We start from the raw sequence: 144,179 nt of genomic DNA, 5'->3' as shown, positions 1-144,179 counted from the left end.
CACGTCAGAATTGATTCTTCTCATCGTATCATTGTGAGGAACCAAGATACAATTGTAGAGAATAATGTTGCAGGGTGGTCAATGCTGGATAGATATAATCAATGCAGTCATCCAGTGTTCTGCTGAGAGAACCATGTCTTCTGGATGTTAATTTCATTGTCTTATTCTTTGCAATCTTGTCCTCTCCTAATCCAACAAAAATTTAGAATACTCACCCTTCTCCTTCGCTCAATCGCATATTTCTCTTCAATTCAAACTTTGTGAAAGTCCGCACAAGTACGATGTCTTGATGCAGGCGTTTTGAACATCAATATCACTTCCCATCTTCACTACAGGAAGGAGTTGTCTAAATACCACAACAAATGGTAAGAATTCCGCCAAATGATCCTTTTTTGCGGCATAACATCTTGAAGAGTTCTGTCCACCGCTTCAAGCACTCCCTCCTAATCATTGGACACTCATCCCAAACAATGAGCTTCACTCTCCTGAAGAAATCTCCCGTTTTAGAGTTGCTGTTGATGTTGCATGTTGAATCCTCCGTCACATGGATAGGTATCTTGAATCGTGAATGTGCAGTTCTTCCACCAGGCATTAATGTGGCTGCGATACCAGACGATGCTACAGCAATGGCAATTTGACCTTGAGCTCTAACCGTGGAGAGGATCAAATTTATGATAAATGTTTTTCCTGTTCCTCCTGGTGAGTCAATGAAAATCATTGAAGATAGATCCCTTTGCAAGTAGTCGCACACTGGCTCATAAACTTCTCTCGCTCAGCATTCAGCAGAGGCTCATTCTCATCAACAAATCGCTGTTGTTCTGATCTATTGTAATTCAATTCATTAAGTAAATCAACATTTTCACCATCAATGTCCATCCTTTCATTTCTTGGTCGGGGCAAGGTAAATTTTTCCAGTGTGGTGTTGCAATTCTCAAGCTGTCCTGAATATAAAGAGAGCCTGATCATGATGTCTGTCATCAATGTGATATTCTGACTCACTTTTTCTTCTTCGCTCGCTTTCAAGTAATCCTCAGGACATGCAATTCTTGAAGCGATCCCATAATTGTAGAGGATCGTTGATGTCAGTATTTGTCAGCAGAACAACAAACAAATCCCTGATTGCCCTGGGGAGTCTTGGTCATTTCAGCATCTTCCATTGTTTGTTGCCAATGGTCGTCAGCTTCCAACAAACCTCTTCTCTGCAGACGTCTTTGAAGGAAGGAAGAATTACTCCATTAGTGTCTTCAAGGACTCTAAAGAACTGGTCCTTCACGTGATGCGAGAAGCTCAGTCTCCTGTAGAAGAGGTCACCTAGTTTTGGAGAAAGTGACATGTATTCGTCCAAGAACGTTGACTTCAAAAATACCTGGGAAGTTAATCCACACTCTCTTCCCAACCTTCCTTCTTTGCCCATCTCTTGCTGGCTCATGTATAAATCGAGGTACATCAAGTACACTAGTGTTTCTTGCAAACGGATCTTCAGAACTCAATCGACCAAATTCAGTCAAAGTGGTTCTCGCAATTCCATCATTCATCCCTTGCTGAGCAGCATCAAAAATACTTGTGTGTTGGTCTGGTAGATGTATATCAAGTCTGAATGACAGGGGGGTGTCTCTCATGAGTAAGAAATCCAAGGACTGATGCCCCTGCCTCTGAAGGACCAATGTATCTTCCATTAGGTACTGTTTAATCTCGTCATTTACGTTAATTCCAAAAGCTGCCTGATCACATCCCTTCAAGGTGTACTTGATGACGTATTTGATTGACTGTACAGAGCAGCATATTTCGACGTTGAGGTGAATTTGAAAGCCTTCAATAGTTCTGCATTATAGGGCACAACCCAATTAGAAGTAATCGTCTTTAACCGAACAGTCTTCTTGATGTCCCTGAAATCCTCCATTGCGGGAGATCTTTCTCCTGTACAGAGGATACGAATCATCTCCATACATGTGCTTTCGACAAATGGCTTTGGGAATCTCTTGGTGCATCTTCCTTCCTTCCAACATCGAGATGTGGCCTTGCAGAACGGTCCATGGATCATGTGCTTGAGTACCAATTTATGCAGCTCAGGATCTGCTTGTGGGTATGGAATTTCAAGCTCTGCACAAATCTTTCATACTTGTGAGGTCTTGGCTTACTCGCTTCATCAAGCCAAAGCAGACATGGAAATGAGGCAGGCCTCTTCTGATATTCCAATAGTAAAGATGAAAGCAATACAGTTTCCAAAGAAGCCATCTGGTCCAGTGACGGTCTTCATGAATATTTTTCTTTTCAGCTCGAATACTCTTGCTATTAATTCCGGTCTATCAGACGGCTGCTGATTTGGAAAGAGGCACTGTCGGATCTCGCTCCAATTTGGATTGCAGGTCATTGTAATGAAGAATGCAGCAGTACCATACTTCCGAACATACATCATGGCGTCCTGGCATCGTCCCATCATATATCTGGGACCACCGACAAATGTTGAAGAGAGGATGATGCGCCTCCAATGTTTTCCAAGTTATCATCATCATGTACTGCATCCGTCAGTCCTTTGTACGCTCGTTGACCTCAACGATACCTGACTTCATGCGAATATAATTCAGTCTATCACCTTCAATTTTAGCCGCCATATCTACAAGATATTGTTGGAAGAGTCGTTCCTCCTCTCAAAAGCTGGTTGAATTCATTGTCACGATTCATGATCCTATATGCATAATATCGCATTAGTGTCAATTTTCCTGCCGGTACTCATTTGGAGTGGTGAATGCCATCCGTCATCACCAAGTGGAAAGAAAAGGAGTATTGAAAACTGTCATAAGACCTATGGGACTCTGAAATGATTTGCAGACCTCCTTCTGCTCCTCCTCTTCCTCTACTTCTCAAGACAATGTGTGCGTGATGTTGCACCAGGCTGCATTACTGTTGCTATAGGACGGCAACTTCATTTGCAGTTTGCGTGTTAAACCTCCGTTCATGTTGGAAAGGTGGCCGATAATTGGGATCATAACGATTGATGCCTCCGGTAAATCTCTAATTCTCTCCATCGCCATCACAAGTGAATGAATGTAAGGGTTGTTTAGTCCTATCATGTTTTCAAGCATTTCACAGTGTCCTTTGAATACCAGCATCTTGGAGTATACTCATTCGCAACCCAATGCTATCTTGCGGGTCCATGAAATAGATTTGTAAGAATTTATTTTGTTGATCTTGGTCAGGCATCAAAGAACCAATGAAATGATGAATCTGGCCTTGAATGATCACTGAAGGATTCCATCCATGTGACATCACTTCCTTGGCACCAAATGACGTGAATTGAAAGAGACAATTGTATTGTCTAATATTCTTTTGGAACTCATGTGCTTGTGGCGTGTCACCTGTATACAAATTAATGAGTGCATTCGGGAGTGTTTTCAGAGGTGCAATCTTGACCTTACCCTTCATGCAGCAAAAGTTGGTCGTTTCTGCTGAGAAGTGTTGAGCTCGACAATGAAGGCAAACATGGGTCATTTGACCAACATCAGCATTAATATTTCTCCTTTTTAGTCGTGCATTTCGTTGTTCATCCAGCCTTCCAGTTCTTTCATTTCCCATCTCTGAATCCCTTCTCATTTGTATTATTTCTTGATGTTCCTCAAGATGTTGAGATGTTTCTTGATGCATTTCTTGAGTTCTTCTCTCCTGCTCCCTCTCTCGTTTATTTCTGAGACGCTGACTTGTTTCTGGCTCTGTCTCTTGAGTTATTCTCTCCAGGTCCCTCTCTTGTTTATTTCTGAGACGTTGACTTTTTTCTTGCTCTGTCTCTGGAGTTCTTCTCTCCTGCTCCCTCTCTCGTTTATTTCTGAGACGTTGACCTCTTTTTGGCTCTGTCTCTCGAGTCCTTATCTCCTGCTCCCTCTCTCGTTTATTTCTGAGACGTTGACTTCTTTTTGGCTCTGTCTCTCGAGTCCTTCTCTCCTGCTCCCTCTCTCGTTTATTTCTGAGACGTTGACATCTTTTTGGCTCTGTCTCTCGAGTCCTTATCTCCTGCTCCCTCTCTCGTTTATTTCTGAGACGTTGACTTTTTTTTGGCTCTGTCTCTCGAGTCCTTCTCTCCTGCTCCCTCTCTCGTTTATTTCTGAGACGTTGACATCTTTTTGGCTCTGTCTCTCGAGTCCTTATCTCCTGCTCCAACTCTTGTTTATTGATGAGACGTTGACTTCTTTTTGGCTCTGTCTCTCGAGTCCTTCTCTCCTGCTCATTCTCTCGTTTATTTCTGAGACGTTGACTTATTTCTGGCTCTGTCTCTCGAGTTGTTCTCTCCTGCTCCCTCTCTCGTTTATTTCTGAGATGTTGAGTTGTTTTTTGCTGCATCTCATGTACACTTCTCTCCCGCTGTCTCCCCTGTCTATCTTCTAGACACTGAGATGTTTCAGGCTGTGTCTCTTGTGCCCTTCTCTCCTGGTTCGTCTCATGTGCACTTCTCTCCCGCTTTGTACCCTGACTATCTTGGAGACAGTGAGATGTTTCTGGCTGTGTCTGTTGTGCCCTTCTCTCCTTGTTTATTTCTGGATTATCTCGGAGATTTTGTGTTGTTTCTTGCTGAGTCAGTTGTTCCCTTCTCCTCCTCATTACTTCTCGATGTTTCTTTTTCTCATCACACGACCGCCCTGTATGTTTATTCTTTCCTCTTGGCATGATTTGAAAACAGAATCTCTGTTGGCAATGAAGACTGTAATAAGTTATACAAAATGGAATTTTTCCGAATTTTAAAAAGCCGAAACACACTCTCAGATGAATTTATTCAAAATGGTAGATATGAGATCAAATGAAATAAATCGCAAAGAAATTTTGTTGAAATCTCAGTTGTCAAAGAAAACAGATCAATTTCTTGAAAATTGTTCCTTTCCTCTAGAATGAAATCAATCACAATGAAACCTGTTGCCAATTACAATGAAATGTCTTTTTAAATATGTTATCAATTTAAACGTCAAATAAAAACCAATAAAATGTTTTCAATGAAAGACAATCGTTAATCTCAAAATTGTAAAGATGTAACAAATGGGGTAATTTTAATGTTAGAAAACAGTCTTTATGAATTAAAGACAATAGTCAAGAAGTCTGTATTCTCAAAATGATAAAGATTTTTCAAATTGGGTAAATTTAACGTATAAAAAGTTTATGTCAAAATATTTTGTGTAAAAAATTTAAAAAATAGTCAACGATGACAGTGAAAAAACAATGAATTTGAATCTAAGTTGTCAATGAAAAGTCAGCAATTATTTTTTGTTAAACAGTTTTTGAAATTAAAAGTATGTGTTAAAATGCAGTAATATTAAGTGAGAAGTAAATCAATTCAATGAAAAACAAACAATGAATTTTACAATGAAATGCAATCAAATGGTAATGTTATAAAATTATTCGTTTAAATGAAATGCACTCTTCTCTATGCTTGCGCCTCCACAAACAGATCAGAGCGTCTTCACACTATGCACCCGACCTCACAACTTATCTTCTTTTAAAAAAGTCAACGATGACAAAGTGAAATTTCAATGATTTTAGTTTTCAAAGGCAAGCGTTTAGAATCTAGAAATTTCAAAATGGTAAAGATGAAACAAACGGGGAATATTTAACGTTAGTAAAACGTTTTTTCAGAGGCAGGGGAGGAAGAGGGGGAGGGGAGGGGGGAGAGAGGGAGGGAGGGGTGTTGAAATTATCAGTTTTTAAAAGTAATGTTAAGTGAGAAATAAATCAAAGCAATGAAATAAAAATATAGAATTTAACAATAAAATGTTAATGTTAAAAATGAAATGCACTCTTGAAGATTTATAATGAACAGTTAAATGAGAAAAATCAAATTGATAAAAATAAAGAAAATTACAATGAAATGCAATAAAATGTTATTCTTTAAAAAATAAGCTTGTAAATTAAATGGAATTTTTAAGATTTATATAATGAGCAGGTTGATGTGATACAAATAAATTCAATCCAATAAAAATAAAGCTGATTTTTATCGTCAGACAAATGCAATCCACGACTCCTGTCTTCACAAGCAAAGTAAGAATGACGGTTAGTGAAGAATTCAAACAATCGCTGAGCGTTCAAGATGATGTGTGAGCGCCTCCTGCACCAAAGGGGGGGGGGGGGGGGGGTGGTGCGTTTGTCGTCACACACAAAGATGAGGAGGGAGAGGGGGAAAAGTGTGGAGGGAGGGGGGGTGTGGGATCGGAGGTGGAGAGGGGTGAGGAGGGAGGGGTGTTGAAATTATTAGTCTTTAAAAGTAATGTTAAGTGAGAAATAAATCAATTCAATGAAATACAAATATTGAATTTAACAATAAAATGTTAATGTTAAAAATGAAATGCACTCCTGAAGATTTATAATGAACAGTTAAATTAGTAAATTCAAATTGATAAAAAAAAAGAAAATAACAATGAAATGCAATAAAATCTTTTTTTTTAAAAAATAAGCCTGTAAATTAAATTGACTTTTTAAGATTTATATAATGATCAGGTTGATGTGAAACAAATAAATTCTATCCAATAAAAATAAAGCTGATTATTATTGTCAGACAAATGCAATCCACGACTCCTGTCTTCACAAGCAAAGTCAGAATGACGGTTAGTGAAGAATTCAAACATTTGCTGAGCGTTCAAGATGCTGTGCGCGCGCCTCCTGCACCAAAGGGGGGGGGGGGGGGGTGGTGCGTTTGTCGTCACACACAAAGATGAGGAGGGAGAGGGGGAAGAGTGTGGAGGGAGGGGGGGTGTGGGATCGGAGGTGGAGAGGGGTGTGGGGGTCTAAGCTATTGCAGTAAAGTAAACAGTGTCACTAATGCCAGCGTGTTGTAGAGTAATTAGTCGTTAAGAAATAAGCTCGGTCCTTCCTGTGAAAACCTACCGGTACTCGCGGTAAAGTGAAGAAGCGGTCTCAATTAATAAGCGGCCGATTGGCGATCGTGGAGGCGAGGATCATATCTGTGGCCGGGCAGGGGGGGGGGGGGGGGGGGGGGGGGGTGGTCGTCAGTATTTTAGTTTGCTCGTTTTCGGACCATGATAACGGGAGAAAAAGGGAGTGAAATTGATTGCTATTTGCCGCGAGTTCGTAAGTTACGCGATCGGAGCATTTTGTCCCTGCATGTTTTCGCATGAAGCTCCGAGATTATCTGTTATAGACTAATAACTGTACAACAGGCTGGCATTAGTGACAATGTTCAATTCACCGCGTTATAGTTCAGGCCCTCAATTTCATGAATGAACGTCTGAGTAAGTGAGTGAGTGAGTGAATGAATAAGGAATGAATGAATGAATGAATGAATCTATTAACGTTATAAAGGGTGCAATTAGATTAATTAAAGTCCATACAGTTTGATGTTCATAAATTCCGGCCTTTAGTCTTTCCTTTCAGGTAGGTGATTCATGGGTTCATTTGTGTTCCAGCACATCAGCATGGACCTTGTTCTCTTGCATTTTTATCCACTTCGCAGCACTTTCTTCTGTCTTTTTTAATGTTTTTTGCACTAAATACAATGAAGCTGCTGCAAGTTTCCATTACATTTATTCCACAGAACAACACATTTGAATCTCCAGTAAAACAGGCATCTGTGAAGCCCTCTCAGCCATTTTGTGTGCTGGCCTGAAACAAAGCGCGTGATTGGCCAACTGGCAGACAACTCAATGTCAAACGTGCATTGATTGGAATATTAAAATCTCGACATATTGTTCGTTCTTCTCTAATTTAATTAAGTTGTGCATGTGTTGTTCATATCGAGTTTTAGGGGTCTGAAACACGTTAATATTTTTACACAATATGTGAACATATCATGTTGTTTTGAAAGCTCCTCGGCTCACAGGCTATTCTCTGTACGGTAACTATGGCAACGATGTCTTTGAGCATCGGGGCTTGTGTGGGTGATAAGCCAGTTTAGTTTTGAAGTATTGGGGGGGGGGGGGGGGTGTATGTTATCCATTAAAAACGTGCGCTTAAACACGACGGAATGAAATGAGAAGCGCATACTTAGAAAGAAAAGCGAAATCTCTGACGAAGTGGAAAAGACGTGGGCGGTCCTGCGGCCCCCAATAGCCCCCAATGGGGGGGGGGGGGGGGGCCCCCCCCACACAAACCCCCCCCACACACAGAGTTGGAAAAGTGCATAAAGACCGTTCCCTACCTGTAGCCCCCAGGGGAGATTTGGTCGTTGAAGTCTGGTCCCTGCCGTCTTAAAATAGTGTATCTTGAAGTCGTCGAAGTCGGGTCCGTCTCGGCAACGCGTGGGGGGGGGGGGGGGGGGGGGGTTGCGGTGCGGCATCACACACACGAAGCTTCGACACACACAGAGCCTTAAAAGTGTAAATGCCCGACCTCTTTTCCGTTTTTCTCTAATTTAATTAAGATGTGCAGGTGGTGTTCTTATCGAGGTTCAGGGGTGAAAATATTTTCACACACATATGGGAACATCTCATGTTGTTTTGAAGGCTCCTCGGCCCTCATCTGACTCTCTGTACTGTCACTATGGCAACGATGTCTATGAGCACTGGGCATTGTGACATCACACGATGGAACGTTCACCATTGGCTGGGGCTCCTGCTTTGGCATATGTAAATGGCTCCATTCCGATTGGGCATCTGTGAGCATTGGGCATTGTGACATCACACGATGGAATGTTCAGCAGGGCTGGTGCTGTGAGCTGTGGGTGGAAGCATTTAGTGATTTACACGATGGAATTTTCAGCTGGTGGGGGGGTGGGTGAGAAGCGGTTTGAGATTTTGGAATGGGGGGGGGGTGGGCAAGGTGACTTTAAAACGAGCGGCGATAATATCTTCCGATGGAGAAGCGAATACTTAGAAACGAAAGCGAAATCTGAAGCCGGTTTCGTGCGTCCGGTGGGAGCGGAGGAGAATCACAGGGAGCGCGCCAGCAAAGGGAGTGGGCCAGGGTGCCGGACGGACGGAGTTCCGTTTGGAATCTGGGGCGAGAGTTTTATATATTACTAGACCAAGTGCAGACCCGTTGGGTCTGTTTCCCCAACGGCGTTTTTGGGGGGGGGGGGGGGGGGGAAACTTCTATAAACATTGTACTACCGTGTACCGATCTGGCTGTATTTTGGCAACTTCCTCTCGTCTCTTGTGCTGTTCTGCTCATTACTGCTTCTCAACGTTGCTTTGTGTTGTTCCTTGAACATCCAGCAACTCGATTGCTCCCATCTCTTTGCATGATGAAAAAAAAAGAGAAGATATTTATCACGATGTAGATATTCATAAATTTGTAAAGGTAATTTCATCTATTGTAGACATTTATAAACTTCTTAAGACAATTATGTATATAAATTCATTTACCTATAATTTAAAAAAAAACATTACACAATTATGTACCATTTTGTATTTAATTTGGAAGCTTATTGTTGTGTCTCTTGTTCCATGCAAACTTCCAATAATTTTTGAAGCTCCTCAAGAGGTTCAGTCCTTTCTTGTTCTGTCTCTTGTTCACTTCTGCTCCATGCTGCTTCTCAACATCTCTTTACAGTGTCCATTCACCATCATGCAACTTGTTTGCTCCTGCTTCTGGGCATGAATTTAAAAAAAGGAGATATTTATTTCAATGTAGATATTTATAAAATTCTATCTGTCAATCCATCAACATACAAATAAAGAAGAGTTTTTGTATCATATACCAATTTCGGTGTTTTCTATCAATTTCTTGTTGTGTTGCTTGTTCCCTACTGTCCTTCATTTATTTCTCGCAGATCCCAAAGACGTTCAGTCTAAATATCTCGGATCCAGAAATGAGGCGACAGTGACAGCTCTAGACAAAAAGGCAGCATTTGAATGGTATTAGGGCATTCTGATAAAACTGAAGTAAATTTGTATCATGGATAAAAAAAAACAATGCACGGGTCTGAAATAATCTCAAATACTGACCTTTCATCCATCTTAAGATCTGAAGTTGATTTTCACTGATGGTTACAGAATTTTCAATTCCACTGCAACTCCTGGGAAAATGCAGTCAATCCTTACAAACAAAATAACTCGACAATAGACCAAAGTGGAAAGTAACACTCATGTCAAACAACAGAAAAGGTAACGATAATTTCCTACAAGGCAGAAATTAACCACATAACCTTGATACGCAATGCCATTACCAACACCAAATCCTCAAACATCAATATCTCGTCAATCATCATTTACTCAATAATTGACTCAACAATTGAACTGTACCTGATACATATACCCTAGATGTGCAAGCCTGTAGTTTTATATCCTGCAGCAAATAATCCATCTGCAAGCTTTATCGTGAAGCATGAGAACAGCTCCAGCAACTTTCGATCCAAAAATCAAATACAACTGTTAAGATTTTACATGTCACTTAATGTGTCCTTGAAGCTTTTTCTGAGGCAGCATTTTAAACTTTTGTGTGCAGAAATGCGATTCCTGTGTTAAACATCCCTTGTTGAACTGAGGAGCAATAATCAAAAGTGTCGAAACTCTGGACATTCAGTTCCTTCCTGCATCGCTTTTTGCCTTCAGTTTTGCCTACTTTCATTGACTTTAGGAAAATTTGAGCACTTAATGCAGCAGTCATTTCTCAACAAAGCATTTGTTTAATCACAACATTCCTGGTTGATGTCCCATCTTTCAGGAACACTTTTACTTGTTCCTTCACCTTTCCTCTGCTAAGAGCTACATATAGTTGGCCATGTTGAAATACTGGTTTCTCAAGGTATATCAAGACCTTCTCCATGGTTTGTCCTTGTGCCTTATGAATTGTCATTGCAAAACTCGACAGAATAGGGAATTGGCTCCGCCTAATGGGAATGTTTTCATCTTCTGTCAAATTGATCTTCATCCTAGGAATTAGAACAATATCTTCTTTGTAGGCCCCCATGTTGATTCTAGCAACTATGAGATTATTGTGTAGCTGTTCTACAATCAACCTCGTTCCATTGCATAGCTTTGGGGGTTGCAAGTTTCTGATTAAAACAATTGGAGATCCTTCTTCAACTCCAATTTGTGTGGTGGTAAACCACAAATCTCGACTGAATCGAGGAATTCCGTTGGGAAGTGAGTTGAATTTGTTCCGTCAGTGACAGAATTGAAAGAATAGTACTCCCTCATGGTTCCAGGGAAGCGTCTGACACACGCAGAATTGATTCTTCTCATCGTATCATTGTGAGGAACCAAGATACAATTGTTAGAGAATAATGTTGCAGGGTGGTCAAATGTTGGATAGATATAATCAATGCAGTCATCCAGTGTTCTTGCTGAGAGAACCATGTCTTCTGGAATGTTAATTTCATTGTCTTCATTCTTTGCAATCTTGTCCTCTCCTACATCCAACAAAAATTTAGAATACTCGCCCTTTCCTTCGCTCAATCGCATATTTCTCTTCAATTCAAACTTTGTGAAAGTCCGCCACAAGTACGATGTCTTGATGCAGGCGTTTTGAACATCAATATCACTTCCCATCTTCACTACAGGAAGGAGTTGTCTAAAATCACCACAACAAATGGTAAGAATTCCGCCAAAATGATCCTTTTTGCGGCATACATCTTGAAGAGTTCTGTCCACCGCTTCAAAGCACTCCCTCCTAATCATTGGACACTCATCCCAAACAATGAGCTTCACTCTCCTGAAGAAATCTCCCGTTTTAGAGTTGCTGTTGATGTTGCATGTTGAATCCTCCGTCACATGGATAGGTATCTTGAATCGTGAATGTGCAGTTCTTCCACCAGGCATTAATGTGGCTGCAATACCAGACGATGCTACAGCAATGGCAATTTGACCTTGAGCTCTAACCGTGGAGAGGATCAAATTTATGATAAATGTTTTTCCTGTTCCTCCTGGTGAGTCAATGAAAATCATTGAAGATAGATCCCTCTGCAAGTAGTCGCACACATGGTCATAAACTTCTCTCTGCTCAGCATTCAGCAGAGGCTCATTCTCATCAACAAATCGCTGTTGTTCTGATCTATTGTAATTCAATTCATTAAGTAAATCAACATTTTCACCATCAATGTCCATCCTTTCATTTCTTGGTCGGGGCAAGGTAAAATTTTCCAGTGTGGTGTTGCAATTCTCAAGCTTGTCCTGAATATAAAAGAGAGCCTGATCATGATGTCTGTCATCAATTGTGATATTCTGACCACTTTTTCTTCTTCGCTCGCTTTCAAGGTAATCCTCAGACATGCAATTCTTGAAGCGATCCCATAATTGTAGAGGATCATTGATGTCAGTATTTGTCAGCAGAACAACAAACAAATCCCTGATTGCCCTGGGGAGTCTTGTCATTTCAGCATCTTCCATTGTTTGTTGCCAATGGTCGTCAGCTTCCAACAAACCTCTTTCTCTGCAGACGTCTTTGAAGGAAGGAAGAATTACTCCATTATGTGTCTTCAAGGACTCGAAAGACACTGGTCCTTTCACGTGATGCAGAAGCAGTCTCATGTAGAAGAGGTCACCTAGTTTTGGAGAAATGACATGTATTCGTCCAAGAACGTTGACTTCAAAAATACCTGGGAAGTTATCCACACTCTTTCCAACCTTCCTTCTTTGCCATCTCTTGCTGCTCCATGTATAAAATCGAGGTACATCAACGTACAATAGTGTTCTTGCAAACGGATCTTCAGAACTCAATCGAACAAATTCAGTCAAAGTGGTTCTCGCAATTCCATCATTCATCCCTTGCTGAGCAGCATCAAAAAATACTTGTTGTTGGTCTGGTAGATGTATATCAAGTCGAATGACAGGGGGGTGTCTCTCATGAGTAAGAAATCCAAGGACTGATGCCCCTGCCTCTGAAGGACCAATGTATCTTCCATTCAGGTACTGTTTAATCTCGTCATTTACGTTAATTCCAAAAGCTGCCTGATCACATCCCTTCAAGGTGTACTTGATGACGTATTTGATTGACTGTACAGAGCAGCATATTTCGACGTTGAGGTGACATTTGAAAGCCTTCAATAGTTCTGCATTATAGGGCACAACCCAATTAGAAGTAATAGTCTTTAACGAACGTCCTTCTTGATGTCCCTGAAATCCTCCCATTGCGGGAGATCTTCTCCTGTACAGAGGATACGAATCATCTCCATACATTGTGCTTTCGACAAATGGCTTTGGGAATCTCTTGGTGCATCTTCCTTCCTTCCAACATCGAGATGTGGCCTTGCAGAACGGTCCATGGATCATGTGCTTGAGTACCAATTTATGCAGCTCAGGATCTGCTTGTGGGTCTGGAATTTCAGCTTGCACAAATCTTTCATATTGTTGAGGTCTTGGCTTACTCGCTTCATCAAGCCAAAGCAGACAATGGAAATGAGGCAGGCCTCTCTTCTGATATTCCATAGTCAAGATGAAAGCAATACAGTTTCCAAAGAAGCCATCTGGTCCAGTGACGGTCTTCATGAATATTTTTCTTTTCAGCTCGAATACTCTTGCTATTAATTCCGGTCTATCAGACGGCTGCTGATTTGGAAAGAGGCACTGTCGGATCTCGCTCCAATTTGGATTGCAGGTCATTGTAATGAAGAATGCAGCAGTACCATACTTCCGAACATACATCATGGCGTCCTGGCATCGTCCCATCATATATCTGGGACCACCGACAAATGTTGAAGAGAGGATGATGCGCCTTCCAATGTTTTCCAAGTTATCATCATCATGTAATGCATCCGTCAGTCCTTTGTACGTCGTTGACCTCAACGATACCTGATTCATGCGAATATAATTCAGTCTATCACCTTCAATTTTAGCCGCCATATCTACAAGATATTGTTGGAAGAGTCGTCCTCCTCTCAAAAGCTGGTTGAATTCATTGTCACGATTCATGATCCTATATGCATAATATCGCATTAGTGTCAATTTTCTGCCGGTACTCATTTGGAGTTGTGAATGCCATCCGTCATCACCAAGTGGAAAGAAAAGGATGTATTGAAAACTGTCATAAGACCTATGGGACTCTGAAATGATTTGCAGACCTCCTTCTGCTCCTCCTCTTCCTCTACTTCTCAAGACAATGTGGCGTGATGTTGCCACAGGCTCATTACTGTTTGCTATGAGGACGGCAACTTCATTTGCAGTTTGCGTGTTAAACCTCCGTTCATGTTGGAAAGGTGGCCGATAATTGGGATCAATAACGATTGATGCCTCCGGTAAATCTCTAATTCTCTCCATCGCCATCACAAGTGAATGAATGTAAGGGTTGTTTAGTCTTATCATGTTTTCAAGCGTTTCAACAGTGTCCCTTTGAATACCAGCATCTTGGAGTATACTCATTCGCAACCCAATGCTATCTTGCGGGTCCATGAAATAGATTTGTAAGAATTTATTTTGTTGATCTTGGTCAGGCATCAAAGAACCAATGAAATGATGAATCTGGCCTTGAATGATCACTGAAGGATTCCATCCATGTGACATCACTTCCTTGGCACCAAATGACGTGAATTGAAAGAGACAATTGTATTGTCTAATATTCTTTTGGAACTCATGTGCTTGTGGCGTGTCACCTGTATACAAATTAATGAGTGCATTCGGGAGTGTTTTCAGAGGTGCAATCTTGACCTTACCCTTCATGCAGCAAAAGTTGGTCGTTTCTGCTGAGAAGTGTTGAGCTCGACAATGAAGGCAAACATGGGTCATTTGACCAACATCAGCATTAATATTTCTCCTTTTTAGTCGTGCATTTCGTTGTTCATCCAGCCTTCCAGTTCTTTCATTTCCCATCTCTGAATCCCTTCTCATTTGTATTATTTCTTGATGTTCCTCAAGATGTTGAGATGTTTCTTGATGCATTTCTTGAGTTCTTCTCTCCTGCTCCCTCTCTCGTTTATTTCTGAGACGCTGACTTGTTTCTGGCTCTGTCTCTTGAGTTATTCTCTCCAGGTCCCTCTCTTGTTTATTTCTGAGACGTTGACTTTTTTCTTGCTCTGTCTCTGGAGTTCTTCTCTCCTGCTCCCTCTCTCGTTTATTTCTGAGACGTTGACCTCTTTTTGGCTCTGTCTCTCGAGTCCTTATCTCCTGCTCCCTCTCTCGTTTATTTCTGAGACGTTGACTTCTTTTTGGCTCTGTCTCTCGAGTCCTTCTCTCCTGCTCCCTCTCTCGTTTATTTCTGAGACGTTGACATCTTTTTGGCTCTGTCTCTGAGTCCTTATCTCCTGCTCCCTCTCTCGTTTATTTCTGAGACGTTGACTTCTTTTTGGCTCTGTCTCTCGAGTCCTTCTCTCCTGCTCCCTCTCTCGTTTATTTCTGAGACGTTGACATCTTTTTGGCTCTGTCTCTCGAGTCCTTATCTCCTGCTCCAACTCTTGTTTATTGATGAGACGTTGACTTCTTTTTGCTCTGTCTCTCGAGTCCTTCTCTCCTGCTCATTCTCTTCGTTTATTTCTGAGACGTTGACTTATTTCTGGCTCTGTCTCTCGAGTTGTTCTCTCCTGCTCCCTCTCTCGTTTATTTCTGAGATGTTGAGTTGTTTTTTGCTGCATCTCATGTACACTTCTCTCCCGCTGTCTCCCCTGTCTATCTTCTAGACACTGAGATGTTTCAGGCTGTGTCTCTTGTGCCCTTCTCTCCTGGTTCGTCTCATGTGCACTTCTCTCCCGCTTTGTACCCTGACTATCTTGGAGACAGTGAGATGTTTCTGGCTGTGTCTGTTGTGCCCTTCTCTCCTTGTTTATTTCTGGATTATCTCGGAGATTTTGTGTTGTTTCTTGCTGAGTCAGTTGTTCCCTTCTCCTCCTCATTACTTCTCGATGTTTCTTTTTCTCATCACACGACCGCCCTGTATGTTTATTCTTTCCTTGGCATGATTTGAAAACAGAATCTCTGTTGGCAATGAAGACTGTAATAAGTTATACAAAATGGAATTTTTCCGAATTTTAAAAAGCCGAAACACACTCTCAGATGAATTTATTCAAAATGGTAGATATGAGATCAAATGAAATAAATCGCAAAGAAATTTTGTTGAAATCTCAGTTGTCAAAGAAAACAGATCAATTTCTTGAAAATTGTTCCTTTCCTCTAGAATGAAATCAATCACAATGAAACCTGTTGCCAATTACAATGAAATGTCTTTTTAAATATGTTATCAATTTAAACGTCAAATAAAAACCAATAAAATGTTTTCAATGAAAGACAATCGTTAATCTCAAAATTGTAAAGATGTAACAAATGGGGTAATTTTAATGTTAGAAAACAGTCTTTATGAATTAAAGACAATAGTCAAGAAGTCTGTATTCTCAAAATGATAAAGATTTTTCAAATTGGGTAAATTTAACGTATAAAAAGTTTATGTCAAAATTTTGTGTAAAAAATTTAAAAATAGTCAACGATGACAGTGAAAAAACAATGATTTGAATCTAAGTTGTCAATGAAAAGTCAGCAATTATTTTTTTGTTAAACAGTTTTTGAAATTAAAAGTATGTGTTAAAATGCAGTAATATTAAGTGAGAAGTAAATCAATTCAATGAAAAACAAACAATGAATTTTACAATGAAATGCAATCAAATGGTAATGTTATAAAATTATTCGTTTAAATGAAATGCACTCTTCTCTATGCTTGCGCCTCCACAAACAGATCAGAGCGTCTTCACACTATGCACCCGACCTCACAACTTATCTTCTTTTAAAAAAGTCAACGATGACAAAGTGAAATTTCAATGATTTTAGTTTTCAAAGGCAAGCGTTTAGAATCTAGAAATTTCAAAATGGTAAAGATGAAACAAACGGGGAATATTTAACGTTAGTAAAACGTTTTTTCAGAGGCAGGGGAGGAGAGGGGGAGGGGAGGGGGGAGAGGGGAGGGAGGGGTGTTTGAAATTATCAGTTTTTAAAAGTAATGTTAAGTGAGAAATAAATCAAAGCAATGAAATAAAAATATAGAATTTAACAATAAATGTTAATGTTAAAAATGAAATGCACTCTTGAAGATTTATAATGAACAGTTAATGAGAAAAATCAAATTGATAAAAATAAAGAAAATTACAATGAAATGCAATAAAATGTTATTCTTTAAAAAATAAGCTTGTAAATTAAATGGAATTTTTAAGATTTATATAATGAGCAGGTTGATGTGATACAAATAAATTCAATCCAATAAAAATAAAGCTGATTTTTATCGTCAGACAAATGCAATCCACGACTCCTGTCTTCACAAGCAAAGTAAGAATGACGGTTAGTGAAGAATTCAAACAATCGCTGAGCGTTCAAGATGATGTGTGCGCCTCCTGCACCAAAGGGGGGGGGGGGGGGGGGGGGTGGTGCGTTTGTCGTCACACACAAAGATGAGGAGGGAGAGGGGGAAAAGTGTGGAGGGAGGGGGGGTGTGGGATCGGAGGTGGAGAGGGGTGAGGGGGAGGGAGGGGTGTTGAAATTATTAGTCTTTAAAAGTAATGTTAAGTGAGAAATAAATCAATTCAATGAAATACAAATATTGAATTTAACAATAAAATGTTAATGTTAAAAATGAAATGCACTCCTGAAGATTTATAATGAACAGTTAAATTAGTAAATTCAAATTGATAAAAATAAAGAAAATAACAATGAAATGCAATAAAATCTTTTTTTTTTAAAAAAAGCCTGTAAATTAAATTGACTTTTTAAGATTTATATAATGATCAGGTTGATGTGAAACAAATAAATTCTATCCAATAAAAATAAAGCTGATTATTATTGTCAGACAAATGCAATCCACGACTCCCGTCTTCACAAGCAAAGTCAGAATGACGGTTAGTGAAGAATTCAAACATTTGCTGAGCGTTCAAGATGCTGTGCGCGCGCCTCCTGCACCAAAGGGGGGGGGGGGGGGGTGGTGCGTTTGTCGTCACACACAAAGATGAGGAGGGAGAGGGGGAGTGGTGGTGCGTTGTCGTCACACACAAAGATGAGGAGGGAGAGGGGGAAGAGTGTGGAGGGAGGGGGGGTGTTGGATCGGAGGTGGAGAGGGGTGTGGGGGTCTAAGCTATTGCAGTAAAGTAAACAGTGTCACTAATGCCACGTGTTTGTAGAGTAATTAGTCGTTAAGAAATAAAGCGGTCCTTCCTTGAAAACCTCGGGCGGTACTAGCGGTCGTTTTCCGGACCATGATAACGGAGAAAAAGGGAGTGAAATTGATTGCTATTTGCCGCGAGTTCGTAAGTTACGCGATCGGAGCATTTTGTCCCTGCATGTTTTCGCATGAAGCTCCGAGATTATCTGTATAGATAATAACTGTACAACAGGCTGGCATTAGTGACATGTTCAATTCACCGCGTTATAGTTCAGGCCCTCAATTTCATGAATGACGTCTGGTAAGTGAGTGAGTGAGTGAATGAATAAGGAATGAATGAATGAATGAATGAATCTATTAACGTTATAAAGGGTGCAATTAGATTAATTAATCCCTACAGTTAAATGTTGTTCATAAATTCGGCCTTTAGTCTTTCCTTTCAGGTAGTGATTCATGGGTTCATTTGTGTTCCAGCACATCAGCATGGACCTTGTCTCTTGCATTTTTATCCAATTCGCAGCACTTCTTCTGTTTTTTTAATTTTTTTGCACTAAATACAATGAAGCTGCTGCAAGTTTCCATACATTTATTCCAGAACAACACATTTGATCTCCAGTAAAACAGGCATCTGTGAAGCCCTCTCAGCCATTTTGTGTGCTGGCCTGAAACAAAGCGCGTGATTGGCCAACGGCAGACAACTCAATGTCAAACGTGCATTGATTGGATATTAAAATCTCGACATATTGTTCGTTCTCTTCTCTAATTTAATTAAGTTGTGCATGTGTTGTTCATATCGACGTTTCAGGGTTTGAAACACTTTAATATTTTTACACAATATGTGAACATTCATGTTTTTTTGAAAGCTCCCCTCGGCTCACAGGCTATTCTCTGTACGGTAACTATGGCAACGATGTCTTTGAGCATCGGGGCTTGTGTGGGTGATAAGCCAGTTTAGTTTTGAATAGGGGGGGGGGGGGGGGGGGGGGGTATGTATCCATTAAAAACAGCGCTTAAACACGACGAATGAAATGAGAAGCGCATACTTAGAAAGAAAAGCGAAATCTCTGACGAAGTGGAAAAGACGTGGGCGGTCCTGCGGCCCCAATAGCCCCAATGGGGGGGGGGGGGGGGGGGGGGCCTCACACACACTAACCACCCCCACACACAGAGTTGGAAAAGTGCATAAAGACCGTTCCCTACCTGTAGCCCCCAGGGAGATTTGGTCGTTTATGAAGTCTGGTCCCTTCCGTCTTAAAATAGCGTATCTTGAAGTCGTCGAAGTCGGGTCCGTCTCGGCAACGCGGGGGGGGGGGGGGGGGGGGGTTTGCGGTGCGGCATCAACACACGAAGCTTCGACACACACGTGCCCTTAAAGTCTACATAAATGCCCGACCTCTTTTCTCCGTTTTTCTGTAATTTGCATTAAGATGTGCAGGTGGCGTTCAATATATTTTTGCGAGGTAAAGATATCAAGTGACATGGGTCAAATGGGTACACTGAGTAGAATTACGGGTCACCTCTGATCTAATTGATTCGGTTAAGTGACAAGGTTCCGATTGATCTGTTATTCTCCGTATCCTTTACACACATAACACTCATACATTGAGGTCTCAAGGAAATTACGATGAATTCACACGCAGCTCTTTGATTTCAATCTGCAATATATGTCAGAAACAGCAACATTGCATGTTACACTGCAAGTATTTGTGCCCTGAGCTGAAAAATATATTTCCTCTCACCTTGCGAAAAATCATAAATATTTTTTAAAAATCAATGAAATATTAAGGAACCATATAACCATATAGCAATTACAGCACGGAAACAGGCCATCTCGACCCTTCTAGTCCGTGCCGAACACTTATTCTCCCCTATTCCCATATACCTGCGCTCAGACCATAACCCTCCATTCCTTTCCCGTCCATATAACTATCCAATTTATTTTTAAATGATAAAAACGAACCTGCCTCCACCACCTTCACTGGAAGCTCATTCCACACAGCCACGACTCTCTGAGTAAAGAAGTTCCCCCTCATGTTACCCCTAAACTTCAGTCCCTTAATTCTCAAGTCATGTCCCCTTGTTTGAATCTTCCCTACTCTCAGTGGGAAAAGCTTATCCACGTCAACTCTGTCTATCCCTCTCATCATTTTAAAGACCTCTATCATGTTCCCCCTTAACCTTCTGCGCTCCAAAGAATAAAGCCCTAACTTGTTCAACCTTTCTCTGTAACTTAGTTGCTGAAACCCAGGCAACATTCTAGTAAATCTCCTCTGTACTCTCTCTATTTTGTTGACATCCTTCCTATAATCAGGCGACCAAAATTGTACACCATACTCCAGAATTGGCCTCACCAATGCCTTGTACAATTTTAACATTACATCCCAACTTCTATACTCAATGCTCTGATTTATAAAGGCCAGCACACCAAAAGCTTTCTTTACCACCCTATCTACATGAGATTCCACTTTCAGGGAACTGTGCACAGTTATTCCAAGATCCCTCTGTTCACCTGCATTCTTTAATTCCCTACCATTTACCATGTATGTCCTATTTTGATTTGTCCTGCCAAGATGTAGCACCTCACACTTATCAGCATTAAACTCCATCTGCCATCTTTCAGCCCACTCTACCAACTGACATAAATCTCTCTGTAGACTTTGAAAATCTACTTCATTATCCACAACCCCACCTATCTTAGTATCATCTGCATACTTACTAATCCAATTTACCACACCATCATCCAGATCATTGATGTACATGACAAACAACAGTGGACCCAACACAGATCCCTGTGGCATCCCACTAGTCACTGGCCTCTAACCTGACAAACAGCCATCCACCATTACTCTCTGGCATCTCCCATTCAGCCACTGTTGAATCCATCTTGCTACTCCACCATTAATACCCAACCATTGAACCTTCTTAACCAACCTTCCATGAGGAACCTTGTCAAAGGCCTTACTGAAGTCCATATATACAACATCCACTGCTTTACCCTCATCAATTTCCCGAGTAACCTCTTCAAAAAATTCAAGAAGATTAGTCAAACATGACCTTCCAGGCACAAATCCATGTTGACTGTTCCTAATCAGACCATGTTTATCCAGATGCTTATAGATATTATCTCTAAGTAGCCTTTCCATTAATTTGCCCACCACTGACGTCAAACTAACAAGTCTATAATTGCTATGTTTACTCTTAGACCCCTTTTTAAACAATGGAACGACATGCGCAGTACGCCAATCCTCCGGTACTATTCCCGTTTCTAATGACATTTGAAATATTTCTGTCATAGCCCCTGCTATTTCTACACTAACTTCCCTCAATGTCCTAGGGAATATCCTGTCCGGACCTGGAGACTTATCCACTTTTATATTTCTCAAAAGTGTCAGTACTTCCTCTTCTTTGAATCTCATAGCTACGATGACGGCAACCAAACATTTTCTAAAATAGATGAAGCTGCTTATTTTTTAAAAGAGGGAACGAACCTATAAAAGTGGTTATCACTCCGAATGAGCAGGTAGTAAGCAAAGATATTAGAGGAGCTATAATCTTTGGTAGTAAGTACTTGGTGGACTTGCCTCAGGGCTGTTGCCTGACCTCTAACCAAAGATCCTCTAGCAGCTTCCCCGCTTTGCGTCTTTTTTTTGTAAACCACCATCTGCAGTCTCTTTGTGTTGGCACTTTTAAAAAGTTTTACGACAATGTGGACGGACGAGTGAGGAGAAGGAAAAATAAACAACTATACTATGCGCTCCAAAACGAGTGGTCATGATGCTGTGCAGGTTGCGGCTGACCCAGCCGCTATCAACTACTTCAGCGCTCTGCGTCTTTTTTTTGTTGGTAAACCTGGAATCTGCAGTCCCTTTGGTGTATTGCACTTTTGAAAGTTTTATAACAGCGATGAGGAGATTTTTTTTTTAAAGCAATGGAGGCTTGCTATTGGATCTTTGGTACAGGCCGCAGCTGACCCTGTCGCATCTGTGTGTGTGTGTGCAAAGTTCCAATAGTGTGTGTGTGTGTGTGCAAAGATCCTATAGTGTGTGTGTGTAAAGATCCTAGTGTGTGTGTGTGTGTGCAAAGATCCTATAGTGTGTGTGTGCAAAGATCCTATAGTGTGTGTGTGTGCAAAGATCCTATAGTGTGTGTGTGTGTGCAAGATCCTATAGTGTGTGTGCAAAGATCCTATAGTGTGTGTGCAAAGATCCTAGTGTGTGTGTGTAAAGATCCTATAGTGTGTGTGTGTGCAGATCCTATAGTGTGTGTGTGTGCAAAGATCCTATCGTGTGTGTGCAAAGATCCTATAGTGTGTGTGTGCAAAGATCCTAGTGTGTGTGTGCAAAGATCCTATAGTGTGTGTGTGTGCAAAGATCCTATAGTGTGTGTGTGCAAAGATCCTATAGTGTGTGTGTGCAAAGATCCTATAGTGTGTGTGTGTGCAAAGATCCTATAGTGTGTGTGTGTACAAAGATCCTATAGTGTGTGTATGTGCCAAGATCCTATCGTGTGTGTGTGCAAAGATCCTATAGTGTGTGTATGTGCCAAGATCCTATAGTGTGTGTATGTGCCAAGATCCTATCGTGTGTGTGTGTGCGTGTGTCTCTGCAGCGCTGGTTGCCGAGCGAGCGGGCGGGCGGGCGCGAGGGAGGGCGCGATCTTTGGGCGGGCCCGGCTTCACCATGATGTCACCATCAACCGTTAGGGCCAAACCGTCCACCCCGTCCCGCGCAGGCCCGCCCCGCCCCGCCCCCTCGCGCAGGCCCGTTACGTGATGACGCCGGGTGACGGGGGTCGGCGCCGGTCTCCAGGGAGATAGGAGGAGGAGGAGGAGGAGGCCATGAAGCTGCGGCCTGGACACGCACAGTGAACGCCATCCACCGGCGGTGGGCCGCTCTGGAGCGCTGCAGTCCGTGTGGGGGGCTTTAAAAAAATTTGTAAACAAACAAATAAGACAATTTTTCGCTGCTAGTCTTGTTGTTGTTGATGTTGTTGTTGTTGTTGGAGGAAGAGGAAGAGGAAGAGGAAGAGGAAGGGGGAAGAATAAGGTCCAACAACGCGCTATTAACATGGTCCTGCAACGCCAGCAGCAGCAGCAGCTCCACTGAGAGCCAGGGGGGGAGAGACGGGGAAAAGTGCATCGCTACTTGCGCCTATTTATCTGCTGCATCTCCGTGCAAGCGTTTATCTTGAAGTCCAGGCAAATAAAAAATAATGCACCTTGTTTAAAGCAACGCTTAACGTCTACCACTGCACGGCGAGCAGCATCATTCAGCAAGAATACAAACACAGACGATCTGAAAGGGGGTTTCCTCCTCTCACACACACCTCGTGTGTACATAAAAGAAAAAAAGGTGCGAGAAGTCTGGGAAGAAGGCGTGCTGGAGACCAGCAAGAAGTCGGATACTATTAGTAATGCCCATGTCTCTGGTGCAAGCCTGCCGCAGTCTGGCTCTCTCAACATGGCTGCTTTCTTTCTGCTTCGTGCATTTGTTGTGCCTGGACTTCACGGTGGCGGAGAAGGAGGAATGGTACACGGCTTTCGTCAACATCACGTACGTGGAACCGGCCACCTCGGAGTGGAGGTCGGAGAAGAGCGAGTGCGGCCGCTACGGACAGCATTCGCTCAAGCAGGACGCCAGGGGGTTGCTGGCTCTGCCCTCTCACCATGACAAGCTGGCGTGTGACCCTCAGGCCAAGTTTCAGGTGCCCGCCGCTGCTGCCACCAGGGGCTGGATCGCAGTCATACCCAAGGGGAACTGCACTTACAAGGAAAAAATCTGGCACGCTGTCAGGCAGAATGCATCCGCTGTGGTCATTTACAACTTGGGGGCTAGCAACGTCAATGAGACTATCACGATGCCTCATGGAGGTGAGCCGGTTTGCAGGGTGAATGGGGATGTATGTGCTGGCTTATAGATGGGGAAAAGTTGATTATTTTATCTACGTAACTAACAAACACCATATCTGCCACTTCCTCCTTCCCCAAAATGTTGGCGTGAAAGTAAAATACTATTTATCACTTTAATAAATTTGTATTCTGTTATTCTATAATATTTTTCAGTCTTTCATCCCTGTGCAATGCAGGTGAGACAGAATAGGGTTAGAAGAAGCTAAGTGGTATTTTTAACTCGAGGTCTATAATTGTAGGCTCATCCTAAAACCTTTGTTAAATCACCTCCACAACTAATATTGTTTGGAGGCATCTTGCATTAGCTCTCAATGTTACATCTACCCAACCGTATGTCAAGTTTTAATATTTATCTGTTTTGGTACATTAAAGACACTATAATTATACTTGTTGTGCTGTTGTTAACCTTAAGATGCCAATAATAATTATTTAATCTGTAAGGTATATAAAAAGAAATGAAAGTGGTAGTTGCTAAGTTGGCGGTATTAGTTAAAACTTTAAATGAAACAAACATGTTATACTTAAGTTAATAAACCTGGTTTTAAGATTCCTCTTTAAATATATCCTGGAGCTATGTCACCTTTAATTAAATGTAGTAGATTAAGCTTGTATTGAATTGCTTTATCAAAAAATCAAATTAGCGACTGCTTCAGAGACTTAAATTTGATCCTATTTTTAAATAGCTGGTATCCGATTGTTGGTGGTAAGTGGTATTAATTGATTTAAAGTTATTAAAAGTAACCTAAAGTAATTCAGTAAAATTGTGTTCAATAAGTTTGGAAAGACCATGTGTGTTTGGGGAAAATTGATAGAAATCAAATAATATAGTGAAGGTACATGTCTCTTTTCCGAATATTTCTAAAATGGCATTGTGTGAAATGGGTGCTTATTATATAGCCCTTCTGCAGTTTGTTTTTACTTGACAAATGAAGTATTTTCCCAAAACAGGCTGTTCATTCCAATTAGATGTTTTCTTTGGTGCATCTGTAGAAGTTGGGGGTTGTTGTGGACATACTAATCTTCCTAAGCCTTCTAAGGAATGAGAGGCATTGGTATGCTTTCTTGCCAATAGCTCAATGTTGCTGGCTCAATTGCCGGTGATATTTATTTCTAGGAACTTGAAGCTTTTGACCATCTCTACTTTAACACCATCAATGTGAATTGGGGTTTGTGTACTGCTTCGCTTCCTGTAGTCAATCACAATTCCTTCAATGCTGACATTGAGGGAAAGGTTGTTATCTTGTTAATGAATTACAAGGTTCTCAATCTCCTTTCTGTATTCTGTCTTGTCATTGTTCGATATCCAGCCTACTATGGTGGTGTTGTCTGCAAACCTGTAGATTTAGTTGGATTGGCATTTGGCTGCACTGGCGTGAGTGTATAAGGATTCTAGTAGGCGGCTGAGAATGCATCCTCGTGGGGCACCAGTGTTGAGAATTATTATAGAGGATAATAATTTGTTTACTTTCCTTAATGATTGTAGTCTGTGGGTCAGGAAGTTGAGGATCCAGTTGTGTGAGTTTAAAGTTGAGTTTGGTTGTGATAATGGTATTGAAAACAAAGCTCTGGTTGATGATTAGGAGTCTGACGTTAAAAAAAAAGGTCAAAAACTTTATTTGCAATTTGTGCTTACACACATAGGAACTCTTGTGCGGTTGTTCAGAGAGTCAAGTCAAGTCAAATTAAAAAGACACACAGAAAGACACATAATCTATAAAAACATATACTTCTCTAGAAATAGAAAAGAAAGTGCCTAAAACCCTATATAAAGGGGAAAGTGAGAGCATTGTAAATTGCACAAACCCTATATAAAAGTGTCGATTGCATTGTAAATTGCACAGGCCCAGGAGACAATATAATATGATATGCTATGAGGTAGGTCAGGACATCAGTTCATTTGTTTTGGCCAAGAGTCTCACTGTGACAGGGAAGAAGCTCTTAAAAAAGCGTGTTCTGTTTGTGGCGATGCTGTCCGCTCGTCTGTGCCTGAGGTTGTATGTGCAGTTTTTGTGTTTGAGCAGGGAGTGAGCTGGATGTAGTGTGTCTCTGATGATTCTCTCTGCTCTTTTTTGACAGCGCTGTGTGTAGATTGTGTCCATGGAGGTGTCCTTCTTATGTAGGAGTTCCGGGAATGCCAGGGAGATGGCACCAACTATGGAATTGTCGTGGCAGTAGCCTGAAAGGTGGCAATAGTCCACAGGTTTCTGGGCCTTGTCTTGCACCTTTATTGCTGACATAAGTAGTGTGCAGCAGAGACAGTTTGGTAGAGCACCTTTTTTGTTTTCAAGATTTTAACAGTAAGACCTATTCTGTCCTATGTTTTCAGACAATGTCTACAAAGTGTTTGAGCCCAGTCTCTGAATACCTGCATACTTTAAAACTAGTTGTTGATTGCAGATGAAGGGATTTGTATAACATCCAATCTTATATTGTGAGAATGCATTTCATGGCCCATCACTTTTGCAATGATAACGTGAATTGTTTGGGAACAAATACATTGTGACGGTGTTCTCTCCCTTGGATGCCATTCTGATCCCTATCACTGGCAGGACAAGTCAATCCTCAGCATCATTGGTAACAGCTGGGTCTGCTTAGCTGACATCGCATTGGCCCAGCTGCACCTCGTCAGCCTACTCCTTATAAACCCAAAATTTCAGCCCTAGGGGAGAAGGAATAGGTGAGAGAAGAAGCAGGAGGGAAAGAGGAATGAAGAAAGAAGGGAGAGAGGAATGAAGAAAGAAGGGAGAGAGGAACGGAGTGAAAGCGGGGTGCCTCCCTGCTAGCTGTGTTCCCGTGTCGGAGGTTCGAGGAAGACTGAGCCACTGGGGAAAAATAATACAGACCTCCAGCACCACCATGTGACAGGGCTCTCGCTTAACTTTTTTTCCCTGTTGCCAGCCTGGCAACCTTGGCAGCTTTTTAGGTTGCCAAATGACAGTTTAGGTGGTCATTTAAGATGGCTTGCATGACGCGCGCGATAATGTGCTCGGATAAAGCGCGTAGTTACCAGTCGGAATTATACTCAATGAAGCATTCACATATTATTTCTGCTTCAAATAAAGTCACAAACTAAACATTCACCAATCAAGGCATGATATATCCCACAATGAGGAGGGAGGGAGGGGAGGGGGGGGGGGGGGGGGGGGGGAGGGTGGTCAGTACAGGGTGGATCGGAGGGTCTGTGCAGGATGAATGGGTAATCATTACAGGATGAATGGGGGAAGGTGCAGGGTAAATGGAGGGTGGGTCAGTATGGGATGAATGCGTGGATTTGTACAGGATGGATGGGGGATCTGTACAGGGGGGGGGGGGGGTGGCAGGAGAATCAATGCGAGGTGGATAGGGTGATCAGCACAGGATGAATAGATTGGGGGGGGGGGGGGAGATGGGGAGGGGAGCACAGGGGATGTCAGTGAGGACTGAATAGAGGCGGGAATGGGGATCAGTGCCAGATGTAGAGGAGGGGTCCCAGGATAAAGGGGGGGTGGAGGGTGCGTACAAGAGAAAGAGGGAGAGAGAGAGAGAGAGATAAGGGGGGCGAGGTGGGGAGGAAGGAGGGTCAGCGCTTCTCGGACAACATCGCACCGCTGCCTTGGCCGTTGGGATTTCCTCGCCACCGCCTCCCTCCTCCGCCAGCCAAAAGCAAGGTGCGGGGCCGAGCGGTGCATCTCAAAGATCCCATAGCTATAGTATCTTTGGTGCTGCTGCTTCAGAAGTGTCGGAACGAATGACGGGCCCCGCACAGCGGCAGCAGAGGCCGCGACAGCAATCCCGCTAACGGCGAAAACCGCTTTCAAACAAACCCTCCCGCACGCCGAGGCCTCCCCCTCCCTCCGTCCTCCCGGATTAGCGGCAAAGATCGTACAGCGGAGCTCTGCTATAAGATCTTTGGTTAGCGGGTTTGCAAGCAGCGGCCCTTATCAGGGCGGGCGGGGGGCGGGAGGAGGAGGAGATAGAGCCGCTGTTCGGGACCAGTCATTCGCTGCGACCCTTTGTCACTCCGCACCTAGTATCTTTCCCACGCAATACAGCCGTCACCACCGACACAAAACGTCACGTTCCTTTTCTCCAGAGATGCTGCCTGACCCGCGGAGTTACTCCAGTTTTTTGTGTCTATCTTCGGTACAAACCGGTATCTGGTTGCCAAGCCGGGCAAAATGACTCGGTGTTTAGGTTGCCCGGCGGCGCTTTGAGTGGTCAATGGCACCCGGGCAACCGTTAATTTCGAGCCCTGTGTGATCAAGACTAGGCTGCCGGGAAGAAGCCCTAGACAGCCAGCGCCTCTACTGAGTCTAAGGCTGAGTGGCCAGGGCAAGCCTGAGACGCCAGTATCTCTTCATGCCCACGGACAACGAGCGACTGTGCCGACACACAGGGGCAAATACTGAGCTACCAGGATAAGCCAGAAACCACCAGCACCAAAGCTGAACTACAAAAATAGGCCTGCGACTGCCAGTGCCTTCTCTCAAGGCAAGGATGCAGTGCAGGGAGAAGCCTGAGATCATCACACCTCATCCTTCGAGACCAAGACACAGCTGCCGGTACAAGCCGAAGATTTCCAGCACAGCCACCTATACACCGTGACGATGAGTGACAGCACGCCCATGTGGCACTGTGGTCCTTTCTTATCACTGTAAATAAATCATATCACGTGAGTTCACCTTACTGTGAGTTTCGGTGTGGTCATTGGCGAACCTAGCGTCATCCTTGACACCGCAACATTTATAAACTAGCTTAAAAGGACAATATTTTAAAATAAAAGAAACAAAAAATTAACAGCATGCTCAGTACCTAAAACTTGGAAATTTCAGTGATTTGCAATGTACAAACAGCTGTGATTAAAATTAACAACTATGTCTATATAAAGGATAGAACTGTCAAGTAAATATTGCATTTATATCATCAAATAGGATGGGGAAAATAAAGTTGGTGCACTAATTGAAGGCGCACTAGGATAGTAGGCACAAATTCTTGGCACAAATGTCAACCAATGACTAGCTTCAGCTTGAAGTTTAAATGTGGGCCTATCGCGTTTAGAGACATATTAATGCAGTAGATTTCAAATTGACCAAGAACTTGCGCTAGCCACATGAATGCAAGGCCATGACTGCAAACCAGATTTGGGTATCTTACAACTGGTTTCTTGATTTCTCAGAATCTTTACAACATTAATAAGAAATGATTTTGAGATGTAATGGAATGCATTTCAATTGTCTGCAAGATTGCATCTTCTTCAAAACTCAAGAAGCTTGACTACATCCATAACAAAGCATTTGTGTTGTCTGGACTGCTTAAATGTTCACTGCTGTGCATGTGGCTTTGGGTAACACCTCCAAACCATGCTGTGGCAACTCATCAAGTTTTTTCAACAACATTGCCAAACCTGTATTTACCACCAATAAGCACAGGCATCATTGGCAAGGTCTTCCAATTCCTTCACCCGTACAGGAATACCATGGAACCCATTATTTAAGAGCAGTGAGTAGGTTTGTAAGCAATTTTCAGGGCAATTAGGACTATTTAGTGAATGCTGGGCTTGCTGGAAAATCCACATACAGGTGCACAACCTTTTATCCGAAGATCCAAATAACGAAAACCTCCGAATAGCGGCCATTTTTTCGGTCCTTGAAGAAAGGTCCTTGAAAACGTTCACCGAGGGCGGCCCGCAGAGGTGACAGCGGAACCTCCGGTCGGTCCTCGAAGAAAGGGGAACTAAATCCCCATTCATAAAAGAGAAGGTGAGGCTATATTGCGCGGGAGGGTTAATAATTGACAATCTGCTGCTGCCTGCCCGCTGAGTTAAAAAGTTCCCACGGTAGACTCACAATACACAGCGTATCGTGAGTCTTGCGTGGGAACTTTTTAACTCAGCGGGGCAGGCAGCAGCAGATTTTCGCTCCCTTCAGTTTCACCTCACCTACACCCCTCTGCTTCCCGGCCATGTGTGTGACCCCTTCCCTCCCCTCTCCAGCTCCCCGCCCATTGCACCGGCGCGGGGGCTTTGCACTGTCTTCAAGTCGGTGATTGCAGCAGGACCGTGCCAGTCACCGGCGACGTCAGGACCAACGGGACACCGACCCCCAGGCCCACTGCAAGCACGGAGATCCCAGAGACCCACAGCCAGCAGCAGCCCAGCCCCGTTCCAACTCCAGAGGAAAACTGCAAACTGGCCGGAGACGTCAGAACCACCAGAAGCCGTTCCCCGAGCTGCGCCCCCTCATCGGGACACCGACTCCCAGGCCCACTGCAAGCACGGCGATCCCAGAGACACACAGCCAACAGCAGCCCAGCCCAGCCCCGCTCCAACTACAGAGGAATCTGGGTTGCGATGACGGGGCATAGCTCGGGGCGTCGTAGGGGCCCATCGGGGAGCGGGTTCCTGTTGGTCCTGACGTCTCCGGCCACCTGCCATCCTCCGGGAACTGTACCGCCCTTGCAGGAGAGTGGGGTTGTTTGCAGTTGCAGAGGGAGGGGGCAAGGGCAACTCCAGCCCAGCCCCGCTCCAACTCCAGAGGAACACGCTCCCCGTAGGGGTAGAAGCTGATGGTGAGCAAGGTACGTCTTGTTCTTTGGGTGGCGCAGCTCGGGTTGTGGGCGAACTGCCACTTGTCGCCGTAGCGGCCCATCGGGGAGCGGATTCCTCTGGAGTTGGAGGGGGAGGGGGGTATTGTGCTGATCGCCCCCTGCTATCCCAGGGACAGGGAGACACAGCGGCTGTTTAGACTGGTGGGCAATCACTTCCAAAGTTCTGCTCACACAGTCAGTACACCTCTCCTACACTGCATTTCATACAAACATTTATTCTGCAAGAAAAAACTACATTGAAGACTCAAACTCGCGACCGAGTTTACTGCCGGGATCAAGGCGCAAACTCGCGACATTGCGGATATGAGCCGAGCACTCTACCACTGAGCCAGCCTTTAAAATCTACGCTAAAAAATTTCCATTCCGAAGACCGACAAATTCTGAATTACGAAAAGTGTCTGGTTTTCGGATAAAAGGTTGTGCACCTGTACTATAGTTCATAAGATATAAAGCAGCCATAACAAACTAACAGGGTTGAAACAAATTTAAATAGTAAGGAGTGGTGAGACATACCAACAGAAGTATGTGGCAAGAGATTGTAAAACTGGCAATCGTATATGTTTCACAATATGTCCTTCCTTGCTCAGCTACATTAGTGATGAATCTAATCTGAATCTAGTAATGGAACATGAGCTGGAAGAAAAGCAAATGAGAACATCAAAGAAATATGACTATAATGTAGGATTCAAGATGAGTATTTAGGAATAAAGCTGATTTTAAGAGCAAGGGACACAAAGGAAAGCATGCTTAAAAAAATAAAATAAAGGGAGAACTATAAAGCAATGCAACATTTCATTGGAAAGATCAACTTAACTTGGAGCCACTCAAGAATTGTCTAACTTCCCCTGTAGGACTTCAAAAGACCCTGAAATTGCATTGAGGATTCAAAGATTATTATTGCTGCACACAACTAGCTACAGCCATCTTCAGCTATTTCATTCACATCTATTCCTTCAGTGGCGATGTTTGCTGACAATGACACAATGAGCAATTTCAACTCCTTAGAAAATGATACGGCTCATGCTCAGCGAGATCTGAACAACATTCAGAAATGGGCTAGTGGATGGCAAGTAACATTTGTATCTCAAAAGTGTCAGGGACTAACCATCTCTAATAAGAGGTAAGCTGACCACCTTTTGATATTAAGTTGCATTACCATCATCAGGTTTCCCCATTGACAATATATTTATCAGATGCAAAACTGAACCAACTACGGGAACAAGTCAGTAGCTGTGCATCCTGCAACTGAATAACCACTCTAAAGCCTTTCCGCCACCCACACAGCACAAGTCGGGCATAATGGAATTCTCTCTACGTGGTTGTATAAGTGTAGCTCTTAAAATTACCTGAAGTACAACACCATCTGTGAAAAGAAGTCTGCTTAATTGGTATTGTGCTTAAATCACTGAGACAAAGAAGGCTACAGACGATGTGCTGGTAAATAAGATTTAGAAAAGATGGATAGTTGATAGTTGCATTGGATATGATGGACTGATGGGTCTATTTCTGTGCTGTATTACACAGGGCTCGAAATTAACGGTTGCCCGGGTGCCAATGACCACCCAAAGTGCCGCTGGGCAACCTAAACGCCGAGTCATTTTGCCCGGCTTGACACTGCAGATACTAGTTACACGGCGCACTGGAGCCGCACTGGAGATATGGCGACGGCTGTTGTGCGGGGCAAAGATATTAGGTGCGGGGTGACGAAGGGTCGGAGCAAATGACGGCCCCCGAACAGCGGCCGCGACAGTGGGTCCATCGCCTCCCACACCCCGCCTGCCCTGATAACAGCCGCTGCCTGCCACTCTGCCAACAGCGCTTTCAAAACAAACCCTCCCGCATGCCGAGGCCGGGAGGAGGGAGGGAGGGGGAGGCCTCCTTCCGCCGTCTGAAGCAGCTGCAACCAAAATACCTATAGCTATAGGATCTTTGAGCTGCACCACTCGGCCCCGCACCTTGCTGTTGGCTGGCGGTGGCGAGGAGATCCCAACTGCCTCCCCCTTTGGCGGCGGCACTTGGCGGTGGAGAGGGACGGTCAAGGCAGTGGGGCGATGTTGTCCGAGGAGCGCTGACCTTCCTTCCTCCCCACCTCCTCCCCCTCTTCCCCTTCATCCTGTACTGATCCCCTCCCATTCATCCTGTAGTGATCCCCCATTTATCCTGCACAGACCCTCCTATCCACACTGTACTGACCCCCCCTCCCATTCATCCTGTACTGATCCCCCCCTGTTCATTTTGTGCTGATCCCCCCCCCCCATCCATCCCGTACTGATCCCCCCACATTCAACACCACTGACATCCCTCGTGCTCTCCCCTCACAATTTTACATACTCCAACCAACAAGTACTAATTCACCAGCCTCCATCCATCCATTCTGCACCGATTGCCTTATCAAACCCCCCCCCCCCCCCCCCCCCCCCCCCCCCCCCCCCCCACCATCTATCCACCCCTCCCTGACCCTATTGTGCTGGAAATATCTTCAGAGCGAACATTGACTATGTTTGATAACGGAATGCAATCAAATGTGTTTTAATTCCCAATGTTATTATTTGTTTTAGTCCATAAAGATGGATTAATTAAATTGTGAACACGTGAAACGTTAAAACCGCAGTGTTCGATTGTCACTGCTACCGTTGACACGTTTTACAGAATTCATTTTAACGACAAATCAATGCTCTTAATATGGAGTATCAGTACTGTAGTTATTTAATGAGCAACATTCACAACTATACGTTGGATTTATCCAGGTTTTACTTCTACAGTCAGTCATATACATCACAAATTGGGTGAGGAGATATTTCAGTTGAAATTTTAACGTTAATTCTGAAGTGGGAATGATGGAAACAGCGTTTATCAATAATTTTTTTTAAATCTGGTGCGTACAAACTGGGTATCTTCATTGCTGTTCACAACACGTACATATAATCTGAATGTTCGGTAATGTGGTGTTTTGACACCTTTAAACATATTACCAAAAGAACATTTGCTGCAGTTATGTCCTTTAGCCATCTCTTGTCAGTTAGTGTAATGTTTAACCTGTCAGATGGGTATAGTCGGTTTTAACAGTTATTATCATAAAATGCCTTTAGAAATTTCCTTGCAACCTGTATATTTCGTTAAGGATAAATTATGTGGGAAGCGAGAGTGTTTCTGTACCAATAGCAATAACAACCCATGCTATGGCCATGTCATGGTAATTTTCGGTCCTTCACAGAAAACATGCTTGCATCAATCTGTAGTGTGCATGATTAAGCATATATGTTACCATGGTCCAGGATTTATTGACACAGGTTGATCATACGCTAACCACATTTTTGTTTGGAAGTGGAAAGAACTAATAGAAATTACATTAATTGCAATGTGTAAAAAGAGTTGAGATACTGTATTATAATTTTGCTGCATGTCATTGTGGTATATATATATATATCATGTCTTGATTGGTGAATATGTTTAGTTTGTGACTTTATTTGAAGCAGAAATAATATGTGAATGCTTCATTGTGCATAATTCCGACTGGTAACTACGCACTTCGTCCGAGCACATTATCGCACGCGTCATGCAAACCGTCTTAAATGACCACCTAAACTGTCATTTGGCAACCTAAAAAGCTGCCAAGGTTGCCCGGCTGGCAACAGGGAAAAAAAGTTAAGTGAGAGCCCTGGGTTTGACAATTACTATGACCCATCCATCAGCTTAAACTTTCTTTCACTCCACTGGGATTGCACTGTGGCTGCAGTCTTTGCAACCTACAAGATGGACTCCACCTGCAACTTGCCCTTCCAATTCCACAGTCTGTTTCTAGATCTCACCGTCTCCATCACAGGAGACAGACTATTGACCGACATGCACTACAAACTCACTGACTCCCATAGCTAGCTAGACTACACTTGAAGCCGCAATCTCCCGTAAGGAGGTGGCTGATTTGGGAGCTCCGGGCCACGGGGTGTTGTCGAGTTTTCCCGACGTCGGCGTTCCGACCATCCCGACCAGAGGGCTTGAACATCGGGCCGTCCGTAACGGCGACTGTGGAGGGTCAAGGCCCCGACCGCGGGTGAACAAGGGAGGAGGAGGAGGACTGTCTGAACTGTATTGCCTTCCACCAGAATGAAAAATGCTGTGGTGGATGTCGGTGTTGAATTATGTTGTGTATTATGTCCTTTTTTAACTGTAACGCTGCATGGTAAATTAATTTCACTGCACCTTATGGTGCATGTGACAAATAGATTTGAACTTTTGAACCTTCTTCCCACCCTACCTCCCGTAAAGACTCTATCCCTAACTCCCAATTCCTCTGTCTACGCCGCATCTGCACCCAGAATGAGATTTTCCATACCAGGGCATTGGAGATATCCTCATTCTTTAGGAAACGAGGGGTTCCCCATCTCCATTATATATGAGGCTCTCACTAGGGTCTCCTCGATATCCCACAGCTCTGCCCTTGCTCCCCCTCCCGCTCCCGTATTCGTAACAAGGAGAGTCCCCCTTGTCCTCGCCTTCCACCCTATCAACCGTAGCAAACAGCATATACTGTAATCCTCCAACATTTTCACAACCTCCAACGGGATCCCACTACTAGCCACATCTTCCCATCTCCACCCCTTTCTGCTTTCCGCAGAGACCGTTCCCTCGGCAAATCCCTGGTCAACTCTTCCCTTCCCACCCAAACCACCCCTTCCCCGGGTACTTTGCCCTGCAACCGCAGGAGATGCAACACCTGTCCCTTTGCCTCTCCCCTTGACTCCATCCAAGGACCCCGACAGTCTTTCCAGGTGAGGCAGAGATTCACTTGCACCTCCTCCAACCTCATCTGCTGTATCCGCTGTTCATAGAATAGAATGCTATTCATTGTCATTCAAACCTAGGTTTGAACTAAATATAATTTCTACAGTTTTTTACATTACAAAACAATCCAAGACCCACACTTAACACAGTTTACATAAACATCCATCACAGTGAGTCTCCAACATCTCCTCACTGTGATGGAAGGCAAAGTCTTTATCTCTTCCCTTTGTTCCTTCTCCCGCGGTTCAGCAGTCCAACTGCAGTGTCGAGGCGAACTGGGGCTCCGATGTTTCCAGGTGTAAACTGTACATCGGCGAGACTAAGCACAGGCTCGGCAATCGTTTCGCTGAACATCTCCGCCTTAACCTACCTGATCTCCCGGTTGCTCAGCACTTTAACCCCCTCCCATTCCCAATCTGATCTTTTTGTCCTGGGCCTGCTACATTGTCAGAGTGAGGCCCAGTGCAAATTGGAGGAACAGCACCTCATATTTCCCTTGGGTAGCTTACACCCCAGCAGTATGAACATTGACCTCTAACTTCAAATAACCCTTGCTTTCCCTCTCTCTCCCCATCCCCTTCCAAGTTCTCCTACCAGTCTTACTGTCTCTGACTACATTCTATCTCTGTCCTGCCCACTCTCCTGACGTCAGTCTGAAGAAGGGTGTCGACCGGAAACGTCACCCATTCCTTCTCTCCAGGGATGCTGCCTGGCCCGCTGAGTTACTCCAGCATTCTGTGTCTACCTTCCAATTCCACATCCTGACTTGGAAATGTAAGGGCGTTCATAATTGCTGGTACGAAATCCTAAACTTTATGCACAGCAATATTATTGCTCAATCAAAAATTTAAGCCGTTATGGAAGAACAGCAAGATTTTGAGGGAATCTCATCTTGGATTAACTTCGAGGAGCAGAATAAGGCCATTCGGCTCATCTTCGCCATTCAATCATGGCTAATCTATCTTACCCTCCCAACCTTATTCTCCTGCCTTAGCCCCATATCCCCTGACACCCTTACTAATCAAAAATCTGTCAATCTCTACCTTAAAAATATTGATTGACTTGGCCTCCACAGCCGTCTGTGGCAACGAATTGCATGGATTCACCACCTTCTGACTAAATAAATTCCTTATCTCCTTTCTAAAGGTACATCCTTTTATTCTGAGGCTGTGGCCTCTGGTCTTAGACTCTCCCATTAGTGGAAACATCCTCTCCACATTCACTCTGGCCAGGCCTTTCACTTTTTGGTATCCTGCACCATCACTCCCAAGTCCCTTTGGATCTCCGATTTCTGAATTTTCACTCCATTTAGAAAATTGTCTATGCCTTTATTCCTACTACCAAAATACATGACTCCACACTTTCCTACGCTGTATTTCATCTTCACAGCCCACTCTCCCTACCCGTGCAAGTCGTTCTGCAGAGTCCTTGCTTTCTTTACACTATCTGCCCCTCCACCTATCTTCGTATCATCTGCCAACTTGGCCACAAAGGCTTCAATGGTTAAGGTACAGTTATCTAGTGTAATGACTGAACAAGCTTGAATTGTTTACTGTGCTATTGACTAGGATTATAATTGATGTGAAAATATGCCTTCAATTCAATTCAAAATGTAACAAAGCTCTCTATTGCTAAGCATTATAATAATAAGAATGTTATCAGCAGTTTTGCTTTAATCAAGAATGATAAAGAAAACAAAGATTACAAATTTTAATCCAGAATATTTATTCTGAAATGCTTGATATTTGAAAAAAACTGAGAAAAATCAGAATGTCCCAACTAGGTTAATCTGGGTCATACTTCAACAGTTGAATAATATTTTATATAAATGCCTGGAACATCTTGTAACATTTGAATTTTGATTTCCCCATATGGAAGCGGAACGGGAGAGCTATGTTCTGAAAGGTCATTTTTCATAGCTGTCACAACGTTAGTTACATAAACTGTTCAGAAGCAGCAGGAGTTCCATTAAATTAATGCTGACATTTTAATTGATGATCAGCAAATTAATGCTGCTAATTGCATAATATTTTAATGCTGTTTTAATTGCTTTCTCATATTTTAGGAAAACTGCTGACTCATAGACCATCTGCAAGAAGGTGCAATTTTTTTTAAAGAATGACATTTTCAAATGGAGTTCATAGAAAAAAAATATCATTATTAACAATAACTGTAGATACAGTGATGTAATAACATACTGGTGTTATTAGAATCTTTTTCACCATTTAAGTCTAGAAATTTCAACACTATGCTGTTTGCTTTTTCACTGATATTTGATTGGAAATTCATTTTCTCAGTGTGAAATGTTGTAACAACCATTTTGTAACACTGGAGGTTGCTCCAGAAACGTTTCCATATGAATTAGTGACATGTTTCCGATTTTCAGCATGAAACACATGTTTAGTGATGTCTTTAATGCAGTACTATTTTCCAATATAATGTGACCAAGTTCCTCTCTTAGGCTATTATTTACAAAAACTGCTCTTGCTTAATGTTTAACCTCCAACAGACCTCATTCTTATTTCTCTTTGGAAAAGACTTGCAACAGATATTTTTGTGCCACCATTGCTATTTCTGCCAGAAGACATTGAATCTTTCCAGGGGTATCAAAGGAGGTGCAGCCATGATTGAGAACTCTGTGGAAAGAGGTGTGGCAGGGCTTGTTCTGAAAATCTCATGCCATTGAGGACTAGAGCGAACTGTGCTGCTAACTAGCCCTCTCCAAGGAACTACTAACTAAAAGCTTGCATTATTTAAAATTTGAAGCTGTGATTACGGTCACAATCTTATTTCTTACCTGATTTGGGATCATCCATGATGGATGCAGCTAATCTGTGCCATATTTCGGTTAGAGATTCACTGCAAAATTAAGGTCACTGATGTTTTTCTCCTCTGGAAGAAATGATTACTATTTCCCCATTACACCAAAAGATGAGTTTCAGTGAATATAGTTGTTTGTCAGCACTGCTGAATTCCTCAGGTTCAAAGGCTCATAGTCCTCATTTGGTGTTGGGTCCAGGACCCTGAGCTTCTCATGAAGGGCCTCCAATCATTCAATGTTTAGGATGTTGTTGACTAAAGTCATAGAGTGATAGTGTGGAAACAGGCCCAACTTGCCCACACCGACCAACATGTCCCAGATACACTAGTCCCATCTTCCTGTGTTTGGTCCATATCCCTCCAAACTTGTCCTATCCATGTACCTGTCTAACCGTTGGAATAGTCCCAGCCTCAACTACCTCCTCTGGCAGCTTGTTCCATACACCCACCACCCTTTGTGTGAAAACGTTACCCCTCAGATTCCGATTAAATCTTTTCCCCTTCACATTGAACCTATGTCCTCTGGTCCGCGATTCCCTCGCTCTGGACAAGAGATTCTGTGCATCTACCCGATTTATTCCTCATGATTTTATACACCTCTATAAGATCACCCCTCATCCTCCTGCGCTCCAAGGAATCTAGACACCCAGCTTACTCAAGATCCTCGTAAATCTTCTCTGTACCCTTTCAAGCTTGACAATATCTTTCCTATAACATGGTGCCCAGAACTGAACACAATACACTAAATGCACTCACCAACGTCTTATACAACTGCAACATGACCTCCCAACTTCTATACACAATACTCTGACTGATGAAGGCCAATGTGCCAAAAGCCTTTTTGACCACCTTATCTACCTGCGACTCGACCTTCAAGGAACCATGCACCTGCGCTCCTAGATCCCTCTGCTCTTCAACACTCCCCAGAAGCCTACCATTCACTGTGTGACTAACAAAGAAATTTAGTTTAGATACAGTGTGGGAACAAGCCCGTTGACCAGTGATCCCCGCACAGTAACACTATCCCACACACACACACAAGGGCCAATTTACATTTATAGCAGGCCAATTAACCTAGAAATCTGTATGTCTTTGGAGTGTGGGAGGAAACCAACGATCTCAGTCATGGGGAGAACGTACAAACTCCATGCAGACAGCATCTGTATCGCCGCGCCACCGTACCACCCCATGAGCAATGACGAATCTCATTACTCTTTCATTCTATGGCTGTTGCAGTTGCCAAGTGATAGACCTAAGGAAGTATGGCCTTATACCTTTTAATGTAGTTGCTCGCTCCTGTGCTTTTCTTCAGCCGTTGCATCTGAGCATCACTATAGTAAAAGACCACTGTTAGTATCAAATGACACTCTCCAATCTCTATTACCTCCAGGACATATTCCAAAACGTATCAGACCAAGTATTGTACCATGTTGATATTCACTGCTTACTACACAACTTGGAACATGGGTGTGCAAAGCTTTTATTTGAGGCCCTTCTGCAGGCTGGAAGCATTGGAGGTAGATGAGAGATAATCGGGTGCATCATGAGAATCTGCTGCAACTGGAACTCAACGTTACATGTGCATTGGTCAGGCAGAACCTGGACAAATTTTTGATAGCCGATGAGATCTGATATAATGGCATTCTTAATTTGGTATATCACATGGAGGCATAATAGTCAAATGTTGATTCCTAAATGTTCAATAATCGCTCTCATCGGCTCATGAGCGATAGGAGCAGAATTAGGCCATTCGGCTCATCAGGTCTACTCCGCCATTCAATCATGTTTGATCTATCTTTCCCTCTTAACCTCATTCTCCTGCATTCTCCCGATACCTACTAATCAAGAATCTATCTATCTCTGCCTTAAAAATACCCATTGACCTGGCCTTCTGTGCAATGAATTCCACAGGTTTACCACCATCTGACTAAAGAAATTCCTCCTCATCTCCTTCCTAAAGTAACGTCCTTTAATTCTGAGGTTATGACCTCTGGTCCTAGACTCTCCCACTAGTGGAAACATCCTCTCCACATTCACTCTATCCATGCCTTTTACTATTCGGTAAGTTTCAATGAGGTCTCCCCTCATTCTTCTAAATTTTAGCGAGTAGAGGCCCAGTGCCGTCAAACGCTCATCATATGTTAACCAACTCATTCCTGGGATCATTCTTGTATATCTCCTCTGGACCCTCTCCAGTGCCAGAACATCCCTCCTCGGATATGGGGCCCAAAATTGTTCACAATACTCCAAATGTGTTCTGACCAGCGCCTGATAGAGCCTTAGCATTCCATCGCTTTTTTTGTATTCTAGTCCTCTTGAAATGGACTGTTATACATGGGCGAGACCAAAAACAAACTGGGCGATCATTTCGCAGAACATCTTCGCTCAGCCCACTTGAACCAACCTGATGTCCTGCTTGTTGGACACTTTAATTCTCCTTCCCATTCCTACACAGACCTTTCTGTCCTCGGTCTCCTCCATTGTCATAGTGAGGCTAAATGTAAATTGGAGGAACAGCATCTCATATTTGACTTGGGCAGTGTAGAGCTCAGTGGTACCTGAAGTGAGAGAAATCAATATTCATACCACTCTCTCTCTCCCTCTCCCTCTCCCTCTCCCTCTCCCCCTCCCCCTCTCTCAATGGCCTGTTTCCTTTATCATCATTACTTTTTTGCATATCTTTCATTCATTGTTCTTTATCTCTCCACATCACCGTCTATATCTCTCACTTCCCTTTTCCATAACCAGTCTGAAGAAGGGTCTCGACCCAAAACGTCACCCATTCCTTTTCTCCAGAGATGCTGCCTGAGTTACTCGAGCTTTTTGTGTCTCTCTCGAAATAAATGCTTGCATTGCATTTGCCTTCCTTACTACCAATTCAACTTGCAAATTAGCCTTTTTTGGGAATCCTGCACCACCATTCCCAAGTTCCTTTGCACCTCCGATTTCTGAATTCTCTAAAATTGCTACCAAAATGCATGACTCCAGACTTTGCTACTTCGCTATATTCCATCTGCCACGACTCTGCCCACTCTCCCAACCTGTCCAAGTCCTTCTGCAGAATCCCTGCTCTCTATACACTACCTGCCCCTCCACCTATCTTCATATCATCTGCAAACTTGGTCAGAAAGCTTTCAATCTCCTCATCCAAATCATTAATATAACACGTGAAGAGTAGAGGCCTCAGCACTGAACTCTGTGGAACTCCGCTAGTCACTGGCAGCCATCCAGAAAAAGCCCCCTTTATTACCATTCTTTGCCTTCTGCCATCCAGCCAACCTGATGTCCATGCTAGTTGTCTTCCCTTTGATACTATTGATGCCATGGGTCTCATCATCTCATTGACACCTCTCCCCTGGTATTTATAGGACATGATCAGTCAACGTGCATGTATGCTTCTCATCTTTTGGCATGGCATGTTTTTCTATGTAAAGCTGTGTATGCTGTGGTGGTCCCTTTAAGGCCCAGAGCCTGAGTTGCATCTGTGCCTTTAGAAGTCATCAGCTGACATTCTTATGGGGTTTTTTTGGTTGCTTTTTAAGGGAAAACTTCTTGAGGGGAAAAAAATCACCTGCACATTTGCATGAGGTTGATGAAGAAAGATTGCTCTTTTAAAACAACAATGTGACATGCAACACTACACCAAGAGCATTGTTTTAAGATCCCAAAATTATTATATGGGCTAAACCTGAAAACTCTTGCCTGTTCATGTTGCTTCCTAAATTTCATTATCGTAACCAGTGTGTAATGCATTGTTTATTGGGAACCAATAATGTGAAGGAAGGAAGTGCAGATGCTGGTTTACACCGAAGATAAACACAAAATGCTAGAGTAACTCAGGCAATGTTTCTGAAAAAAAGGAATTGGTGACGTTTCGGGTCCTCGAAGAAGTGTCTAGACCCGAAATGTCACCTATTCCTTTTCTCCAGAGATGCTGCCTGAACTGCTGAGCTACTCCAGCATTTTGTGTCTATCGATAAAGCTTGTTGACTGCTCCAGTTAAATCTGGTCTGCAGTTTATAAAACTGTCATCCAACTCTCACTGGTGGTAGTTGCTCTGAAAATGAATCTGTTTTGAGAACAATGAATAGGACAGGGAATGGGGCCCATGTTGGAAGAAATGGAAAGTTGGTAAGATGTCCTGTGATAAAATATAAGGAGGCTCTCTCAGCACAGACTTATATATTAGATAAATCTGGTTGATTTAAAAGCATAATTGATTAAAAAAACAAGTCAAACCTCATCAGAGATACCTCTCAGTTTGTCTAAAATCAGTACAAACCAGCTTTCCTCTCACCCCCAAGCTGTTCCATTAATAATAATGTGTTGTACTTCCCCAGGCTGCTCAAATCTCAGATTAGCTTTGAAGTCATGGCAACTGGGTCCCAGAAGTAGTTTCACAGGAAGCACCAGGCAGTTCCTGGCAAGGTCTAGAAATCTGATTTAACATCCCAGAAGTTCTGAAAGGAACAGATTTTCTTGTAAATCTGCATGCCTCATCACTGCATGCCTTCCCCCACATAAACAAAATGGCAAATTGGTTCCAACAAAACAAAGAGGAATATCTTCACTTCTAACCCAAATTAGCTTAATAAACCTGCTATACTTTCAGTCATTAGACAAACAAAGTGCTAGACCAGGCACAATGATTACTTTGTTATGAAGCAATTAATATCTCTGGAGCATACTGCAAAACTGCATTGAATCTTTAAGGATTTCACAGCACCGCTAACTATTTCATGACTTTTGCTTAACTGGAACAGATGCCCATTACAAGATAAAGGAAAATACAAAAAAAAACTAATGATTTGTCTAATTGAAGAATTTATTATTTCATTTCTAAATTGCGTTTAAAAATATTTAAAACCAGGTATGTGTGTTCCACTTGTTAACGCAATAAGATAAAGCAAAACATGCATTCACAAATGCATAGATTATTGAATTGTTAGAAAGGTACAGCATGGAAATAGGCCCTTCAGCCCACCGAATGCCATGCCGACCACCAATCACCTCTTCACACTAGATCTATGTTATCCCACTTTCACATCCACTCCCGACACAATCGGGGCAATTTACAAAGCCTATTAACCTTCAAACCTGCATATCTTTAGGGATGTGGGAGGAAACTGGAGCACCTGGAGGAAAGCCACACGATCACGGAGAGAATATGCTGACTCCACGTACAACACACGTGTCAGGATTTAGCCCAGGTCTCTGGCACTGTGAGGCAGCAGCTCGCCTGGCTGCATCACTTGTATGGAGATTGCTTTCTTAAATACAGTGTGGCTTTACATACAGACTCAATTAGCAAAATACATTCAGTACAAGAGTGGCATGGGATCTACTCGGAGCACAAACCTAGCAATACGGTAGTCTAGTCTCGTCCAGAGATCTTTGAAGTCTCAAATTGATTTGATCAAGCAAGGAGTTCAAAAATTGGAAATTTCAGTGTTGCATGTTGGAAAATGAACATAAGAACTTAAAAATTAAAGAAATGTTTGACAGCCAGTGAGCTATTCTGCACAAACTTGAGAAAACCTAATTACTTGTAGTTCTCCTTCCTCCCCTATCCAGATGGTGGTTCAGAAAGTGAATGCTATAAATATCTGAAACATCATTTCCCTTTATTGTCTTTTGTTTCAATGGCATAATTAACTATTCTATGTAGATTGGTCTTTCGTTTCAGCCACCAAAGCTGGAGGTGCATGCCATAGTCTTGTGACCTTCTGCATTACATGATAATGTTTTGCTAAGCCATGCCTAAATCTCTTACTTTATTTGTATACTTTTATAAATGGTGGTTGTATGGAACAATCTGCCAGAGGAGATGGTTGAGGTTGGGACTATCCCATCATTTAAGAAACATTTAGACAGGTATGTGGATAGGACAGGTTTGGAGGGATATGGACCAAGCGCAGGCTAGTGAGACTAGTGTAGTTGGGACATTGTTGGCCAGTGTGAGCAAGTTGGGCCGAAGGGCCTGTTTCCACACTGTATCACTATGACTCTAAGAGGTAAAATGGGCTGAATTCACTTACAATACCACCGGTGTTGGACAACTAATGGGTAACGATGTCAGAATACAGGAGGGAGATTTATAATCTGATTGAATTGTGCCAGAACAACAATATCGCTCAAGACCAAGGAGCTGATTTTTGTCATTGCTCTGTCCATCACAGCTATTGACCTGCCCACCATGGAAGGGATCCACTGAAAGCGCTGCCTCAAAATGGCAACTAATCTCATGAAAGATGCATACCACCGGGCAGGAGGCACAAAAGCTAAACATCATGGCCACCAGCTCCTCCCAGCAACCATTGAGCTCTTGAACCACACTGCACAACCCTAACCACAATCATACCTCAGCAACTATCTGCTATGGCCTTTGTTTTGTATATACTACATATTTTGGTTTTGCATTATTATGGTCTATGTACCTAGTATTACTGATTATTAATTTATTGTGTTATTGATTTTTCTATATTTATTTATTACGTTAATGAGCCTGTAAAGCCGCAGCAATTGTTCTGTTCCAGGTGCATATTCCAATTAACCATCTGGACTCTTTGTAAGATGAAGTCCACAGCCCTTGCGTTAATATTACATTTATGAGTAGCTTTGCACTGAAATTTTAAGTATCAACTGCAATAAGAGCCAACATTTCTCTAATTTACTGCCTTAAAAATGTATCAATTCTCTTGTCAGGTTACATGCAAAAGAAAAACATGAAGTTGTTGGGGAAGGACTTCTTAAAACATTGTTACTGTTAAGTAGGAAAGAATGACAAATGGTGAGGATGATTCAACTGCTCTTCTAATAAGTGCCATAGAATCTTATACGTGGAACTGGAAGGTTGGAAGGGCAGCCTTGAGTTTAATTTCTACCCAAAAGATGTTCATGTTTCTGAAGTGGTCAACCTTCTGCCTTAACAGCAAGCCACTGTTTTTCAGGTTATTGAAGTATGTAAAGTAAAAATATACTCTGTCATCTTGCCTCTAAGATTCATGTTGAAAGAATAATGTTGAAAGAATTACAATAGCTTGGAAAGGAATGTGAATACGAGTTTATTGGTAGCACCGGTGTATCTAAATAAAGTATGCTAACCACTAATGCTAAAGATTATTCGGTTGTAAAGTCAAGTAGAAGTTTAAATGTTCAGACTGAAGGATAATAAACTATTATCCCTATCAAAGAGGTGAGCGGTGAATAAGAATTAGGTAAATGAAAATAAATGTCATTAGTTGGTGGCGTTTCCAAAATGTTTTCCAAGCGCAGTCAATAATTAATATAGCTTTTTTACCTCCAGAAGTGACAAGTTTGATGAATAGCTTATTGATCTCTGAAATGGTTTGTGTTAAAATAATGTTTAATTGAAGCCAAACCTCAAGCCATGGTAATACTTTAGCATTAACCCTTCTCCATCTTCTCTCCTACTGAAAACTAGCTCATTTTCTTTCCTTCCCAGTTGAGTTAAGTGTCTGAATGATGCCCCTGTCCCACCTTGGAAACCTGAACAGAAACCTCTGGTGACCTTGCGCTCCACCCAAGGTTTCCATGAGTTGCCAGAGGTTTTGGTCACTTGCCTGGGAAGCCTTGACCGAAGCGTGAGTTGCACCTATGGGCCAAAGATCTTACAGGATCTTTGCTCCCGACAGCACACACACACACACACACACACACACAGATACATCGCGAAGGTGGGGGCCAAGAACAGCAGTGGAGCGCTGTCTGCGCGATGAAGAGGAAGGTAAACGGCTGCCACGGAGCACGGTAAGTCCTTTAGAGAGCGCGGGAGGGAGGGAGAGAAGGACAGAGAAAGGGGGGGAGAAGGAGTGGAGATAGTTTTAAGAAGTTTAATAAAGTTAGCGGGCATTTTACCTTCCGGCGGATCTTCTAGGTCCTGAAAACCAAAGATCCTACAGGATCTTTGCTGAAAACTCCAAAGGGCCAATCAAAATGGCCGGTCAGCGAAGGAGTTGCCTTTGACTGCCTGTAAGTAAAGAGCAACCCCACTCCACTGGCTTCGTCCAAACGGCAACCTATTTTTAGTCGAGGCCGGTTTTGGTTTTGTTGAAATATTCGCAGGAACATAGAAGAAGCCTCAACTAGCGGAAACCGCTTTCGATCATTAGGGAGAGTGACCAAAACCTCCGGGAACCTCACGGAAACCTTGGTCACCAGAGGTTTCCATTCAGTTTTCCTAAGTGTGATGGGCATGACCCGAAATGCTAACTGTTCCTCTTTCCACAAATGTTGTTTAATTTGCTGAGTGTTTCTATAGAGACATACTGTAGATCATGAAACAGGCCCATCAAACCCAACTTGTCCTTGCTGTCCAAGATACCATCTATCGCATTTGTCTATTTATGATCCATATCCCACTAGTCCTTCGCTATCAATGTATCTTCTTCTTCTTGTGTTTGAGGCAGCAGAGGTTATGTAATGCCCTCCAGGCGCTGTAGCCAGTTCAATGGCGTACTGCGCATGTTGTTCCATTGTTTAAAAAGGGGTCTAAGAGTAAACCTAGCAATTATAGACCTGTTAGTTTGACGTCAGTGGTGGGCAAATTAATGGAAAGAATACTTAGAGATAATATATATAAGCATCTGGATAAACAGGGTCTGATTAGGAACAGTCAACATGGATTTGTGCCTGGAAGGTCATGTTTAACTAATCTTCTTGAATTCTTTGAAGATGTTACTCGGGAAATTGATGAGGGTAAAGCAGTGGATGTTGTGTATATGGACTTCAGTAAGGCCTTTGACAAGGTTCCTCATGGAAGGTTGGTTAAGAAGGTTCAATGGTTGGGTATTAATGGTGGAGTAGCAAGATGGATTCAACAGTGGCTGAATGGGAGATGCCAGAGAGTAATGGTGGATGGTTGTTTGTCAGGTTGGAGGCCAGTGACGAGTGGGGTGCCACAGGGATCTGTGTTGGGTCCACTGTTGTTTGTCATGTACATCAATGATCTGGACGATGGTGTGGTAAATTGGATTAGTAAGTATGCAGATGATACTAAGATAGGTGGGGTTGCGGGTAATGAAGTAGAGTTTCAAAGTCTACAGAGAGATTTATGCCAGTTGGAAGAGTGGGCTGAAAGATGGCAGATGGAGTTTAATGCTGATAAGTGTGAGGTGCTACATCTTGGCAGGACAAATCAAAATAGGACGTACATGGTAAATGGTAGGGAATTGAAGAATGTAGGTGAACAGAGGGATCTGGGAATAACTGCACAGTTCCATGAAAGTGGAATCTCATGTAGATAGGGTGGTAAAGAAAGCTTTTGGTGTGCTGGCCTTTATAAATCAGAGCATTGAGTATAGAAGTTGGGATGTAATGTTAAAATTGTACAAGGCATTGGTGAGGCCAATTCTGGAGTATGGTGTACAATTTTGGTCGCCTAATTATAGGAAGGATGTCAACAAAATAGAGAGAGTACAGAGGAGATTTACTAGAATGTTGCCTGGGTTTCAGCAACTAAGTTACAGAGAAAGGTTGAACAAGTTAGGGCTTTATTCTTTGGAGCGCAGAAGGTTAAGGGGGGACTTGATAGAGGTTTTTTAAATGATGAGAGGTATAGACAGAGTTGACGTGGAAAAGCTTTTCCCACTGAGAGTAGGGAAGATTCAAACAAGGGGACATGACTTGAGAATTAAGGGACTGAAGTTTAGGGGTAACATGAGGGGGAACTTCTTTACTCAGAGAGTGGTAGCTGTGTGGAATGAGCTTCCAGTGAAGGTGGTGGAGGCAGGTTCGTTTTTATCATTTAAAAATAAATTGGATAGTTATATGGATGGGAAAGGAATGGAGGGTTATGGTCTGAGCGCAGGTATATGGGACTAGGGGAGATTATGTGTTCGGCACGGACTAGAAGGGTCGAGATGGCCTGTTTCCGTGCTGTAATTGTTATATGGTTATAATGTGCTGTTGTCGAGGGCTGTGAGGTCTACCCCTCCACCAGGGATGTAGAGGACAGCGCTCTCGAAAATGACGTGCTGCGCTTTTTGCTGGTCTGCTCCACACATGCAGGCTGCTGATGAACACAGCCCCCAGCGATGTATGCTGGCGTTGAACTGACTGTATGGAGCCGATTCAGGGCGACCCACTCTTTGCGGGGCAGGTCCGAGCTGGGTGGGGCTGTGGTGTTCAGGTGCAACATTGAATTGAGGAGGTCGCAAAGTCTGTTCCCAGCTGGTTCTCCATGCTCCTAGTATGTTGAAACCGACGACGAGATGACAGGCGTTGAGGTCCCAGTTGCTGTGAGTCCTGGGCGAGGTGGTGCAAAGAATTTTTAGCATCCGATATGGGGCCTTGCACACCAGCGTATGAGTGAAGTACTCTCTGCGAAGCTTGGCAGGTGCAATACCTGCGAGCACCGTCAAATGATCTGTCGGAGTATGCATCTTGTTACTCTGTCTCAACCACTTAATCTGACAGTTCAGTTTAGTTTATTGTCACGTGTACCGAGGTACAGTAAAGTGCTTTTGTTGCATGCTATCCAGTCAGCAGAAAGACAATACATGATAACAATCCATTACATGTACCACCCTCTGTCCCTCTGTGTGGAAAATTTGTCCTGTTTCTTATTATATCTTTCCCCTCATCTTAAACATATGGTCTCTAATTCTAGATTCCCCAATTCTTGGAGATAAGGGTAGGGGAGGAACTGTATGTATTTACACTATGTATGTGCCTCATAATTTTAGATCACCTCTAAGTTCAGCCTTTCATCCTCTCGGCTGCAAGGAATACTTAACCTGTCCAATCTCCCCTATCCTTTGAGTCGTGGCAACATCATCGTAAATCGTTTCTGCACTCTTTGCAGATTAATGGTATTCTTCTGGCAGAGTGACCAAAACTTAAAGTGTGGCCTCACAAATGTCTTGTACAACTGCTACAACAATTTCTAGAACAACCTTCAATGTGGAACCGTATCAAAGGCCTTGCTGGAGTCCATAGACCAAGTCTACTTCCCTGTCCTCATTGACCTCCATGGTCACTTGAAAAAGCTTGGTCAAATTTGTGAAACATGATCTTCCAAGCACAAAGTCATGCTAAACGGTCTTTCCAATTACGACAATTTGTTTGTATTCCAGATTTGTAGCATCGGCTGTTTTTATTTTTTTCAGTATCGTTTCAATGAAAGCATTTCAAATTATCTAAAAAACAGCACCTTATATCGCGCAGAGATTCTAAATAATATGATTTGATATGATAGAAGTTGGGATGTAATGTTAAAATTGTACAAGGCATTGGTGAGGCCAATTCTGGAGTATGGTGTACAATTTTGGTCGTCAAATTATAGGAAAGATGTCAACAAAATAGAGAGAGTACAGAGGAGATTTACTAGAATGGTGCCTGGGTTTCAGCAACTAAGTTACAGAGAAAGGTTGAACAAGTTAGGTCTTTATTCTTTGGAGCGCAGAAGGTTAAGGGGGGACTTGATAGAGGTTTTTAAAATGATGAGAGGGATAGACAGAGTTGACGTGGATAAGCCTTTTCCATTGAGAGTAGGGAAGATTCAAACAAGAGGACATGACTTGAGAATTAAGGGACAGAAGTTTAGGGGTAACATGAGGGGGAACTTCTTTACTCAGGTAGTGGTAGCTGTATGGAATGAGCTTCCAGTGGAAGTGGTGGAGGCAGGTTCGATTTTATCATTTAAAAATAAATTGGGTAGGTATATGAACGGGAAAGGAATGGAGAGTTATGGTCTGAGTGCAGGTAGATGGGACTAGGGGAGAATAAGTGTTCGGCACGGACTAGCAGGGCCGAGATGGCCTGTTTCCGTGCTGTAATTGTTATATGGATATATAGTTATATGATTTTACACAAGGGAATTTGAGTGTTATGAGTAATTTATTTTTATAATACTGTTAGAAGTCTTTTTCCATTACCGTATAAATCTCACTTGGGAGAGTATTGTTATGTTGATTTCATTTACCATTAAATTTAGCAAGTTGATTTTTGTCTTTGGATTGAATTCTGTCTTTAATTTGTGTACTGGTGATGTCTTTACTATTTATTTCATTCCGCTTACATGTTTTTACTCTATTTGCTAAATTTTGTAAGCTGTCCTTGAGACTCTTGAAAGGCGCCCATAAATAAAATTTATTATTATTATTATTATTGATGACATTATTTTGATTGCCACTTCAGATAAGAAGGAAGATCATACATTTGAGTTATCCTTGCCTTTTAGTTATCCAACCTCCAGTTGACAATTTTATTAGATTGCATAAACACTTCACTCTTTTGTGCATGCAACTTAATGTCTTTACAGACAGTAATATAGACATTCTGAACAAATGGTTTTGATTAGTGGATGATCTAATGAACTGTATAGCATTTTTCTTGCATCTGGTCAATAGTTAAGAATATTTTAATATCATTATTTGTATTTGAGAATGTAAGAATCGTGTTCTCTGCCTGTTTGAAGTATTTAAGATACTGTGAATTTTGGTTATTGCTGCCCACTTTCCTGTTTTGATAAACAGATGAGGGAGGTTATGCTTGGTACAACTACTTTACTCTGTCAAACCCAGAGTTACCCAATGAATATGATACTGAGAAAGATGAAAGTTTGTAATTCAAAACATTTAAGTATATGGAAAATAAGGTACCAATATTTGGTGACTTTTTTTTTCTTTATGGCTAATATTTAAATTTAAAAATGAGTTAATAGTCTTGGTAAAACATCTACTTACAAATTACAACCTGATGAAGTTATGAAATAAAAAATCCTCTTATGCTTTGCAAATGATTCATTTGACGATCTGGCTGATTCTGCACCAGGCAGTCTTTGTAGATGCATCCTGAAGATTGAAGGAGGTGATCTTCTGCGGCTTTGATTGCGAGAGTCGTTTCCTTCTGGAGATCTGTAACATGGAGGGAATTGATATGTCTCTCAAAGTTGAGACTTGTTTCCAGGATAGGTTTTCAATCAGGTCAACCATCTCCCCATTCTCATAGACTTCAATTTCATCTCCCAGCAGTTTGGTTGGCCTTGTGTGATGATGGTGGGTAAGATCTTGAGGTTATTGATGATATCAGGCCAGAATCTGAGCCATTACATTTCAAAGTTGGACCCTTTTGGTGGTATAAAGCTTGAGAATCCTAATAGGTGTGGCTCTATTATAAATTGAATATCATACTGGAGGCAAAAGCATATTAAAGGAATTTTGGAGTAAACAAAGCCCAATGACTGGTGTGGCACGATCCACAATGCCAAACACTAGAAGAATCATGAAAGAGACACTCATTCTCACAAGGAATTCCAATATATGCGAGGTCTGTTGGCAGTCTCAAAAACACACAGCCCAGAATTAGAACATACAATTGGCGAATATTTGCTCTTTTTAATCCTTTAGTGCTTGTGGATTTTCAGTAATTTGCATTTAATGTCCAATTATCCATTTTCTTGTAAAATAAAACAGAAGGCCTGTTTCTTCACAGTTGAGTGTATTTGTTATGTTTATGTTTAACTATTCAAAAACTCTTAAAAATAGCTGTACTGACCACATTGGTAAATCCCTCTTTGCATCATTATTTCACATTTGCAATTTATAGCACTGAAAATTTCATATTGCTGAGCCCTGATAGAATTTAAAAATTGGCGGTCTGGCAGAATATATTTCCTCCACCTCTACACTTTTGCACTAATTGTTGAGGTGTCTTTTTTTCTGGGCATAACATAGATGCAAAGTTTAAAGAATCTAAACCTAATCCAAATGGAGAATTCTTGTCGCCAAAGGCACTTCTAAATTCGTAGGACTATTGACATAATCTTTTGCTTGCTCTAAAAAAAATGGTTTGCACAGTTAATTCATTTAAATTCTATTGATGATCTTGGAACATTGGATCGGGATTAACCATCCCATTTTTATATGTACCAAATCTAACTGTCTGCCATTCCTTAACGCTGCTATAATTGGCAGTTATAATTTAACCCAAATATGTAAATTTGAGAAGTATGAAATTGGGCAATACAACATAAATATCTTATTAAAATGTGACACTAAGTGAAATTGACACTAAGCAGGGACATGCATTTCAATTCAAAGGTTGACTAAATTTATCAAGGCACTCTCAATCAATTGAACATGCCATTTAGTTCTGTGAAGCAAAAGACAGCTGTTTTTTAATTTAAATTGTTGGAACATTTTGTTTAAATTGTGAAATCTCTTTAGATTCTGGAGTGGTTCCTGAAGACTGGAGGGTAGCTAATGTAACCCCATTTTTTAAAAAGGGAGGGAGAGAGAAAACGGGGAATTACAGACCAGTTAGTCTAACATCGGTGGTGGGGAAAATTCTGGAGTCAGTTATTAAAGATGGGATAGCAGCACATTTGGAAAGTGGTGAAATCATTGGACAAAGTCAGCATGGATTTACGAAAGGTAAATCATGTCTGACGAATCTTATAGAATTTTTCGAGGATGTAACTAGTAGAGTGGATAAGGGAGAACCAGTGGATGTGTTATATCTGGACTTTCAGAAGGCTTTCGACAAGGTCCCACATAAGAGATTAGTATACAAACTTATAGCACACGGTATTGGGGGTTCAGTATTGATGTGGATAGAGAACTGGCTGGCAGACAGGAAGCAAAGAGTAGGAGTAAACGGGTCCTTTTCACAATGGCAGGCAGTGACTAGTGGGGTACAGCAAGGCTCAGTGCTGGGACCCCAGCTATTTACAATATATATTAATGATCTGGATGAGGTAATTGAATGCAACATCTCCGAGTTTGCGGATGACACGAAGCTGGGGGGCAGTGTTAGCTGTGAGGAGGATGCTAGGAGGCTGCAAGGTGACTTGGATAGGTTGGGTGAGTGGGCAAATGCATGGCAGATGCAGTATAATGTGGATAAATGTGAAGTTATCCACTTTGGTGGCAAAAACAGGAAAGTAGACTATTATCTGAATGGTGACCGATTAGGAAAAGGGGAGATGCAACGAGACCTGGGTGTCATGGTACACCAGTCATTGAAAGTAGGAATGCAGGTGCAGCAGGCAGTGAAGAAAGCAAATGGTATGTTAGCATTCATAGCAAAAGGATTTGAGTATAAGAGCAGGGAGGTTCTACTGCAGTTGTACAGGGTCTTGGTGAGACCACACCTGGAGTATTGCGTACAGTTTTGGTCTCCTAATCTGAGGAAAGACATTCTTGCCATAGAGGGAGTACAGAGAAGGTTCACCAGACTGATTCCTGGGATGGCAGGACTTTCATATGAAGAAAGAATGGATAGACTCGGCTTGTACTCGCTAGAATTTAGAAGATTGAGGGGGGATCTTATAGAAACTTACAAAATTCTTAAGGTGTTGGACAGGCTAGATGCAGGAAGATTATTCCCGATGTTGGGGAAGTCCAGAACTAGGGGTCACAGTTTAAGGATAAGAGTCTTTTAGGACCGAGATGAGAAAATCATTTTTTACACAGAGAGTGGTGAATCTGTGGAATTCTCTGCCACAGAAGGTAGTTGAGGCCAGTTCATTGGCTATATTTAAGAGTGAGTTAGATGTGGCCCTTGTGGCTATAGGGATCAGGGGGTATGGAGAGAAGGCAGGTATGGGATACTGAGTTGGATGATCAGCCATGATCATATTGAATGGCCGAAGAGCCGAATGGCCTACTCCTGCACCTATTTTCTATGTTTCTATTTTCTATGAAAGCTGGATGAAGTCATTCAGTGAAGGTGAGATCGTTTTTTTGTGTACAGGGGCAATATCAAAAGGCGAGTCTCAGATCAGGTTAACTATTTAGTATTTCCCAAGTAGCCACATTTCTGACTTGTGAACAGTTCTCAGGAACTGCCGTCAGGCAAGGTGGACACGTCATATTAGAAGAATGAGGATAGAGGTAGCTTAATATAACTAGACTGTGCTGTGGTCTATCTCTTATGACATTTTCCTGCATTAGCAAAGTTAATACAGAATTTGCAGCAGTAATAATGGTGAGTTCCTGCTACACACATTTTTGAGTCAAGTCCTCAGCTTGCGGTGAGAAAATGTTATGCTGCATGTATGCGTTGTCAAGCAATTTGCTCTTGTCTGCATTAGAATTGCATTATCTTCCCACTATGGGAAGGGGAGTTTGGCATCCGGGAGATCGCATGGGCCAAGGTGGACTGAGCGAAGGTGTTCGCGGAACGATTGGCCAGTCTGCGCTTGGTCTTGCCGATATATGGGAGTCCACACCTAGAAAAGCTGATACAGTAGATTATGTTGGAGGAGGTGATTGTGAACCTCTGCCTCACCTGAAAGGACTGTCAGGGTCCCTGCAGAGTCGAGGGAGGAGGTATTGGGACAGGTGTTGCATCTCCTGCAGTTGCAGAGGAAAAACCCTGGGGAAGGTGTTGTTTGGGTGGGAAGGGATGCAACAGCAGGAAATGCAACACCTGTCGCTATACCTCCTCCCTCGACCCGAAACATCACCTATTACTTTACTCCAGAGATGCTATCTGACACGCCGAGTTACTTCAGCTTTTTGTGTCTGTCTTCGGTGTAAACCAGCATCTGTAGTTCCTTCCTACACAATCCAAATAATGTGTTTGGTAATTAGTTTGCAAAATGGATCATTTGCGGGATCGAAAGGAAAAGTAATTTTGTAAACTTAACTCTCAATTAATTTTCATTGTTTCTCATTTTGTTTTTGCAGGTACAGGAGAAATTGTTGCCATTATGATTCCTGAGTTAAAAGGACGCGAGATTATGAGCCTACTTGAAAGGAATATCACCATTATGATGCACATAACAATTGGAACACGTAATTTACAAAAATATGTTAGCCGTACCTCAGTTGTATTTGTGTCGATATCATTTATTGTACTGATGATCATTTCGCTGGCCTGGTTGGTCTTCTACTATATCCAGAGGTTCAGATATGCAAATGCTCGAGACCGGAATCAGGTAAGGTAATTTTAACCCTTTGAATTAAACGGATTAGTTTACTGTTTTGTATTCAGAAAAAATGTTTATTGGAATGATAATTATTGAATTAAATCCTATTTGCCACAGATAGCTGGATTGAGGACAGGGCGAGATTTAAAATGTTTCAAAATGATTGAACCTAATCTACCTTCTCTCCAATCTGTACACTTCTACATTTAATGGATGTTAGGCTATTCAAATATCGTAGTGCCTGATGGCCTCTGATTTAACTTGCTTTGCTGGGATAAGCATTAACAGATTAGGTTTTCTAGTCCTTTGGAAAACTGAGTTGCTGGAAGGTATTGAAGGACAGATTTAAAAGTGCATTGTCCTGGTCCGCTAATGTCCACCCCCAATATTTAGACCCCAGCTCCTAGCTAATTTCTCAGTATGAATTGGATGCTGCTTTCCCTGGGAGTTTACACTTACACTGGGAGCATCAGTTCATTTATCCATGACTTTAGGTTATTCTGAACAACTGCCTGAAAGCAAGATATGTTGATCAGACTTTCTTATAAGTATGGACTCGATCAAAGCAAAACACTACTGCACGCGGAGGAATACTAAATTCAATGTTTTCTGACTAATAACTTGCTAGCCATTACTCATTCCAATTCCACCCAGCAATCTGGCTTTCTCAAGATTTGGCTTCAGCTCATTATTTCTACTTTACATTAGGAGAGAAAAGCCACAATAAAAATAAAAATAAATAGATCTGTTCAGCTGTAATTCCAGGCAAAGGGCTTGGCTCCCATGTGCTCTGAAACATGGATTTCAAGCCTGGATTTTAACCCTTGGCTGGGATGAATACAATGTTATCCTTCATGGCCTTATATGAAGATATATTTCATCCTGTGCAATTCATTTTCATGGAAAGTAATACATTAAAAATAATTAAAATGACATGAGAATGGATTGTTTGTCGTAGTGGGTTGAACACAACTGGCTTGCTAGATTAGATCCAACCCAGATTAATGCATGGAGTACTCCTTACCAATATTAAGAATTTCAAAGCATGTTTGATATAATGTCTGTTTTAGATCTTTGGCCTAGAATGGTTGGCAAAGTATCAAAACTAACAAAGTATTTCATTCTTTGGCACTCGGGTGAGTTTAAGAAAATTAAGTACAGGTAACAAAATCGGGAAATATGTGTTTTTAATCAGTTGTAGAACCCAGTTCGTTTGGAAATGTGTGCAGGACCTGTAGTTTTCTACTTCACAAGATTGACAAAATGAATGAAGGAGATTCATTGAGTATATTCCAGATTGATAGATGGAGGATATGTAGAATTGTATCTAAAAACTATAGATACTCTTCCAAAGCTGAATGAAATAGAGCCACTGTCAATTTCCATTGATCAATACTGTCCTTTGAAGATTTATTTTAATGATCAACATCACCAATTCTATCTCTAAAAAGTATAAACATTAATGTGTATGTCCTGATAAAGATAATGGAATAATCAGAAATAGAACTACAAGCAATACATACATTGCTGTTCACACAAATACAAACAGAAGTTGTATGAGAAACTACATAATCCACTTACTTACAGATCTAGATTTTAGTAGTTTGGGACTTGAAGTGTTTGCATATCCAAACTTGGTGATATATTCCTGCCAGGAAATCTGTCACAAAGATTTGCTGCTGAACAATGCGCAGCAGCAGCTGAGTATGAACTTGCTGGAATTCCCCAGCAATAACCTGGGTGATACTGCTTGCAGATCCTGTGCCAAACTAGACTGTGGGGCCCATTCATTTAAATGGAGGTAGAAAAGTAAAGCTAAGCCAAAACCATGTAGATGTGTTTGCTGTAATGCTTTAAACCTCATCTGTGTTTTTGGTGATTTTTATTTACAGTTCTTGATTCTTTTTTAATTGTATTAGTTTTTGAAGAATTTTGAATGCCCCTAATATTCAGGAACATTATAGTTTTGACAGATGCAAATCGGGAAGCAAGGTTTTGGTGCTTCCTGAGCGTTTTATCTTGAGCAATTTTATTGGTGGGGCTAACGGCCTACACATGTGACCTTGGTCCATTGTGCTACATATGGCCTCGCTGTACTGGTCCAAGAAGCTTTTGGCCGGCTATGTATTGTTTCTGGGTATACATAAAGTGACTGCAGGATAATTGCAAATCCAAGCAATAGGAGCGGTAGGCAGGCCACCCTTGGTGAAATGAAAAAAGAACAAAGTGCTGGAGTAACGCAGTGGGTCAGGATATGCCGGATCCACTGAGTTACTCCAGCACTTTGTCTTTTTTTGTAAACCAGCATTTACTGTTCCTTGTGTCCACACACTTGATGAAATCTGGTTAGTCAAAGTTCTCGGGTTAATAATTGTTGTTACTTCCAATGGGGTTTAATTGAAAGACCATACCAAAATGTCAAATATCCTGCGATGGAATTACTGATAGATGATTTGTAAGATCTATTACTTTACTATTCACCAAGGTAAAGAGAAAAACTCAGCTTCAACATGTGTAGTATTCCAAGGCTAATGGCAAACTACGGACAAATTAGTGAAGCAAACTGAATGATGCTAATGTTTCCATCAGCAAGTCAATAGATGGTATAGAAATGCTAAATTCTAAGCTGGTTAGAAAATGCAAGTCTCAATATCTGCAATCTGGACAGTACAATAACGTGCAGAGTGGCATTGATTTCTGTTTTCAGTACATTAAATGGCATTGCAAAGTGAGTGTCCCATTGACATGCTCGAAGTACATAAGATACAGCTAGTTAACCAATCATAATAAACTTTTGAAGTGTTCAAAAGAATAACAAATGATCAAAATGTCCCTGCCAATCTTTGCATTATGATGATGGTCATTAATGGAGGGTCGTTTAAGAAATAACGACAAAGCCAATTTATGTGAAGTAGGTGTGTTTTCACTATTGTTTTAAGGTATTTTAATGTGAATATGAGAATAACTAATGCGGAATAGAAAACTGTATTGGTATTTTTCAAAATGCATTTGAATTACTGTGAATGGTGTAAATATTCTTCACAGCCCATGATGCCCCAGATGAGAATAGAAACTAGCAAACTGGAGGCCAAACATCTAAAGATGAGGACAGCACTTCAGATTCAAACCAAAATGGAAAATTCAGATGTAGATGTAAGAGGAAGTACAGAATTGTGCAGCTAAAAGTCAAGAAAGGAAGTGTTTGGACTAAAGAGCCGGAAGTATATGTTCGCTCCATGTCAATGCCAGGGATATTTCACATTTCGAAAAGAATAGTTGATTTACATATCAAGGCAGGACAATTTTTGGAATTGGCTGGCAACAGCAAAAGGACCATAAAAGACGAGCAGGAGAGAGAGACATCAGTTGGTGGATTCAATCTAAAGTTCATAATTATATGGGAATGAAACTTAAAAAAATAATGAAAAAGAAAACATTCTTGAATAAAATGAATTAAGAAATTAGAGGTTGAAATATTTAATTGTCTTTAGCATGACTGGCTTTTTGGGGATATTGAAATAGAGACATCATGTACAAGTACAAATAATTTGTCTCTGCAATCCATATAGCACAATATAAATATGCAGATCATAGATGGTAACCAACTAATGTTTGTTTCCTTAATGTAAGAGTAGCTTTCCCATTTTCAAAAAAGATCAGTGCCACGGGGTGAAGTTGCCTATTGACAAGGCATTGATACGTGTTTTTGGGACAGGTGAATGGTATTGCAAAGTGACATTTGACGTGCTAGAAGTACATGTGAAGAAACTGGTTGTTAAATCAATTTTCATCAGGATGATATTAATGATGCAAAACAGTAATTAAAAGGGGACTGTTTCCACTAAAGCAGTAAAGGATAGGTTTATTTAATTATGAGGAGTTTTTGATAAAATGAATAAGTAAAAATTAGTTTCTACATTTGGGAAATCAGTATCAAGAGATCAGATTTAAAATTGCTGTAGCAGAAAGTTATTTATACGAATGATCTCTGGTTCAAGTATTGCCATTGGAAGCTTTGAGCAGAGATCATTTTATGCTATTTTGATACAGTATTGAAATAGATGTCCAGAGAGATTAGCATTGGATTAAGCCACATAGTCCACCCAACATTAACCCAGCAATTGGACTTCCTATCCACTTAATCTGGAACGGTCAGTATGGTGCCGTGTCAAATACTGACTAGGAAATCCCGTGAATACCATCTTCCCTAAACTGGTCAGCCTCCTAGAAATAGCAGGGTAAATAAATCAGGAATAAATGACATCAAAGAAATTGGCATGAATTTAAAAAAATGCATTGGATGAATTATTTAGACTAAAGTGCCTGTCCCTGTTTCACGACCTAATTCACGACCTCTGCTGAGTTTGCCCTTGACTCGTACTCGCAGCATGGTCGTCACGAGGTCGTAGGCAGGTTGTAGGTAGGTCGTGATGCTAGTCGTAGGTACTCGTGGCATCAAGTAGGTCAGGGCGTTTTTCTAGCCTGATGAAAAATGTCCACGAGTAAATAGGGTCGTGAATTAGGTCGTGAAAGTGGGACAGGCCCTTTAAGGTGCTAGGTTCCCAGGATCTGACGACCTAGGTCCTGGTATTTTGAAGGAAGTTGTAATGGAAAAGGGCCAGAGCATAGGTTGTTATTTTCCATATTTTATTTGATTCTATAAATGATTCCACAGATTAGAACATGAGAAATGTAACCTCGCTATTTAGGAAATCGCAGATTTTCTCACAAATGGGGAACAATCAATAAAGGAGAAATCATTGTAATCTATTTTCAAGGAGGTTCCAGCATCACGTGCACCTCTTCAAACCTTGTCTAATGCATTTGATGCCCCTGAAATTACTTCCTTCACTCTGTCGAGACCAAGTGTAGATTAGGCGACAGTTTCGGTGAACACTTGCACTTGGTCTGCTAATGCCCCTGTCCCACTTAGGAAACCTGAACGGAAACCTCTGGAGACTTTGCGCCCCACCCAAGGTTTCCGTGCGGTTCCCGGAGGTTTTTGTCAGTCTCCCTACCTGCTTCCACTACCTGCAACCTCCGGCAACCACCTGCAACCTCCAGGAACCGCACGGAAACCTTGGGTGGGGCGCAAAGTCTCCAGAGGTTTCCGTTCAGGTTTCCTAAGTGGGACAAGGGCATAAGGCCTGCTGGATCACCTCGTTGCTCACTATTTTAACTCTCCTTTCTATTCCCATACTGACCTTTCTGTCCTGAACATAGCCACATGCGAACTGGAGGAAAACCAATGGTATAAACATTTGCATTCTCTTATTTTAAATATCCCTTCTTTTCCCCCTCTCTCTTTCCTGTGTCCTCTTCCTCAGCCATCCCAGTGCGCACCATTTCTCCCAGTATCTTGCACATCCCTTCCCCACTGACCGCTTCTACTTGTATCACTCCCTCTGACTATACATTTCACTACTCTTTCTTTATTTGACACTCTTTGTCTCCTTTTCATCTGTAGCCTTTGTCACTTACTCCACCCATTTGACAATCAAACCTCCCTCATCTGTTTTAATCTATCACTTGCCAGGCGTTGTCATATCCCCATCTCTTTTCCAGCTCTCCTCCATACCACAATCAATTTGAAGGAGGGTTCTGACACAACTGCCTGTCCATTCCCTCCACAGACGCTGCCTGGCTTGCTGAATTCCTCCAGCACTGTGCTTTGCTCAAAATAACAATAGGATTGAGCAGAATCAGCACGGATTTATGGAAAGGAAATTGTATTTGACAAATCTCTTGGATTATTTTGAGATTGTAAATAGCAGAATAGATGTGGATGAACCAGTTGATGTAGTTAGTGTATTTGAAGTTTCAGAACAGCTTTGGTAAGGTGCTACCCAAATTTTATTAAACAAAATCAAAATGCATGGTTGTCAGAGTAATATACTGGTACAGGTTGAACACCGATTTCCTGGCAACTGATGGTCCGCCCACCCCTATAATCTGGACAAAATTACAATAGCTCTGTTGAAATTCCCTGAGCAGCCACAGTTGGCGTTGCACGTGGCAAGCGCTCTTTCCGTTTGTGTCCGTCTGTCGTGAAAGTCTGCTCTCAATCTTCTCACCTAATTGTTTAAAAGATTATACAGTAAACCCTCGTTTTAATGACCCCCATTATAACAGATGTCAGATATAGCGGACGGACCTGCTGACCCATCCCCGGCTCGCACCATCTCCCCAGCTGTTTAGAGTCCTGGCTTCCGACTGCAGCCCCAACTCGCAAGGTGCACCAGCGAGCCCTTCACCCACTGAAAGGACACAAAGTGCTGAAATAATTCAGTGGGTCAGGATATCTGGAAATCATGGATAGGTGACATCGGGACTAGGGGGTGGAAATCCCAGGGGGTACCAGGGGGGGAAACCTTCCCCCCCCCCCCCGTTTTGAGAGGTGGGGGACGATCTGCCGGCACCCGTCACTAATTACTGTCCATAGGGCCCACGGCTAAAGCCTCCGAAGCCTCGTGTGTGTGTGAGTGTGTGTCTGTGTGAGTGTGCGCATGCGCGCGCGGCCGCCAAGAAATTGTGTCTCCCCCGGTCCCCTCCATGTTTTGATAGCGATTTCCGTGCCTCATCGGGACCCTTCCTCAGACTGATTCAGTCGGCTGAGTTACTCCAGCACTTTGTCGTTTCACTTTTAAACTTGGCGCCAATGTCGCTGGTCTGCTAGTTTGGCCTGTTGCCTTTGGATACAGGAGCAGGTGAAAGACTAGGTATCTGTAATGAAATATATGCAGGATTCAAGGATTCGTATCAATGAATGGAGGAAGCACATGGTGATGAGCACAAATAATTATTTATTAAAGCAAACACAGGTAAAACACTGAAACTCCATCAACCACCAACAAAGAAACGATACAAAATAACTCTTATGCCCCTCTGGATATTCAAGTCTCCCGTCTGCACTGGCTGGCACCGGCACACACCACAGTGCAAGCTCTTCCTCTCTCTCGCTCTCTCTCTCTCTCTCTCTCGCTCTCTCTCTCTCTCTCTCTCTCTCTCTCTCTCTCTCTCTTTCCTTGGTGAAGCTCTTTTCTCTCCCCGAAGATGAGCTTCATTTCCTCATGATAAAATCATGTATTTATATAATAATGTTATCATTAAGAATAGCAGGTGATTATGTGTCAACCAGCTATTCTCCGTAGTACCATAATGGCATGAGTTTTGTGTCCTGTCAGACACCGAGCTAGCCTCGGATGTCTCTGGGAAAGCAAAGCTTATCTCAGTCACCTCGCAGGTGTCTTCATGATCTACAGGTCTCTGAATTAGCTCAAGCATTCTTCGAAAACATCTACTTGTTTTTTCTAAATCAGGTGGGAAATACGATGCTGCTAATTTAGCTGACAACTCCATTCCAGCTCAGTCTAGTTAACCCTTACATTACGGTATCCTACAAATTCCCCAAATCTCTCCTACCATCTGGAAGTCACAAATCAGGAATATGATATGAAACTCTTCGAGTACTCAATAATGAAACCATTCAGGATAAAGCAACCAACCCACTTGGTACTTCATCAACTACCACAAGCTTCTACTCCCTGCACTTTCAGTGCCTTGTGGCTGTAATGAGCATCATCCACAAAATGCACTCCCAACAACTTACCAAGGCATCCTTGATCGGATCTCCTAGAACTGCAACTTTTAGCCATCTGGGTGGTTATTACCACCTGAATGCGTTCCTTTAAGTCACACACTGTCCTGATGTGGAAATATTTTTTTGCCACTGTTGCTGGGTATGATTACTGGATTGAAACTCCCCACTAATGGCATTGGGGGAATACATTCATCAGATTGATTAATAATTCATGAAGGTTAGTGCTTTGCCACTTTCTTGGGCAACTAAAGATAGACAAGGGAATTCTAAATGATTTAGTTATCCCGGAAGTGAAGAAAGTACCCTTCATCCTGATCCTAAAGGGCCTGTCCCACGAGCATGCGACTGCATGTGACAAGCTCGACCAAACCGGAAGCGGGGTTCGCGCGGAGGTCGAGTGATCCCCGTACAGGGCCGGTCCCACCAGCATGCGACTGCATGCGGCGAGCGCGACCAAACCAGAAGTGAGAGCCGCGCGGAGGTTGAGTGAGTGACGTCAAGACGCTGCGTACGGCTTCAAGATGCTGTGTATGCCCGTCGACGCGGTGTGTACGGCCTCAATGCGGCTGTCAGTTTTCTGGAGCCCCACGTGATGTCGGGACCAGCTCCGCACAACTCCATACAGCTCCGGCGATTGAAGTGGGACCGGCCCCGCGAGGCTGTATGGCTCGAGCGACCACGTTAGGTCGCACTTGCCGCATGCAGTCGCATGCTCGTGGGACAGGCCCTTTAGTCTTCTGTTTCTAACCTACTCTAGCTATGGAAAAAATTATCTTTAGAATTCTATGGATCGGTGACTGTAGCTAACAGTTTGAAATGGTGTTCAATCATTCGAGTTGATTCACGTCTCTTAATCTTGCATACATGTTTCGACCTGAAAATGTAAGTCTTTCTGTTTTCACAGATGTTTCCGGATCTGAGCTGTATGGATTTAGCAAAATTAGATTGCAAGCTAATCAATCATTCTCAGTGTAGTGCCAGGCCTTTAGAGCAGGTATTATCATGTATTAACATGAATAAATGGTTGCTGTGAGATTAATTTACATTTGCAGTTCAACGATTAAAAATTTAATGGCCATGATTTTTGAATGGGGAGCCTTAGAGTTTGCAAAATGTTCCCATTGTTGCAAAGGTATATGGTACATATGGTAGAGAATTAGATGTTGTGCTGATTCACTTTTTTACCACAGCATGATCGATATTTTTATAAACTAATACACTGAGGTAATTATCGCAATTATTTTTGGTCTCAGTACAGTTTACAGAAAAGAGACAATTTGTAGACACCTTCTACACCAATAATATAAGCAACATTAATTACAGTCTCAAAAAGGTGCATCCTGTGCCCCATAAATAACATTATTTTTTGGTTAACATTATGCCTGATCTAATGTGGATTGGATTGTTGAGGTGCTCTGCTTATGTTTTTTTGTCCTAATTATTGCCTGTGTTAAATTTCTCAACAAATCCCAATTTGATCTTCAATTGATTGGTGGGCGCTTATTTTTGGGTCATATTCCCTGGGGATGTTGTTAGTGAGAGAAAATAGAGCTGCACACCAGTTCTAAATTCTTACTGAGTGAAAAAAGATATTAATGAGGCCTATGAGTATGAGCAGGCCATAACCATGACATTGTAAGTGTTTGCGCAGGGGGATTAATGAATGGGGACAGCATGGTTTTGAAATATATTTAGTGCATACACTGTGAAATGCTGAAAAGGCTTTAAATATGACTTTCTCAATGTCAAATCCACAATCTCTTATTTTTATACTCTTCCAATTACTGTAGAATGGCCGCCAAGCTTATGAAAAGGTGTTGCAAAGAAAAAGGGAATATTTCCTCAGATTGTGGTTTCCAACTCTTGTCTTTTAAAATGTACACACCCTTAAATTTGATTTTAGCAGACTTACTTTTTTTCTTTCTAGACTGGAGGCTTTAGTCATTCTTTGACATTTTTTTCTGTGCAACCTTGATCTTCTTGGTATGCTGCACTAATTGGCTATTTAACATTTCTCAAATTTAATTCAACATCTGTGAGTTTTTCAACGATGTTCATTAAAATAAATTTGGAGTTTGTTGTACTTGCATAGTTTGTGCTTAGCTCTTAAGATAGTTAGCAGATCATTTGGATTGCTGTATATTACAGCATTTTGTATTTTGGCATGACACCAGCATATAAGTCAGGCCTGGACACTAAGATTGCAGTGAAATAACAACATAGTCACCTTTTGAGTTATATTGACAGTTGGGAACAACAGTTCTAGTGTTTGCATACACAGTTGAAGGAGAAATGTTATATAACCCTTCTAATGCCAAATTAATATTATATAGAAGAGCGATACACTTTAGGTTTTGTAGTGGCTGTTTTGATGTATACGTGTGGAAATGGTTAGAAGATTTTTATAAATGTATTTGCCTTCTCACAAATTGGTATAGCTATATAGCTAAATAAAGTTATACAGTAAACCCACATTTAACGGACCTCTTTTTAACGGATTTCAGTTATAACGGATGGAGTTACCGACGGCTGCCCGCACCTTCCCTGGTTTGCGCCACCTCCCCCACCGCTCACAGCGCCATCCGGCCATGCTGCCCCTGGCTCAAGCCGCCTCCCCTGCCAGCTCGCAACGCTGGCAGCCGTCGTCACCCCGAACTTGTGCCGCTTCCCAGGCTACTCGCAGCACCCAGTGCCCCCGCTGTCTCCAGCTTGTGCCGCTTCCAGGCTGGGCCTTCTGCCACCACTGCCTGCCCACACAGCTTCCTTGGCCGCTTCCAAGCCGAATCTGCTGCTGACAATTCCCTGCACTCCTTCCTGCGGGCCGCGACCATTCACTCTGCCGATCTTCACCTCAGCAAGCCGGGGCCATCGACACACCTTGATTCCAGGCTCAGTTAGACCAGAAACATTAACTACCCATGTTTTCCAGAGATGCTGCCTGAGCTACTGAGTTATTCCAGCGCTTTGTATCTTTTTGTGTATTAACCAGCAACTGCAGTTGTTTGTTTCTACTAGTTATACAATGATAATACCTGATTTGCTTATAGTGGACAATCGGCAATAATGGACAACATTTCCCCTGCCCCCCCCCCCCCCTCTTCCAGATCAAAGAGGGAGTGAGTCAAAAGAAGCTCTAAATACCTATGTGCGCCTTGCTCCTGACGGATGAAACTGGGGAAACATTTAATGTTTCCGGCATTCAAAATATTTTAAAACTATTTTCAAAAACAAGAAGTTAAAAACATAAAATACTCAAAAGTACCAATGTTAATCTCAGTCCTCAGGAGCTGTTCACCTCCATTGAAATGAACAAAGAAGCACTTTCAGTGCCTCCACCAACTTGGCACAGGATCTTTATATGCATACCTTAGTTTAAGTGCTGGTGAATCTCTGCAATTTTACATATCCATGCTGACCTTCAGTGTTTAGTATCCAAGTGCGGTCATTTACCCAGCTTCAAATTACCGACAGCAACTGATGGGTTTTGGGCACGGATGGAAGTCCATAAACATTAAGTGACGAACAGTTGAGCCAATATTTTCCTATCAAATGCTGCTGGCTATTCTCTGATGTTATAAATATTGCCATCCAGTTTGATGAATGTTGAACAGGTTAGTGGAAGTTATTTAATAAAGAATTTTATTTATTTTTCAGCGTCGTCTTGGAGATGCTGCTAAAAAAGCCATTGGTAAACTTCAAATTAGAACAATCAAGAAAGGCGATAAGGTAATAACATCTGTGAAAATATTGGATTACATGGTACAGTGGCCACAGGGGCTCTGAGTCATGAGTGTTTAATTTTCATATGAACTGGGACCAGAACAGTGAAATTCATACTTGCTGCAGCTTTACAAGCAGATTTAATGCTGCAACACATAAAACAAAATGTACAATAAATTATCCATTATACTTGTCAAACTGGGCCATAATAGTGCAAGCCAAAGTAGGTAGTTCACCCACATACAAATCCTTAGCCGTTTGGTGCTGAGCTAGAGTTGTGTGGCTGTATGGTAACTCAAATGTCACTGTACCAATTGGTGCATGTGACAATAAATGTAAGTTGATTAAGGTTCTGGAGTGAATGTTTCGCCACTTGACGCTCCCAGCCCTTTCTAATATCTGTAAGTTAGATGTCTGTAATGTGATGACCTATCCCCAACTTAATTGGATGATCAGCCATGATCATATTGAATGGCGGTGCAGGCTCGAAGGGCCGAATGGCCTACTCCTGCACCTATTTTCTATGTTTCAATGTTAATTGGATGAATGTTATTTCAAGCTCGGTCAAGCAGGTCAGTCTGTTTGACACCAGTCCACAACACTAAATACTTATTTTTTGCATTGACTGCACCAAGTTGCTGATTGTGCCTTGCACAAGATGAATTTCAAAAAATTACAAATGCTTCTTCCACTTGCAACTCCAAAGCCCATGACCTCTCTGATCCACGAGAACAAAGATAGCAGATCTGTAAGGATTCCCCATTTAAAAATAACTCATTAACTTACACAGCATCTTGATTTGGAAATACATTGCAGATTCTTCTTTATTGGATCTATATCTCGAGACTCCTTATCTCACACCAGTGGCAAAGGTACCTCCATTCGATGAATGGTAACAATTTAAGTAGTAGATTCACACCACCTTTGATGTTAGTCGGGAATTGTCAGTATACGCCATTGTTATATATATTTTTAATTTCCTCAGCCTGTATTACATTCTAATTAAGCCAACTAAACATTCACTTCTATTTACTGGTATTATTTTATTTATTTTGGTACGGTACAGTGGAATCGCAGCTAGGTGCTTAATCTCTGAGATTCAACTTTGCTCATTACAAAACAATAATTTTCATTACATAGCACAATTTTAATGCTGCTGATTTTTTTCTTCTTCTCAGGAAACAGAGTCAGACTTCGATAATTGTGCTGTTTGCATTGAAGGCTATAAGCCAAATGACGTAGTGCGAATTTTACCATGCCGGTGAGTTGCCGGTGCATTCAGCTTTGTTTGTGGACTCTAGATACATCAGAGTTGGTACAGACTTTTGCAATTTGTGTCACCATAATGTGAACACAGAAACAGCTACAAAATGCAAGAAGTAATCAGGCTGGGAAACATGGCGAGTGGCTCACTATTTGACACCCCAAACCTCTTGAACCCTTTTCAACATCAATGAGGCACAAGTTAGGTGTGTGATAGAGAATACTCTCCACATATTTAGATGAGTGCAGCTTCAAATAACAATAGCTCTTCCCAAACCCATGAAGTTAATCACCAAAAAAAGGCTCTGACATGGGATCACCACCATCTCTGTGTTCCCATCTTCACTCTGAAAAATTATATTTTTCCTTTATCATTGCTGAGTTGACTCTGCAACATAAACTCTGCAACAGCATTGTGGAATTACCTTCGCAAAAGGGATTGCAGGAGTTCAGGAAGATGACTATATCACCTTAAGGGCATATAGAGATGGACGAAAATGTTGGCCTTGCCAATGATGCTCCCATACCAAAACATGAATGAATAAATCGGCTTGCAAGCTTTGCGGTTATCTTACCTTCCAACTGTCCATGTGGTGTAATATTATCTATTAACATTACAAATCAAAGCTGCTCTGAATTGTTTGTATACATTAATGAGGATTAAAAATGGCATCTTCAGAATTTATTACCACATTGCTGATTTCATTTTAGATAATTTCTCAGACTTCAAATGTCAAGACTGTTCATTGCAAATCTGTGGTGCCTAAATATTGTGACATCTGTATGGTAGAAGAGCACTGATACCATCTCACAAAATGTTAATTAGCTGATACTATCCAGATGTTTCTTCCCCCCTCTGTCCCCCCCCCCCCCCCCCCCCCCCCCCGCTCACCATCTGATGTGCAGTTTACTCCCTCCCAGCATGTGGGTGTGGATCCTGGATGAAATTAACATTGACAATACCTATTTGTTCCACTTCAATTAAAAATGGAAGGATGTTTTTCTGCTGTTTTAGGTTTTTTTCCAGATACTTGGGTTACTTGGTGATGCATACTTCAGCGATGTCTGTTATGCTTTCCTGAGCCAGAGTTATTGGATCTGGAATCTCTCCACAAATTCACATGGAGGTTTAGATGGATCTTTAATAAAAGACTCATTTGCTTTGACCATACAATTTTGCATTGTACAAATTAAAAAGAAAATATTAGAAATTTATGATTCATTAAAAGGAAATTTGAAAAACCAGGCGTATGAATTTCCAATAACATGCAGCTGTGATGGGAAATCAAGCCAGTAACATTACACCTGGGGAATCAGCAATGTTTTAATATATTTGTCACATTTTGGCAATGGTCCACACAAATATTCACCCTGTTATGTGCAGCTTTGCCAAACTTTTCACAGAATTATGCTTTGTTTAATAAGCAGATTTTGTTCAAGAGAAGTATGAATGGATTGAAGAAATGTTACTAAATGTATTGCAAATGTATAACTGAACTTTTCATGTGAAATGTAAAACATTAAGTTTTCACTTGGGAATTATCAATGCTTTATTCATGCCTTCTTGAAATCCAAATCTAGACTATATGGGTTCCTTGAGAATGTCCTTACTTTCTGTAAAACAATGTAACGGAAAGTTTCTTGTGTACTGTTGTAGGCATCTTTTCCATAGGACATGTGTGGATCCATGGCTGCTAGATCACCGCACCTGTCCAATGTGCAAAATGAACATTCTGAAAGCACTTGGAATTCCGGTAATATTGCTCATTAAATTACTGATGTTGCATAAATCTGGATTTTCTCCTTGGTTTGCTTAATGAAATATACATTAAGTGTTTGACATTAGTCTTCAATTCAATTCAATTCAACTTTATTGTAATTGCACAGATACAAGTATGGGTACAACGAAATGCAGTTTAGCATCAGTCCGTAGTAATAGTGCAATATAGAAATAAAAAATACAGAATAAGCAAACAATGTGGACGGAGAGACTGGAGAAATCTATCGGCGGGACTCCGAGTTCAGCAATGTGATAGTGTTGTTGTAGAAGCTGTTCCTCATCCTACTAGTACGAGACTTGAGGCTCCTGTACCGCCTCCCTGATGGGAGGAGGGCAAACAGTCCATGGTTAGGGTGGGAGGGGTCTTTGATGATCTTCCCGGCCCGTCTCAGACAACGTTTTCGGTGGAGGGCATCCATGACAGGGAGCCTTCTAATATAATTAATATTTCCATTTTAATAGCGATTGCAAGATGACAAGTTGTTGGAGGCAGTGACCTACAGGTATTAGTTTGATGTTCAGGTTGTGTTTAAAGTTGAAAATATTGTCTATTTTTAACAACTTGAAAATGATATCTATTGTGCACGATAGGGTTTTAAATTCACAAAGATTTGATTCAAGCAGTACATTATTTGCTTTTTTCATCTGATTTCAATCGTCAGGGCATTGTATAAAATTTCACGTTATATTACAGCTGTATAAAATTTTAGTTAGACAACATTTGGAATGTTGTGTGCAATTCTGGTCTCCACATTTACAGGAAGAATGTGATCGTGCATAGGAGATTCACCAGGATGGTGCTTGGATTGGAAAGTATTAGCTACAAGGAGCGATTGGACGGTTTGTTTTTCCCTGAAGTGATTTTTTTTTCTCTGGAGCATTTGAGGCTGAGGGGCAACCTGATAATATATGATTATGAGAGGGTAGACAAAAATGCTGGAGAAACTCAGTGGGTGCAGCAGCATCTATGGAGCGAAGGAAATAGACAAAACCCTTCTTCAGACTGATTATGAGAGGCACAGATCGGAAAATTAGTGCCTTTTTCCCCAAGGTGGAAATGGCTTGGAGGGTGTTAGAGGGTATAAGTTTAAGTTGAGAATGGAAAAGTTTAAGTGGCATGAATGAGACAATTTTTTTTTACACAAAGTGCTAGGAAATAGATATGATAGCAACATTTGATAGGTACGTGAACAAGCAGATAAGATGGAGCGACATAGACAAAAAGGATTAGTTTAAATTGGCATCATGGTTGACACAGACATTGTGCCAAAAGGCCTGTTTCTGTACTGTATGGTTTGATGTTCTACCGTTATTGTTGTAAATGCTGACAGAATTTCTAAGCTGGTACATATTTTTTACTCTTTCGGATCTTTCTAGGCTACTGTGAAAATATCCTCCCAGAATGATTGCATTATCCATGGTACATGCTCCTCTAACTTATTTATGCTCCGATGAGTCAGCACAGACACAGGGAGGCTGAAATGCCTCCCTCTATGTCGTATGGAAATACAGAATGGTAGGCAAACTAACAGATGTTGTTATAATTTGCAAGTGGAATTAAATGCAAAAGTAGGGTGGTTATACTTCAGTTGTATAGGTCATTGATGAGATCATCTAGAGAGTATCTGGAGAATTGTATATGGTATTGCCTTTCTAATTTGAGGAGGAATGTAAATGCATTTGAAGCAATTCGGTTTACTAGATGAATACCTGGAATGTGCAATTTTTCTTGTAGGGATAGGCTGAACTGCCAAGGCATGTGTCCAGTGGAATCCAGACAAATTGGGGATGATTGAGGTACATAAGATCCTGGGGGTCTAGGTAGGGTGGAGAGAGAATATTTCACCTTGTGGGAGAATCTCAAACAAAGGATCAATATTTAAAAATAAAGGGTCACCCATTTAAGGCAGAGATGAGGCAATAATTTTTAACAAGAGAGAGTTAGATTTAGCTTTCAAGAGAGAGTTAGATTTAGCTCTTAGGGCTAATGGAATCAAGGCATATGGGGAAAAAAGCTGGAACGGGGTACTGATTTTGGATGATCAGCCATGATCATATTGAATGGCGGTGCTGGCTTGAAGGGCCGAATGGCCTACTCCTGCACCTGTTTTCTATGTTTCTCACGGGATTGTGAATTTTTGGTCCTTTTCAAAGGGGACAGTAACAAGCAGAACCTTGAAATATTTTTATGGCAGAGGTCGACAGGGTCTTAATAAGAGAGTCAAAAGTTTAAAAAATATGGTTAAGGTGGGAGTCCAATCAGATCAGCCATTATTTTATTGAATGGAATAGGAGAGTTGAGGGATCAAATGGCCTATTCCTACTAATTTTATATGTTCACATGCAGTGCAGTAGTGCTTACTAATATCTTTATCTCAACCTTGTATTTATATCTTGATTAATGCACATCCTTTTTGCCTCTTTTATAAATGCCAAATGTTTTTGAACATTTAGCAACCAATCTTAACAATGCTGCAATCATGCCTCCTTGATTAAACTAATTTTCCTTATTTGTCCATTTTGATTGGAATGCTTGTTAGGATTACTTTCTGCATTAATTTATAGTACAGGTATTGTTAAATTTAACATTTTATAAATTTACTTAGATATGACTTTGATCACATACAGTATTATATATGCTGTGAAACTAGTGAATGATGTCACTGTTGTGAATTGATGTTGTGTGTAGAGTTTGTTATTGACATGGCCTCAACTCCAGGAGCAGGTCTAATGCAGGTCTTGCCCAAGTCCCTAGCCTGCACTGGCCCGAGTTTCTTGAATCAGGTAGAGCAATGATGCCTTCATTTAAGCCATCTTGTAGTTAAATCTCTCAGCTAGGATTCCGTGACTCTGTGATCCGTAACATAATTTGGGCGGCACGGTGATCAGTGGTGGAGTTGCTGCCTCACAGCGCCAGTGACCCAGGTTCGATCCTGACTATGGGTGCTTGTCTGTAAGGAGTTTGTACGTTCTCCCCGTGACCTGCGTGGGTTTTCCCCGGGAGCTCTGGTTTCCTCCCACACTCCAAAGACGTACAGGTTTATTGGTTAATGGACTTGGTAAAATTGTAAAAACAATTGTCCCTAGTGTGTGTAGAATAGTGTTAATGTGTGGGGATCGCTGGTCGGCGTGGACTCGGTGGGCTGAAGGGCCTGTTTCCGTGCTGTATCTCTAAACAAAACTAAACAAAACTAAACTAGTGCCTGGTCCAGTCAATGGTAGATTTGTCCTTCAATGGCAAGAAATAGTTATTATTGAGGTATTAATGGCTCACCCAATATTTGACATTGATTTGCAAAGTTTTTACTTAATTAGTAACAAATGTTGTGGATGCATTTAACCTCGTCAGAAGATTCTATAAACTATTATGCTATGGTAATCCTTTGCTCCTTCATGATCTTGCAACCATTTGGTATAAGTTCATGCACAAAGGAATTTCTCACTCTCTTTCTCTTTTATAGTCTTGTTGCTTTTACTCAAATTGATACTTAATCATTGTCTTGATGCGCAAGTTGATAAAATGGGAAGATTAGGGCAGTTGAAAGTTAATACATAGAAATATAAAGTAGTGTTTTTTTTGTGAAAAAAATGAAGTGAGCCAACAGGAACAAAGCCGTATAGTTTTTTAAATGGATCCAGAAGCAAGGAGACTTGGTACATACAAATCATTCAGTGAATTCTTGAGTTGAAACCAATCTCAAAATTCCAACAAATGAAGGTGTCTAATCTGCAACTTGTTCAAAAGTAATATGTATCCTTAGATTTGTGTGAAGATGTCGAGTGAAAAGCAAGGAAGCTCTGATAAACCATAGTAAATTACTATTTGTTTCCACTTGAAGTATTCCCACCTTCAATAAGATGATTCTTGCTTTGGAGAGGGTCACAAAGATGGCACTATTCACAGTGTAGCATTGGTAAATATTGCCCTTTAGAGTTAACCTGCATTTTTTTCCAAATCTCAATAATAAATCTGAACCAACAATAAATTATGTCATGGTCGAGAAGTGGCGGCGGAAGTGGCGGCGCTGGGAACGGCTGCGGCTCGCCTGCAGTCCGTTAGTCATTACTTTTTTGTGTTGTTTTTTTTTCGTTTTGTGTAGTTACGTTTTTGGTTTTTAAGTTGTGTTTATGTGGGGGTGGGGGTGGGGGGTTGAAACGGGGCTTGCTGTCTCTCCCTTCGGGGGAATACGACTTTTTGTCGTATCCCCCTTCTCTGCCTCCATCTGTGCTGTGGCCTAATGGCGGAGCTGGCGACCTCGAGGCTCCGGAGGCAGAGCCTGTCAGGACTCACCCTGGGCTCGCTCCCGTGAGGGCGGCCTGAAGAGGGGCTGAGACTCTCTCGTGAGGGGCTGTGACGCTCCCGTCGGAGCAGCCCAGCCCGAGGGTGGAACGGCGCTCCCGTCGGAGTGGCCCAGCCCGAGGTGGAATGGCACTCCCGTCGGAGTGGCCCAGCCCGAGGTGGAACGGCACTCCCGTCGGAGTGGCCCAGCTCAAGGGAGGAACGGCACTCCCGTCGGAGTGGCCCAGCTCGAGGGAGGAGCAGCACTCACGTGAGGGCGATCCGGCTCGGGGCTGGAACGGTGCTCCGGTGGCTGGGATGGCGTTCTGGCGGCGGCAACCTGAGTCCTGGGTTCAGCCGCGGGCCAGCGGCTGCGTCCGCTGGACTGGAGGGCGGCAGCTTCGACCACCCCGGGCCGCGGTGTTTGAGCCGGCCCGTTCGCGGGGTTCGGTGAGCCGCGAGACTGTTTGTGCCATCGCCCGGTGGGGAATCGCCTCAGCGCAGAGGGAGAAGAGGAGGGAAGAGACAGTAACCCTAAGATTTTTGCCTCCATCACAGTGAGGAGGTGCTTGGAGGATACACTGTGGTGGATGTTAATTTGTGTTTATTGTTGTTTATTATTGTATGATTGTATGTATGACTGCAGGCACGAAATTTCGTTCAGACCGTAAGTTCTGAATGACAATAAAGGTATTCAATTCAATTCAATTCATGCCATGGTCGAGGAGTATCGACAATGTGTTCAGACTGAAGAAGCTGTGGTTCTCCTTTGTATCGAAGGTTAAGGGACGATTCAATATTATGAAGCAAGGATTCAGTAGAGTCGAATAGGAACATTTGTTTCCACTGACAGAAAGGCTAATAACAGAGAACTTAGATGTAAAAATAATTGGCAAAAAATGTGAAAGAAACAAAAACGTTTTTAAATATAGAAAATTATTACAATTTGGAATGTGATCACTGAAATCATAATAATATAATAATTATTTGTAGAGTCCATAATAACTCTAAATATGATTTGGATTTATACTTGAAAATATGTGATTTTTTTTCAAAGCTGCAGGAAAAGATCATTTTTAGATTGAAAGTGCCAAGACAGACCTGTTTTGTAAGATTCAGTAATTATTTTCCCAGGTTTTGACATCTGTGGGATTTATTGCATGCACTGAGAACAATCTAACATTCAAGGAGCCTGATGTTTATGAGAAATTGTGTGCACAAAATAAACCAAAATGCTAATTTGTAAAGCTTTAACTATTCAGTTTTTATGTCAACCTAGTAAAATTCATGCTAGGCCTCACAGCGCCAGACACGCGTTTTTGATCGATCTCGGGTGCTGTCTGTATGGAGTTGCATGTTTTCCCTGTGAAAACGTGTGTTTCCTCTGGGTGCTCTGGTTTTCTCCCACATACCAATGATGTGCAGGTTTATAAGTTGCTTGGCCTCTATAAATGGCCCCAGGTGTGTAAGGAGTTGATGTAAAAGTGGAGCAACATAGAGGTAGTGTGACATGACAGGCATGGCCTCGTGGGCCATAGGACCTGTTTCAATGCTGTATCTCTCAATCGATCAATTGTGTAAAATAGAAAGTGAGTTCAAGATGTTTTGGATTATATAATACCGATGATCATGCTTGTAATATTTTAATCACAGATTATTGACCTGGCAATTTGTTGTTATGATTTTAGCTAGTTTTGCACCATTTTGTATGTTGAACTATGCAAAAGCTTTCCATTTTTGTCTTTATTTTCTTTAGTTCTGAATTGAATTGAATTGAATTGAATTGAATACCTTTATTGTCATTCAGACCTTAACCGAATTGCTTCAAATGCATTTACATTCCTCCTTAAATAAGAAAGGCAATACCATATACAATTCTCCAGATAATCTGTGTGTTGATTGAAATCTAATCATGGCACAAGCTAAAATTCTCCTCTGACCAAATATCAGAATTCGGACTGAATTATTGAATGGAATGTATTTGAAAGTTGTAACAATTTAGGTGTTGAAGCCAACCATGTGTGAATATTCCAAAATATGTCTTCTGTAAGCAAAGTAAATAGTTTGAATTGTTCTGTAAGTACATGTGATTATTTCCAGAAGCCCAAATCATGTGGAGCCCAGGATATACATTCAGCTTTGTTGCTTTACAACGTTATATATTATAAGACAAGCAATAACTTAATATTTTGGGAGTATCTTGAGCAGAAATTTGCACTTATTATAAATTGCTAAATTCTAAAGAGAAGTTCAGTGCATAACCTTAGAATACAAAAACTATGTTTAACAAATGTATTTTTTCAGATATGGTACATTACTCCACCTTCTCAACTGGTAGTAAATTTAGAGTTTGATATTTGATGTAAATGCTAACATCATACTCACTGATGATCAGTGGGGATTATTTCAGACATTTATTAAATCTTGGGTCAAATATGGATAAAAGTTGCATTCCAGAGCAGAGTTGAGAGTGGATGTCAGGATATGATTTAAAATAAGGTTTCTTCAAGGCGACCTAGTAAAATTGAAGTTGTTGGGAATCAGCAAAATATCTCATTGCTCCTGTCATATTTTGCAAAAAAAATGGTTGGTGTTTCTGAAGGCCTGCTATTTCGGTCAATATTCCGGCAATATCCTATTCCCTTCCATATTTAATTTGTACATCATTGATTTTACCTTTGATGTGGGGATATTTTCTGATGATTTCACAGCATTCAGTTTTGTTTGTAATATTTTGGATGACAACGCAGTTTGTAGCAATGCAGCACTGAGACTTGCTCTGTTAATTAATAAATAAAATTCTCAGCGCTCAAGTGCTTAGTAATTACCATCTCCAAATAGAGTGACTTTAATGATCTGCACCTAATATTCAATGATATTAATGATCATATGCTTATTTATTAGGATTTTGGATGTCACCTTTGAGCATAAACGGAATAGGACCAGTCATCTAATTAGTGGTTCTACAGCACCATGGTTGAGGCTAGGTATTCTGCATATGCAGCTCATTTACTAACTGTGCTGCCCTTTCCACTTTGACAATATGCAGGCCATGAATGCAATATTTGTCACAAACCTGAATTGTACAACTCTTAACAACACTAAAGTAGTTCAACTCCATTCAGAACAAATGCCCTCTATCTGATTATCGTTCCAAACACTAATTCCTCTTTGTGGTTGCAATTTGTTCCATGTATAAAATGCTCTTTAGTAAGTACACAACTGCTTCTTCAACAGCATCTCCCAAACCCACTCCCTACATCATAAGGACTGTCAAAGGCAGCTTCCTTTCCAATTCGTTCACCATCCTAGCTTGGAAATATTTCTGTTTTTCATATTTCTGTGGTCTATATCTTGGAACTCTCTAACCAATAACTGGACTTCCTCGTGACATCCCCGTGGCAGGAGATTTCCAGGACGATAGCGTGTGTCTCGAGCAGCACATTGTGCGTGCATTATCAGTCTTCATCTTAAAGCAGCCCCTTTAAAGATGGCATCCTACCTTGCCCTCTGAGTAGCTGCACCTGATTATCACCTGGTACAGGTTTTGCAACTTCACAATCCTCAATATCCAGAGTGCCAGTTGTGGCTGAAAGTCCTCGATCGAGTGACGTGCCATTTCAAATCACCCTTGCCATTTCATTATCAATACCCACTATCTGACCAGTGAGAGTTCTTGGTGTTCTGTTGGAGGCAATACAGTAGAATAAGGTGATGGAAAAGTAAAGCATGTATGCTTACCCCATCTGCAGATTGTATAACAGAATAGATCATGGGAAGAGGGAGATGGTGTGATTTGAGAAGAAGAATTGAGTATGAGCATACTGTGGTGCGAATGATCAATGGTTTAAAGTTTAATCGGAAAACTAAAAAGGCAGAATATTCTTAAATGGTGAGAGAATGGGACACATTGGTATTCAGAAGGAACAGGGATCTTCTCCATATAGATCATCAAAGCCAATCATACTGTACATAAGGAAAAGATATGGGCGGCAGAGTGGTACAGCTAGTGAAGCCTCAGTCTCACAGCTCCAGTGGCTTGGGTTGAAACCTCTGGTGCTATCTGTGTGGAGCTAGTACTTTCTCCCTGTGACCACTTGACTTTCTTTCTGTTGGTGTATTGGCTCCTGTCATTTACACCTAATGCATAGATGAGTGTAGAATTTGCGGTGGTGGAAGGGAGGGGGGATAAGAAGCACAGTTGATGGAAATTTGTGGAAAATAAAATAAAATTAATGTAGGATTAGTGTAAAAATGGGTTTGATTGGTGCAGGACCTATTTCCTTGCAATATCTCTCAATTACCGATAAAACCTTTGCACACTTGACAAAGGTAAAGCATTAAAGATTCATTGGGCAAAATTCTACACTAAGGAAAATTGTCCAAGAAATTATGACTTTATTGGCTTGAAGAAGCATGAGGTAACCTCATTGAAGCATATACATTTTTAAAATAACTTGACTGAAGCAGGGAACATGTTGATTTTGTTGGGGATTTTGGATCTATAGGTTAACCATTTAGAATTAACTGAAGGAGAAATGTGTTTATTTAAATGGTTATAAATCTTTTGAATGTTTATATCACAGCTGTGAATGCTCAATCATTGAGAATGTTCAAGACAGCAATTGATAGATGACTTTAACCTGCTTTGCTTTATATTTATCGAACCTGTGATTTCTTTTATATCTTTAGCTTCTGGCCATTCTAACTTCAGTTGAAATATTAAAATTATGATGTGAAATCGCAGTAAGTTACATGCATAACTTTTTATTTTCATGTACCAGGTAATGAAAAAACCTATTGTTTGGTTTGTAACTTGTGTCCTTTTTCTAGCCAAATGCAGATTGTGCAGACGATGTAACAACTGATTTTGAAGGATCCATAGGAGGGCCACCAACTAATCAGATTACAGGCGCAAGTGACGTGACAGTAAATGAGAGTTCGGTGGGGTTTGAGCCTCCTGCTCGAAATGTTGGACTTTCACAGACAATTCAAGACAATGAAGCTCTTCAGCAAGTTGATGAGATTAATGTTACTGCTAGCAACAGTAAGTTGCCTTTTTACTTGTAAATAGGAAAGCACTACGGTGATTTTTACCTCCATAAATTAAGAAAAAATATAATGATGTTAAAATATATTTTTGCTTCCTACAATTTAGATGACTGTCAAATGCTGATACAGAGAGAGATGTGAAAGTCCTGGTGCATGAAACATAGAAAATAGTGCATATGAATGTCAGTGGCAACACCAGTGTTCATTGCACAGCACTAATTGCTATTGAATGATGAGGCAGTTAAAACTCATTGGTGGGTCTGGTCAGTGGATAAGGATAGCAGATTTCCTTCCCTGAATGGTATTAATGAGCCAAGATGAGGAAGAATTTCATTAGCCAGAGGGTGGTGAATTTTAAATTCATTGCCACAACTGCTGTGGAGGCCAAGTCAATGGGTATTTCTAAAATGGCGATTAATAGATTTTTGATTAGTAAGGATGTCAAGGTTACGGGGATAATGGAAGAGAATGGGATTGAGAGGGAAAAATAGATCAGTCATAATAGAATGGCGGAGTAGAGTCAATGGGCTGAATGGCTAAATTCTGCTCGTGTCTTATGATCTTAAGTTCAATATAGATTTGTTATACAAGCTTTGTGCTTACAATTACTGATATTAGCTGATTGCATCCTGGGTTCATGTTAAATTATTTTCATGGGCATAATTAAACTGCTTTGTGTATGAAATAAGTGTTGCCATCATTCATCTTGCCGTCGTTGTGGATCATTTACAATATTTAAAGGCAGCTTTCACTTAAAGGAAGTCGATTAGAATTTGTCCAGTTGTGGAGTAGTTCCAAGCACAACTGTGGCTCTTGATAGTTAAGGCTAGTTACAGATAGGACTGATCCACCAGATAGTAGGAGAACATCTTGTGAAGCTGCATAAGAGCAAAGGGACCCATGGGAGCATGGCTCCAATGCACTGACTGAAGCAAGTATTCTAAAATTGAATTGAATACCTTTATTGTCATTCAGACCTTACGGTCTGAATGAAATTTCGTGCCTGCAGTCATACATACAATCATACAATAATAAACAACAATAAACACAAATTAACATCCACCACAGTGTATCCTCCAAGCACCTCCTCACTGTGGTGGAGGCAAAAATCTTAGGGTTACTGTCTCTTCCCTCCTCTTCTCCCTCTGCGCTGAGGCGATTCCCCACCGGGCGATGGCACAACAGTCCCGCGGCTCACCGAACCCCACAAACAGGCCGGTTCAAACACCGCGCCCGGGGGTGGTCGAAGCTGCCGCCCTCCAGTCCAACACACGCAGCCGCTGGCCCGCGGCTGAACCCCGGACTCAGGTCACCGCCGCCAGAACGCCGTCCCAGCCACCGGAGCACCGTTCCAGCCCCGAGCCGGATCGCCCTCACGTGAGTACCGTTCTCCCTTGGGCTGGGCCACTCCGACGGGAGCGCCGTTCTCCCTTGTGCTGGGCCACTCCGACGGGCCACAGCCCCTCACTGGAGAGTCTCTCAGCCCCTCGCCAGGCCGCTCTCACGAGAGCGCAGTTCCAGCCCCGGGCTGGGCCACCCTCACGGGAGCGAGCTCAGGGCGAGTCCTGTCAGCTGCCTCCAGAGTCCCGAGGTCGCCAGCTCCGCCATTAGGCCTCAGCGTAGACGGAGGCAGAGAAGGGGGGTACGACAAAAAGGTCGTATTCCCTCGAAGGGAGAGACAGCAAGCCCCGTTTGTGACTTAACAGTACTTAACTCATACCACCTCTACCCAACCATGCACTTCCTCAGGTCCTACCCTTCTTAACACTAATTATCAGTGAACATAAAGTAAGTAGTTGGGCAGAGGGATGAGACAGTCGAGCCATCCAAAAGGAGAGCCAATAACTTGGTTCTCCACAATACCTCCAGGGCAGGATGCTTTCAAAAACTAATGCCATCATGTCACTGAGCACTGGGCTGATTGCCAGCAGACTTGCATTCTATGACGTAAGGTATGGAACATCCCAAGAGTTTAGTGTGCATCATTCAGCACATTAACGAAGGAGCAATCATCCATCGGCTGGTCTATTTTGTGAACAGTTTAATAAATGAACCCTCGGTTGGTCGGCTATCTATTTCACTATGCACTGTGTATTTGGTCTGGAGATAGCTTCAGCGTACCAAATCCCATGCAAGGTGAAAGTAGTGCAGGTAAAGCCCTTTGCTCTCACCCTAAACTGAGAAATTGCAGTGTCCCAGGAGAACACTTGAGATATGCCCTTGGGATCGTGGTCCTTGCTAGCTTCCGATCTTGAATGGTTGTTCAAGGTTATACATTTGATCATATAATGATCTTTTAAAAATAAAGACTTTTTAATAAAGCTTTCATTTAAAATAGTGTTTTTATTATGGGCTGGTTATGAGAGAAAGAATTTAAAAAGTAGGATTGTTCACATCTGTGCCATTCAGTGATTTTCTATCTTCTAATCAATAGCTTGGTATCAGATGTTTTGTTGGGTACAAGATCATTGGGAATCACGTTAACACTGGCACCAGAGTCAATCAGAAACTTGATGGCTTCTGGGCCGACCTGCATCTCAGCGAATAGGCCTGAAGAGGAATTGTTTCCAGCTGCATTGATCTCAATGCAACTCACAGACTCTGTGTCGGAAATGGACGTTGTGTCAGATGTCTCTACGACCTTGTGCAGACCCCGTTTCTGCATGCTCTCCTTCCTCTGCTTGCAGCAGCAGGCGAAGTGGTTTTGTGTCCGCATCTGTTCCAGTCCTTCCCATACACTGGGCATTCCTCCTTCCTATGCTTGTGTGTCCTTGGACAGAACTTGCACTTGAATGGTCCCTAATTCTTCTACTGCGAAGGAAAATCAACCAACTTTTCCCTCGGTTGGAATCGTTCCACCTTGTGTATTGTCGGCTCTTCGCCAATGTCCTGCATTCTTGCCACTGTTACCTCCAAGGATCTACATATGTCCACAGTCCTCTGCAGTGTCAGATTCCTCTTCTGAAGGAGTGTCTTCCTAGTTGACCCGTCTGCAATACCAATGATGATGCGATCTCGAATGAGGCTTCCTCTCAGGCAATCGCAGAAGTTGCATGTTTTAGCAAGCTCCCTCAGCTCTGCAACTTTCCCCTGATTTCTGGTCTCGTTTATTGAAAAATGAATCTTTCATAGGTTTCATTCGTCTCCTATGCTGGTAGACATCTTATCGATGATGACTTTCACATCTGTCTCGTCTGCTACCGTCTCGAACGTCAGGGTATTGAAGATACGCACGCCCTCTGGTCCAACAGAATGCAGGAATACTGCTTTTTGATACTGTTTCTCCTTCTTATCCAGTTCTCTTATCACTGCATAATTTTCATATATTTGTTTAAACATTTTCCACTCTTCCACCCAGTTCTCTTTAAGCATTAGATTGGGTGGTGGAGCCACGTCGAAAGATGGACTGGTCTGCGCCATTTTGAATTATCAGCGTATTCCCTCGCTCTTAATAGCTTATCTTTAAGCAGTCTCCCACAGCACGTCCTTTTAAACTTCGATTCCCACAGCACTAATATACACGCAGCGTCATATATTTGTGTGTTCACTGACCTGCATTAACTCATGCATGCAGCTAATCCGGTCACTGAGCGTTGAAACACTGATTCCTGAAAACTTTTCAAAGCATTTTTGCTAATCATCATAGTGTCTATTTGATTCACAAATCTTCACTTTCTCAGCTGCCACCATGTTTTGATATATGTCTACTTACAAAATAAGTAAACTAGCACATAATATACAGAGAAAGATGGCTGCACACGCACTCATATTGGGATCAAAAACAGGAATGATTTATTTCCAAGTCAAAGGTCACTGGCTGATTTTCTGAGCATGTGCGAGAATGAGTACAGTTCATACGCATACATTACATGGATATTGTCACACATTGTGCAACGTACGATTTACAAATTGTGAGTATATCCCAACAACCAGAGGCAGTCATTGTTTCTACAGAGGTATGTCAATTATGAACGCAGTTGTTCCCTGGTGTTTGAAGCTACAATTCAGTCCCTGATGTCAAAACAATAATGCCTGCAGTTTACAATTATCGTTTTTTATGGAATACTGTGAATATTTTAGTCTTTTTGCAAAGTAGTATTGAAAGTGGATCTTTGTGGTTAATTGTAGCCAAATTTCAAAGAATTATGGAAACAATGAGAGCTTGTGCAATTTACCCTGAAGTGATAATCATGTGATGCTTTATAGGCAAAATGAATGCTTGTGCCTCTCTCTTGTCTGTACGTTTTTATGATCATTAACCATTTAGTTGTTAAATGTTTGCCATTTTCTTTTTAACATAAAAGGACATTCAACCCATCAAATTAATGCTTGCTACTGAATGAATGTGGGTGTGGGAGAGTTTGTGCTAGGGATCAGGGAGACCAGGTTGGACTACTTTTCTGTGGGGACTTGGGAGATTCTATAATGCTGAAAGCCAAAAGTTGTTAGGATTATCCCTACAAGAATATGAGCACAGTCTCTGAATGCACAGTATGCACTTTGCGGATATCTGCAATGAAGATAAATCCCTCTGCCTGTTGCTGTAAACCAAAGAAAAAGGAGTTGAAGTCACCTTGAGTATGGAATGTGAGTGACCTTCCTACTGCAGTAACAAAGAGTAAGTCTGAGATCTGGCTGAGATCAGCAACAGTAGTTTGAGATGATCCTATGACACTGACCTCCATAGACAAATCATATATCTGGTTGTATTTACGGTTGGAGGAGGTCTCAATATCATCACAGACAATGAATGAAGAAACAGAATAATAGGTGCATGAGTAGGCCATTCGGCCCTTCGAGCCAGCACCGCCATTCAATATGATCATGGCCGATCATCTAAAATCAGTACCCCCTTCCTGCTTTTTCTCCATATCCACTGATTCCTTTAGCCCTAAGAGTTAAATCTAACTCTCGCTTGAAAAATCTGGGATACTTTATCTCGTGCTTCTCAGAGCCTGGGGATTCCCATGTAGCATTGGGGAGATTGCAATGGAATCTTTCCCTCTGTCTGTTTGCTATCCTCGACAAAGACTTGTATTAGAGCATCATGTGTTATTTGTTTTGGTGTCTGGTGTTGGGCATGTGAACAGTGTACGACCTAATTTCTTGGGAAGTTAGATGGGGAAAAAATATTGAAATTGATTCATTTATTCTTCCAGTGAATTTGAAGGATTTTGCAGAAATGGGATTGGTGGTATCTTTACAGTGCCTTAGTTTGCCACATGCCTATATGATGGACATGCATTTATCATGCAAATCCTTCATTTGTCTCTACTATTTTGCAGATGAAACCAACTCATTCTGTAATTAAGATGAATCGTTGAGATAAGAATGGAAATGCACCCTTTCACACACTGGGTCCATATCAACCATGAAACACCCACATTGTTATCCAATGCTAATCTAATTTTCTTCTCCCCACATTTCCCTCAACTCCCCACAGATTATATCACTCATGTATGCACTTGGGGTCATTTACCTCTTCAACCTACTTGCCTTTGTGGTGTGGGAGGGAACAGGAATATTGTGGAGAAACCCAACCAGTCGTAGAGACAATATGAAAACTCCACAGAGCCAGTACTGGATGTCAGGATTGAAGCTGGTTGCTGGAGCTGTGAGGTAGCAGCTCCACTAGCTTCACAACGTTGACTTGGTGATGGTTTGGAATCGTATTTGATAAAATCATGTACACCATGTAACTTTTATCTCTTGAATGGATTTTTATTTCCTTATACGAGTTACGGTTTATTAATTTGATTCCTAGGAATGCTGGGGCCAGTCATCTAATGAGAATTTTGTAATTGCTATTTCACGTTGCTCGCCATCTCTTACACTTTTTTTGGTTAAGAAGGTGTGGTGTGTGAGACTATATATTAATGGAATATAGGTAGGACATGTCTCTTCACTAACCAAGGGTGAGAAATGATTCATAATGGAGAAATGATTTGGTTAATGGGATTCTTGGCACTTTAATTCAATTGACGATTTCCAATCTGCAAAAATCATCAATTGGTTTAATAAGCACAGACTTTTCAATTATACTTTTATTCAAGACTGGAAAGATAAAGTTTTATTTCAAATTAAAGTATAAAAGAAGATTCCAAATCATTCAGATGAAAAATGTAGTAATTTGTAACTGAAAGCTTCTGTTTAATTTTATTCCAGTTATAAGATGTTGATTAAACGCACACTTTTTCTTTCTTTTCTCTTCCCTGAAGATGATGAAGGACCAATTGTGAGTAGTGATTCAGACACCTCACTGATTCTGGCTGTTGAAGTTGGACTTTCTGACATAGAACTCTCTACTGAACATGACTGTGAGGAAGTGAAATCCTGAGAAGCATTTAATGATGTGGTTCTGGCAAGCCCACAGATTGACTGCAACAAATATCCAGTACATTCAAACAAGAATGATTGTGAGAGCAATAGCGACAATCGTTTATTTCTCCTTAGACACTGTATAGCATTTGATGTCTTCACAAAGAACCTGCAAGCTTATCACTTGCCTTATTCCTACATTTACAAGCTGGTAACATGGTTCAGTGGCTGAGCTAAGAAGAAATAACAGTTGTGTTTTTTTTTATTTTGTATTTTCAATGATGGTCAACAATTTATCTGTGTTTTACATTTTATTTTTGTGACTGACTCCTGCTTTTCCAGAGTTTGATCCTATGAGGATTAAGGGTTCCTGAAATCACTGCCTCAACACTAAAACATTCAGTCGGTGCTTTTTAAGTTGTGAACTGAATTTTAAACTTGATTCCAAGTTCTGCAGTCTTGTGAATGACTAGCTTTTTTGGTGGGCAACATTAAGTAAAGTTTTTTTTTGCGCAATGTTTATGGGGAAAAAAAGCAGCTTTGTAGATGCAGAAAAAAAGAAATTCATTTGCCATTTCTTAATGTGTTTTTGGCCATTAAAAGCTAATAATATTGTACAGAGATGTTGTCCATAAGCAATATGTTCTGCTGGAGATTGAGACGGGATGAATGTTCTACTAAGAGCCCACTTGCTTTTTATGAATTCATAGTAGATTGGGATTTGTGAATATTTTTGTGCCTGGTTGACACTTGACAGTCCCCACAAGTCTGTGACATTATGGCCATTAACAAAGTAGCTGAGTAAATGGCCAAATAGGTTAGACCACCAGCTTTGTACCCAGAATGGCTTTTAAGAGTTAGAAATCAAAATTAATTTTAGTGTTACAACATACTTTACACCTACTGACCTCTGCCAAAAACGAATTTACAGAATATATTGCTGTACTTCAAAATAATTTCTAGTATTTCAAGTACTTTGAATTTGTTGCTTATCATCTATCGTAATAATAGGTTTTTGTACATTGAAAACAAGTGAAAATGTATTAAAATTACAGATCGTTATACTGTCTGAATAAATGACTTTTCAAGTCATGCAATTCTAAAGCATCCTTTTTGCATATGGATATTTCCTTTGCAGAAAAGAACCCAGTACTATAAAGCATATTGATTGTACAAGTTTAAAGGTTTTGCCCACAAGGAGAGAAAATTCTCACAAAGGACGGAGGTGGTATTTTTTTTTCAAACTACTGCTTTTGTTCCATGTGTAGATTATTCACCATGTAGACTTTAATATATCACGCAAGAAATATATAATTGTAATACTTCAGAGCAAATTAAAAACCCTGTGCGTTCCAGTGGCCCCCATATAGTTATCATATATAGTTATATACCCCCATATAGTTATGAGAGGAATAGATCAGGTAGATGTACAGATTCTCTTGCCCAAAGTAGGGGAATCGAGGACCAGAGGATAGGTTCAAGGTGAAGGGGAAAAGATTTAATAGGAATTTGAGGGGTAACTTTTTCACACAAAGGGTTGTGGGTGTAAGGAACAAGTTGCCAGAGGAGGTAGTTGAGGCTGGGACTATCCCAACGTTTAAGAAACAGTTAGACAGGTACATGGATAGGACAAGTTTGGAGGGATATGGACCAAACGCAGGTAGGTGGGACTAGTGTAGCTGGGACATGTTGGCTGGTGTGGGCAAGTTGGGCCAAAGGGCCTGTTTCCACACTGTATCACTCTATGACTCTGACTCAATATAGTCTGCATAGGTTGTAATCACTCTAGTGATCAATCTTTTGACTTGGATCAGTATAAATATAGGCAAAGTCAATGATGTACTAAGTTGAAGACATTAAAACTTTTAGAGATGTTATTTAATGCAGAAGATTATTTCTTCGAGTATAGAATTTGAATGAATAAAGAGGACATACGAGCAGAGCAGATGAAGAACCTGCTGCTCCCTAGTTTGAACTTGAATAATTAAAAAAATGTGAATGTGTAATAAATTATGGAAAATTAGTTGAAACATATTTGATAATAAGATTTATCTCAGGCTAACTTAAAGGGCTAAAGAATTGAAAGGATTTTTATTCAAAGTTAAAATTGCCCATGAAAGAGAACAAAATCAGGCATGCGTGAAATTGAAATTTCAGTCCTAAATTGACAGAATAATCAATCAGAATGGCCATTATTATCGCTTTGTCAGCTGTTCTTTTCAATTCATCCCATGTACCATGGGATGCGACTGACTGCAGGGTAGAAAATCATTTGAGATGATCCTCTCTTGAAGATAATCATGCTTTTTTTTTATAAAGTCACATGCTCCGCTGCGCATTCTTGTTTCTTCTTCTGTCGATAGCAAATTTCTATACTGGTTCCCATTTTTGAACAAGTTTGAATTTCTTGATTGTAGTTTGATGCTATAAGCAATTTTGTTCTGCTGTGGCTAAAATTTCAGGGAGAAAATTTTCACCACGTTGACTATCGTTCAAAATTTAACTACAATTCTATTTTAAGTTTACAAGCATCATCATTTTACAATGATTTTTTATCAAATTTTACCGTAGCGTTTGCACCAACCCTGTGACAAAAAAGTTTAGGTGATAATCTGTAGTGATCATTTTCCAGATGGTAAAACGGGAAATACTGAAATACTAAACATGCCACCTGCAGACAACAAAACGTTTATGGTTTAGGTCAGTGACTTCTTATCAGAACGTTTCAAATGGTTTGTTTTTAGGTTTAGAAAAGGAGAGGGTTGAAGGCAGCAAAAGGATTATTTGTAATAGGATGAAAAACAAGAGACATTGGAATTGCTTGCAGTGCTGCTGTCTGTGAGGGAATAGTAGAGGCTCGGTAATTGCAGATGAACCAGTCTGATGAAGTGTCGACCCGAAACATCACCTATTCCTGTTCTGCAGAGATGCTGTCTGACCCGCTGACTTACTCCAGCTTTTTGTGTCTATCTTTAGGATTGCATCTTGCCCTTATATTTCATTTTGGTGCTTTGTGTAAAGAGTTCTTGCATCCATATCGACAGCCATCTGTCTATCTAGCCATGTGTAGGAAAGAACTGCAGATGCTGGTTTCAATCGAAAGTAGACACAAAATGCCAGAGTAACTCAGCAAGACAAGCAGCCCATTCTTTCTCTCCAGAGATGCTGCCTGTCCCGCTGAGTTACTCCAGCATTTTGTGTCTATCTATCTAACCATATGGCCAACAAATTAATTGTGTCAGGCTGAAGAAGGGTTTCAGCCCGAAACGTTGCCTATCTCCTTTGCTCCATAGATGCTGCCGCACCCGCTGAGTTTCTCCAGCAATTTTGTCTACCTTCGATTTTCCAGCATCTGCAGTTCCTTTATAACAAATTAATTGTGTCCCTCTTTTCACAGCCTTTCCACTTAGATATTTGGGAAGCATTTTGGTGATCACCACTGGGATCAGCATGACAGGGACACTGAGACAAAGGTTTATTGCATTTGCAAAACATGCTTTTTACAAGAAATTCTGTGCTGCCAAATAGCTCAAAATTCCAGATGGATTTCCTTCTTCAACATTAAAGCCTTTAATTTTTTATTTTGTTTGCAATATTTCAGTTAAAGAATAAAGACCTTCTAGGGACTAGTTTATAATCATGCTTTTGAAACAAGGAACTGCAGATGCTGGTTTACAAAAAAAAAAGGCACAGATATTGGACTAATTCAGCAGGTCAGGCATCATCCCTGGAGAACATAGATAAAACCTATCCATGTTCTCCAGGGATGCTGCCTGACCGGCTGAGTTACTCCAGCATTGTGTCTATTTATATATAACATTTCTACACTTATCCTCTGATGAGAATCTTCTATCTTTATTAAAAAAACACAAGGAAGGGTTGCACAGTGGTGTAACAGTAGAGTTGCTGCCTATGTGCCCTGGAAACCCACATTCCATCCTGACTACGGGTGCTGTCTCTATGGAGTTTGTACGTTCTCCCTGTGAAGGCGTGGGTTTTCTCTGGGTGCTCCGGTTTCCTACCACATTCCAAAGACCAGCAGGTTGGTAGATTAATTGGCTTTTGTAAATTGTCCCTGGTGTGTAGGATGCAAAACTGGAATAACATGGAACTAATGTACAAATGATCGTGGTCGGCGCAGACTCAATGGTCCGAAGGGCCTGTTTCTATGCTGTATCTCTAAACTAAACTGCAGATGCTGGAATCTGGAGCAAAGCACAAAGAGCTTGAGTAACTCAGCAGGTTAGGCAGCATCTGTGGAGGGAATAGATAACCAATGTTTTTGAGTTGGGACCCTTCAGCCTGATTGCAGTAGAGGGAGAAAGTTAGAAAAGAGGTGGCAAGTGATAGGTAGATACAGGTGAGGAGGTTTTGATTGGCAGATGGTTGGAGTAACTGACAAAAGCTAGCAATGAAAAGGAGACAAAAGCTAGAGAGAGGGATCCAAATGGAAGGGGTCAACCCCAGTCTGAAGAAGGGTTTCGGCCTGAAACATTGCCTTTTTCCTTCGCTCCATAGATGCTGCCGCACCCACTGAGTTTCTCCAGCAATTTTGTCTACCTTCTTTATCATTTACTCCAGCTGTCTGCCAATCAAACCCCTCTCATCTGTATCCACCTATCACTCACAAGGCTTTGTCCTGCCCCCACCTCTTTTTTTTTTTTGCTGTCTCCCCTCACTGCAATCAGTCTAAAGAAAGATTCCAACCCAAAGCATCGCCATTCCATTCCATTCACAGATGCTGCCTGACCTGCTGAGTTACACCAGCACTTAGTGTTTTGCTTCTATCTTTCATAAATCCTTGATCATAAAGTAACTTTGTACATTTATTCATTCATGCCACAAACTCTTTATTTCTACGAGAGACAGGCACAAGAGAGGGCAGTTAACAGTAGTATTTTGAAAACTTTTGAATTACTCCATTAAGCAGCTTTGTTCAGTCAACTAAAATGGCAAATTGTTTTTGCTTATGTAAAGTATGTTTCCTTTCAAAAATAGACACTTTAATTCATCTTGAAGTTATTGTGGTGAAAAGAAAACATAATTATGTTCTGGTGGAATAGACATATTTATATATATATATTGTATATATTATATATTACTTATCATTTAATGATATATACTGCATTTAACATGGTAAAACCAACAGTGACTGCATTTCTAAATTAAGGGAATGTGGACAATCACTATATTTATTGGGTGTAGCTCAAGTCACCGTAACAATTGAAATTTATTTTGAAATCGCTCAATCAAGTTAATTTCAAGATTTTTTTCGAGACAGTACTTAAGGTAAGCATGAGTTTTACCAGAAAAATCATGTTCCTTTTTGATATACAAATACAGTGTAATTCAAATGAAAATATTCAACCACAGTGCCATAAGCGTAATAACTTTTGAACAAACTGCATAATCATACTTAAATTGTTATGTTATCTCCCTTAGAAAAACGTATCTGTAAGGTGGCATGGAGATCCAGAGTGCTGCTTTGCACCTAATCTTAGCAGAAATCTAGGATATTCTGAGAGACTCCAGGTGGGTATGTAATGGGTTTTTGACAGGGGAGTTGGGGCTATATGCTGGGTAGAAATTAGGTCACAGTTCAGAAGGAAAGAAGTTGAGCATAAAAATACCACTACATTTTCTTGTGACACACTCTTGGTTTTATCGTGAATGCCCAAAGTAATCTATTTGATCTTTGAAGGAATGCTTGAAGATCGTGGCTTACCATAAACTACAGCTTATTGTATTCTGGACATACTTTGCTTTACATGGGTAAAGGTTCTAACCGTGGCATAACTTGGGAGAAAATGTAATATGTCGGGCTGATTTCTGGAATGTAGCTCCATTAAATGGTGCAGCTATTCTGTTGTATTGATTTTGAATTCATAGTTTGCATGTTATGTCCAAAACAGTTCAGTTAGATTATATTTTAGGTGCTTTTACAGCATATTTTCTTTGAATGTAAAAGAAATATCTGTACATTATAACTAATTGGTAGCGGTCTCAATTATTTACTGGTGTGACTTTGTATAGAAAACTAAATGTAATCCATTACTTTTTGAATTTCGTTAAATAGATTAACTTCAAATATTCTATTTGAATAAATGTGATTAACATTTTATCTGCCATTTAAAGCAATGCCCTTTTAAGCAAGGTAGACAAAAATGCTGGAGAAACTCAGCTGGTGAGGCAGCAAAGGAAATAGGCAACGTTTCAGGCTGAAACCCTTCTTCAGAACTTTTAAGTAACATTTATTTCCTCAGAAACACACAAAATGTCACTTTAATGGTTTATTCTTTACGTTATGAAAATATGAGATCTTCGTTGACCAAAGAAGTTAAAAGCTTTGGCTTAATAACATTAATGATGCCAAGATATACAATTTATGTAACCCTGAGTTTAAAGATTTCTCTGTCTGAAAAAATACTTTAGCATATCCACAAGATAGTGTGGATGTTAGAACTGTGGCAAAAACACAGAAAATACTGGAATTATTCCAGTCAACCAGGAACAGCTAAGAATGCAAATATAAAGATCAATGATTTTTCATCTGAACTTGAAAAAGTTTTGTCCTTTCATCTTTCTGAAATACTGTACAATCATCAACCATCTTATTTATCCTTTCACAAAAAGCAAATTGCTGGAGGAACTCAGCAGGTCAGGCAGCATCTGTGAAGGAAATGGACAGATGGCATTTCAGGTCAGAATCCTCCTTCAAAAATCTGAAACATCGCCTGTCCATTCTCTTCAAAGATGCTGCCGATCAGCTGAGTTCCTCCAGCACTTTTCTTTTGCTCATGATTCCAGTATCTGTAGTTTTTTGAATCTCCATACTTGTCCTTTCTCCTGCTTCGGTCTTTAATTCTTAAGTTATTTTTATCTCCTTGCCATTCTAATGAAAACTCATTAGATTGGAGCGCTCACCATGTCTCTGATTGTCCTTTGCTGTCTTGAGTTTCTGGGTGTTTACAGCATTTTCATCATGTTGTTCATTCAGATACATCATTTATGCAGGGACCATGAAAACTACTCATTAATCAGTCTCTACTGTAGTAAGTTTAATGCTTCAAAACTACAATACAGATTATTCGGTTTAGCGTATCAACTAATGTTATCAATGTAAGAACCAAAGATTTAATAGCATATCCTTGAATATCGATATTACTACTAAATGCCTCAATATGTGACTGTTGTGTAATGAGTGAACCATGGAGAAGCCTGTCACTTCCCAATTACCCCCACTCTAAACAAGATCTCAAATTAATGTTCAGTTTATGGCTAAAAATAATCACTGGCCTTTTTAAAATTCCATAACAATATATAATACATGGGTGAATTTCAACTATTGTCATTAAAAATGAATGGTCAAAAAAGCTTATTTTCTGAAAGGCTAAAATGCACTAAGATCAAGTCAGGCTGTGGTGTTTATGTGACTAAATCAGATCAGTCACCTGGTTAGAAATTTTTCTTTTACGGTAAATATACAGTGTTTAAAGACATGGAATTCAATGAAACAGAATTCAAAGCACAGGTTTCAGTTCATCTGTGCTTAGTGTGTACAATAGGTGATGAAGTTGTATTCTTTTTCTCCAAACTGTTGGATTGTTGCCAAATAATAGCTAATAGTTAACATCAGTCTCAGCCCTGCTGAGTTGTTTCATTACATTTCTATGTTGTATGAAATCTTTCACTGGAATTCCTTACAAGTGGAATGGATAAATTTGTAATTTGTCATCATTGTCAGTACTAAAAGCATTGTTTACACGCACAGCATATTTTGCTGTCTGACAGTACGTAATAGAAGCATTTATGTGTAGGTATAGATGACACATTTAACTTGCTATTTATTTCTTAAATAGTAATCCAATTGTGATACAGAGGTTAGCATTATGTCCTATTACAGTGCTGATCAAACAATTCTTTGCAGAACAGTGCACAAAATCATTAATGTTGCCAGAATTAACCGCAGAAGCTCATAGCAAAGATGTACAGTGCTTCTCCACAATTGTCTACAAGTGTACAGATTTTTAAAGAAAATCCATATTTCTTTATCATCAACCCAATCGAGCGCCTAATTTAAAAATGCTTCAACAGGAATAGGAAGAAAATGTAAACTGATAAAATTGAAACTGAGGGATTATCATTCTGTTTCAGTGAAAAAGTAGTTGAACTGTACTCAACACATCTTTGCAGCCAGCCAATTAAAGTGATTTTCAAGTAGAGTCAGGTTGCTATTCAGTGCCAGGTTGCTGCTATAAGAGGTGTTAACATACCAACGTGAGGACATGTGATGTATAAGAGTGTTGTTTGGCACACAGTTCTTAACCATCAGGCAAGACTGCAGATGTTGGAATCATAAGCAAAAAAAACTTGCTGTTGAAACTCAGTGGTGTTAGGTAGCATTTGTGGAGAGGAATGAACATATTACATGTGGGATTGGGATCCTTCCGCGTGAAGGAAGTCCCGACTTGTAATGTTGTTTGTCTCTTTCCCTCCACAGATGCTACCTGATCTGCTGAGTTCCTCCAGCACGTTTGTCTTTGCTTTTACCCACCAGTAGATGGCACTATGCATCAGATTTCCTTCACATGTATTTGTGACCACGCATCTCAACTGTACCAAAGCAGGGGTGTCAAATTATTATACGAGACTTTGTCTTTCATTGTTTCACTGATGCCTTGCATTTAAAGATGGGTTTTTTAATGTATATCACTTTATTGTCTGGTATGCTGCTGTTGACCTTGGAAGCATCAGTGGGAAACATCTATTTTGTTTTATCCATGCTATTCTACGTTTTAAATAATTACTTAGTTTGCTAAGCGTTAATCCAAGCGGCAAATGGATTGTGTGGTGATTACAATAGATTTTTCTAGTTGGCATTTGGCCAGATGCTATAGCTTGCAAATTAACTTTGTAATATAAAGCTAAAATATGAAGCAGTTGTATTAGTTACAGTGCATTTATTCTCAAATTTGCTTTTTATGTATAGTGCTGCAATTATTTTCTATTTAAAATGGGTTCTTATTACTGGTGAAGTATGTTCGTTTCTTCATAATGCACTTTATATATTCTGAAAAATATGGCATCGAAGAATGTTACTGGGGGAAAATGGATTGGTCTGTTGGTCAGTCAATAATAAAGCATTTATTGTTTGAATATTGACGATGCTTGTTTGAAGGGGAAGGTTAACTTCAAAAGAACAAATAATGTTCTTTAGCCTGTTATTTTGTTACAAAACAACAAAATGTAATATGTTTTACTGCATTCCTATGTATTAGGTAAGATGATGCGATTATAGAAGATTAACAAAAAAAATCAGTGGGTTCCAATAAATTTTAATTGAACAGTTTTCATAACAAGCGAGCACTATGTTTGTCCATTTATTAATCACATTAGTGTTATTTTCTTACTGTGATCATGAAGAGAATTCTGCGATTGTGAAGATGGTTCATTATGGTGTTGGGAAACAAAATATTAATTCTTATTCATTTATAACACACAGTTAAGAATTGTGGAGTACTTTCACAATAAATAAAATACCTCCTCAGTTTTGTGATATATAGGCTTCAGTTTACTTTAGAGATACAGCATAGAAAGACTGGGCATTTGGCCCATCGAATCCATGCTGACCAACGATCACCTGTAGAGAACTATCCTACACACTAGGGACAGTTTATAGACGTCAATTGACCTACAAACGTGCACATCTTTGGAATGTGGAAGGAAACCAGAGCACCCGGAGAAATTCCACGCGGTCACAAGGAGATTTTACTAACTCTGTACAGACAGCATTGATGTAGTCGGGATCGAACCCGGGTCTCCGTCCCTGTAAGGCAGCAATTCTACTGCTATGCCACCCATTTTCTGAGAGATGTGAACATTTTAGTTTGAATCTCCTCTGGCAATAGGTTGTCTTATGTTGAAGATAGACACAAAAAGCTGGAGTAACTTAGCGGGACAGGCAAGACCTCTGAAGAGAAGGAATGGGTGACATTTCGGGTCGAGACCCTTCTTCACACTGAAAGTCACGGAAAGGGAAACGAGCGATATAGACAAAGATTTAGGGAGATATCGAACAATGAATGAATGATATGCAAAAATGTAACAATGATAAAGGAAACAGGCCATTGTTAGCTGTTTGTCGAGTGAAAACGAGAAGCTGGTGCAACATGGGTGGGGGAGGGATGGAGAGAAAGATGCCGGGGTTACTTGAAGTTCGAGAAATCAAATTCATACCACTGGGTTGTAAGCTACCCAAGCAAAATATGAGATGCAGTTCCTCCAATTTGCATTTTGCCTCACTCTGACAAGTCTCCTGCGGGGTGCCGAGGAGACACTAGTGAGGGCCTCATCTATGATGGGAGAGGGGAACCCCCATAAAGAATGAGGACATCTCGTATATCCTGGTATGGGACACCTCATTTTTGGCGCAGATGTTATGTAGACAGAGGAATTGGGAGTAAGGGATAGAGTCTTTGCAGGAAGCAGGGTGGCAAGAAGTGTAGTCGAGATAGTTGTGCGAGACAGTGGATTTGTAATAGACGTCTTATGTTGACGTCTACAACAGGGAAAGTTCAATCGATATTCTCTTGTGTTTCCTAAAAATAGTTATCGTTGATTTTTGGTTGATTCTGGTTATCAGAATGCCAAAACTTGGTTCTCCTAGGTGCATGGTGACCTCTTCCACATTATCAGTTATAATTATGTTTGTGAATGGAATGTGTCAATAATTACAATTTGATCCTTGACCTTGAGAATTAAGTCTAGACTTTGGAAGAGAACCAGATTTTCAAAGATCCCATTTTTCACACGAGGTGATTCAACAAAATGGTCTCAGCAAAGAGGAATTAAAAGGCACATAGCCCAAGGAATTCTGAGAATCAAATAATATACTCTAAAGTACACCTTTAGCAGATGTGGGGTAGTTTCTTGCTAGTGCCACAAGAGGGCAATGTCCTCGTACGCATGATGTACAAAGATTGTCACCATAAGTGTTGTACATAACTGGCCTTCATCAAAGCATTGATCTGAGTCATGTGAGAATTGTGATCTTTCTAGTGTGAACTAACATGCATAACTGGAAGGTTTTCTTAAAGTTGAGATTCTCATTGGGAACTGCTGCTCCATATAAATGACCCTGAGCTGCATAACGAGCTAGGAGTGACTGTCAGATGATAGTTGAACTTCATTACTACATATTTGGCTGTACAGAAGCTGTTCAGGAGCTTGGAATGATCGGGGCTCATCTTGAAAGAAACGAAGAAAGCCTTTAATGTGTTTTGGTTTTCATTTTCTCTATTTAAGAGGCAAGGTATGGTCCTTTATGCAGCACAGGTTGTACATTGGCAGAACCTACTGATTCAGTTCAAGTATTGGCAAATTAACAGAACCAAATTAAAGCTGTCAATAAAGACTAATTTTGATATCGAACTCGAGCTCATCACATAAATAAATTTCAACTGGCAAATCTCAAATGAATGTTTATTTAATGTTGCCAGACTTTTTTATTGCTGTTAGACTTCTCTTCCAGGAGTTTCCTTGAATTTCAGAAGAACCCAGCAACCGCCTGGTTTGGTATACAGATAGTTTCAGTATTTTTTTCACAGGTTCCATGATGTTGCAGTAGTGACAAATGTCAATGGTGCTTTATTGTCACAAGTGCAAACACACAGTGAAAATACAGCACAGTAAAGTATTGCCAAACGTAAGTAACCACAATCCTCAAGTGCATTCTTTTCATCATCCTGGTGTTTCTTAAATACAAGGTGGACACAAATAGGCTTTATGTCCCTGCCATTCCATCATTTTTTAAATGCCAGAGAAAGACCTCAATCTCAAAAATGACATGCGTTTTAAAATCTGTAATTTTTAGCCCAATCCCAAATTTAATTTGAAGTGTATTTTCAATATTTATTCATCCTCTTGGACACTAATTAAATCTCCAAAGCACAAATTAGCATGGTAGTTTTCAATGACTCTTTGATGCAATGAGGGGGAACTTCTTTACTCAGAGAGTGGTAGCTGTGTGGAATGAGCTTCCAGTGAAGGTGGTGGAGGCAGGTTCGTTTTTATCATTTAAAAATAAATTGGATAGTTATATGGATGGGAAAGGAATGGAGGGTTATGGTCTGAGCGCAGGTATATGGGACTAGGGGAGATTATGTGTTCAGCACGGACTAGAGGGGTCGAGATAGCCTGTTTCCGTGCTGTAATTGTTATATGGTTATATGGTTATACAGTTTGTCTCATCCATTAATTATAGTTTAACAGTGGAAGACCTTGTGTGCAGGAAGGAACTCCAGATGTTGGTTCACACTGAAGATAGACACAAAATAGATGGACCTCTCCCCTTACTGTCTGAAGAAGGATCTCGGCCCGAAATATCATCTATTTCTTGTCTCCAGAGGTGCTGCCTGACTCGCTGAGTTACTCTAGCATTTTGTGTTTATCTTCAGTGGAAGAAGTAAGATGTGACATGGAAAATATCACCTTAAATGTTTTTATCCTAGCCGTGGACTCTGCCATGGCTTTTCTGATTATGCCACATATTTGTTCCATGAAGAGGTTATAATATAGACGCTGTATCTATCCCGATGGTGTGCTGCTGCTGTTGTGAGCATTGGGCCATCTACTGCAAGAGCGTGAGGGAGAAAGAGAGGTCCATTGGTTCGTTTGCTCGTGTGTCAGACGATGTCGCTCGCTGTTGGCTTCGGTCTTCGTCCAACATGTTGACAGAATTGTCGCCCGACACGTCATAGAGTGCATCGCGTTTTCGCTTCCAGGGATGGCCACCAGGAGGCTTCTGTCATCATCCCCGGTCTATTGGTGAATGTCATGTTCCACATTTGGCTCCCAGTGCCAAGGTCTGTAAGCTGAGCCAAATTATGATCAGTGTGTATAATGTAATGTAGGGCTAGTTATTTTGAACTGGAATTAAAACTGGAAACTTCAGATGAAGGACTTTGACCTTGAAATGTTAACTATTTCTCTTTTCACAGAGGATGCCTGACCTGCTGAGTATTACACATTTCTGTTTCAGATTTCCAGTCAACACTCAATCCTTTCTTGGACGTGGCGATGTGGAGGGAGTAGTTGTTTTTTCCTCTGTGAAACAACTGTTAAACTGAGATGAAGGCTGGGAGGGCATCTTACGTGTATAGACACCGGCATCTTAGACAATAGACAATAGGTGCAGGAGTAGGCCATTCAGCCCTTCGAGCCAGCACCGCCATTCAATGTGATCATGGCTGATCATCCCCAATCAGTACCCCGTTCCTGCCATCTCCCCATATCCCCTGACTCCGCTACCTTTAAGAGCCCTATCTAGCTCTCTAGAAAGCATCCAGAGAACCCGCCTCCACCGCCCGCTGAGGCAGAGAATTCCACAGACTCACCACTCTCTGTGAGAAAAAGTGTTTCCTCATCTCCGTTCTAAATGGCTTACTCTTTATTCTTACTGCATCTTAATGTGGCCCCTGGTTCTGGACTCCCCCAACATCGGGAACATGTTTCCTGCCTCTAGCGTGTTCAAACCCTTATCAATCTTATATGTTTCAATAAGATGCCCTCTCATCCTTCTAAACTCCAGAGTGTACAAGCCCGGCTGCTCCATTCGCTCAGCATATGACAGTCCCGCCATCCCGGGAATTAACCTTGTAAACCTACGCTGCACTCCCTCAATAGCAAGAATGTCCTTCCTCAAATTTGGAGACCAAAACTGCACACAATATTCCAGGCGTGGTCTCACTAGGGCCCTGTACAACAGCAGAAGGACCTCTTTGCTCCTCTACTCAACTCCTCTTGTTATGAAGGCCAACATGTCATTGGCTTTCTTCACTGCCTACTCTACCTGCATGCTTACTTTCATTGATTGATGAACAAGGACCCCCAGATCCCGTTGTACTTCCCCTTTACCCAAATTGACACCATTTAGATAATAATCTGCCTTCCTGTTTTTACTACTAAAGTGGATAACCTCACATTTATCCACACTAAACTGCACCTGCCATGAATCTGCCCGCTCACCCAATCTGTTCAAATCACCCTGCATTCTCATAGAATCCTCCTCACAGTTCACACTGCCACCCAGCTTTGTGTCATGTCCAAATTTGCTAATGTTACTTGTAATCCCTTCATCTAAATCATTAATATATATTGTAAATAGCTGCGGTCCCAGCACCGAGCCTTGCGGTACCCCACTAGTCACTGCCTGCCATTCTGAAAGGGACCCATTACTCCCTACTCTTTGTTTTCCGTCTACCAAGCAATTTTCTATGCATGTCAGCACTTTAGGACCTTATCGAATGCTTTCTGAACGTCCATTTTCCTAGTTACGTCCTCAAAATTCCAAAAGATTAGTCAAGCATGATTTCCCCTCCGTAAATCCATGCTGACTCGGACAGATCCTGTTACTGCTATCCAAATGTGCTGCTTCATCTTTTATGATTCATTCCAGCATTTTCCCCATCATCGATGTCAGGCTAACTGGTTTATAATTCCCCGTTTACTCTCTCCCGCCTTTCTTTAAAAAGTGGGATAACATTAGGTACCCTCCAATCCACAGGAACTGATCCTGAATCTAGATTGGAAAATTATCATCAATGCATCCACAATTTCTAGAGCCACTTCCTTAAGTACCCTTATCTTATGTGTGTGAGCGCCGGTATGTTATGTGTATACGTGCTGGCATCTAACGTGTATACCTGCCGGCATCTTACGTGTATACCTGTCGGCATCTTACGCGTATACACACCGGCATTTAACATGTATGTACACCGGCATCTTGCGTGTATACACACCGGCATTTAACGTGTATGTACACCGGCATCTTACGTGTATACACACCGGCATTTAACGTGTACATACACCGGCATCTTGCGCGTATACACGCGGCATCTTATGTATATACACACTGGCATCTTATGTATATACACACTGGCATCTTACATGTATATGCACCGGCATCTTGCGTGTGTACATGCAGGCATCTTACGTATATACACACCGGCATCTTGCGTGTATATACACCGGCATCTTGCGTGTATACACACCTACACACCGGCATCTTGCGTGTATACACACCGGCATCTTGCGTGTATACACACCGGCATCTTGCGTGTATACACACCTACACACCGGCATCTTGCGTGTATATACACCGGCATCTTGCGTGTATACACACCGGCATCTTGCGTGTATACACAGCAGCATCTTATGTATATACACGCCGGCATCTTGCGTGTACACACACCGGCATCTTGCGTGTATACACACCGGCATCTTGCGTGTATACACACCGGCATCTTGCGTGTATACACACCAGCATCTTATGTATATACACGCCGGCATCTTGCGTGTACACACACCGGCATCTTGCGTGTATACACACCGGCATCTTGCGTGTAAACACACCGGCATCTTGCGTATATACACACCAGCATCTTACGTATAAACACACCGGCATCTTGCGTATATACACGCCGGCATCTTGCGTATATACACGCCGGCATCTTGCATGTACACACACTGGCAGTTTGCGTGTACACACACCGGCATCTTGCGTATACACACACCAGCATCTTACGTGTAAACACACACTGGCAGTTTGCGTATATACACATCGGCATTGCTGCCAGTAGTGCGTGTGTACGCGGTAGATAGAGAACACCATCCAATCAGAAGACGATGATGTGAGTCTCGGCTGGGACACAATTTGAAAGGCTGCAGCCATTTTATGTATCATTGACTGGATACATATGTTGTCAATGTCGTTTGTAAACTCCAAAATGTCATTCATCCAGGATTCCATACCCAGAGTGTACAGCTGGTATATGACTGAACAAAACATACCATGTTCGAAGCTAGTTAGTAAATTACTGTTAAATTACTTACTCTGTTGGTGCTATTGTTCTGGGCAGTACATAACACTATTGGTCCCTCTAAAAACGATTGGAAAAAAGTGATGGGGTGTGGAGCTAACCTTGCAGCTCTGCATGTAGCAGCTGAACAGATTATGAGTAGACAGTATGTGCTGCAGCCATAGACTACACTGTGGAGTGAGTTAGAGCCTCTTTGCCAAAATCAGACTGGCCATCAGTCTTTATAATATGCATCCTGCTCCTGCCGCGTTGGACCAAGAATATCTACAACATTTTGCACGGTTGGAGCAGGGAAATCTAAACTAGGCTCTGCCCCAAGACCGCAGAATTTACTCCCTTCTCACTTGCACGAGAGCAGCAGGCAGAGCAAGGATGGGGCTTTTCCCCGTGGAGTTCCTGAAGGTTTAAAGGATCATTGACTGGATGCATATCATGTTGTCAATGCCATTTGTAAACTCCAAAATGTAAATCATCCAGGAGTCCATACCCAGAGAGTACAGCTGGTATATGACTGAACAAAACATATCAGTTTCCAGCAATTAGTCAAGCTTTGCCTTCATCTTTACGAGGATGTTGCCATGAGCTACAGGGAGAGGTTGAGCAGGCTAGGAGTTTATTCTCTGGAGTACAGGACAATGAGAGAGGTGTACAAAATCATGAGAGGAATAGATTGAGTAAATGCAGAGAGTAAGGGAATGGAGAAACAAGGGAGAGTTTAAAATGAGAGGGGGAAGATTTAATAGGATCCCTAGGTGTAACTTTTTTACACAAAGGATGGTGGGTGTATGGAATGAGCTGCCGGAGGAGAAAATTGAGGCAGGGACTATCATAATATTAAGAGACATTAGTGCAGGTACATGGATAAGACAGGTTTAGAGCGTTATAGGCCAAGCAGGGGCAGGTGGGACTAGTGTAGATGGGGCATGTTGGTCGGCGTGAGCAAGTTGGGCAAAGGTCCTGTTTCCATGCTCTATGACTCTATCTGTCCGTCGATTTCTGAGCCACCATATCAATCTCAGAAGGTAGCTAGCAGGAGAAGAGGGCTATCTGCTTACTAAAGCATCTTGCTCTGATCTGGAAACTATGTTCATAAATTCAATCGAGAGGAACAGAGCATGCTGTGTCCTGTAACTCAACTAGAGTGGTATTTAAATGATGTAAAACTATTAGATGTGTATACTTATCCATCCATATACTGTATCTATCTATATATGTATATATGTATATACGCATATACAGGGTATATATATATATATATATATATATATATATATATATATATATATATGTATATGTATATATATCCATCTACAAGAAACAGAATGTTGACATGCAGACACAGCATCTGGTTAAGAAAATAAATAGAATGTTGGCTTTTACTGCAGAGTTGAACTGCAAGAAAAAGGACATTTTGGTACAGCTACAACACTAAGGTGACTTTGCACGTGGAGCACTTCACATTTATTGTTTCCTTATTAAAGGAAAAATATTCTCACTGTGGATTCAGTGGAGCAAAAAGCTTTTGGATGAATTCCTGGCATGATGGATTGTCATTTAAGTGAACATTGGACAAATTAGACCCCCATGCAATGGTGTTTTGAATAATGACAGGTGGTCTCAATGGACAATAGGTGCAGGAGTAGGCCATTTGGCCCTTCGAGCCACCACCGCCATTCAATGTGATCATGGCTGATCATCCCCAATCAGTACCCCGTTCCTGCATTCTCCCCATATCCCCTGACTCCGCTATTTTTACGAGCCCTATCTAGCTCTCTCTTGAAAGCATCCAGAGAACCTGCCTCCACCGCCCTCTAAGGCAGAGATTTCCACAGACTCACCACTCTCTGTGAGGAAAAAGTGTTTCCTCATCTCCGTTCTAAATGGCTTACTCCTTATTCTTAAACTGTGGCCCTTGGTTCTGGATCCCCCAACATCGGGAACATGTTTCCTGCCTCTAGTGTGTCCAAGCCCTTAACACTCTTATATGTTTCAAATGTGTTTATATGTCTCATTGAAAGCTTCAGTGGGGAACTGGGATTGAACAGGGCATACAGGGTGAAGGATGTTTCCCCCGGTGGCAATGACTGGAACTACGGTGACAGGCAGTAGATAGGACTGTTCGGTGAACATTTGTAACGTTGTCGGCACCAAAACATGGCGACACTTGATACAGCCTAGGTGAGGTCTGCTACATTATTTTACTGGGTGATAAGCAAACAGCTATCAACTAACATGGGTGAAATTACAGAGTGCTGTCTATATGGGATTTGTATGCTCTCCATGTGACAGCGTTTGGGTTTCTCCCGGCTGCTCCAGTATCCTCCCACATTCCAAAGATGCACAGGTTTGTTGGTTAATTGGCTTCTGTAAATTGTAAAATTGTCCCCAATGTGTAGAATAATGCTAGAGTGCAGGGTGATTGCTGGTCGGCATGGACTCATGAATATATAATGGAATATATAATGACATTGATCACTACAACTTCCAGTACTGGTTGAAACATACAGAAAGCAGCAGAGGGAGGCCAACATCCACAAAGCATTATCAGTCTAGAATCAGGCTGCCTCTACTGTTAACTTATGTTAGTGAAATCCCTTCAACATTGATTGCATTAAGTGAGTGCAGCTTTAAAGAACATTTAAAATACAGAGTAATATGAAGCAGGGTTTTTACTCAAGTTAGAACCACCAGTTTGAAAGTAGTTAGCAACTATTTATGTCTGTAGAAACAAGGAACTGCAGATGCTGGTTTACACAAAAGGACACAAAGTGCTGGAGTAACTCAGCGGGTCAAGCAGCAGCTCTGGAAAACATAGGGGGATCAGATTAGATTTTACTTTATTAATCCCCTTATTCAGGGGAAATTCAGATGTCCTTGCAGCACACTAATAAAAATACAACATAGCATTCGAGAAGTTCAACACCGAAACACAAAAACATCCCCCCACAGTGGGCACAAAGTCCAGTCCCCATCCTCTTGTCCACCCAGAGTCGGGCCTATTGAGGCCTCCACAGTCGCCGCCACGGCGCCCGATGTTCTCGCCGGGTGATGGTGCTCCGGCGTCGGGGAGAACCCCCGACTTGGGGTGCCAGGAACGGCCGCCTTCCCACCGGAGACCGCAGCTTCCAAGCCAACAGACCGCGCCGGACGGAGCTCCACACACTGGCGATCTCGGCGAGAGATCCCAGGCTCCTGGATGTAAAGTTCAGCGCCGCAGCTGGCCGCTCCACAGAACCGCGGCTCCACAATGTTTTCATCGGCGGTCCCAGCATACTGGAGTTCCAGCGCGGCGACCCAAGAAAGGCATCGCCCGCTCCGCAATAGTGCTCCAGCGCTGTGCCGCCGCCGCCGCCAAAGCCGAGGTTCTGGCCAGGTCCCCTAAGGGAAACGTCGCTCCAGGACCCGCTGGTAGGCCGCGAGGACAGGTCGAAGACGCTGCTCGGAGGAAGGCAACCCCTCCGACCAGGTAGGGACTTGAAAAGCAGTTTCCCCCTCCCCCCCCACCACCCCCCACACATAAAAAGATTAGACCTCCTGACTACACACTTTTAACGTACTAAAAATAATAAAAAAGAAGTGAAAAAAAACGGTCAGCTGCAGGACAGGCAGCCGTTCAGGACAGCGCCGCCTCCGGACGACATGTTGAGAACATGTTGGGTCGGAACCCTTCAGACTTAATGGTCTGACGAAGTGTCTTGACCCAAAATGTCAGCTACCCATCTTCTCCAGAGAATCTGCTTGACCCACTGAGTTACTCCAGCACTTTGTGTCCTTTTGTTTATAACTCTGTGTTGGCCCTTAACACTTGTTTACATTGTTCCATTGATATTGTATGAAATGAAGAGACATTTCTGTCACATTATATGGAAAAATGTATTGTTCTTGACACAAAAGTATGAGAAACATGAATCAAGGGTTTCTTGAAAAACATGAATATGGATAAGTCCATAGGGCACGATGGAGACTCTCGCAGCGTACTGAGGGAGGCAAGGAGGGAGATTGCTGGGGCCTTAAGGGACTGAGATATTTGTATCCAGTCCAGTTACAGGTGAGAATGCAGAAGACAGGAGAATCACCAACATTGTTCCTTTGTCTATGAAGTGACAGTAGGAGCCATGAGTGCTCCATTGGTGTCTCTGGGTGTGCGGCAACCATCTGTGTCGGTCACCAACATCACCCCTTAGACTCACTGTTGGAAATGGTGCAGGAGGTTTACCAGGGCGGTGCCTGATAAGGGTAGACAGTCCCTAGGATGGAAATATCAAATACTAGAGGCTATAGCTTTAAGGTGAGAGGGGTAACATTTAAAGATGATGTGCAGGGCAATTTCTTGTTTACACTAGGGTCACTCAGATCCAGGGGTCATGATGAAGGCAGATATGACAGTGGCATTTTAGAAACTTATAGAGAGCATATAAAATATGCAGGCATGGGAGATATATGGATTATGTACAGGCAGATAAGAGTTAGTCTTGGCATCATATTTGGCAGAGACATTGCGGGCCAAAGGGCCTGTTCTTGTGCTGTACTGTTCCATGTGCTACAGTATGTAGGCTGTATTAGCCATAAAGACAGGTTGGCCAAACTTGGATTGTTTTGTTTGACGCTTTGGAGGTTGAGGGGAGACCTGACGGAAATATGAAATATGTAAACTTGAGAGGCCTAGATTGGGTTGATAACCCAGGATGGAATACTAATGCTAATGGGCATTGTGAGAGGGAAAGTTTAAACGAGCTGCGTGAGTCAAGTTTATTTTGTACAGAGAGTAGAATGTGAGGTGGTAGAAACAAATATGGATAGTAGACACAAGATGCTGGAATAACTCAGCGGGACAGGCAGCATCTCTGGAGAGAAGGAATGGGTGATGTTTCGGGTCAAGACACTTCTTCAGACCCTTCCAATGTGGATAGTTACTTTTAGACAGCTCTTGGACAGGGAATAGAGAGAGATGGACCTTGTGCAGGCAGATGGGATTAGTTAGATTAGCATCATGTGCTGAAAGGCCTGTTCCTGTGCAAAATACAAGTGCTGGAAGAACTCGGTGGGTCAGGCAACATCTGTGGAGGAAATAATGTTACGGGTCGAGATCTTCCTTCAGACTCGCCTGTTCCTGTGCTGTACTACTTTATATTCTAATAATATGAGGCCACGATGTCTGTGCTTTCATCAGGATTATTGTAATCATAGAAATAGAAAATAGGTGCAGGAGGAGGCCATTCGGCCCTTCGAGCCAGCACCGCCATTCATTGTGATCATGGCTGATCATCCACAATCAATAACCCATGCCTGCCTTCTCCCCATATCCCTTGATTCCACTAGCCTCTAGAGCTCTAACTCTCTCTTAAATCCATCCAGTGATTTGGCCTCCACTGCCCTCTGTAGCAAAAAAATTCCATAAATTCACAACTCTCTGGGTGAAAAAGTTTTTTTTTTCACCTCAGTCTTAAATGACCTTCCCTTTATTCTAAGACTGTGGCCCCTGGTTCTGGACCGGCCCAACATTGGGAACATTTTTCCTGCATCTAGCTTGTCCAGTCCTTTTATAATTGTATATGTTTCTATAAGAACCCCTCATCCTTCTAAACTCCAGTGAATACAAGCCTAGTCTTTTCAATCTTTCCTCATATGGCAGTCCCGCCATCCCAGGGATCAATCTCGTGAACCTACGCTGCACTGCCTCAATCACAATCAATGCCTTTATAATCAGTGGATCCACTATGTGGCCAATCTTAGTACAAGCAAGGCTGTGACAATATCCCCAGCACTTTCCTCATTCCCTATCACTGCAATGCTGCTTGTCATTTCCAACAAGCTTCCTGTTGGAGTGGAAGTAAATCATAAAGTCAATGGGAAACCTGGTCACCTCCAGTCCAGAGCCGAGCGCAGCCAGCATCAATCATCAAGCTGCAGTGTGTAGACACTTCTGGATGTATTTTTGGAGGCACTCAACAGGGTGGGCCTTGTGGTCAACAATGGCCAAATAGAGGTCCCTTACAGTCAACAACTATGGATTCTACATATCTCAACACTCAATGTTTTCATTGTTTCATTCATCACCAATTCTCTTCAAAATGCCTTTGGTGTTTCGTGTCGTCCTCATTTTGATTTTCATTTGCCTTTGTTCATCGATGTACCCTCTGTTTACCTTCATTGCTCCTGTGGCCCCTTGCAACTTCATCTTGTTTCTCTTCCTCTATCTCTTATTCAAGCAGTGAGATCCAACCACCTGAAGTTGTTTGATTGTGTGAAATTGTATCCCATTGTCTTCCCTATGTATCCCATTCTTTCTCCCTATCAGAGCAAATCAATGAGCATTGGATTCTGACTTTGCTGTGAAGGGAAATGGCTTATTTCTCTTTAATCTCTCCAAGCTCCTCATAGTTAAATAAACTTCAATTCATTTCCCCATCCTTTGGTCTAGGTAAATCCTTAGCCTAATCAAGATTATGGACCCAAAACATTAACTTTGTTTCTCTCCCCGCAGATGCTGTTTGACCTTCTGAATATATCTACAATGTTTTGTTCTACTTTCTAATTCTGTGAGACATTGGTCAGAGCGACTAAAGGTTAATCCTGAGGAAAAGAGTCTGGATCACCTTCAATATCTTGGGCTGTCAGACTTTTATCAGCCAGACAAATCAGTGAATTTGGCACCTAACTTGATCAGCTTGTGCAATGAATCTAATATATTTGTTAGTATAATGTTCCTGCGTGGTTTTATCTTCTATTTTGCCGCTGCTGAGAGCGGTCTGCCTCAAAGTTACCAACCAACGGAAATAACAGACATCACCACATGGAACATCCTCTGCTATCACCATTTATACATTAGTATTTTTAGTCTTTTGTGTAGGATTGGAAAATAAAACTGGTTAGAAAATAATCTTCTAATTCAAAACATTCTACACCTACATGCATTTCTTCCAACAGTGTTGCACTCAGGTGAACTTTTAATTTATTTTAAATGTCAACGTTATGGTTGGAGTGGAAATGAGTAATGAAAGAACATTCACGCTATAATGGTGCTACAGGGGACCCAGTCCACTTTCTTGAGGGGGTTCGCAGAGGAGCGATTTAAAAAACAAAACAAAAAAAAACGTATACAAGGAGATGTGTTCATAGACAATAGATGCAGGAGTAGGCCATTCGGCCCTTCGAGCTAGCACCGCCATTCGATGTGATCATGGCTGATCATCACCAATCAGTACCCCGTTCCTGCCTTCTCCCCATATCCCCTGACTCTGCTATTTTTAAGAGCCTTATCTAGCTCTCTCTTTAAAGCATCCAGAGAACCTGCCTCCACTGCCCTCTGAGGCAGAGAATTCCACAGACTCACCACTCTCTGTGAGAAAAAGTGTTTCCTCGTCTCCGTTCTGAATGGCCTACTCCTTATTCTTAAACTGTGGCCCCTGGTTCTGGACTCCCCCAACATCGGGAACAAGTTTCCTGCCTCCAGCGGGTCCAAACCCTTAACAATCTTATATGTTTCAATGAGATTCCCTCTCATCCTTCTAAACTCCAGAGTGTATAAGCCCAGCTGCTCCATTCTCTCAGCATATGACAGTCCCGCCATCCCGGGAATTAACCTTGAAAACCTACGCTGCACTCCCTCAATGGCAAGAATACTTTTGGTGCAATTACAACAACTGCATAGTTTCCAGAATTGCAAGAGAAACCTGGGATCTCAGCATAGCAGGAGCTCTTGGAGAGGTGGTTCCCAATGGGAAACACCACTTTACTGGTGGGTCCGAAATGGATTATGCAAACCATGATGATCAGTTTCAAGATGGGATCAGATACCTCGCATCTGTGGTGGTTGATCAGGCATCAAAGTAATGGGAGTTATAATCTGGAAACAGTGTTGAAATATATATTGTTCTCACTGAGGATCCCCTAGGTGGCTTCAATCACAACTGAGATTGGGTTGTCACCTTTATTTGATGCTTGAGAGAGCATTCATCCTCCCAATTAAGTGATTTCCAAAAGCACATGAGGTTTATTCTTCCAAAACTGCCTTCTGGACCCAGACCAATCCTCTCCTCCACTAGGGCAGACTCTTGGGATTGCGAATTCTGTGGGTTTTGAAGGTGCTGGTGAGGCCAAAGTGGTATCTGAAGACCATGCTTCAGGTGTCGCCGATGGGACGGGTAGGTGAATAGTTTGGCACACTCCCTCTGAACCGTATGATGGACTTCCCTGTGCTTCCGATGAATGAGCTCCAGGTTCTCAGTACCATCCTGAATACTCCTCCACTTTGAGCAGTCATGAGTGGGTGGGTGCTACACTTTCTCAGAAAGGTTTTGGCAATTTCCTTGGACCATCTCCTTGAACATTCAGTCGTCACTTGTTAGAAGAAAGCTCAGAATCGACTATGTTCTTGGAATCTGGTGTCAAGCAAACAATTTAATCTGCCCATTAGAACCAGCCGAGTACATGATACTTCACATCAGAAGGTGGACACAAATGCCCTCTCAAGATTCCCATATGAAGAATAGTGATTATTGAGAATAAAATCTGATCAACGCTCTGAGATATGATGTATAAACGGCTGAGGAGTCAATGGTGCAGGATTATGGCTGATTGTGCCGAAACAATCACTCATACTATGCCTGGCAGATGTCAAATTCAATCCCAGGTTATGTTGCTTGAGCTGATCTTAGCTGAGGAGGCATGTGCACCTGGTGTGGGAAGAGAAGATTGACTCCTGATTCCTATCTGCTGATCTTGCTGGGGGATCAGGGTGTGGGCAGCACAGTGGTGCAGCGGTAGAGTTGCTGCCTTACAGAGCCAGAGACTTGGGTTCGTTCCTGACTATGGGTGCTGTTTGTATGGAGTTTGTACGTTCTCCATGTGATCTTGTGGGTTTTCTCCAGGTGCTCCGGTTTCCTCCCACACGCCAAAAAAGTACAGATTTGTAGGTAAATTGGCTTTGGTAAAAAAAATATTGTAGATTGTCCTGTGTGTAGGTTAGAACTAGTGTACAGGGTGAGTGGTGGTCTGCACGGACTCGATAGGCTGAAGGGCCTGATTCTACGCTGTATCTCTGAAGACTTTAGTTGTTGATAAGGTTGCGTTATGTCCATACTTGCAGTTGCACCCCTTGTTGCCATTCATTGTTTAGATTCAGACATGGAGAAAGATTGGAGAATGGTCCACATCAGAAGAGGATAGAGGGATTCTGGCAGGGGAAAGGATAGAAGCAAGCTAACAACTACACTCATTATAGCAGGATCTTGAGCAGTTGAGCAAGTGGGCTGAGGAATGGTTAATGGAGTTTAATGCTGATAAGTGCAAGTAGTTCCATTTTGGGAAGTCAATCTAGGGCAAGAGCATCACAGTGTATGGCAGGGCCATGGGGAGTGCTGTAGATTAGAGGAATCTAGGAGTGCAGGTACATAGCTCCTTGAAAGTGCTGTCACAGGTAGTTGGGATGGTCAATAAGTATTTTAGTATATTGGCCTTCATCAGTCAGGGCATTGGATAAAGAGGTTTGGATGCTATGCAGTTGTATGATGTTGGTGAGGCCAAATTTTGGAGTATTGTGTTCAGTTTTGGTCACCTTGCTATAGGAAGAATGTTGTTAAGCTGGAAAGAGTGGAAAGGATTTACGAGGATGTTGCCAGGACTTGAGGGCCTGAGCTATAGAGAGAGGTTGGGCAGGCATGGTCTTTATTCCTTGAAGCGCAGGAGGCTGAGGGGTGATCATAGAGGTGTATAAGTTCATGAAGGAAATACATAAGAGTAAATGCAGTCTTTTACCCAATGTAGGGGAATCAAGAACCAGGGGACATAGGTTTAAGGTGAGAGAGGAAAGTTTTAATAGGAACCTAAGGGACAACCTTTTCACAACCTTTTGTTGGGTACAGTATATGATTGAGCTTGTTCATAGCAAAAGGATTTGTTCAGCAAAAGAATTTGAGTATAGGAGCAGGGAGGTTCTACTGCAGTTGTACAGGGTCTTGGTGAGACCACACCTGGAGTATTGCGTACAGTTTTGGTCTCCAAATCTGAGGAAGGACATTATTGCCATAGAGGGAATGCAGAGAAGGTTCACCAGACTGATTCCTGGGATGTCAGGACTGTCTTATGAAGAAAGACTGGATAGACTTGGTTTATACTCTCTAGAATTTAGGAGATTGAGAGGGGATCTTATAGAAACTTGCAAAATTCTTAAGGGGTTGGACAGGCTAGATGCAGGAAGATTGCTCCCGATGTTGGGGAAGTCCAGGACAAGGGGTCACAGCTTAAGGATAAGGGGGAAATCCTTTAAAACCGAGATGAGAAGAAATTTTTTCACACAGAGTGGTGAATCTCTGGAACTCTCTGCCACAGAGGGTAGTCGAGGCCAGTTCATTGGCTATATTTAAGAGGGAGTTAGATGTGGCCCTTGTGGCTAAGGGGATCAGAGGGTATGGAGAGAAGGCAGGTACGGGATACTGAGTTGGATGATCAGCCATGATCATATTGAATGGCGGTGCAGGCTCGAAGGGCCGAATGGCCTACTCCTGCACCTAATTTCTATGTTTCTATGTTTCTATGAGCTGTGTTCAGGCCATATCGAGGATGATCTAGATTTTTGCAAAATGCCGTAGTTGGCATAGTTCATCAAATCTCACCACAGAATATAAAGTAACTACCATCCTTTATTGTGGTTTAGCACATTGGAATATGGGTGTTATAATGTGTCTTTACACCAACTAAAGTGCCAAAGTGAACCAAGTGCGAACCCGGGGGAAATCAAAGGATTTTCTTTGTTTCGATTGCTCTGTCGGTAAATCAGTGTTCTGCTAAATTAGCAATAGAACAAAATCTAGGAATTCAATGTCATTTTAAAATTGAACAGTTTATTGCATTAGGCCTTGTGATTTAACCTAAGAACCCAGTGAAACGTAAGTGTCAAATTATCCAGAATAGCAGGACTGTCCTAATGAGATCTACAAACGTACCCTGGGTCAGTACAGCCACCTTGCATTTTATGTGTTTTAGATATATGTGTCTTTGGAAAAACGCGCTTGTTTATTTAATACCAAAACATAAATTTACGCTTGTATTTTAGAAATACCGTGCTTCTGGCAGTGTGGTGTAGTGTAGTGTGATGTCTGGCAATGCACAGTATCACAGTGGTGGCAAGAAAAGAAACAAAAACACACAAAATACATTGTTAGCATATTTCTTGAAAATATCGTGAATGAATCTGACATCTTAGTTGAGTTTAATTTCGAGATAAAGAGCAGAATCAGGAATGTGCTAACAAAGAATGGTCTTTCACACATGTGGGTCTAGAAGACCAATTAAGAGATAGGAAAACAGGCTTGAAATATCCACAGAGACATCTCAATGAAGCAAGCAAGATCTGTGGTGTGTTATTAGTGTATGCACACTAGTTGAGGGTTAGCTCAGGCTAAGAAAATAAACAAGGATGAAAAGGAATAGCTTGATTTGTGAATTAAGTGGTGGGGTAAACATAAATGAAGCATGAAATGTAGTTTTGAAAGGAAATTGGTTGACAGCACATAAGAAGAAAAGCTTTTAAAATAAACATGACTTTATTCAGCATGAGAGAGGGATAAAGATGCATGTGTGTGTGTGAGGGAGAGCAAGTATAATCAGAAGGAAGAGAATACACAGGACATAACAGGAGGAACAGAGTGACATCCAGGGTTTGGGGAAGCTGTTGGAAGTAAAGTCTTTATTAATGTTGCATCTACGCAATGGATGTAACTGACCTAATAAATCTATTGTGGTATTATTCATTATACACTGGAGCAGCCATTCACGAGTGGCTGTTATGGGAGAGGCTGTATAGAGGTAAAGTGCTGTCATTGATGGTAAGTGTTGAAACTTTGACTCAAGAGGTTTTGGCAAGGAGGCTGAACTGCATGTGTTCCTACGTGCTACACCTGTGGGATGTGCATCCAGCTACAGCTACTACTGACCGACCGTGTGAGGGAACTGGAGCTGCAACTGGATGACCTCAGGATTGTCAGTGACATTGAGGGCTCCATTAATAAGAGTTGTATTGAAGTGGTCATGCCTAAGGAGTAGGCAGGAAGGAGGTGGGTGGCCACAAGGAATGGAAAAGATAGTGCAGGAATACCCTGTGGTTTTGTAGACAGTGAAGAAGGTTATCAGGAATTACAGCAGGATCTTGATCAGCTGGGCTGCAAGTGGGCCAAGGAATGGCAAATGGAGTTTAACGCAGATAACTGTGAGGTGTTGCATTTTGGGAAGTGAAACAAAGTCAGTACGTTCACAATGAATGGCAGGACCCTGGGATCATGTAGAATGATCCAGGAGTACAAGTACATAGTTCTTCACCGTCAAGGAAATGAGTATACAAATTGGGACATTATGTTAGGGTTGTACAGGATGTTGGTGAAGCCGCACTTAAGCAGGAAAGAGTGCAGAGAAACTTTACAAGGATGTTGCCAGGACACAAACTAAACAGTACGGGGAGGTAGTGCAGCCTGGGAAATTAATCCTTTGGAGCACAGGAAGCTGAGGGGTGATCTAGAGGTTTATAAAATTATGAGGAGAATAGATAGGATGAATACACAGTCTTTTCCCCAGAGTAGTGAAATCAAGAACTGGACAGCATGAGTTAAAGGTGAGAGGTGAGGGACAGTTTCTTCACACAGCAGGTGGTGGATATATGGAATAAGCTGCCTGAGGAAGTAGTTGAGACAGGTGCAATAACAACATTTTAAAGAAATGTTGACAGGTTCATGGATAGGAAGGGTTTCAAGGGATATGGGCCAAACACAAGCAACTGGGACTAGCTTAGATAGAACATTTTGAACAGCGTAGACAAGTTTTGTCGAAGAGCTTGCATCCATGCTGTATGAATCTATGACTCTCGTACCCCATTGGCCATCTTAGAACCCACAGAATTAGAGCAAGCAAGTCATCCATCCTCAATCCCGAGGGAAAGCCACAAAAGATAAGGACAAAATAAAATACTTCAACAATGTGGTTTTCAATTTACTCCTAGTGGGATACAGCAGTGAGTAATGGCAATGAAAGATTGGTGGGTAGTAAGTGTCTTATTCTTCACTGGCTTAGTAACAATTTGAACTGTTACTGTCACCTCATAATTTTGTCAAACTTCTCTGGGTTCCCAACCTTTGAATCTCCATTGGGTTTTTTTAGGCTAGACAGATTTGGAGAAAAATAGAGTGCAACAACAAGTAATCCTCTGTCAGTTTCGCCACCTCCAACGTGACCCCACCACTCGCCACATCTTCCCATCTCCCCCCATATCTGCCTTCCGCAAAGACCGCTCCCTCCATAACTCCCTTGTCAATTCTTCCCTTCCCTCTCGTACCACCCCCTCCCCGGGCACTTTCCCTTACAAACGCAAGAGATGCAACATTTGTCCCTTTACCTCCCCCCTCTACTCCGTTCAAGGACCCAAGCAGTCGTTCCAGGTGCGACAGAGGTTTACCTGCATCTCCTCCAACCTCATCTATTGCATCCGCTGCTCTAGATGTCAGCAGATCTATATCGGTGAGACCAAGCGGAGGCTGGGCGATCGTTTCGCCGAACACCTCCGCTCGGTCTGCAATAACCAAGCTGACCTCCCGGTGGCTCAGCACTTCAACTCCCCCTCCCACTCCGTCTCCGACCTCTCTGTCCTGGGTCTCCTCCATGGCCACAGCGAACAACACCGGAAATTGGAGGAACAGCACCTCATATTCCGCTTGGGGAGTCTGCATCCTGGGGGCATGAACATCGAATTCTCCCAATTTTGTTAGTCCTTGCTGTCTCCTCCCCTTCCTCAGTCCCCCTGCAGTCTCCTCCCATCCCCCAGCCTTCGGGCTCCTCCTCCTTTTTCCTTTCTTGTCCCCCCCCCCCCCCCCCCCCCCCCCCCCCGATCAGTCTGAAGAAGGGTTTCGGCCCGAAACGTTGCCTATTTCCTTCGCTCCATACCCGCTGAGTTTCTCCAGTTTTTTTGTGTACCTTGGAGAAAAATAGAGTTGTGTATCTCAGTTGTGTGTCCCAATCACTCCACCACAAGGCAGTTATTTGGGTCAATTTGAGGGGATTTCCAATGTGTGAACAACATAAAACTGGTTATTTCTTGCAGTGACTTTTTATTTAATCAAGTGGAATAAATATGAAATTTCAAATTGTGCAGAAAAAAACAAATTAAGTAAGACTACTTGTTTACTGAACAGCCAAAGCAGTCCCACAACCAATAAGGTGGGGTATAATAGGCAAGGCTGAAAACCAAAAGGTTTTGGCCAGATATACTGAGCAGCAGATCAACCTCGGGCTCTTCCTGGGAACTTAGTCATCACAGAAATCAGTCAGTAACCAATTTGATTCACTCCATGGATATTAAGGAAAAGCTGAGCACACAGGATGCAACTGTGTATCCTGATATCATCCCAGCTATAGTGCATCCAGAACCAGCTGAATCCCTAGTCAAACCAATACTGGCAAATACAGGAGGATATAGACATTTTATTTTCAGTTGCACCTTGTCCATAAAACAGGGCAAGTGCAATTCAGCCCCATCAAGTCTACTTTCAATTATCAGGAAAATGGATGGATGGGCCAGCCACAATGCTGTTTAACAGGGCTTACTCGCCAATGACAATAGACTAAACTAAACTAAACTGATGTTCTGCTCACTGATGCTCAATTTACTTTCGCTGACACCATCCAGCTCCAGACTTCAATCAGCCTTGTCCCAAACATGGACAAATGTGTTGATTGTAGAGTTGAGATTAACTGGCCTTCCCATCATCTGGCACATTGTGACATCAAGGAGCCCTGGTGAAATTAGTCAGAAGGAACGTCAACAGTGGTTAGTCATGTGTAACACAAAGAAAGACGGCTTGAATGTGGTCGGTGAAGATAAATAATGTCATTCCAGGGCATCAGTGAAGGAGTTCTTGGGGGTAGTTTCTTCACTTCAAATCTCTTCAGCTGCATCATCATTGATCTTCCATTAGAAGGATTGAGGTGCAAATGTTTGCTGGTGATTGTGCTTTGTTGTTGTCAACTTCACACACAGATGATGCATGTCAACAGCAAGAGAGAAGAGTCTGAGTACTCTCTCCCCATCTCCCCCACCTCCCACCGTCAGAGGGCGGCGGAGGCAGGTTCTCTGGATGCTTTTAAGAGAGAGCTAGATAGGGCTCTTAAAGATAGCGGAGTCAGGGGATATGGGGAGAAGGCAGGAACGGGGTACTGATAGATAGATAGATAGAATTTATTTGCCACACAACCAGGGTCGGTGGAATTTGGATTGTCTGCAGCGATACAATAATAAAGAACACACAACCACAATAAAAATGTAACACAAACATCCACCACAGCATTCATCACTGTGGTGGAAGGCACAAAATTTGGCCAGTCCTCCTCCATTTCCCCCCCGTGGACAGGACCAGAGTCCAGAGTCAGTCCAGGATCGGCTCTTCCTCACCGGAGACCGCGGCTTTAAGTTGGTGTAGGCCGCAGGCCGGCGGTCGAGATTTAAAGTCTCCGCCGCAGCCAGAAGCACCGTAGACTGCAGGGCCGGCGGTCGAAACTCCCCTCCAGGGGTGATGTTAAGTTCACGTTTGGCCGCGGGCCGGCAGTGGTGGCTTCTTCTTCCCCCCCCGGATCTCCCACAAGGGATCCCGGGCTGTAGACGCCGCACCAGCTGGAACTCTGCAGACTGCGGCTTCAGGCTGCCGGCTGCCCAGGGCCAGCGAAATGGAGCGCTCCCCTCCAGCGAGCCCCAGCGAGGGCTCACCCGCTCCACGACGAGAGTCTACGCTGCGCCCGCCGCTGAAGCCCCGAGCGCGTCTCCGGGAAAGGCCGCGCCGATCCTTGATGTTAGGCCGCGGGGGAGGCGACCTGGAAAAAGTCGCCTCTCCATGGAGGAGGCGACCGAAGCGGTTTCCCCCTTACCCCCCCACACCACCCCCCACACAAAACACACCGAGAAACATCAAAAACACACTTTAAAACATACTAAATTAAAACATTGAATGGCGGTGCTGGCTCGAAGGGCTGAATGGCCTACTCCTGCACCTATTGTCTATTGTATTCAGCTTGATATAGTTGACCTCTTGTACCATCATAAACACGCTAGGATCATTAATTGCCAGCAAATTAATTTACCCAGTCACATAAATGTTGTTGTGGTGAACACCAGTTCAAGCCAAGTATTCTATTGTGTGTGTCTCATGCCCTAATTACCCAAACTTTCTCCACCACAAGGTATGTCGGGAATGTGGTAGAATCCTCTCTATTTGTGCGCATAAGTGCCGATCCAACAAAATCAAGAAGCCCAGTGCCAACCTTGAGAAAGAAAGGCACTTGACTAACGCCAAGCCCACCATGATGAAGCTTCCTGCCCTCCACAACTTGTACCATAGCTACACTCTGTCTCATCTGCAAGATGCACTGCATTAGCTCATCCGGGCTTCATCAGCAGCATCTCACAAATGCAGTGATCTAGAATATCTACCATAAGACAGCAAGTGTTGATTGATAATATGTGAAATGTTCCATACTTTTTAAAAGTATATTTATAATACTTAATACATTGGTATATTAAAGTGAAATACGATAATAAATGCTTACCTATCTCAGAAAGGTAGGGGTGTTTGCGTTACTGGCTGTCAAAGCATTTTTCAGTGGTTCACAAACAATGGCATGGGCCTTAATGTGGCGGGGTGACGAGAACTGCACACAGTACTCCAAGTGTGGGCCCACCAATTGGATCATGATTTGCCAACTTTTGTACTCAATACCCTTCCCAATCTCCTGGGCTCTACCATTTAGTGTGTAAGTCCTGCCATGGTTTGACATACCATAATGCAACACCTCATAAATGTCAGAGTTACATTTCATTTACAATTCATTGGCCCACCTTCCTAACCAACCTAAATCCTGTTATAAACTTAGACAACCTTCCACACTGTCTAAGGTACCACCCACGTTGTCAGCCAAATTGTTAATGTATGTAACGCACAGTAGTGGACAAAGCACCAACCCTTGCGAAACACCACCAACTCTGTAACTCCATCCCCACTAATACCATGAAACTACATTCACCACACTGGCTGTGTAGGTTCAAAATTGGGGTTCAGCTCTTGGTGCTGAGAACAATTAGAAATGGGCAATAAATAATGACCTTTCCAATGTTAACGTTTAAGTCCCACAAATAAATATCAAACACATAAAGTACCTGTTTGCTGTGTACCATCTTAAGGCCACAATGAATGTTTTTAAAGCGCAAGAGAATCTATTCTGGCTAATAAGTGACTCCGAATGTTGATGACGGGGAATTTGACAATAGACATAGATCAAAACTGTGTATGACCTCACTTTAAAAAAAACAGTGAATTTTGCAAAAGAAGGTACATCCGTTTTATAACACCTACACAATTAGTGCAGTATCAACAAGATGACAAGTAAGGCATTTGCTGTGGTTTAACACGTCTATAAAGGGTGCGACTAAATGTCACCGTATCTGCTACTAAAAGTTACCAAAAAAACATTTTTTGAAAAATCATCTGTTTTCATTCTTTGATTCATTTGAGAAATGTAAGAAATTCATTGTTTTTTGCACTTGTTTCCTAATTGTTGATCATTAAGGAGAGTTCAGCTTGGATGGTAGTCATCGCAGTTGAAATTATAGACATAATGCACAAGGTGCTATTTGAAGAAGGGTCTCGACCCCAAACGTTGCCTATTTCCTTCGCTCCATAGATGCTGCCTCACCCGCTGAGTTTCTCCAGCATTTTTGTCTACATGCTATTTGCAGAATCAGTTTTACCAGAACCATGATACAAGGATGGAAGTGAGTGTAGAACAGTTGAAAATCTGAAATGTGAAGCTTAAGAGATTTTTTTTTTGAACTTGCAGGCCTTACTTGCAAGCCATGCCACTGACTCACTGTTAGAAGCCAACAGCATTGATGTATGATGTATAGGAGCAAATTGCCAAGAGCTCTGCTAAAGAAAATATTTGGGACGTTGGAGTTCAAGCTGTTTTCACACTGTTAGATTTAACTGAAGTAATCTGCAATATTTTATTGTGTTTATAATCAATTAGCTTTTATTTGTGAAAATATTGATTAGATAAATTTAAGTTCGGGTCTAAGGATATGGCCTATTGGGAGGGAATTGTTGAGGGGAAGTGCCTTGGTGAGGTAAAGTGCGAGTCTTTGGCCCAAGAGTCTTTGGCGAGGAGGCTGAGGCAAGGAGGCTACACTTCAATCGGTTGTGTGTTTAATTTAATTTAAATATTTAAACTTGTGACGGCAGGAATGTGATTGCAGTGCATTTGTTGCAGGATGTGGGAAGTCAGGGGTTGTGCTGGTGTCACTGACCACTACACCTGTGGGAACTGTGTCCCGATGCAGCTCCTCAAGGACTGAGTTAGGGAACTGGAGCAGCAGCTGGATGGCCTGCGGTCCGTCTGGGACTTCCTGGACAGGACCGTCAGGTCGTCACTCCAAGAGTGCAGGAGGTGTGACAGGTAGAGACGGAAAGAAAGGGGATGAAGCGAGTGCAGGAGAACTCGGTGGAAGTACCTCTTGCGAATGGGTACACCCTCCGGGGAGCTGTCGGGCAGACAACACTTCCAATCCGAGCAGCGGACAGGTCTGTGACTCGAATCCTAGCGCTGAGACTCAACTGGCGAGACCGCCTTTTTAAGAAAGGCGGGAGAGAGAAAACAGGGAATTATACACCAGTTAGCCTGACATCGGTGGTGGGGAAGATGCTGGAGTCAATTATAAAAGATGAAATAGCAACACATTTGGAAAGCAGTAACAGGATCGGTCCGAGTCAGCATGGACTTACGAAGGGGAAATCATGCTTGACTAATCTTCTGGATTTTTTTGAGGATGTAACTTGGATAATGGACAAGGGAGAGCCAGTGGATGTAGTGTACCTGGACTTTCAGAAAGCATTTGATAAGGTCCCACATAGGAGATTAGTGGGCAAAATTAGGGCACAAGGTATTGGGGGTAGAGTGCTGACATGGATAGAAAATTGCAGTATTCATAGGATGCTATGCTATCAGGATGATTTGGATAGGTGGGTGCAGATGCTGTGTAATGTGGATAAATGTGAGGTTATCCACTTTGGTGGCAAGAACAGGAAGGCAGATTATTATCTGAATGGTGTCAGGTTATGAAAAGAGGAGGTGCAACGAGACCTGGGTGTGCTGGTACATCAGTCACTGAAAGTAAGCATGCAGGTACAGCAGGCAGTGAAGAAAGCCAATGGCATGTTGGCCTTCAGTGCGAGAGGATTTGAGTTTAGGAGCAAGGAGGTCCTACTGCAGTGTAAAGGGCCCTGGTGAGACCGTACCTGGAGTATTGTGTGCAATTTTGGTCTCCTAATTTGAGGAAGGACATTATTGCTATTGAGGGAGTGCAGCGTGGGCTCACCATTCCTGGGATGGCGGAACTGACATACCATGAAAGAATGGGTCAACTGGGCTTGTATTCACTGGAATTTAGAAGGATGAGAGGGAATCTTATGGAAACATTTAAAATTATTAGCGGATTGGACAGGGTAAATGCAGGAAACATGTCTCCGATGTTGGGGGAGTCGAGAACCAGATGTAACAGTTTAAAAATAATGGGTAGGCCATGTAGGACTGAGATGAGGAAAAACGTTTGCACCCAGAGAGTTGTGAATCTGTGGAATTCTCTGCCACAGAAGGCAGTGGAGGCCAATTCACTGGATGTTTTCAAGAGAGTTAGATTTAGCTCTTAGGGCTAAGTGAATCAAGGGATATGGGGAAAAAGCTGGAACGGGATACTGATTTTGGATGTTGATCCATGATCATATTGAATGGCGGTGCTGGCTCAAAGGGCCGAATGGCCTACTCCTGCACCTATTGTCTATGTTTCTCTTGCTCCTTTAAGAACCAGATCAACACCAGAGAATGAAGATGTACCCTGAAATTTGAGTCTGATGAAGGAGATTTTGGGGAAACCTTGTTCGGTAAGCAATGTTGAGATTGAGCATGGGTTGAGCTTCTGAAGAGATGAAGTTTATATTGAGTTTCATCAGAACAGTGTAGGATGATAAGAACAGAGAGGTCAGAATGGATGAGAGGCAGAATATTAAAGTTCTCACCCAGTGTTCATTTGGTCTCTGCAGTGTGGAGGTCATATATGTCATATATATAGACGTCAATGTATCAGAAAGAAGTGAGAGACCCGAGTCAAACTGAAACAGAGTTCCACAGAGGCCACAACGCCTCAGATACAAGTTTTCATGTCAATGGTTTTGTTTGGAGGAAGTGAACAGCGTTAAAGGAGATGTTCAATGTGAGGATGTTCAGTTAGTTTAGTTTATTGCCACATGTCTTGAGGCAGTGAAAAGCTTTTTTGTTGCATGCTAAACAGTCAGTGGAAAGACTATACATGATTACAATTAAGTCGTCCACAATGTACAGATAAAAAGAATAATGTGTGGTGCAAGATAGAGTCCTGTTTGGGACAGGAAGTGCTGATCTGTTACCAGTGCTGACATTCTGAATTCAAAATGACAATCAATCCCCTATGTTAAATGACCTAGATGTAAATGTATATGTGTTGGCATGTAGAATTTGCTGATGACACCAAAACTGGCAGAATTGCAGACAGCGAAGAACCATATCAGAGGATACAGCAGGATATACATCAGCTGCAGAAATGTGTGAATAAATGACAGGTGGAGACAGCGTGAAGTGTTGCACTTTGGGAGGTTGAATGTAAGGGGATAGTAGACAGTTAATGGTAAGACCCTAAACAGCATTGATGTGCAGAGGGATCTTGGAGTTCAAGTTCATAGAAGGTGGGGTGGTAAAAAAAGCATATGGTAAGCTTGCCTTCTTTGCCAGGGGCATTGAATCAGGAGGTCATGATACAGCTCTATTGGACTTCGGTTTGGCCACATTTGGAGTATTGTATACACTTTCAATTGCATCATTACAGGAAAGATGTGGAGGCTTGGGAGAGGGTGCAGAGGAGGTTTATCAGAATGCTGACAGGATCAAAGGGTTTCATCAGGGGGAGGTTGGATACACTTTGTTTTCTGTGGAACGTCGGAGATTGAGGGTAGGCTTGATGGAGGCATACAAAATAATGGGAGCCATAGATAGGGTAGACAGCCAGAAGCTTTTTTCACAAGGTGGAAACACTGGAGAGCATAGCTATAAGGTGAGAGGGGAAAGTTTAATGGAGATGTGTAGGACAAGTTTGTTATGGAGAATAATGGGGGGCAGATACAATAGTGGCGTTTAAGAGGCTTTTGGATAGGCACATGGAAATGTAGGGAATAGAGGGATTTGAATCATGTACAGGCAGATGAGATCAGTTTAACAGCATCATGTTCCGTACTGGCATTGTGGGCCGATGGGCCTGTTCCTGCGCTGTACTGTTTCTATGTTCTAACTACATACACTTGAACAGAACAGTAAAGAAAAGGACCCACCCCCAGCTCTTTAAAGGGGGTATGTACTCACAGTTTAGTTGCCAGATTGTTTTTGGTCGGGTTCAATGTTATACATCTGCAAAGTTTTATTGTTAAGGAGGAGCTACACTTGAATATTTTACAGAGAGATATCTGGCTGATGCAGAAGTGATTTTTTTGTGCTGAAAAGTTTGTGCTGAAAGAAATTGCTTCTTGACATAAATGGCTTGGTAGGGTTTTGTCAAAGAATTGAATATGATAGGAAGAATGAACATGGCCTCTCAGAGAGGAACACAGAGTTAGTAGGAAAGAAGCAAGAGGGGAGAGTGGATCTCAAGAAGAGCCCATAGCTTTAAGAATCTTTGGGGAGCATTTATGTTAGCTTAACTTTAATTCATGTCATCTCTGCATCATAAAAAGGTAACTCAAATCTGTTGATTGCTGCACTTGCAACTATGATCACAAAGCAGGACATTCTCCACAAGGAGTGCATTCCCCCACCCGAAAATGTTGATACAGGAGATACATATTCCCACATTCCCATCACCTGGATTCAAGCAAAAACTAGGCTATGATATGGTTCGGTATTGGTTTACTGTTGTGTGGATTGAGATTCAGTGGAAAACGTTGTTTACGTGCCATCTAGTTAAATCACACCACTCATGAGTACAATTAAGCCATACACAAGTATAACAGATGTTTAAGAAAAAACTGCAGATTCTGGAAAAATCAAAGGTAGAAAAAAAATGCCAGAGAAACTCAGCGGGTGAGACAGCATCTATGGAGAGAAGGAATAGGTGACGTTTCGGGTCGAGACCTTTCTTCAGACTGATGTCGGGCGGGGGAAAGAAAGGAAGAGGCGGAGACAGTAGGCTTTGTGAGAGCTGGGAAGGGGGAGGGGAAGGAGGGAGAAAGCAAGGGCTATCTAAAATTAGAGAAGTCAATGTTCATACTCCTGAGTGTAAACTACCTAAGCGAAATATGAGGTGCTGTTCCTCCAATTTGCGCTGGGCCTCACTCTGGCAATGGAGGAGGCTCAGGACAGAGAGGTCAGATTGGTAATGGGAGGGGAGTTGAAGTGTTTAGCAACTGGGAGATCAGGTTGGTTAGTACGAGCCTGCGCTTGGTCTCGTTGATCACTTCGCCCAACACCTCTGCTCAGTTCGTACTAACCAACCCTTAACAAATCCCTTATGTTTCAGTGGTCCTATACATCTGATCACCAAGGCAATTCAAAAGCTTCATTATTGGACAGTAACTTGATAAACTTATCTTCTAGTTTATTTTGTGTATTTATACTATCATGCAATTCTCTTGGATTCAACAGGCTTAATCGATTAAAACAGTCATGCTGCAATGTTAATTAAGCAAACACAAAAGGACAAGCCGACTTCAAGTTGCATGTATTTGGATGCACACATTGCACGCATGCTGCTTTTATTGTGTCTCATTCTTTATGTGGTGTGCCTGCCCAAATAGTATTTCTCATACTTCAAAGAGAATGGAGTGGTTTTGTTTCCTGCTTTTAACAGAAACCAACATGTGCACACTGCAACAGGCAATGCCTGTAAATGGGCTGCAATATGGTCCGCACTTTAAAATAACATAAAGAAAATTTAAATTAATAGCTATGTTCAGGTTACATTCGTGACATCTTGCTTTTATTTATATGCTTGATGGGTTACTGGTATAATCCTGAAATTATGACAATTGATTAGGCTCATCAAATACAATAGACAGCAGGTGCTTTCATACTTGCTCATAAACTTGCTAATTTGTGATTCGACAGTTGAAAGTCTCATGCATCTATGTTGATACTATCAACTAATGGATTCAAAATTGTTGTTTGATATTTTAATAATCAATTTCATTATTTTCATACATGGAAGGTAGGATGAGTATATATCTATATTACTAAAACTCTGTGCCGGCAATGTGTCACTCTGCTCTGTTTTTACCTATTTTCTTCCAAACGCTACGCCACAGCCTTCCCATTTTTACATATTCTACTCACATTTCTCCAGTCAAAGCGATAAGCATCTTCCCATCACAGTCCGACCTATATTTCAGAAGTTATTCATGATTTAAAGTTTTAAAAAAAAAGTTTCTCAGAGAGCATCCAGTGATTATGTCACAATGCCTCTCCCAGTGCACCAATCACAATGGGCTCTCAAGCTGTCCAGGCCCTGGCGCTGCTCTATGACCTGGGTAGGTCCTGGGGCAGGGAATGGGAGTGAGGGGAGGGGGATGATGGAAATGAGGAGGGAGATGGGGCAGGGTCTCTACCCCCTTCCTCTCTGTCGCTCTCCCTCTCTGCCCCCCTCCCTCTCTACCCCCCTCCTTCTCTACCCCCTCCCCCTCTACCCCCTCCCTCTCTACCCCCTCCCTCTCTACTCCCTCCCCCTCCCTCTCTGCCCCCCTCCCTCTCTACCCCCCTCCTTCTCTACCCCCTCCCCCTCTACCCCTCCCTCTCTACCCCCTCCCTCTCTACCCCATCCCCCTCCCTCTCTACCCCCCTCCTTCTCTACCCCCTCCCCCTCTACCCCCTCCCTCTCTGCCCCCTCCCCCTCCCTCTCTACCCCCTCCCTCTACCCCCCTCCCTCTCTACCCCCCTCCCTCTCTACCCCCCTCCCTCTCTACCCCCCTCCCTCTCTACCCCCTCCCTCTCTACACCCTCCCTCTCTATCCCCCTCCCTCTCTACCCCCCTCCCTCTCTACCACCCCTCCCTCTCTACCCCTCACTACCCCCCTCCATCTCTACCCCCCCCTCCCTCTCTACCGCCCCTCCCTCTCTCCCCACCCCTCCCTCTCTATCCCCCCTCTCTCTGTAAGGAGTGGTGAGAATTGGGACCTATGGGTGAGTGGTGGAATATTGCGTTCGGGGACCAACCCTTCCCTGTGATGCTGCCCCCCCTTCCCTCTCTACCCCCCTTCCCTCTCTACCCCCCTTCCCTCTCTACCCCCCTTCCCTCTCTACCCCCCCCCTCCCTCTCTACTCCCCTTCCCTCTCTACCGCCCCTCCCTCTCTACCCCCCACCCCTCCCTCTCTATCCCCCCTCTCTCTCTAAGGAGTGGTGAGAATTGGGACCTCAAGGTGAGTGGTGGAATATTGCGTTCGGGGACCAACCCTTCCCTGTCACGCTGCCCCCCCCCCCCTCCCAGCGTTTATGGATGGGACCCAACGGGTCCCACTTGGTCTAGTATCATTTTAAAAGCTGCTAAAGTAAATGTCTGCCACTAATGCCATTAATTAAAGTGGCTTTTCTACCTTTAGCTAATCTATTTATGTTGTAATTTGAAACCTGTGGAGAGCAAAACAGAGCTAATGTTTTATTTTCATTAACCTTTCTACTGAACTAGGTAAAGTTAAAAAAAGACGTATTTAGTTATGGAGAAGACGGAGGGGTGTAGTGAACCAAGAGAATATTTGTGATAGGGTGGAGATTAAGAGAAACAATAACCACAAGGGCAGTGTTGCCAGTTGAGAAAAGATGATTAAGGTTTGTTAATTGCACAAAATCTGTCTGAAGTAAATGTAAGTAGAAGAGATGAATGAGATGGAGTAGAGTGTAAAACATTGAATCTGGGAGGTACGGAACACGAGAATTGCAGATAAATTGTAATGAAGAAAATGGTAAAGGCCAAGTAAAGGATATGCCAGGGCAGTTAGATTTGCGTACAATACAATTCTGCTGTGTTTTTTTTGCCTTTAATGCCTCATGCATACAATTTTGGAGCCGTTGATTTGTTGTGCATCTGACCCAATTAATAGTGCCAGGTAATCAGTATGGCTATCTGGGTGTTTATCCCTGGTTCCTCCATAATCTTAGGTGGAATTCTATATTGTGCAGCTCTAACTCTTCGGTTTAAACCAGCATCTGCATTCCTTCCTGCACAAAATGGAGGGTCTCAGTGTAAGGATGGGACATTTTCACAAGGACTTGCATCATGATGGCTGTGTTTGCAACTACTTATCTGTAAGGATGAGACTTGTTTTATTTTTCACATATCTTACTGCAAACCCAATTTGGTAACTATGTTCTTCAGGCCTTGGCCGACTGAGTCAATCAACAGTGTTGCTGTGAGCCACCCTTGGTGATGGAGACAAAGATCCCCCATCAGATGTAGATACTATCCCCTTTCTAGTCTCAATGCTTCATCCAAATGGTGTTCAACATGCAAAAATGTGGCAAGGGAGATGGTAGCTAGTGATCGGCCACAGTTTTCCTTTCTTGTGTTTGATCTGATTCCACAAGGTTTCCACAGCTAATGCAGAAGGCTCCTCCTGCTTCTCGACTGCATACCATTGCCCTGCCATTCTTGGTGGTTCTGGTTAGTTGCACATGATGTATCCAGAGTTTATGAAAGGTCTGGGACTCATACATGGGTCAGACCATGTAAGAACTGCAAATCTCCTCACCTAAAAAAACATTGATGTACCAAATGAGTTTTTATGTACAGAAGAGGTTACCCAGAATGCTGCCTGGATTAGGAGGCATTAGCTACAGGGACAGATTAGACAAATTTGGGATTGTTTTCTCTAGAAAGCAAGAGGTTGAGGAGTAACCTGATCAAAGTATATTAAAATAACGAGAGGCATACTGTAGGCAGAATAGCCAGTCAGAACCATTTTTCCAGAGTGGAAATGTCAAAGGGATATCTTTAAGGTGAAAGGCACAAAGTTTAAGAGAGAAGTACGTGGCAGTTTTTTATGCAGAAGATGGTGCTTGGAACATGCTGCCATGGATGCTGGTGACACATCTGCTAGTGACTTTAAAGAGGGTTTTAGCAAAGATCCTTTAGCGGAGCAAGATAGACCACTCCTGCTAAATGCAATGGGCTGACGTGTAGTACGCAACGAAACGGAAGCCTTTTTTTCATCCATCTCCGTAACCGGACCCGACCCGACTCGCAGTGTAATCAACGTTGCGGTGGAACAGTTTGTGTTAATAAATTAAAATTCTGAAAATGAGAAGATTTTTACCAAATAACTTTTATTTTTACAAGGATGTTTCCGTAACCGGCTTCCGTCTCCGCACTATTATCCTACGGGATCTTTGGTGCGGAGACAAGAGCCGGTTGCAGAAATGGGGCCGAAAATTACCCATGAATCTGCCCATGACCGTACTACGTCTTTTTCGTCGATCGGACTATCTTGCTCGCTATAGGATCTTTGGGTTTTAGATAGTTTTGGATGTACAGGAAATGGAGGGATTATTGATTGATTGATTGAAATATACAGATGCAATCAGGTCCACTGAGTCCATACTGACCATCCATTCTATATTATCCCATTTTCGTATCCGTTCCCTATACACTGGGGGTAATTTACATCTAGGCCAATTAACCTACAAATTTGCACTTCTTTGGGATGTGGAAGGAAACTGGAGCACCCAGAGGAAACCCACATTTTTTTATAAGTATGAAGCAACAGGGAGAATGGATAAACTCCACACAGGCAGCATTCAAGGTGAGATTGAATTTGGGTCCCTGCTGCTGTAAGGCAACAGCTCCACCAGCAGCACCACTGTGCAGGTAGATGAGATTAATTTATCTTGGCATCATGTTTGGCACAGACATTGTCTGTGGGAGTTTTTCATTATGGCAACATCATAGGCAGACAAATTGATGAGAAGGATCTGGATGAGGAGGAATCTCTTTAGCTAGAGTGGTGAATCTGTGGTATTCATTAGTAAGTAAGTAAGTAAACTTTATTTATATAGCGCATTTTAAGACAATTTGCATTGACCCCAAAGCGCTTCACATAATTTAAATAATAATAAGTTCCATAGAAAAAGGTTTTTTAAAAAAAATGAATAAAAATAGACACAACATATTAAAGAGTTCAACACAAACATCCCCCCACAGCAGAATCAAAACATTTCCACTGCGGGGGAAAGGCACCAGAAAGTTAAGTCCTCTTCCTCTGTGAAACATCCCGAGGTCAGGGCCCATCTGTGGCCGTGCAGCCAGTCCGATGATTTTCAGGGCCCTCTTGCCGTAAAGATGAAACATCGGCGTCGGGTGAAACATTCCTCAGCGGCTTGGAAAAGTCTGGAGCGGCTGTCCCCTCCCCGGAGACCGGAGACCGCGGCACTCGTAGTCCTCCGGCCGCGCCGGCTGGAGCTCCGACCCCGGCGAACTCGATCTCTGGCTCTGCGGCGCTCCAAATCCAAATCCAGCGCCGCCCGCGGCCGAACGCCCGCAGCCACAGCTCCGCGATGTTGGAAGTCGGCGACCAAAGCGCTCCGGAGCTTACCGCACGGCGACCCGGTAGGCATCGCCCGCTCCTTGTTGGTATCCCAGCGCTGCGCCACCGCCGCCGAAGCTGTAGTCCCAGCCGGTCCCGACAGGAAAACGCCGCTCCCCTTTCGGTGGTAGGCCGCGAGGACGGGGCGAAGAAACAGCACGGAGGGATGCTGCCTCTCCGACCAGGTAAGGGACTAAGAATAAAGTTTCCCCCGTGCCCCCCCCCCCCCCCCACATAGAAGACCTCCACTAACATAAAATAAAATAAAGAAAGGTGTAGAGGCGGACTGCGGGCAGGCTGCCATACACAGACGGCGCCCACTCCTGCACATCCGCCATCATGTGACAGCAGTGGAGGCCAAGTCATTGGGTATTTTAAAGCAGAGATTTGATAGGTTCTCAATTAGTAAGTGCATCAAAGTTTATGGAGAGAAGGTAGGAAAAAGGTAGGGTACTGATTGGGGATGATCAGCCATGATCACATTGAATGGCAGTGCTGGCTCGAAGGGCTGAATGGCCTACTCCTGCACCTATTGTCTATAGAAAAAGGTTGAGAGAGAAGAAAATATCAGCCGCGATCAAATGGTGGAGCAAGCTCAATGGGTCAAAGGGTCTAATTCTGCTCATCTGTCTTATAGAAACATAAAAAATAGGTGCAGGAGTAGGCCATTCGGCCCTTCGAGCCTGCACCGCCATTCAATATGATCATGGCTGATCTTCCAACTCAGTATCCTGTACCTGCCTTCTCTCCATACCCCCTGATCCCTTTAGCCACAAGGGCCACATCTAACTTCCTCTTAAATATAGCCAATGAACTGGCCTCAACTACCTTCTGTGGCAGAGAATTCCAGAGATTCAACACTCTCTGTGTGAAAAATGTTTTTCTCATCTCGGTCCTAAAGGATTTCCCCCTTATCCTTAAACTGTGACCCCTTGTTTTTGTTATGGTCTAATGACCACATTCATGTTGGTTCCTTGGCAACAAGAGCTAGTTCTGGCAAGATATTCTTGACACCTATAAGAGTGTTGACTGTGCTACCTATTTCTCCCACTCCTCTTCCGCCTATTCAATATCCTAGACTTAATTTGAGAAATAAATATATACAATACATGACCCTTACAAAACTCCATCCAACATTCTTGGAGGCTATACATGCATACAATACAGTTTCCCCCAAATCACTTTTTTTACCTCACCTCCTTCCCACTCATGTGGCCTACTGGCGTGGAATCCCTTCCCTTATTTTTGAGGGGCTCAGTTCGCAATAACCAACCTGACCTCCCGGTGGCTCAGCACTTCAACTCCCCCTCCCATTCTGAATCCGACCTTTCTGTCCTGGGCCTCTTCCATGGCCAGTGAGTCCCACCATAATTTAGAGGAGCAGCACCTCATATTTCGCTTGGGTAGTTTACACCCCAGCGATATGAACATTGACCTCCAATTTCAGGTAGTCCTTTCTTTCTCCCTCTTTCCCCTCCCCTTCCCAGGTCTCCTCTACAGCCCACTGTCTCCGCCTCTTCCTTTATTCTTTCCGCCCCCACCACTCCCACATCAGTCTGAAGAAGGGTCTTGACCCGAAACGTCATCTATTCCTTTGCTCCATAGATCTTGCCTCACCCGCTGAGTTTCTCCAGCATTTTTAATCTACCTTAAAGATTATATGCATTAGTATTTAAGGGCATCACAGAATGTCAGAAGCTTTTTTGACTCCATCAATGTTCAGCTGCTGTCTTATCATCACTATCAAACCAGTTATCATACCCTCGTTCCTTAATGCCCATCCATTCACCTCTGCCTTTTCAGTGTTTGCAGTGTCAGATTATGGTTGCTTGGGGGCAAGTGATACTCTTGGCACATGAATCCCTAACATTCCAGGATATCTGTGCAGCAGAGGTAGAAAAAGAACTATTGGGCCACACGGAGTATCATTAATACGTGGATGCAATGTCCATATTCTTTTAACAATCAGGGTTTCAGTACAATTTGACCCAACAATAGCAGGCAGCAGGATTATTGTCTTCTAAATTCTGAGCATTCAAATGAATCTGATCATATAGCTACAACAATTAAAACGCAAAATGCCAGCAATGGTACAAAAGAACCACATTGTAACCCGAAAAGCCAAAGCTGCTTAAATCCATCATAAAGTGAAAAGATGACTATCTGTTCACAATATATCCTACCATTCATCATAGAAACATAGAAATTAGGTGCAGGAGTAGGCCATTCGGCCCTTCGAGCCTGCACCGCCATTCAATATGATCATGGCTGATCATCCGACTCAGTATCCCGTACCTGCCTTCTCTCCATACCCTCTGATCCCCTTAGCCACAAGGGCCACATCTAACTCCCTCTTAAATATAGCCAATGAACTGGCCTCGACTACCCTCTGTGGCAGAGAGTTCCAGAGATTCACCACTCTCTGTGTGAAAAAAGTTCTTCTCATCTCGGTTTTAAAGGATTTCCCCCTTATCCTTAAGCTGTGACCCCTTGTCCTGGACTTCCCCAACATCGGGAGCAATCTTCCTGCTTCTAGCCTGTCCAACCCCTTAAGAATTTTGTAAGTTTCTATAAGATCCCCTCTCAATCTCCTAAATTCTAGAGAGTATAAACCAAGTCTATCCAGTCTTTCTTCATAAGACAGTCCTGACATCCCAGGAATCAGTCTGGTGAACCTTCTCTGCACTCCCTCTATGGCAATAATGTCCTTCCTCAGATTTGGAGACCAAAGCTGTACGCAATACTCCAGGTGTGGTCTCACCAAGACCCTGTACAACTGCAGTAGAACCTCCCTGCTCCTATACTCAAATCCTTTTGCTATGAAAGCTAACATACCATTCGCTTTCTTCACTGCCTGCTGCACCTGCATGCCCACTTTCAATGACTGGTGTACCATGACACCCAGGTCTCGCTGCATCTCCCCTTTTCCTAGTCGGCCACCATTTAGATAATAGTCTGCTTTCCTGTTTTTGCCACCAAAATGGATAACCTCACATCATCCTTTTCATTCTATGATAAAGAACATTGAAGCAAATCTGATCACTACATCAATGATATTCTGACAATGCAAACGGACACACTATAATTAAATAAAATGTTAGACCATTGTACATAATTGATATAGGTGATGACTTAATTCTGAATATATTAGTGAACTATTTTGTCAACAATGATTGATTGTTGCTTCATACTTATAAAAAATGTTATTAACTACCACTTCAAAACCATTTCAAAAGGTATATCTCATTACCAGATAAGGTTCAAAGTTAATTCCAAAAGTGAAGATTTATCCAGTGTGCATCTTTCTACAGATTTCTAAACCTTCCATAGTTCATGTGGAATATCTGTGTCATCTTGCCAACGATGATATTCCAGTGACATAACTTTATCATTCTGTCGCTTCCCATTCTTGTTTTCACAAAGTAACCTTGTTTTTCAGAAGCTTGCTGGAATGTACTACCTGTTAATTTTTCTTTAACCTCAAGGACCCAGTTTCCAACCTCAAAATTCAACTTAAATAAATATATCTAAGTCAAAGGACTACAACATAAATATTACATTATCGCAGAGATTTATTTTAAATCAGGGTTAGGGGTATGGATATGCTGGCAAGGTTAGTATTTATTGGCCATCCCTTAAACCCTAAAGGTAAGCCATATTCTTAAACCATGATAAGTTATTTTGGTGAAGGTACTTCCATAATGCTGTGAAGGGAGTTCTAAGCTTTAAAGCCGGTGAGAAGGAGATTGTTAAAGATCAGTCATGTACTTTCTATTCAGAATGGTGTGCATCTAGTTGAACCTAAAAGGAGAGGCGTTCACATTCACCCACTAATTCTGAAAGCAAGCAATAGGCCTTCTTAATGCAACAATTATTTTGAAAGTGTACATACTTAGTATGATTGACTACAAAACAGGTATACATTTGTAGATTCATGTAATGAATATTTCACCACAAACAATAGGAAGACATAGGAGATTGTGATCAACAGCAAGACCAAGGCCAGGAAGCATAATGGTACACACAGTGGTATACATTGCCGGTGCCAAATTAGATATGGTTAAAAGCTTCAAGTTCCTAGGAGTAAATATCACCAGCAACTTGTCCTGGACTAGCCATTTTGAACCAATGGCCAAGAAAGCATGCCAATCCCTCTACTTCCTTAGAAGGCTTAGGAAGTTTGGCATGGCCCCAACAACCCTCATCAACTTCTACAGATGCGCCTAAGAAAACATTTTATTGGGATGCATCGTAGCATGGTTTGGGAACAGCTCCATCCAAGACCACAGGAAATCGCAGAGAATTGTGGATGAAGCCTTGACCATCACACAACCTCCCTTCCATTGACTCCATCTATACTTCATGCTGTTGCAGCAAGGCCACCAGCATAATCAAGGACATGTCTCACCCCCGAGACTCCCTCTTCTCCCTTCTCCCATCAGGTAAAAGGTACCGAAGTGTGAAAATGCATACCTCCAGATTCAGGCACAGTTTCTTCTCAGCTGTTATCATACAACTGAAACATCCTATCACCAACTAGAAAGTGGTCCTGACCTACAATCTACCTCATTGGAGACCCTCGGAATATCTTTCATTGGACTTTTATGGACATTATCTTGCACTAAATGGTATTCCCTTTATCCTGTATCTGTACACTGTGGCGGGCTTGATTGTAATCATGTATAGTCTTTGTGCTGACTGGATAGCATGCAACCAAAAATGTACGTGACAATAATCTAAACTAAACTAAACTATAAAGGGCCTTATTTGGCATATGTAGCAAAATCTGCATTGATAATTTGTCATTTTAGTATTTACACTTTCTCACTGCTAACAAGTATCAATACAGTAAATGGGGCATTTCATTAAATATTACCTACAAAAGGCTGAAACTAATGTCATTAAAATATGTACAACAGTAAATATTTACATAATCAGAAATGTAATTCCAAATAGGATGGGTTTCATTATGTTTTGCTCTTATTACAGATAAATATTTCATTAATTAATAATCACACTACTTGTGGATCCTGCTGCTTCACTACTAAAAGCATTTTGCATAAAGTTCAAACTAATGTACATCGTATTTAGATTTTTATTTCTTTACACTTTTGCATTTTAAAAGGCAAGTGTATCCTGCAATCACCTTCAGTTGAATTAAATCCAATAACTATAATAATTTATATGTCCTTTTATTTGGCCATTATATAAGAAATATTTTGAAGAGGATATTGTAAGAATGAGGAGTGGAATGCATTTGCTAAATGAGTATCTTGACATAATCATATCTAGGACAATAAATTGTTCATAAATAATATATTGTGCAGTTTTAAAACCATGCTGAGTGAACTATCATAAATCAGGTAGAATATTTATTGTATTGTCCTTTCAACGTGAGCTTCTTCTTCTTCTTATCGAGTCCACACAGAAGATTAGAAGTTGTTCAGCCAGAGCTGAACACACATCTCAGCATCTGCACACAATGGTGTCTGTCTTGTCGCTTCTTGGGAAGATTGGTGGAAACAGGACTGCGACGTGAACGCTCTTTCCTTGACCATAACGTGAGCTACCACATAGTGATATAAAAATCAGAAATATTTATGCAATCAATGTTCCCTAAATTCTAAAAGCATCAAGTATAGCAACAGCATGCTTATACGACTGCACCAATAGCCTGAACCAATAATCCAGAGATATGAATTAAATCCCATCATAGGAATTTTAAATAATGTTAATTAACTAAATCTGAAATAAAAAGCAAGAATCAATAATCGTGATCTGCTTACTATTTGGCTGTCCACATTTCATCTGATTTGTCAGTTACTTACAGTGTAGGAAATCTGCTGTCTTCATGCATTCTGCCTGATATCATAGGAATGTGATTTGATTTTTATTGACCTGATCTATTGACAAAGTTGTATTGAAATTAGTACAAATATCAATATCAAAAATAAAACCCGAAGGGCCACTCAGCATGTGTCTAATATATATCGAAGCACTCCTTACTAACATTGGGGAGCTTCAGACAATCAGGAAAGCCTGGTTATGAACAGCCTGGCACAGTTCTTAACCAAGCTTTCCTGGTTCATAAACAAAAGACAATGTGCTGAAAGAACTCAGCAGGTCAAGCACCATCTGTGGAGGGAATTGAGATGATGGTTTGGGTTAGGACCCTTCTTCAGTCCTGAAATGTTGTCTGTCCATTCCCTCCACAGATACAGTACTGCCTCACCCGCTGAGTTCCTCCAGCACTTTATTTTTTCGCTCAAGATTCCAGCATCCACAGTTTCTTGCAACATTCCAAACTCTCCATTACCATCCCTGGATGTATCCTGTCCCATAGGCCACCAGATGTTCATTCAGAATAAAGTGTTTGCGGGAGTCTTTCATTAACACTAGACCCCATCTATCTTCTATCTATTTATCTTCTATACATACATAATACATAACTATAACTAAAACTCTGATCTTGTTATCTTCTTTTTTGGCGGTCTTTCTATTTGCGCAAAAACGGTTTGCGATAACGCTACGATTTTTCACCAGTTCACTCACAGGTCTCCTGTGCTGCGAGTGAGCCAAGTTTCGTTCTGATCGGTTGAATGTCATAAAAGTTAGAATTCCACAGATGCACCATCCTCTGACTAAAAAAATGTCTCCTCATCTCCTTCCTAAAAGAACATAGAGGCTATGACATCTGGTCCTAGACGCTCCCACTAGTGGAAACATCCTCTCCACATCCACTCTATCCAAGCCTTTCACTATTCTGTATTTTTTAATGAGGTCCCCCCTCATTCTTCTAAACTCCAGGCCCAGTGCCGACCCACACTCATCATTGGTTAACCTACTCATTCTTGGGATCATTCTTGTAAACCTCCTCTGGACACTATCCAGAGCCAGCAAGTCCTTCCTCAGATACGGTGCCCAAAATTGCACACAAAATTCCAAATGCAGCCTTACGAGCGCCTTATGGAGCCTCAGGATTACATCACTGTTTTTGTATACAAGCCCACTGGAAATAATTGCTAGCATTGAGTTTGCTTTCCCTGCAACCAATTCGACTTGCAGATTAACGTTTTGGGAATCCCAAGTCTCTTTGTACCTTCGGTTTCTGGATTCTCTCACGTATAGAAAATAGTCTACGCCTTTATTCCTACTGCCAGAATGCATGACTCCACACTTTGCTACACTACATTCCATCTGCCACTTCTCTGCCCACTCCCCTGTCCAAGTCCTTCTGCAGAGTCCCTGCTTTCTCTACACAATCTTCCACTTATTTTTGTATTATCCGCAAACTTGGTCACAAAGACTTCAATCCCCTCTTCCAAATTATTAATATACAATGTGAATAGTAGCAGCCCCCGCACCAACCTCTGTGGAACTCCGCTAGTTACAGGATGAGGAAGAAGTGATTGATTCAGGGGGGGAAGAAGCTGTTCTTAAGTCTGAACATCTGGGTTTTCAAGCTCTGGTATCTTCTCCCAGAAGCCAGAAGTTATAAAATGGAATGGCAGGGTGGCTGGTCCTTGATGCAATGTGCCATGAAGATGGACTTCATGATGGACTGGGCTGAGCAAGTTCAGGCTGTCGAGAGCAGAGCAGTTGCTGTACCAGGCTGAGATGCATTCGATCGGAATACTTTCTATCGATGTTTGATAAAATCTTTGTGTGCATACCGAATCTTCTGATGCCTGAGAGTAAATACGCTGATATGTGTTTTTGACCACCATAGAAGTGTGAAGACTCAAGGCTAGGTTGCCGATTATATGATAGCTAGGAACTTGAAGCTGTCAGTCATCTCTATAGCTGTTCTGTTGATGAGGACAGTGTTCTGTTCATCAACCAACACCCCCCCCCTCCCTCTTGCCTGAATTCTCTCATCTGGCCGACAACACTAATAATAGCAGCAAAATTAGAGATTTGCTTTGTGCTTCCACTGTTATTTTATGCTTCTAATACTGTACTACTATTTTATGGCGGTGGTCTCTCAGTGGCTGCAGCAGAGTTGATGGGCGGGCGGCTGTTTCTTTGTAGCTGAGGAGGCTGCAGACGGCCTTGATAGACAAGTTGAAGAACTTCTATCAGCTTGCCATGAGCCGTGCAAGAGTTACAGATAAAATTTGACCATTTTTATCAGCAGAGCAATTTACCCTGAGCCCGATTCAGGTGGGCAATTCTTACATTTGTATTTTTAAATACCCCATTTATTAATTTCATAATAAGTTTAATTTAAAAAATGACAATAGGTTTGTTTTTAGAAATCATGATTGGGAATTTTACTTCTCTGTCTTTGTTGAGGAGATACAGCCACAACAATGAAAGAAGATTCGTCAGAGTGAAAAAAAAGAAATATTGCTATCATCAGTAGCATCTGGTAATTTAAAAGGTCATGTTTTAATCATTTCTGGAGGTGCTTTACACTCACTTAAAAACACTCATAAAGTAATAAAATGACATTTATCAGTAATAACAAATAGTTGGAAAAAGAAAATACAGCATTTTTGTATCTCAACACAGGCTTCTTTACATTGTCCTTAATGTCAACTTCCTCCCCTTCAGCAAAAGCCGATTGAAATTACCACATGCAGATTACATTGGCTACTGTGTTGAGGCTACAGGTGGGCGAGAGTGCAGTGCTGTTCTGGTTTCTGACCTCAGCATCTAAATTTCCTTCGTACATTATGAAGACAACCAAGTTTCACTCTGAGCGACCACCAGAGGGAAAGTCTAAACCACCAGCAACTCATTTCAGCCACCCAACTGGCTTTTTGGTGCCTCAACTCTCTTAGGTTGTTAACTGCAACAAATATACATTATCAAACTGAGCCCTGTGGAGAAAGCTGCACAACTGTGGTTAATCTTGCTATTATTTTTTTTATAGTGACATCCGTGTTAAAATTAATGGCATGTTAACAACTCTCACTAATGTGCAAGTTTAGTCATTCCATACCTCTATCTCAAAACTGGAACATTCCCAAAAGTTTGACAATTATTTTCACTTTCTCCTTAAGAGGGAGCCTTCAATTGCATATGCAGTAGTAGGCCCCTCTCGGTCATGACTGACCATGGGTGATGTCATATGGAGGACAGGTTGTTGCCCATGCAGCACGTCCTCCCTCTCCACATCGCTGATCAATCCAAAGGAACAGCAGGCGCTGGCAGAGCGAGGTTGTGGACAACGACAAACTGCTTTAAGGTCTCTGATTCCGGATTTTCTTGAGGTTTACTCCTGGAGCCTTTTCCATGACTGGATATGGCAACAAGGCAGTGGAGGTTTTAAATCAGAATTTCCCCTCTCCTAGATGGACTGTCTTCCCAGGCAATTGCAGATACATATTCTGCAATAATGGGTTTAACCTAGAAATCAGTGATCACGATACCAAGACAATACTTGCATGTACAAATGTAAGGTGTTTGGTGCCATGGGAACTTTGCCCATTTTCACATTTTTTTTAAATCGCGATTTTATTTCTGAATATGGGAAAAATTACATGTAGACCCAAGAGACTGCAGATGCTGGAATATTGAGGAAAACACAAAGTGCTGTGGAACAGGCAGCATCTGGGGAGGGAATGGATAGGCAACATTTTGGGTCAGGACCCTTCATCAAACTGATTGGAGTAGGGGGGGAAGAGTGTGAAAAGCAAGGTAGGGACAGAACAAAGCATAGCAAGTGATGTGCATACAGTTGAGGTGGGTTTGATTAGCAGAGGGATGGAATAAGCGACAAAGGCTCGATGTGAAAAGTACGCAAAGTGATGTCAGTTAAGAAGTGAGGAGGAGTGAGATGTAAAGGAAAGGGAAGGGAGTGTTTGCAAAGAGACAGGGAGAGTGGAAAGAGGAGGGAAAAGGTAATGGGGCTTGGGGATGGGAGATGAGTGTACGATGGAAGAGAAATGAGTAGGGTGATAGGAAGGTGTAGGAGATATTACTTAAAGTTGGAAAAATTCAATGTTCATACCATTCCGTTGAAAGCAACCCAAATGGAATATGAGGTGCTGTTTGGTCACTTTGAGTGTGCTATCACTCTGGCAACAGAGGAGGCAAAGGACTGAAAGTTTGCTATGGGAAGGAGAGTTAATTACATGTAATTGTTGCCAATAAAATACAGGCAGAGAAAAGTCACTCAGCAATGAACATTAAGATTCTATCTGGAATGGCTTCACAATATTTCTGAAAATTTCATGAGATCTACTAATATGTTATTTATTCAAACACATGACTACGCATTAGGCAATTTGTTCAGAGAAGGGATACCTGCAAAGGAGGTTATGTTCTGCACCATTATATAGATGTAGCTGTCCATTTCCGTGCTAAGATATAGGAAACAAATTTCAATTTCATTAAATTAGAAGCATTTCTGCATTACTAGCAATTAATTCCTTAGGCCCTGCTCAAAGTCTTTCTTGGCAGTGTTTAGGGCCCAAGACCATGGGGGTTTCTGTTCTCTCTAAGCTTCCTGAAATTACATCTTTGATTTTCTTCTGTTATTCTTGTTCTGGGGAATAAGATATGGTTATGCAATCCTCTACTTGACAGCAGTCCGTTAACATACCATCCAAGAAACCATCCTTCAGATACCAAACTAAAAGCATGAACATCCAGAGGATTCAGAACAATAATATTCCAGCTATTTCACATGGCAGGATTTGGTCATCACTGTGAACCAAAGTTATTTCTCTCATTTATATCAAGAGTATGAATACACAATTTTATTACGAACCAATACTTGGAATGAAAGGAGAGTGAGAGTGATCCCAAAGATGTGTGGATTGGTAGGTCAACGGACTGCTGTAAATTCCCCCAAGTATGTAGGTGAGTGGTAAAATCTGAGGGCAGTTGATGGGGATGTGGGAAGAAAAGATTATATGCAGAATTTGTGTGGGATCAGGATTGCTCTGTAAGCTAGCACAGAAGGGCTGTAATGGTCTCCTATTTCATCATGGTATAGAAATTGTACTGTAATTCATGTTAAGTTTTGTATTTTTGGCTAGGGCACATTATTGAGGAAAAGTAGAGAGTGCTTTATTTTGCATATCGCTGTGCTACATCTGAGAATGCTTAGTGCTAAATGGAAAGCAACATCGCTCACATAAATTGTCATCTCTATGCTTGCCCTGAAAAGATCCGAGAGATTTTTCACCAATTCCAATGTTTACTTGAAAATGTGGAATGAATCTCACAAAGTAAGATTATTGCATCTTACAAAGGATGATGATTATAAGTAGATTTTCCAAGTCCTCTTTGAATGCTATACTGCATTGGCGTAATAGCAAGGGAAAAACATAAAGAAACCAAAATCACAATTTCCTTATCTCTATACAAACTAATTGATACTGATCTCACAAAAGCTGAAACCAGAAGCGTGTTAATGACTTCCCTGATAAGATATTTTGTGTGTTGCAAATCTATAATAGTAGCACACTAACATTGTTTGTCCTTTCACTGATTTATTCCATTCAAGACCAAACATGTAGAATATGGATAATGATGCAAGACTCCTGCAATTCCTATTCATACAGAAATGAACTACACATATTCAGCCAGGAGAATCATAAATTCAAAAGGATGATTTCATTCCATAGTACGCAGCAGTTGTCTGCCAATCACAGCCTTTCTACAGTTGGACTGGATTTTTACCGTGCCTTCTTTTATAAAAGATAATCTCTCATTTAAAATGTTCAAACCTGTTTATGAAAACAAAACTGCCTAATGACATCTTATGTGGGCCTACCATAGTTAATAAACTGATTATTATCTGGGAAATGTGTAGAACAACTGTAAACCCAACATTTAAATCACCTTTCAATTGTTTGTTTACAATTGAGCGAGAGTCTGTTTGGTTAAATGGTACACTTGAGAAATCTTTTCTATCATTTTATGGGAAAACAACTAAATTATTTTGAAAAGTGATATTTTCGTTATGGTGCTGTATGTAGAGTATGTAGAGTATATACCTCCTATGTAGAGTGGGAATGAACAAAAAACAAGTGTCAGTTAAATCAGTCTAGTTGCCAATCATATATGCAATAGCTATGTTGAATTATATACTGGGTTCCCCACAACTTGAGTTTGACAGGCTCTTTTTGGGGCAGAGCTTCAGCTTATTTTCTTCGTATAGTTGATACATGATGTAAAAATATACCTTTATTCAGAAAAAATCATACCAACTATTATAAGAAAATGCAGCTACAAAAACTAATAATCAATTTGCCCTTTCCAATTTGATCATGTATAACACCAGGTTAAAAGGTGATTGGTTACAGCAACTGAAAGATCTTTCAAGATGTCCTATTTTCAGCTTTTGAGATATTGGTTATTGACCTTTAGGGCTCGCATTGAATCGGGCCCGGCGATTTTATTTTTGGTTATTGGCCAACAATTTGTCAATTATATTGCTGGTTAATCCCAAATATTTCTGCTTCAATAAATGAAATGAACATGGAAGGTGAGATTTGCTTCTTGTTATTAAAAAACATTGTCAAGGCTCTGCCAAAATTCCTGTTCACGAGGAAAGGATTCAGCAGCTTATTTTTGTACTCCGATCCTCAAAAAGCAACAAGGGGCAACCCTCTCACGTTAAACCAGCAGCTTTTATTCGCCATCCAGTTGCATTTTATTGGGTTCCAACCTGGATCAGATGCCTTGGCATTTCCAGAAGTAATTGAATTTTGTAATTAGCTACAATTAGGTAACTAACTATATGCTTTAATTTCAGGTCATCCATGTAAGATTGTTTCATATTTGTTTCAGAATGCTTCAATCTATAATAACTGAAAATTTCATTCAGTTCTCTTAATTTTTAAGAAAGTTATGGGCTTTTGACTGTCCTCGATCACAGCTTTTGTGTTAAGTCAATGGAAAAGCAAAACAAGATGCTATGAAAATGAAAGTATGAAAATGGCCATAACTTTTTTAATACTGAAGATGTGAATGAATTAGATGTCAAATTAAACTTCTTTTTATGCTTTATCTGATGGGATAAATTGCAGACTTGATTTTTAAATCTCAAAATGTTGTAACATTGCTAAATCTCCACGTTCGCGGTGGCGTGGTCGTTGTTTTCCCTTTCTGGGGCGGGGAGGAGGGGGTTTAAATACACACACCTGCGTCCTGCGACATTCACCCCGAAACCCCAGAACAAACAGTGTGTATGTAGGAAGGAAGGAAGGAACGAACTGCAGATGCTGGTTTACACCAAAGATCACAGCTCCGCTCTCTATGATCTTTGGTTTACACCGAAGATGTATCCCAGCTACAAAGACAGATGTATACAGCAATTCGTTCTTCCCCCGCACAATTAAAGCATGGAATAATCTCCACCCAACTAATCTCCACCCAACTGAGGCGTGTGATGACATGGGCATCACACGCCTCAGCACTCGTGAGTAAGGCAAGGCAGCGCCTTTACCACCTCAGGCAATTGAGGAAATTCAGAGTGTCTCCGAGGATCCTCCAGTGCTTCTACGCAGCGGCGGTGGAAAGCATCTTGTCCGGGAACATTACCATCTGGTTTGGGAATTGCTCTGCCAAGGACAAGAAGGCTCTGCAGAGAGTAGTGCGTTCGGCCGAACGCACTATGGGAACTTCACTTGCCCCCCTGCAGGAACTATGCATCAGGAGGTGCAACTCCAGAGCCAACAATATCATGAGAGACCCCTTCCACTCCTGCAACGGACTGTTCCAGCTGCTACGGTCAGGCAAACGCCTCCGTTGCCATGCGGTGAGAACGGAGAGGTTGAGAAGGAGTTTCTTCCCAGAGGCCATTCGGACTGTAAACGCCTATCTCACCAGGGACTAACTCTACTGAACGTGTTTCCTTCCATTATTTATTATGTAAAGGTATATGTGTGTTATGATTGTGTTTATAGTTTGTTTGGCTGTTTGTCTTTTTGTACAAAAGTCCGCGAGCATTGCCACTTTCATTTCACTGCACATCTCGTATGTGTATGTGACAAATAAACTTGACTTGGACTTGACTAGTTACCCAACCAGATGCAACTAAATGTAAAGTAGCTCTTTCTTCCCAATAACCCTTTCTGGCTTAATCCCTCCCTTCACCACCTCCAGTTTAAATTCCATTTGGAATATTTTGGAGGACCAAGAACCAAGAAGATGGACGCAAAGTGAGTTGCTCCAGAACAATAGCCCAGGTAGCTGATGTAAGCCGTGATGCCTGGTGAGAGGCGGGGTGTGTGTGTGTGTGTGTGTGGGGGGCGTTACTTGCTTGTTGCCGGCGTGAGGTGACGGTGCCGATGCCCGAGCCGCCGCTGTCAGACGCTGTCCGTCCCGCTCCGGCCGCTGCATCAACAAGAGCGGACGCCTCGGCCCGCGGCCCGTGACCCCTCCCCCTCCCCCTCCTTCCTCGCGCCGCTGACGTCTCCGGAATTCTATTTTTTGAACGACCGCGGAGTTCGAATACGGTTGCTCGAGCCTGCGTGATGACGTAGCCGTCGCTCGCTCGCTCGCGCTGACGCGGGCTCTCGGTGGGGTTTTTTTAATTGTTTGTTGTTTTTAATCATCTATGTCGCCCGTCGACAACATCCCTCGTCGTTAACACATCCCGGTTTTCATTGGGAAAAGACAACGGACGTGGTGGGAGAGTGTGACCGAGCGATTGGGACGTCCATATAGACTGGGTGTTGAGGGAGTGACTGACTGACCCCTCGTCTCCCGGTGATGTCGCCGCAGTCGCAGCTCGGCTGCTGAGATTTATCCTGCCCCTCGCTCTCCCTCCTGCTTCATATATATATATATATATATTGTCGGATTGCTGCTTGCTTGCTGCTGTCAGCTATGTGGGTCAAGCCCGAAGAGGTGCTGCTGGCCAACGCGCTGTGGGTGACGGAGAGAGCCAACCCGTACTTCGTGCTGCAGAGGAGGAAAGGACACGGGGAAGGTGGCGGCGGCGGCGGCGGCGGCGGCAGAGGCGGGCTGGCGGGTAAGTCAAGTCAACCCAACCCAACCCAACCCGGTGTAATAAAGCGACCTTGCCCCGCGGCCACGCACGGGGAGGGGGCATGCAAACGTGTCCCACATGTAGTGGCACCGCACGGCACGGCCAACATTTGTGTGCTGAACAAGAAGTCTGAAGAAGGGTTTCGGCCCGAAACGTTGCCTATTTCCTTCGCTCCATAGATGCTGCTGCACCCGCTGAGTTTCTCCAGCACTTTTGTCTACCTTCGATTTTCCAGCATCTGCAGTTCCTTCTTAAACAACATTTGTGTGCGATGGGTTGCAGCGCGGGTAAACATTAATTTCTGCAAATTGATAATTGATTCTGCGTGTAATATCCATTGCCCGCATTATGTTTACAAGCATAATGTAGACCACATATAATGCCCCCACCCCCGAGGCAACATTTTTACCACCGTGTGGGTACGAGAGTGTGATTTTAAGTTAAAATATTAATAGTAATTGCGGGTGTATTTCAGGCGTAGACTTGGTTCCTCAGATTTGTATAAAATCTGTCAATTCAGCTTCTGTCAGTTGAGATCGGTTTTCCGTAGGTCACATAAGAGCTGTTTAGTCCTTGCGATATAACCTATCAATTCTGTTATCTAATTACACTACATAACACCCCGTTTGTGTCTTTTTCCCCCGTGAAATAACGTAGCCTCTATTTTGAATTTTACTGACATTTAAAAATCACAAGTTTTAATAGAGTTTTAAGAATTGACTTGTGGTTTTCTCTTATTCCAAT

The 144,179-nt window shown here is 42.1% G+C and overlaps 2 protein-coding genes across 3 annotated transcripts in view; both read left to right on the top strand.

The window, feature by feature from the left end:
• The first annotated feature begins 22,944 nt into the window (after positions 1-22,944).
• rnf150 (ring finger protein 150) lies at positions 22,945-86,035 on the top strand. Of its 2 annotated transcripts, XM_033050263.1 has the most exons (7): positions 22,945-23,800; positions 54,682-54,932; positions 66,178-66,249; positions 67,422-67,504; positions 69,164-69,260; positions 78,399-78,612; positions 84,836-86,035. In XM_033050263.1, the coding sequence occupies exons 1-7, from the start codon at positions 23,344-23,346 to the stop codon at positions 84,952-84,954; spliced, it is 1,293 nt and encodes a 430-aa protein (XP_032906154.1). In that variant the 5' UTR covers positions 22,945-23,343; the 3' UTR covers positions 84,955-86,035. The 2 variants fall into 2 exon arrangements, with proteins under 2 accessions (XP_032906154.1, XP_032906240.1); XM_033050349.1 differs by lacking the exons at positions 78,399-78,612; positions 84,836-86,035 and adding an exon at positions 70,664-71,195.
• Positions 86,036-142,706: 56,671 nt separating this feature from the next.
• The window catches only part of tbc1d9 (TBC1 domain family member 9), a 60,668-nt gene continuing 59,195 nt past the window's right edge, over positions 142,707-144,179 (top strand). Inside the window, exon 1 of the mRNA XM_033050139.1 lies at positions 142,707-143,417. Coding sequence (XP_032906030.1) covers positions 143,273-143,417 — 145 coding nt within the window. The 5' untranslated portion in view covers positions 142,707-143,272. The remainder of the gene's footprint in view (positions 143,418-144,179) is intronic.

This window comes from Amblyraja radiata, chromosome 1 (genome assembly GCF_010909765.2).
Source record: "Amblyraja radiata isolate CabotCenter1 chromosome 1, sAmbRad1.1.pri, whole genome shotgun sequence".
Taxonomy (NCBI): Eukaryota; Metazoa; Chordata; class Chondrichthyes; order Rajiformes; family Rajidae; genus Amblyraja; species Amblyraja radiata.
This window is presented reverse-complemented; position numbering and strand designations above follow the sequence as displayed.

Bases quoted from the DNA above. Each gene is read 5' to 3' on its own strand.
- rnf150 (XM_033050263.1), top strand. From the start codon at position 23,344: ATGCCCATGTCTCTGGTGCAAGCCTGCCGCAGTCTGGCTCTCTCAACA. The intron at 23,801-54,681 runs GTGAGCCGGTTT...TTGTTTTTGCAG, and splicing joins TATCACGATGCCTCATGGAG to GTACAGGAGAAATTGTTGCC. The intron at 69,261-78,398 runs GTAATATTGCTC...TCCTTTTTCTAG, and splicing joins TGAAAGCACTTGGAATTCCG to CCAAATGCAGATTGTGCAGA.